At 39.6% G+C, this 144,179-nt stretch overlaps 4 protein-coding genes across 6 annotated transcripts; 2 read left to right on the top strand and 2 right to left on the bottom strand.

Annotated features, from left to right (window-relative positions):
* Positions 1-38,580: 38,580 nt before the first annotated feature.
* Positions 38,581-61,995, bottom strand: LOC146679027 (CD151 antigen-like). Its single transcript, XM_085407171.1, has 8 exons — positions 61,801-61,995; positions 57,963-58,047; positions 54,275-54,466; positions 45,731-45,805; positions 42,176-42,280; positions 40,333-40,488; positions 40,023-40,109; positions 38,581-39,891 (listed from the first exon to the last, which is right to left on the bottom strand). Exons 2-8 carry the CDS (start codon positions 58,044-58,046, stop codon positions 39,832-39,834), a joined length of 759 nt encoding a protein of 252 aa, XP_085263297.1. The 5' UTR covers position 58,047; positions 61,801-61,995; the 3' UTR covers positions 38,581-39,831.
* A 2,853-nt stretch (positions 61,996-64,848) lies between these two features.
* Positions 64,849-68,942, top strand: LOC146679026 (transmembrane protein 138-like). The gene is made up of 5 exons (XM_085407159.1): positions 64,849-64,985; positions 66,244-66,822; positions 67,025-67,196; positions 67,522-67,597; positions 68,401-68,942. The coding sequence occupies exons 3-5, from the start codon at positions 67,071-67,073 to the stop codon at positions 68,511-68,513; spliced, it is 315 nt and encodes a 104-aa protein (XP_085263285.1). The 5' UTR covers positions 64,849-64,985; positions 66,244-66,822; positions 67,025-67,070; the 3' UTR covers positions 68,514-68,942.
* Positions 67,287-95,767, bottom strand: cfap70 (cilia and flagella associated protein 70). 3 transcript variants are annotated; one of them, XM_085407138.1, is made up of 27 exons: positions 95,663-95,767; positions 93,807-93,993; positions 93,450-93,545; positions 92,783-92,865; positions 91,318-91,392; positions 90,216-90,407; positions 89,901-90,083; positions 84,582-84,676; positions 82,695-82,767; positions 82,409-82,546; positions 81,940-82,083; positions 80,273-80,364; positions 80,001-80,061; positions 79,651-79,833; positions 79,363-79,494; positions 79,156-79,284; positions 78,716-78,849; positions 77,605-77,720; positions 76,964-77,164; positions 76,581-76,708; positions 76,051-76,203; positions 72,780-72,941; positions 72,450-72,539; positions 72,064-72,165; positions 69,704-69,751; positions 69,189-69,312; positions 67,287-68,077 (listed from the first exon to the last, which is right to left on the bottom strand). In XM_085407138.1, exons 1-26 carry the CDS (start codon positions 95,732-95,734, stop codon positions 69,202-69,204), a joined length of 3,180 nt encoding a protein of 1,059 aa, XP_085263264.1. In that variant the 5' UTR covers positions 95,735-95,767; the 3' UTR covers positions 67,287-68,077; positions 69,189-69,201. The 3 variants fall into 3 exon arrangements, with proteins under 3 accessions (XP_085263264.1, XP_085263254.1, XP_085263272.1); XM_085407128.1 differs by lacking the exon at positions 67,287-68,077 and having other exon boundaries at positions 69,008-69,312; XM_085407146.1 differs by lacking the exons at positions 67,287-68,077; positions 91,318-91,392 and having other exon boundaries at positions 69,008-69,312.
* A 1,069-nt stretch (positions 95,768-96,836) lies between these two features.
* ddb1 (damage-specific DNA binding protein 1) lies at positions 96,837-143,904 on the top strand. The gene is made up of 27 exons (XM_085407116.1): positions 96,837-96,995; positions 98,123-98,271; positions 98,564-98,680; positions 99,069-99,290; positions 99,493-99,607; positions 99,876-99,973; positions 106,443-106,601; positions 107,720-107,803; positions 108,252-108,368; positions 110,949-111,051; positions 111,777-111,852; positions 111,938-112,046; positions 116,012-116,190; positions 118,495-118,658; positions 121,866-121,973; positions 124,194-124,401; positions 124,667-124,762; positions 125,125-125,236; positions 127,349-127,472; positions 129,095-129,259; positions 129,796-129,890; positions 132,612-132,782; positions 135,506-135,615; positions 136,388-136,557; positions 140,135-140,237; positions 140,962-141,085; positions 143,237-143,904. The coding sequence occupies exons 1-27, from the start codon at positions 96,935-96,937 to the stop codon at positions 143,318-143,320; spliced, it is 3,423 nt and encodes a 1,140-aa protein (XP_085263242.1). The 5' UTR covers positions 96,837-96,934; the 3' UTR covers positions 143,321-143,904.
* The last annotated feature ends 275 nt before the right edge of the window (positions 143,905-144,179 follow it).

The raw sequence follows: 144,179 nt of genomic DNA, 5'->3' as shown, positions 1-144,179 counted from the left end.
AACCTTTGATTACTGAAATATAACTGCGTGCATCTGTGGATATAAAACGGCCTGAATGCAGCAAAACTGCTATAAAATGAATTTTAAACTTTGAATAAAAGAACTGCGTATAATCTGGCTGCAAATAGGAGAAAATATCAAAAGAATTGTGGGAAAAAAGCAGGTTTTAAGAGTTCATAAAGATGGAATTGGATACGGGAAGATCACGGAACTGCTAAAAGTCTGCGAAAACAGAGTTGCAGCAGTGATCAGGAGGTATAGAGCATGCCATAGCGCCTATTAATCAGAGCTGCAGTGTCTGTCCTCAAATGGACAAGGGCTTCAGACTTGGCACAGGGGTTATCGTGATGATCTGAGTTTCTGTGACAGTTCAGACACTGTGAAGGGCGTTGTATAAAATTAAACCGTTAATTGCTCTTCGGGACAAAAATGCAGGAATAAACTTTGCTGGAGATGAAAAGAAGCCTGATAAATATGGAGAGAAAATTGTATGGAGAGATGAGACTGAGATAAACGGTTTTGGACAATGACACATTTCTTGTAGTTTTCCCTCTTTACACCACCACGGTGGCTTTAAATCAAACAATCCAGATGTGATTGAAGTGAAAACCTTTCAAATTTAATTCAAGAGATTTTCCAAAAATGTTACATGAACTCTTTAAAAATCACATTTTTATGCATCTGAGAAGTTAAAACAAAATGAGATAACTGACTGATAGACAGTTTCATGTTCAGGTGAGGCCTGTTCTGTTATTCCATCTTTAGTTAAGACAATAAAAGAATTGCAGTTTCTTTTTAACATTGCAAACTCACTGGAGCTGTCCAGAGGTCCAAAGAGATGTTAATGAAGGAAGCCATCAATAGGTTTAAAACCAAAATAAAACTATCATTGCAAAGGTAAATACTTCAAGAGTGGCCAAAACAATAATGTGGTTCATTCTTAAGAAGAATTAATTTACTGGACAGCAAAGCAACGTTAAAAGGACTGAAAGAGCAGTGAAGACAACTAAAGCTGATGATCACAGAGTTCTTTTCTGGATTAATAAAACCATTTCACTACATCTAACCAAGCCAAGAGCAGTCTCAAAGAGGTAGGCCATCATTGTTCAGGTCAACAATCATGTGGTGCCTTCCTGAAAGGAAATACAGAGGTTTGAAAATAAGGTAGAAACCACTGGCTACACTCAAGAAGACAACGGTGAACATGCCTAGTACTGGAATACAAACAAAAAACATGTTTGGGTGGATAAAACAAGAATAAATGTACCAGACTGATTGGTAGAGAAAGAGAGAAACGGTGTACCACATTGTCTGTCAAACAGTGGAGGTAATGTTATGGCACAGACATATTTAGAAGCAGCAGGATGAATTTTGAAGTATACAGGGCTATACTCTCTGCTCAGATTCAGCCAAACACTGAAGAAACTGATTGGACAGAGAAAATTACCCAAAGCAAACAGCAAAAGCAAACCAAGAGTTTCTCAAGGAAAAAAGAAATGGGATACTTTTCAACCTGACAGAGGATGCTTTTCAAGTACTGAAAGCAGGGAGACGAGCAAGTAAGTAACAACTGACCTAACAAAGCATCTCAAGGGAGGAAACGCAGCATCTGGTGATGTCCATGGCTTCTAGACTTCAGGAAATCACTGTCTGCGAAGGATCTAAATATTTTAAACAAACCTTATATTTAAATTTGTGCTAGTTTGTCCAATTACATCTGAAAACAGGTTTCTGTAAATAAAGTTTTATAATCAATATCATAATTGATGATTCAGGCCTGTATATGGGTGCTTGTGGATACGCCAACATATCAACTGCCAAACCCCAAGTCTCCTGGTTTGGCAGAGGAGGAAAATTTCTAAATCATAACATTTTCAAGCAGGCTGCTAAATCGACCAAGAATTTCTAAGGAAAAATAAAAAACCATGACATGGCCAGAGGCAAACTTGACTTGAAACCAGCAGAACACTTATGGGGTGTTTTGAAGAGAAAGGAACAAAAACACAATATCTCCTGCCAAGTAAATTATCTCAGAAGATTCTGAAAAACTTGTGTAACAGTGCTATCCTCTGCCCTGAGGAGGAACTGTAACTGAAAATAAAGGCAGACAAACAAAAAATTAACAAAATAAAAGATTGTGTTGCATTGTGTTTGTTTTGTGAAGCAGTTACAGGGACAATGAGGGCACAAGGTTGCAAAGGACTCAGTAGTGCAGCAAATGATCTCTTCTGTATAGGAAGTGGTAGAGCTGGGGGATAAAGGGAAAATAGCCAAGCCCTTGATAACAAGTCAAATGTACAAATCCTCATATATCAAAAGCTAAAGACAAAGAATTTTAAAATAACTTGTAAGGTCACGTATACATTCGAGGGAGTTTTGCCATCTTCCGCAGTAACCTCTACGGTGGCCCTGAGAGGCCAAACGGACTGAAAACACTAGCAATAAGAAAAACGCTGCAAAAGCACACAAAACACAACGGAAATAGGAAAAAACAGAAGGGAAGTGTTTTTGAGGAGACAATAACCCGACGGACCAGTTGCAGGAACCAAAATATGCTAAGAATTGCGCTGGGAGACACTTAAAAGAAGTGGAGGAAACAAAAGATGAGAGGTAAGTGTGTTAGCCTAACTATTAGCCTAAAAATCCGTCATCAGTATTATATGAATCATGATAAAACACGCCTACAGTGTTTTGGGTTCCTGCAACTGGTCCGTCAGGTTATTGTCTCCCCAGAAACACTTCCCTAGTGCTTTTGGAAATCTGTTTTTTTTTCTGTTTTCGTATTTCCGTTGTGTTTTGTGTGCTTCTCCAGCGTTTTTCTTATTGCTGGTGTTTTCTTAAGTTGCAGTCCATTTGGCCTCTTAGGGCCACCGTAAACCCCACTGATCCAAACCCCAGTAAATTTGTAGGAATATACTTATTGGGGTGAATAATTCATTATGTATTTACCCATTTATTAATCTAAAAATGCAAATACTGACTTCACGAGTTCTTTCTAGAAACCCTGTGTGAGTATGGACACCCTCAATGCTGTCAAACACACATCGATAGTAATTATTTTTTGTACCTGTGTGTACTTTTTTATTCTTTGCTTTACGATGACTTTCAATAACATCCTGGTCCAAAGTTAGAGGTAGTGAAATTTTAATGTTTATAAATGATCGACTGTGTTGTGAATTATTAAAGCAGAAGGTGCTGCTCGGGGGAGATGAGAGGGTGACGGGGAAACGTATGAATGCTGAGTGGTTTCCCTGCAAGATAAGAAGGAAAAAAAATGAGAATATTTGGATATAATATCCCCCTTAACTGAACGCTCAACCACAATGACATTGTTATAGAACAAGTAATACAAAGCATCTTTCAGCTTAGCCCCAGAAAAAAATTAAACTCTAACCTGTGACCCTAGATGTGATTAATACAAATTATTAATACTAGCATTAGCCTCAACAATCCTTCATCAGTCACACTTTAATCCCAAAGTGTATTAAACATGTGAACAGGTTCTCCTTAAAAGCCCTGCCAGAAATGCACAATTCTCCACTGGTCACATGTTAGTCTGACCACCAGAGAATAAATCTGGCTGAAACAAACTCTTTTCTTGTGATGCTTTCTTCCCCATGGTGTCCAAGTCTACCAGCTCAGGAGCTGTGAAGGGCCAGACAGCAACTCCTGGAAACTCCAGCCCATGTGTAAGTGATAAAAATAAACCCCCGTGGTCGATGATGGCTCGGTTCTTCAGGAACACTAGGTCACACAAGTTATTGTGGCTATATTTACTAAACTGAACCCCTCTTTCAAGTGTACTGGTGGTCATTTTAGAAATAAGTTCTCCCTTAATAAGATCTGAAGGCTTACAGAAGTCTTTGATGTGTGTCATGAGGCCACTGATTGACAGCTGTGATTGGCAGCTGGCGCGTCTGCTGCTCTCTCCGGCTCTTGAACTCGCCCTGTCTCCGACTTCTGCAGCTTCTGTTCCCCCTCATTTAGACAGTACGCGGTTAAACACAGAGAAAGAAAGAGACAGAGGGGGAGAGGTTCTGAAACAAAGAAAGCAGGAGACAGGCAAAAAGCAGAGAGCGGTAGCTGGAGCATGCTGTACGCCTACAGCGATCGTGTCCCTCCCCGTCTAGACTTAACCAAACACCGATACATAGGTCCCTGCTGGCTGGAAGCTTTAAATGATGCACGTAAACAAATGCAGGCATTCACAGGTTCTTTGGCAATGCTCTTGTTGCACAGTCAAAGTCTTATCATCTCTTTCTTTCATTTTCTATCAGTTCTCTCTAAATCTAAAACTATGTTTCTCCCATGAGTCCATCAAAATTATTGAACATGTTTTTTAACTCTGCAGTAGTTTAGCATGTCTTTTTACATGCATATTTTTTTATTTGCTCTTGTATTGTTTCCTTTTCCCCTGCTGAAGCCCATTTTGTTGCGGCTGCAGTGACAGAATTTCCCTACTGGGATCAATAAAGCTGCATTTCATCTCATCTTTTATGAATCTGAGCACAGGGGAAAAACCATCAGCAACACAGACGACACAGTGATAGCAAAGTGGAGAACAGGGAGGTGGCCAGGAGAACCACTGCTACCTCATTTCCTGGACTCATCTGTGACTAATTTGCATTTCCAAATATTTTTTCTGTAAAAGCTGCGATGCTCAGCGGTTTGAGGTACTTCAGGGTATCGGACAAAACATGCAGAGGAAAACTGTCTGGCTAAAGTATCAAAAAAGGACAAAGTAAAGCAGAATCAACATTACACACTTTAAAGGGTTAAATGACTTTGCAGCCTAATAATTTGTTTTTTTTCTTCAGGTGTTATGAAAAGCATTTTAATTAACAGTTTAATTGTCCAGCACGCACTCAGCCAACTAACTGGTAGTGAGCAAACCCGCAGTGTGTTCTTGTTAGCGAAACAAACTTGCTGTATTTTAACATCCAACTCTAACCAACCATAAACAATGTGCCCCTAAGCGTATAATATGCAGCCTTCTAATAGACAATGCCCAAAACGGGGTTTGTTATAGCAGCTGCTCTAAATGTAGTGAGTTCTTCTTTAATTTAACATTAAATAGTATCCAAAATGTTTTAATTTATGTCGCTCAGTCTTGTGATTTTTGTCAGCTGACAGTTTATCCTGGGGGTGCACATCAGTGAGGACCTCTCTTGGACCACCAACACAGCATCACTGGCCAAGAAAGCACAACAGCGCCTCTACTTCCTGCGCAAACTCAAGCGGGCAAGTGCTCCACCACCCATCCTGACTACATTCTACAGAGGAACTATTGAAAGTATCCTCTCCAGCTGCATCACTGTGTGGGGCGGTAGCTGCACTGACTATAACAGAAAAGCTCTACAACGCATTGTGAGAACAGCTGAGAGGATAGTTGGTGTACCACTCCCCTCCCTGCAAGACATTTACACCACTCGCCTCACCCGCAAAGCCATCACAATTGTCAACGATGCAACCCACCCCGCGCACTGTCTGTTCAGCCTCCTGCCCTCTGGAAAGAGATACAGAAGTCTCCGCTCCCGCACTACCAGGCTCACCAACAGCTTCATCCACCAGGCTGTGAGACTGCTGAACTCTCTTCCCTCCCGGCTCCCAGCCAGCAGAATCACCAGATTGGCAGAAGTATAGTAGACAGATTGGACTCTACCCCCCCACACTCTCCAACAAGGAAACACTCTCTGAACCAAGAACTGAAAACATTCCTGACTTGCATTGCAATTGCACACACCTGCTGCTATATATATTTTTTTAGTATTCTTTTAGCACTATTTATATTATTATATTACTATTTATTATCTTATTGTTAGGGCTGTTTTTGTTTTTGTTGTGCATCTGCACCTTATTGTTGTCAATGCCTACGCATGGGACAGTGTGAAACGTAATTTCAATTCCTTTGTATGGCAAGTACATTTGAAGAAATTGACAAATAAAAGTATTCTATTCTATTCTATTCTATTCTATTATTTCATCAAGGATAAGCAGAATTTAGCAAAGGCCAGTGAGATTAAACACTAATCAAGGATTGCCAACCAAAATAAGTTGGCACACTACAAAAGTCTTTAGAAGCGAGCTTCCAGCTGCCTTCTGTTCACCGCTATTGATCATCAGAGGAGACAGACTGGCAGGATGTAGCAGTGGTGTGCTGGTCCAGATCCCAAGACTGGCTCTGCAGAAGAATTAATGTCTGTACTGCTCTATGCAGGGACCATCTAATGAGTTCTGGACCCATGTACTGTATAATGCTTTGCTTTGTTGTTTTCTCACATGGAGGGGTGACTGCTGACAATTAAGTTCCTGGCATTTCATCAGAGAGTTGTATAAAAATCACTGTGAGCATTATACATGGTGTGTTTAAAAGGAATGGAATAATTCAATCCATTACAAGACTTTCTTAGAAAAACTAAAAATTGTATTATTACAAGACAGTGAGTAATCTTAATGATAGTAAATGAATATATGAATAGTAAATAGGCCAAGTATAATATAATAGAGGGTAATGCATTGTCAGCACTGTTTACATTCTACCCAAAGTAGACGAAGTAGACTAAACTACAGTGTGTACAATGTCACCTCTAGATCTCAGTAGTTTGTAGATTGAGTAAACTAAATTCAATTTTTTTTTATCCTCCCAATTCAAGGCAAGAAAGATCAAAGACATACATTCAGACTGTAATCTAGTCGTGGTCGGCTATTGTGTTTCTGCAAAAAGCGATTTTGAACACACTGTATTTTAACATATCTGAATTATATCAACACTTAGCGATAAATCAAGACTAAAAAACGGATGTGTCAACCAAATATTTTGCAATGTTTTACGTTCTTACTCCGATTCACCTCAAAAACCTTGCTGTTCATCTGTAGTGAATCCACTGACTGTAGCAAACTGGCTCCCAACTGGATCAGCCCTAGAGTCTTTGGCTATCTGAGGGTGTCAGTAGCTACTGTTCACCTCAGCTGTCATTGTGCATCCACGTCTAATTACTCTGGATGAAGCTTCAAAACTCTGTGAAGGGAGTCTGATATGAGCAGTGTTGGGCAAGTTACTTTGAAAAAGTAATTAATTATAGTTACTAGTTACTTCTTCAAAAAAATAACTGAGTTAGTAACTGAGTTACAATATTCCAAAAGTACTTAATTACTTGAAAAGTAACTATTGCGTTACTTAAAAAAAAAAACATTTAACCCTCTGGGGTCCAGGGTATAATTGGCCATTTTTAACTACTTTTGATTTTCCCTCCACATTTTCCCTTTAAAAACTATTTACTTTGCCTTGTTTGGTATCATCCTTTTCAGCACAACCTCACGTGTCTGAATTTACAGTCATGTTTTCATTTTGACATACTGTATTAACACAATTGATCTAAAATCAGACAAAAAACATAAAATCAGAGTAGAAAAAGTTACATTTTTTACTGTAACAACCACAAACATGTTTAATGAATCATTTTTCATAACTTTAAATGCAAATATAAATTGTCAATTTTAAAATCCTATGCACAAGTTTTGCAAACAACAAAGTTATTTGCATCCATTTACCATTTATTTTTTTTTAATTCATATTTTTATTAAGGTTTCAAAAGCAGGCATTCACAATATGTACATCATGTAAGCATTCTTCATACTTAGGTTATCTGCCTTAGATACTGAAATAGTACAGTGGGGCAAAAAAGTATTTAGTCAGCCACCGATTGTGCAAGTTCCTCCACTTAAAATGATGACAGAGGTCAGTAATTTGCACCAGAGGTACACTTCAACTGTGAGAGACAGAATGTGAAAAAAAAATCCATGAATTCACATGGTAGGATTTGTAAAGAATTTATTCGTAAATCAGGGTGGAAAATAAGTATTTGGTCACCTCAAACAAGGAAAATCTCTGGCTCTCACAGACCTGTAACGTCTTCTGTAAGAAGCTTTTCTGTCCCCCACTCGTTACCTGTATGAATGGCACCTGTTTGAACTCATCATCTGTATAAAAGACACCTGTCCACAGCCTCAAACAGTCAGACTCCAAACTCCGCCATGGCCAAGACCAAAGAGCTTTCGAAGGACACCAGGAAAAGTATTGTAGACCTGCACCAGACTGGGAAGAGTGAATCTACAATAGGCAAGCAGCTTGGTGTGAAAAAAAATCAACTGTGGGAGCAATCATCAGAAAATGGAAGGCATACAAGACCACTGATAATCTCCCTCGATCTGGGGCTCCACGCAAGATCTCATCCCGTGGGGTCAAAATGATCATGAGAACGGTGAGCAAAGATCCCAGAACCACACGGGGGGACCTGGTGAATGACCTGCAGAGAGCTGGGACCAAAGTAACAAAGGTCACCATCAGTAACACACTACAACGGCAGGGAATCAAATCCCGCAGTGCCAGACGTGTTCCGCTGCTGAAGCCAGTGCATGTCCAGGCCCGTCTGAAGTTTGCCAGAGAGCACATGGATGATACAGCAGAGGATTGGGAGAATGTCATGTGGTCAGATGAAACCAAAGTAGAACTTTTTGGTATAAACTCAACTCGTCGTGTTTGGAGGAAGAAGAATACTGAGTTGCATCCCAAGAACACCATACCTACTGTGAAGCATGGGGGTGGAAACATCATGCTATGGGGCTGTTTTTCTGCCAAGGGGACAGGACGACTGATCCGTGTTAAGGACAGAATGAATGGGGCCATGTATCGTGAGATTTTGAGCCAAAACCTCCTTCCATCAGTGAGAACTTTGAAGATGAAACGAGGCTGGGTCTTCCAACATGACAATGATCCAAAACACACCGCCCGGGCAACAAAGGAGTGGCTCCGTAAGAAGCATCTGAAAGTCCTGGAGTGGCCTAGCCAGTCTCCAGACCTCAACCCCATAGAAAATCTGTGGCGGGAGTTGAAAGTCCGTGTTGCTCGGCGACAGCCCCAAAACATCACTGCTCTCGAGAAGATCTGCATGGAGGAATGGGCCAAAATACCAGCTACTGTGTGTGCAAACCTGGTAAAGACCTATAGTAAACGTTTGACCTCTGTTATTGCCAACAAAGGTTATGTTACAAAGTATTGAGTTGTATTTTTGTTATTGACCAAATACTTATTTTCCACCCTGATTTACGAATAAATTCTTTACAAATCCTACCATGTGGATTCATGGATTTTTTTTTCACATTCTGTCTCTCACAGTTGAAGTGTACCTCTGGTGCAAATTACTGACCTCTGTCATCATTTTAGGTGGGGGAACTTGCACAATCGGTGGCTGACTAAATACTTTTTTGCCCCACTGTATTTTAATTTACAACCAAGTCATAAGGGAAGAATACTTACAACGATAGAAGTAATTGAAACCATCACATAATCCGAAAATCAAAAAACAAAACTAACAAACCTAAAAAAAGAAAAAAAAACAAACAAAAAACAAACAAACAAACAAAAAAAAAAAACACGGATGTGTTGGTATGGGGTGATCCTATAAATATATATACATACATCATAATTATTGGTTTGTAATAGTAAAATCTGGCCTATGAGACGTGATATATTTGACCCAGTTTTCCCAATATGATGTAAATTTCTCCAGCTTGTGGTTAACAGAAGCTGTTATCTTTTCCATTTACCATTTAAAACTATTTACAGAACAATCAGCTGTTCGGCATTCAATAAGATGCCACACAAATATTTGTGCCACTCCAAAAAAATAATTTCTGTCCACTATAAAGGAGAACATCACAGCCTGATACCTGCAGGTCTGACAGCAGCAGGTGTATCACTCCTGTTTCTACCTGGAGACAGCAGTCGCCTCATTGTTCTGACACACAACACAAAACTATCCACAACACTACACACTAACTAAACTAAAACTTCCCCTGTTTTTTTTTTTTTTGGGGGGGGGGGTCATAAGCAGAGCGCTCGCTAGCGCTGTCCTTAGACTGTAAATGTGACGAAACTATTGAGGAAAAAACGCTGCGTATATATTGTTTATCATGACTCTGGTTTTAGGTGGCCTATCAACACAATTTAAAAACTGGCATATATCACCTTGTTGCTTTGTCTTTAAGTGGTCATGTGATTAGCTTACCACGACTACTTTATTCTTCCTCAGTCAAACAGCAGCACTCATGCGCCCCCTTAGCTCCAGGTGTTGTGCTTAGACCAGACCTTCCCAAAGTGTGGGGCCCGCCCCCTAGGGGGGCGCAGAGCCATGACAAGGGGGGCCATGACAAGGGGGGGAAAAAAACAAAAGGCTTGGACACTGCTAGCATGGGGCGCCTACAGAAACGCAAAGCAGGAGATGAAGCATCGCTGAAAATATGACTAGAAAATATGGTGAAGCATATCTTCCCTTTGGCTTCACCTGCACAAGTGCCGAGGTAGGTCTCCCCTGGAGAATTGCTTTTCCCTTCGTTGGGAGCAGCGCTGGGCTGTTTAAATCACAGACAAACAGTATTCCACATTTGTGATTTTTAGTTCACAATCACTTCTTGTAATGACTAACTACTCCTGACATTTTGGAGATATACATTCTATACTATAATTTATACAGTAAAGTTACAGCGAGATACAAAAAATGTCAGGCTCATCCTGCCACGATTTGTTCCCCCGGTTTTAATCACAGACAAACAGTATCCCACAGTTGTTTATGTTTTTAAACCTATTTTGCACAGAGAGGCATTTTTTGAAAAATGTATTGATATCGATGTTGAATATTATTACACATGAAAAAAAACAACTACATGTAAAACAATCACATCGTGAGGCCTCTGCCTTTGTAAATAGAGGGACAGTAACTGCGATTGTATGTAAGCGTGTAAAACCTGCAGACGGAGTAACGGACCGCGTTTTTTGTTAGTAACTGTAAGGGCGTTGTAACAACAGGAATAGTAATTAGTTAGGTTCCTCGTTACTGAAAAAAGTAACGCCGTTAGTAACGCTGTTACTTGTAATGCCGTTATTCCCATCACTGGATATGAGTGAGTTAGAGAAACTCACATCTAACCATTGACAGCCATACTAAGGTGTGCTACTGAGGATATGCCTGAAATGTTCTGTTGGTAAGCACTTCTGTGTTTGTACAAAAGGTTAGCTGCAGTTAGCTGGTGTTAGTGAAACCTTCTATGAAGTGGATCTAAGATCAGTGACTGTCACTAACTGAATAAACGTTCATATGAGAATGTAATCAAACTTTTTTCACAGAGAAAGTGTGATTGTTATGACACTGAAAGCTAGCTTTAGCTGGCATAAGCTGGCGTTATATTAGCTTATTGTTGTTGTTTAGCCGGCTTCCTGTTAGCTGTCTGGAAGGTTGCTTGTCTAATCTCTTAATTATAATAATTAAGTGTGACAATAAATGAGCATTTTTATGCACGTTTTCGTGACTTAGAGCACTGACTTCGGTTCAAGACTTGAGGCTTAGCCTGAATGTCCAATTACTGTATTCCTGTAATGTAGTGGTTTCCACACACCAGGACCTGCTTTTAAAGATTTTTAATGGGTTAATTCTGAGTTTATGAGAATTGTTGGAAGACGTAAGACGTAAGCACTCGACTTTATTTGGCTCTCTCTGGACCTGGATTGATCAGTGTAGTAGACCTTAAATGCACCCGTTGGCTCAAATAGTTTGTTTTTTCCTGTGCTTGTATTGATAAGCCATCCCAGCCACTCACTTAATGACCACAGAAGTAGTTCAGAAATGTTAGTCTTCGAGCCATTTCACACCGACAGTAAAAGAGCAGTGTAATCAATTAAATCAATGCTGTCTAAGAAGAGAAGAGCTTCTGCAACGTCATTAGATGCCATTATCAAAATTTAAAGTCCAGAGGACTGTGTCCTGCAGGGTTTCTTCAAAAGTCTATACTATTTGAAGCAATGAGCACACCGAAACAGTGGCTTAAATGGTCCGCTATAAAGTAGGCTAGAGATAAATAGAAGAAAAAAAACACAATTTTTCTTCGCACATGGACTAAGTGAGCCTAGCACCCACTGCAACTCCCTACTTGCAGAGGACCGCAGCATAAACATCATTAAAAAAATTAAGTGAAAATTATTCATCTTTTTAAATATACATGGCTAATAGTTTACCTGATTTTTTTTTATGTTTAGCCTATTTGTAAACCCATTATACATCTATCCTGTAATACTAGGACCCAATCAAACAAGCAATGGAAAAAATGTATACATGACAAGGACTTTCATTCTCAGGGAATTACAAGTTCTTTGGAAACTGCTACATCAAGCTTATTTAGTTGAATTACAGAGATTCACAATATTACGAATCTCATATCTCAGGAGGATATGAGATTCTGTAAAATGTACTTTTATTAAAACCCTAATTGCGATTTCAGAGAACATACAGGCTATGATAACAGAAACACACAAACATTAATCTTGGTTGGAAATATAACCTTATATGGAGAAAATACAAGGGAAACTGTGCAGTGCACCTTGTGTAGTGAGCCTGGGCTAAAGATGAAACGGGGTCATTGGATTTTTGATGGTTTTGCAAAGGTGATCTGCACGAGATTCAACCTGACAAACAAAGTTACAGTAAAACATGCCTGAATGTGAATTCAATATTACATGCAAAACAGCATCCATCACATCCTTCAGTGAGGGCATCCAGGGAGGGGGGTGGCTTTGCTTCTTTGTTGTTATTATAAAGAGACAGTTGTTATCCTGTTGAAATGAGGGATAATCTGGTGTGCCTGCATTGTGTATGTTGTGTTCTCTGCGTGTCTTTCGCTTGCGCGCAGGAGATGAATTAGTCGCAGTTAACAAAAGCCAAACTTGTCAATGGGGAAAATGTAACGTCACTAATAGGCTTTGAGTCTGCGTTCGAGCGGGCTCACAGTTGCCTGGTTTTCCCACACAGAGCTGATGTCATTTCATCCAGGAAGCCATTAAATATGCAAGCTACGGAAAGATTACAGACACAGTGTGTAATTAATGTGTTTTTTTACATTTAACCAAAGAGTAGCTGCAATACAAACAGGCATATGTAGAACTTTTAAAGCTGCATGGAAATTAGCAGTTTGAGCTTATGAAAAGGAAAAGTAGCTGCTGTGTTGTTTTAATGTTGGAATGTCTCAGGAGTCTTTAGGAGCGTTTAATCAGTTAATATTTTTAGTAAATCAGTCAAACTGAACCTTATTTTGATAGAATAAGGATAAGTTGAACATATAATCACATCTGGTAATACTTCTTGGCAGCAAACACACATGGAAAATGGTCATATTTTCATTGTTATGAATCACCTGCTTTTTAAAATGTTATTCTCAGCTGAAAATAAATCAAATGCCAAGAAATAAATCTTGACAGGCATCCAAACGTCAACGCATCGCTTTATGTTTTTATGTTTGTGAAAAAGGCTCGTTAAGTTTTACTACTCTCCTTATTTTTCACCCTGTCACACTGCCCTTTTTTCCAACCTGCTACTCAGTGTGGCCTATATTTGAGAGCCGCTGTCATAAATTATGTTTGGGTTTTGTAAATATGTGCCACGAAACCTGTTTTACAGTGTACAGTTGCCATTATTTCCTAATAGGCATTTTTCATGGCAAATATTTTGACTAATCATAGCAGGAAAAGCACCGGTGCTGCTAATAACTAATCATGGCTCTGTTTCATGTATAGGCGTACCAGTGTGTCGCCTTTCTCTCTGCGTCATGTCAAACGTCTTCAGGGAAGAAGGGGCCAATTTCTCCTCTGTCAGTATACTGTACAAGTTGACTGCTTTTGGCAGGACCTCAGCACCTTTGGAGCCTTTACTTCAGTCCTCCAACATCAGACTCATGGATTCGCAGATGCCGATTATCACTCTGGCTGAAAGTGACCCACATCTGTCAGCTGCCAATGTATCATTTACGGAGCAAACTGCGCCAGCCAGTGATGAATGAACCTGCCTCTTTTGCTCGATACGATGCTGGCTGGCTCGCTGTCCAGAACAAGAGCACCTGACATGAATTGTCAGGAGTGCAAAGCAGTCCACCGTTTGCTAAGGTGGTATTCCAATTTTCATGTTTTTTTTTTTAATCAAAGTAAAAATCCAACAAACGAAAGTAACATTTCAGTATGAGCATGTATCAAACCGTCATTCATGGATTCAACAGGTTCCGCTGCTTGTTTCCATTTCAGGGGTTTTGTGATCTTACTCATTCATTTGCACAGAATGAATGATGAATGAAAAAATATTTGTCCCCTTCCTGATTTCTTGTTTTTGGATATTTCACACTCTTGAATGTTTCAGATCATGAAGCAAAACATGAAAGATAGCCCAGGTAAATATAAAATCAAGGTTTTAAATCATGTGTGCCACTGCCAGTCTTTCACATCACTGTGGAGAAGTTCAACTCGATCTTTTATGCTGGATTGTTTTAATTTAGCCACACTGAAGTGTTTTTGAGCATTTTGTTTATTTCAAAGCTTCTCAATGAAATTTGAGTCTGGACTTTGGCCACTCCAGAACTTTCATTTCATTTCTTGTTATTTGAGCCATTCAGAGGTGGACTTGCTGGTGTGTTTAGGATCATTGTCACAAGTGTCTTGAGCTTTATGGTATGAATTAATGGCCAGACCTTCTACTTCAGGATTTTCTGGTAAAGAGCAGAATTCATGGTTCAATCAATGACAGTAGGTCATCTAGATCCTGAAATATCAAAGCAGCCCCAGACCATCACAAAACAACCACCATGTTTGACTGTTGGTCCTATTTTTTTGTTTGTTTTGTTATGAAAGCCTGACACAGACACAAGGTCCCAAAACCTTAATAATGGCTTGATTTCATACTCAGTGACTTTGCCTTCAATTCTGCTCACATCATTTGTGATGTTTCCAGTTGCAGCCTTTTCCTATGGCATGTCCAAAGAGCTGGACATAGAGGTTTCCAGAAATAACATACAAACAAAACCTGATTAACAGGTATTCAGGAAGTTTTTCTTTGTTTGTTGCTTTGGATTAGTTTGTACACTTGTATATGTTTCTACACTTTTGCTTAACTAGAGGATAACGTATGTGCTGATGTATAGTGTAGCTGATCACTCTGCCACATGCTGTAAAGGCTCACCAAAGTGTAACATCTTCAAAAATGAATGCAGTAAAAAATATTTTGGTCCAGAACTGGTTATTTTTGAAGGAAGAGACCTAGGGGAATTTACTGTGAAAGCCCATCAAACTTGCTCATCCTCCTCATCTCTTAATACACAGACGCTGAGCTGTCTGTTGGATGAAGTGGATTCCCCTTAGGTATTTTTTCTGCAGCGTGACTAAGTCCCTGTTATTTCTTCCCCAACTACAACAACAGCATTTGTTTGCTGTTTTGAACAAACAGAAAAACTAGAGGCCAAACTAGTGTATCGTGACAGTGGGATGATCTGTGGACCACCTGCGGGTGCTCCCATGTGTTGCATTTCTTTCTTTCTTTTTATTTCTGTGTTTTGGCTCTAAGACCTCAATGTGTGTGACATGGAAGAAGCTCCTAGAATTAAAAAAAGGTTCCAGATCTTGCTGGTAGAAAGTCTCAAAGATGACTGGGTGCAAATTTGTGAAGCACCATTTAGCAAAGGTTCTTAAAGTCATGTTTTAGCGTATAGTAATCAGTGTGAAATTCAGCATTCCTGGTACAGTTCAGTAGGGGATTTACCGTGACACTATATCAGTGGTGACAATAATGAGGAAATGCCAAAATATTTTCATTTTTACACCTGAGACAGAGCTGGGTTGACTGTGCAGCTTGACAAGCTGTTAAACTTTCTTTAATCGTATCTGTAAACAGGTGAATGCACTGCTGCACTCTTTCCTTACACTCACAAATCACTCACGGTGCTATAAAACGCCTCTAAGCAGATCGAGTTTGGGAATACTTGATCTAAAGACGCTTTCTCAGGTTGACCCATCTCAGTCTTGCGTTATGTTTTTGCACATTTAAAAATACAGCCCATCATTTTTAACACATTCTCAGCAAGGTAAATAAAATGCAACAAGCTGCCAGACAGCTAAAAGCTGGTAGGCACACGGTCCATTAACTGCTACCACTGTGAGATGATGATGATTTTAAACCCTGAAGGATAGCGAAATGTTTAATCAAATCTAGATCTACAAAAAATAACCCATAAATATGATAAATGCACTGATCCAAAAGAAGTCTGTGAAATGCAGAGGGAACACAAGGTGGGAATCAACTGGTTTCACAGACTCTTTCCCAGCAGTGCCTGCTTTTGTTTCTGGTTCAGGATGAAAACAATCTGTCTCCGTCTGTCTGCTAGTTGAATTTGAGATGGTTATGTGGACTCATTCTCTGGAACTGACTAGCGTCACATTCATGTACTTTACGGGTGACCAAAATCTCTCGCTGTGCAGCGAGTCCTCCCGGAGGCGCTCACGGTGGCCCACATGCCCCAGAATTACCATGACAAGCTGTTAATCACGTCTGGTCATTTATCTGTCAGAGTCTGCCCAAGTGTGGCACAGTGAGATGGACAATTCCCCACGACGGAGTCACACAGCCACCTCCAGCTGTCCGGCCGAATGGTTGTCAGTGTGTCTCAGAGCCAGCGTTCGCATTTGAGGTCTTCTGACTCATACGCTTGATGATGTCACTCCAGCAACTTCAGCGGCGGCAGATCGGCCAAACACCTGACTGACACCGAGCAGCACTTCTCATTTCATTCACTGACTTCATTTGGCAGCTGAGCATTGCATTAAGAGCCAGGATGTAGTGACTGGCAAAGATGTTCAAAATCTAAACTGGAGGCCATCTTGCAGTGGGATCACAGCAGCACCCAGCAGCGACTAAGTTGTTGGAACACACACAGACATGGACACTTCACATTAGGAGTTGCAAATTTGTTAAAAATGCATCTTCGTGCCACCCACTTAGGGTATCCTTTGCTCAGGGCTCAGGCTCATCCTCAGCCTTCATTTTGAGCTACACAGCTGTGAAGTTTGTGACTTTTTGTTGCGCCATGATAATACTGGCAACTTCTTAGCACAAGCAAACGCTTGCCTGCTTTCACATGGATATGACCTTGAGTGACATGATGTCAGCCACACTTTGCAACTATAACAGCTTCAACTCTTCCGGGAAGGCTTTCCAAAAGGTTCAGGAGTGTTTGTGGAAATTTTTGGCCATTCTTCCAGAAGAGTGTTTTGTGAGGTCACACACTGATGTTGGGCAAGAAGGCCTGGCTTTCAGTCATTCATCCCAAAGGTGATGTGAGGTCAGGACTCTGTGCAGGCTAGTCAATTTCTCTCATATGTGTCTTTATGGACCTTGTTTTGTGCGGTGGTGCGCAGTCATGTTGGAACAGGAAGTGATCTCCCCCAAACTGGAGTATGAAATGGTCCAAAATGCCCTGGTATCTTAAAGCATTAAGAGTTCCTTTCACTGGCACTAAGGGGCCGAGTCCAACTCCTGAAAAACAACCCCACACCATAATCTCCTCTCCACCTCAATCCGCATTATATTGTAAGACGGAGAAGCGTGATTCAGTCCAGCTTTACATGACTGCATCCAATGCTTTGCATTGCACTTGGTGATGTAAGGCATGGATGCAGATCCTCAGCCATAGAAAGCCATCCATGAAGCTTTCTATGGACTGTTCTTGAGCTAATCTAAAGGCCACATGAAGGTTGGAGGTCTGTAGCGATTGACTCTGCAGGAAGTTGGCAACCTTTGCACACTATGAGCTGCAGAATCCACTGACCCGACTGTGATTTTACGTGGCTGAGTTGCTATGATTCCCAATAACTTCCTATTTGATATAATAGCATGAACAGTTGATTGTGGAAGATTTTGTAGTGAGGAAATTTTGTGACCCGACTTGTTGCACAGGTGATATATTATCAAGGCACCACGCTGGAACTCAGTGAGCTCCTGAGAGCGACCCATTCTTTCACAAATATTTGAAGCACCAGGTGTTTGATTTTTTTATACACCTGTGACCACAGAAGTGATCAGAACACCTAAATTCCATGATTTTGATGGGTGACTGAATACTTTTGGCAATACAGTAAATGTATACACATGCGTATGCCAACAGATCAAGTGTCTTTGTGGTTGTTCTGCTACACCACAATAGTTGTTCATCTACAAAACTATCGAATGAGGAAACATCTCCTTTTTCTAAATTTGCAAAATAATTTGGTAAAGAAATCCAAAAACATTTGAATATACAAGTGATAAAAAATTACCTAATACTTCCATCACATGTTGTGGAAACAGCAACTGTTAAATTTACAGTCATGCTCAAAAACAGTTGCTTGATACGTTTCATTTTCTGTGACCTGTAAATAACTTTGACCTGTGAGAGTGCTCAGAATAAATAATGAGTCGGTAACGTGCGGCACAAAATGATCTTATTTCCCCCGAAGCGATGTGAGTCACGGTGCATGAATAAATTGTTGATCCAAAAATCACAATTGTAAGCATGTGTATAACTCAGCACAAGTCACTGCTTATCATCTGAGGAGGCAGGTAGCCTGAGGTAAAGCTAACATGACGCAGGTGTTAACTTGTTACTTCTAGGCCTGGGTAAAAGATTTTAGGCTCGCACTTTATTTTCACGCATAGCAAACCATGTTCGTGTTCTGAGTTTGGTTTGGGATTTCCAGCGTTTTAGGGCAAAATAGACTCAATCAGTATCAATATGAAAGCTTTTTCTTTAGCATGCTGAGAAGAGAGATTTCATAACTGATACAAAACAAATGCATTAATCGCTGAGTACCTCATTTTTTCTTTTTTTTGTTTTACTGTTTTTAAAGTAGTATTCTTTGTTAGTATAACTACTTAGCTCACCCTGAAGCAGCTTTCAGACAGTGATCACCAAGTTTCTTCATTATACAGGAACTGGGATTCTTAAACTTGACTTTTATTTTCAGGGACTGGAAGTTGCAGGGGGCTAAAAGTGCTGAGTAGACTGGAGGTCAGTGGAGAAATTACAAAGGGCAAGTGGTCATAACAGGACTTCCAGGGAGTTATCTAAATATAGATAACTCCCTGGAATGAAAGCACACAAGAAGATAACCTTCATTGTGAGATTGGCCATTTCAGTCCATGCACAAAAGTTGTGTTTATGACCTCAGAGCATTGCTGAGATATGACCTCTCATTCTGCTTTAACAGACTTTCCAGCATTAAGAAAATCTATGTGACTCCTTTAATGAAGTTTGGCTTGTATATCGTTCACAGACCACAATCAACACTGTGGGCTATCGTCAGTTTTTTTTTCCATGCAATCCAATAACGCAGAAATTGATTTTGACTTGAACTAAAGAATCCAGCAATACTTAATTTCTGAGCGAGACACAGGGGGGAAAACAGCGAAGCTTGGCCATCAGTGATCAACGATTCCAGTAAAAAGTGAGTTTTTTAGAAAGCTGCAGGGAATTTGTGCTTGTTGCCCTCATATACACTGTTTTGTGTGACTCCTCACTTCATGTTTATACAACCCATAGAAACACAATGGCTATACTGATAGGGACTACAACAAAATCAAAAATAATTATTATGTAATCTATCTAATTCTCATTTCAGCATTGCATGCACATTTTTTGCTTGATTGATGCCTGATGATAAAAAGCCTGAAAAGTTATCTTAAAAACACTTTTGCCATCAAGAAAGGATTCTTCCTCGTGACCTGGTCTCAGGTTCCTTTTTTTAATACAGTTTGATCAAACAAATTGTGCTTTTAAATTGCATCACAATAAAACAAACAGAAGTGTGTGCTGCAGTACTGATTGTTATCCATCACACAGCAGTGAGGGATCTTGTGATTATCGGTGCCAGTTATTTGCTATGTGCTAGTGTGCATGCATCTGCTGAGCAGCTCATGCACAGGATATCTTGCTAGAATGGGATTAAACACAAAGTTAAAAAAAAAAATAGCCCTGAAGATTCACTGAGGAACAGTTAAATCCAACTGCAGCAAGTTATAAAATATAATGTCAATAAAACCTTCACTAAAACACAAATAACTCCAATCTTAAAATTGGAAAACATTTTCTCTGTAAAATAGTTCAAATAACAGCTCCTGCAGAGCTGCCTCCAATAGCCTGTTAACTTCCAAGTGCCCTGTCACACCACACTGGATAGTCTGTGCAGGCATTAGCTCTGGCCAAATATCAATTGATTTTTGGAACAAGTGGCCAGCTCCCAGATTGTTATATTATCATTCATTGTTTCAGACCCGTCCAGATTAATTTGATCGCAGCAGGATAAAAAATGGTCAATCAGGCTGTAATGTAGCTGTAATACTGTGTATGACATGATGTTCCAAGCCCACAAAAATAGATGGAGAGGAAGAATTGATGCAGTGACAGGAGGCAGATGTCCAGTAGAGAGGAGCATGAATCAAAAAGTAGTGATGTTAGACAGAAAAAATACATAAATACAGAAATTGCTTTAAAATCAATGTGCGCAACACAACAGTGTGGAGAATTTAACAGAAATGCACTACTCAAATGTGATCCGAAGCATAAGATGCCCTTTGTTATTGTTTTTTTTTTTTATACCAAAAAAAGGTTTTGTATAATTTTTTCTCAAGACTTTCTTGAGACTTTCTCTTCCAAAGGTTTTCTTTGGGCTATGGCTGCTTTTTCAATGTTTTAACTGACCATTTTCAGAGGAATAGTTTCTTATTTTGTTTTTTGGGAGGGGTTGGGGTTCTTTTCTTTGACAGGATGAATTGTGTCTTGATTCATTTCCCCATTTCTTTAGTTGAATCAATGAAAAATGCAAGAAACAAAATCATTTGACAGGCATAAAATAGTATTGACTTGGTACATCTCAGCATGGTGTGCAGTATGTCTTTAAAATTTTCAGGGAACTGGATGAAAAACTATCTATAGCAGATAAACTGTATCTGAAATTCATGTCCTTAAGCAAAGACCTGACACGAGAAATACATCTGACCCTTCAGCTGATCTACTGCTATCTACTGTTCACTGAAGACTCAAAAAAATAGTGTCAGTGGAAGGGTGGCTGTCAAGAAGACATTCTGAAGTAAGGGAAACAGGGAGAAAAGGCAGAGGTGTCACACAAGGAAAGTGTCATTGATTGTAATCCACTTTGCAATACCAACTTCTCCAGCATGATGACAGTGATGCAAGTGCAGTAAAAGCATGCCTGCATAGAAAAACACACAATGAATCACTAGCAGTCATGGATTGGCCTCCCCAAAGTCTGGACCTCAACATTACTGAAGCAGTGTGGGATGCAGGCTCTGTGATATTCTACCTGCTGTTACAATTCACAAGGCTGAGTGCACTCATGGATGGGATTAACCAGTTGCATTTGGGTGCATTTATTAATGAAGAATTAAAAAACAAAAACAATGACTTGTTGCAGCAGTTCCATTCAATTAACGTACCATACTTGATTTCATTGAGCTCTTTAGAACAACCCAACCCTTGCAAAGTCAGACTGCATGACTAGCTGCTTGACTTAATACAACAGTGTGCATCCCTGCTGTATATATATAGTTGTACTGTAGCTATAGTGATTTTAAAATAGATTGCTAACTAAAACACTTACTAATTAAGATAAAGTCTTAGAACCTATTTCAGATTTTTGTTATCATCCGATTCATCAGCAAAAGAGGATTTTAAACATTTGAATGAAATGAAAGCGTAACTTATAAATGGTAAGCATTTACCGTGATAGATTTTCTACTTCAAGCTTTCGAAATTGAGTTGATTTTCCTGTTGTATGCAAATGCATGTTAAGGATTGAAAGCCTCAAGGGGTTGGAAACTGTAGAAAAACATCTGACACACTTCACAGATTTTAGATAATAGTCCAAATGTTATGTAAATTATAATTAAGTGGTGTAAACTGATTAAAATATATAAACCTCCTACTTGTGGTCCTTTAACGCCGGCTTGATGTACAACCACGCTCAGTCTGAAGTTGTTCAGGCTGATTGAATTCATATATCATCATGCAGCATTTCATTTCATGTCTGTCACCCCTCATCACACTGCACACAAATCTTTAGCAGTGGTGGAAATGTTAGTTTACAGTGTGGTATAATCCTGATTATCTCAAACACATTATAGGACTGCTCAAATGATTTTGCAAAATGGGACTAGCCAAGAAAGAAACCATCATGAGAATAGTCCTAATTTAATAGACATTTGCAACAAGTTGAAAAAAGATGAACACAGTGCTGTTTACAGCCCGTGTGAAATAACATATCACGCAAAAGTAGATTTCTCCATTTAAATTTATATAATGTTCACTGAAAGTCGGATGATTCACTGAAAGTCAGATGTGAGACACGTTTGAAGCAGCAATGATGGAGTGCCCATTCCAGATTGGGAAGGAGTTGCTTCCCCAAGTGGAGTCATGAGTAAGGAAAGGAGAAAAAGGGAGCTGGAGATCCTTATGTATGCCCACAAGCTGTGTGTAGTGCCTGGAGGAATTACACCATGGAAGCAATTGGCAGAAATGAGCTTAACAAAAGAAGAAGAAGAAGTAGTTTTATTGTCATGATCATATGTATACAAATTGTCCCCAGCTAGACTGTCCCTCAGAAATAGAGTGATTATTTTTGGAGTGGCTCAGAGTAAAGTCATTATGACTCCACATCAAAAGGAGGCAGTGGAGGTATTTCAGGAGGCAAGCTATTTCTAGCTTCCTCCTAAGGGTGGCTGGCCTCTCCCTTAGAGATAGGGTGAGAAGTTTGGCCATCCGGGAGGGGCTCAGAATAGAGCCGCTTCACATCAAAAGGAGCCAGTTGAGGTGGTTCGGGCATCTGACAAGGATGCCTCCTGGGCGCCTCCTGGGCGAGGTTCTTCAGGCATGTCAACCCGGGAGGAGGCCCCGGGGCAGATCCAGGACACGCTAGAGAGATTATATCTCTCAGCTGGCCTGGGAACACCTTGTTGTTCCCCTGGACAAGCGGAGGAGGTAGATGGGGAGAGGGAGGTCTGGGCTTCTGACCCTGGGTAAGCGGAAGAAGATGGATAGATTGATTCCAGGACACACTGGATTTGTCAGTGTGTCCTTGTCAAAACAAATGCTAAAACATGTTTTCAATAAATGTAGAGTTAAATTGAACAAACTGAGTTAATTATTAAAAACATTATCAATAATTATACTTGCCTATCTGTTTATACAGTCCAATCAGCTGTCAAAAAGCAACACAATATTTTTTGTTGGGTGTGGCTGACTGAACTCTGACACCTTCTTGCAATAATTTCAAGTCCCATCCAGCTTGGCGGATTTATGTGTGGGCTCTCCTCGCTGCCTCTAAAAGTTAGCGAGGTCAGCTTCCAGTTACGTCACCGTTTGGCACTCATACTGATAAAGCTGCTGTGGAAGTGAGTCGCTAAAGTCGACTAGGACTGCACAGCTGGGTACATGACTCCTGTACCGTGCAACAGAAAGATGTTGTACAGTTTTATTTATTTATATTTTTAAACCACCTAATTTCTAAGGGCATTCACCACAGGATTTTTCAGTCCAGTCCAAACTTGCAGCACAGATTACCACCTATACGTACAGAAAATACTCCATGAATGTTGCTTTATAGGAAAGGTTCAGCTGTCACAACTGTTTTCAACACAAATCCTTGCTTGACAGTGCAGCAAAACGTTGAACAAAGTGTGTACAAAATAGTACAGAAATTGTCCTCAATGTCAAATTGTGTTGACGTTAATGAGCCCGTCTGAACAAAAAGAAAACAGTCTCCAGTCTGATTGAAGCTACAGCCGCGTCACCTAAAAGCTGTGGCGGCCCGGAGCGAGACTAACATCCTCAGATGCATCTCAATTGAGTCACTGATGCAGCTCTAACCCATTTCCAAATGAGCGTCTGGCAAGACCCTCCTTGTCAAGGCAGATAGGATGACGGCGCAGAGCCGTGCGGACAAATGGTGAGGGCGTTGAGCTGCAAACAGAATGAAAATGACCAAGATAGACAGGGGGAGATACTGAGAGCGACACAGAGATGGAAGAATGCATTGCACTGCTTTATTCAGCTCCCACACACTTAACGTCTCCACATTGTCTGTTTTCTTCTTTTTCTTCTTTTTTTTTTGCTGTTGTTGTTTTGTTTTTGCAAGGATGCTGCTGAGGTGAATCATCCTGTGACCTACATCTGAGCACCCAGGCTTAAAGAAAATTAAATAGATATCATTAGCTGGCAGCTCCCATCCACTTGTTCCACGTTACAGTGGCTTAACAGCCCAGCACTCTATCAAGGAGGCTTAGTTGTTGAGGTGAAGTATGTCAGGAACAATGAATTATTGTATTGAGAAGTCCATGGATGGCAGTATATGTATGACAAATATGTGGTTGCAGCATCCCTGCAGGCTCCTTGTACATAGCGTACATACACTCCATATCTTGTGTGTGAATCCACTTTTACTGCTGACTAAATGATTTGCTCGAATGTCATTTTCCTTCTCTGTTCTCAAACTGTGCTAAGGAAGTAGGAAGCATGTTTCAGATCAACGTCAAAGAAGACGCTTACCTGATCATGTGTACTTTTTTACTAGTAGTGTATACACGTGAAATGTCTTTACATGTGACCAATCCATCCATCAATCCATCTACTCTCTTCCATTTATGCAATTAAAGGTCATGAGGGGGCTGGAGCATATCCCAGCAACATAATCAAGGCGTATAATTGACATACAAAAACAAATCACCAAAACAAGGAGTCAATGAGCATCTCCAAAGAAGCAAAAAGGTTAAGATGCATGTCGACTACAAGTTCCTTGGACCTAGTTGTCCATTGTCCCCCTCAGCGACCTCTTTCTTGGTCCACAAATGTGAAAATGACAAACATATTATACTGTATGATATTTAGAGTTCGCCACAATTTCTAACAGTTGCTGAAGGAAGTGAGGAGAGACTGACTAACTCCCTCGTACTCAGTCAGGACACTAATGTTGTTTTCACTCTACAAGCACACTATCTCTGTAGAGGTGAGTAGTTCAGGAAAGCAAAGTGGAAACGGGGATATTTCTTTCTTTTTTTCTTTCCACAATCGCTGCAAAGCAGGCATGACTGACAGATTGTTTTCAAAAGTTAAAGAAAGACTTGCAGTGTAGGCCCCCCTTCCAGTGCCACCTTCTGAAAGAAATCTTTTAGACTCTCCAAACTGCGTGTGTGAAACGTGAGTATCTGCTTTATTACAGCTGCTGTCGTGTGGAGGGAGCCAGAGAACGATTTCCTAGACTAGGAAAGAAATGAAATAGAATGTGAGGAAACTGTGATCGCGTTTCTTCAGAGCTTTCAAACACGAGTGTACCGCTAGATCCAAATATAAACACTCGCTTGTTCTCTATGTCTCTCTCACCTCTCTCACACACACACTTTCTCCTCTCACTGCATGCATTCAGAGCTGGCAGGCTCAACCACCCCCTAGCTGGTGAAGTGACAGGGGGGAGCAAACAAGCGACACATGTGCACATGCGAGCGAGACTGGCTTCACACAGGGTCACATGCAGCTTCCTATCAGATAACAAGCCGGCATTACAATCGCAGGAGCTTCTGTTTTAAGTTTGAGGGGTTTTAAACGGCAAGCTAATTGGATGTGAACAGTGTGACACATCAGCCAACCCGGAGCTGACCTACAAAATGGCAAGGACTTCACTAGAGTGGAACAATTGCCCAGTTTTCTGTTACACCAAAAAAACTTGAGCTATTTCACCTACATTTTAAAGTTTTTCATGGTCCCTGTAAATACATCCCCATCATATGTTTGCAATGAAACTAAAAAGTTACTAATAATTCTACTATTAATAATAATTACATATCTCTGTATTATATTGAAGACGTATCAACTGAAGCTGAATTTGGGCATGGCCACACTTTTGTGTAATACAGACTTTTTACCACAAGAGGGTGTCGCGAATGTTCACAGAAACTTGCTAATAAACATGATTTTTTTTAATGTTGTTATATTTATGGTTTTATTTTTTGGTTTGGTTTTGTTGTGTGGAAAAGGATTCATAATAAAAATAATAATGGTTAATAATTAATAAATAATTTTTATATATTAAAAAATATTTTATATATATAGTAATATAATAAATATAACAAAATTATTTTTTATATAGTTAAGCTTGACCAGGTAAAATTTTGGAATATATTACATAAATATTTTTTTAATATTTCATGTCATAATAACATTAAAGTCAATTGCATTACTTGGCTGTCAAATTATTATTAAGAATTCAGTAGAATAAGGTAAAAACACAGTACAATCGATAGGTTTGATAAGGACTGTGGGATTTGAAAAAGAGATTTTATAAAAACTGAGAGTGAGAATAACTCATAATGACCTTTGAAAATGATACTCTTTGAAGCTATCTGCCACCTCCATAATCCTCAAAAGAGCAAAGTCAGGATGCAATTGTGAATAAAAGGAACTGAGCTCGCACCCCCACACACATACACATGCACATGCGCGCACTCAGTGCAAACACACATACACATGTCCTTTTCCACTCCCTCAGTTACATAACCTTAATGCAAGAGACAGCTTGACTAAGACATCCAGGGTCCATCCTGTGATCGCTGTTTACTTCAGCATGCAAGGGAATTCATCCGTTCATCCATCCGTTCATTCACTCACTCATTCATTCATTAGCATGCTGAGCTGATGACCTGCATGTCAAGAGAGACGAATCATGTGAAGAGAAAGCAGTGTCCTTGGGGCCAACCGGTGTGTGCGTGTGTGTGCGTGTGTGATATGTGTTTTTGGACAGGAGCTGTTGCTGCCAGTCTCAGTTCCAACCTGCTGTTTTACATTAAGTAAATCTCCAAACTTCCTCTTACTAACACAAAATATTTTTCTTGAAGCATATTCAGATTTTCAACTCTGAATATGTGCATAAGAGACTCCTCGCATACCACATGATCTGCAGATACAGCCAAGAGCTAGTTTTCGGTAGCCCCCCTGACATGTCTACTGCAGCAAAGAGGAAAAAAGTGAAGCTAGTCTTTTAACTAAAGCTAGGCTTTTATTTTTTACCTCAGCTTAGTTTGGATAAACCAAAGCTGTTTGCATTTAGCTAAACAAATAAATAAGGCAAACAAAGCTCTAAACAAGTCACCTTTCAGTTTATAGCAGTTCTGTATCATTTTGTTTACCAAATCAAAACTCACATTGCTGCGGTCAGTTAGATATAATGTGACCTTGCTTGCAACTGAGCGTGCTCAGCCAACAGTAAGTAGTGGATTAACTAGACTCAACTCAAGTCTGATTTTGGGGCCCAGTACATAAATCCATGAACTAAAATTAGCTCCAGCTCTCCAGCTCAAACAATAACACCATATATTAGTATCATATCGTGTATTGTGTATGGGCTTCTGCGCTTAAAGGACACTTACACCTTATATATTTTATATAATTTAAGAAAATTCTACTTCTAATAATTTGACTTTAAAATGCAAGACTATACAGAGTGAGCAAGAAATAAACACTGATGCGGACCTAGGTCAGCATAAGCAGCAACAACAACAACAACATTATTTCTGAGAGTCTCACCTTGAAGGCTGACATGGACAGATAGTTTTGGCAAACCTCCTGTTTTTCTTTTCTCTTCTTTGCATGATGCTTCACTTCCAAACACACACACACACACACACACACACACACACACACACACACACACACACACACACACACACACACACACACACACAGCCTCCATAGCTAAGGGAGCAACAGGCGTTCAGGTTACTGCCTGGCAGATGCACAGTGGGATGCTCCCAGAGGCCTCTGCTGCAGAATACAGCCAGGCCCCTCTGACAGCCAGGCAGAGTCGACTGTGACAAATAGTAGTGGACTTTTTACGCCCCAGCAACTTGCACCGCCAACCCAAACACACACACACACACACACACACACACACACACACACACACACACACCCTTGGCACCCCCACCTCCTCCGCCTCCATCTCTTTTCCCATCAGTGATACATATACAATAAGATTGGAGGTGCAGCACGTCAACAGCTGCTGGCTTTTTCTTTTTTTTTTTTTTTGTGTCCCGTTTGGATCTTTAGCCATCAGAATTGTTGTCTTAAGGCCAAGAAAGATGCCAAGCGGATTTATTTTACCAAGTGGATCATCATGGCCTTGCCATATTGGTCCATTTGATTGACCTTTATTATAATTATGAATTTATTTTATTTTCAGTTGCTACAAACGGGACAGACATGACTGGGGGATAGGACAGGGAGAAAGAATGAAAGAAAGAGAGGGAGAGAAAGAAAACCAAAGGGGAGAAGAGACGGTGAGAAGGGGGGGAAGAAAGAAAAAAAAAAACAAAGAAAACACCTGGATCACCTGTATGGAGAAAAAAAACAGAAGAGAAAGCAAACAACAAAGAGCAACATAATAAAAAAAACAGAGGGGCAGCCGCGCCACTGTCCCAGTAAGAGCTGAGGAGAGTCCCAGATGAGGGCTCACCCAGCAGCCGCGGAGCAGAAGCCAGGGGGAGTTGTAGTGACGCGCCCATGAGCTCCGCCGGCAGCCAGCTGTGCCTGAGTGACTGAGCCCCAGGCCGAGAGGCTGGGGGCACCCCACCTCCGAAGTGGCCCGAGCGAGCCCCAGGCTCCAGGCCCCGATGAGCGGCCGCCAAGGAGTGAGCCGGTGTGTACCCGGACGCCCACCCCCAGACACAAAGAACCACCAACGCACCGACACCTGAGGGAGTCCGCCACTGGCAGGGGAAGTGGTGGTGGGTGCTGGCTTTTTCTACAGCGAAAGAAAAATATAAGACAACCGAAAAAAGGACGGAAAAAGGTAAAGAAAACACTGTGAAAGCAATATGCACGGTCATATCTGCGCTGATCAAAGGTGCTGGTGGTGCTATATTTTGCACACTCTAAGTTACAACTTTGCATAAATAATCTGAATCAGATTAAAGCCGCTGCTGTGACCACCTTAACCAAATTACGTTCAAATGGTGAAAGTCATTATCATCAATAAAACTGGCCTAAGAGTAACTTGATTAGCAGACCTGCAGGACTCATCGATCTAGAAATGTAACTTTATCTGATTTATGCTGATGTTATGATTTTGTGGAAGCAGCTGATGCAAAATGAAGTTGAAAAGCGTCACGGTTTAAACTGTATAAAAACATCTTAAAGTGCTTTGCATAATGTCTCTGTAAAAACAAAACAAAACAGTGTACTAATGAAATATATATATAGTTTTTTACTATTTCCTCTTGTGGGGCATACATTTATCTATGTGGGCAAAGTCCTGACAGCTCGGATGTATTTACCATCCATCAGCATCCACATGCTCCATTACCCTGATGGGCACATCAAGTGGCAAGGGTCATGTATAAAATTAGTGAGCTGACACATAAATCTAAACCCAATAATCTACTAGCAGCAGGTCGACCGATGCATCTATAGTAAATAATTATTAATGTTCACAGACAGGTACTGGAGCACAAGATACACTGAGGAGCAGAGAATATACACTAACTGGCCACTTCATTAGGTACATCTGTTCAACTGCTTGTTAAGACAAATGTCTAATCAGCCAATCGCATAACACATTTAGGCATGCAGACATAGTCAAGACAACCTGCCAAAGTTCAAACCGAGCATCAGAATGTCAAGGAAAAGTGGTTTTAGTACTTTGAGCACGGCACGTTGGTGGGGACAGACAGGCTGGTCTGAAACTGCTGATCTGCTGAGATTTTCCCACACAGCCTCTCAGCCACTCAGAATGGTCTGAAAAAGAGAAAATATCCAGCGAGCAGCAGTTCTCTGGGCAAAAATGCCTTCTTTTCATGCTCAACCCAGTATAACGGCAAAATGTGCAACAGACACGCTGGTTCAAAGTGTGAAATAGACATGCCTGCAAACACTGCAGTGAGTTGCAGCAACAGCAGAGTGAGATTTTATTTCAGTCCAACATGACAATAATCCTGGGAAAACTTTTGAAGAGACATTACGAAAACATTCACGTGGAAATACACATTAGCCACCTAGCTTAATCGTCTCTGGTGATCAAGGACCCTGGATTGTACACCATACCTTCCTTGCTCACTTGCAACTTCTTGGCCCAACACATTTAGACAAATATATTATCTCCCGCGAGGGATGGGAATTGATAAGAATTTAGCGATTCCAATTCTATTATGAATTCTCTTATCGGTCAAAGAATGCCTAGACTGCTTTGAGTTGATAGGAAGACAACGGTGACTCAAATACCACTCATTATAACCAGAGTATGCAGAACAGCATCTCTGAATACACAGAACATAGAACGTTGAAGCAGATGAGCAGCAGAAGACTACACAGACACTCACGGCTCACCAAAATTGGACTACAGAAGTTTGGAAAAATGTTGCCTGCTCTGATGAGTCTCAGTTTCTGCTGTGACACTTAGATGGTAACTTTAGAATTTGATGTAAACAACATGAAAGTATGGATCCGTCCTGCACTGTATCAACGGTTCAGGCTGGTGGTACTGCTGTAATGGTATGGGCATTGTATAAACACCTCAGCCTACCTGTGTATTATTGCTCATCATCCCCATCCTTTTATGACCACAGTGTACTCATGTTCTCATGGCTGCCTCCAACAATATGGAATGCCATGTTACACATTTATGTGTTTATAAATTAGATAATTTGCTTCAAACTAAACCATCCGAGAAGGTTAAGAGAGGAGAAACCACCAGGCAGTGAAATAGACCTTAAATGTAAGAAATAACCACTGCCATATATCCTTGGTTTTATCTTTATCAGTACCAACAACAGCAACACCAACAAAGGTTCATTTGTACAAATCTATGATAAGTTAGCAGTCAGCATGCAAAATAGGATAACCGAAATTTAAATGTTGTTACTTTATACTGATGGGTTTACCTACTGGGGTAGGCACGGGCCAGTATTAATGTGGTAAATGTTCGTTTATTGCATTACACGTGTCTAATGGCTCCAATTACTACTACCAAACTTGTACTTACATTTTAGTCACAAATGGATTAACACATAAGTACATGGTGCAGCATGCATCAGACATTTAATCCAATGGGGAACAATTCTCCCTTTTGATGTACTGAATACATGTTGTTAACATCTCTGCATTTTCATTTAATTACCACGAGGGCAGGATTTTTAAATTAAATGTATTTATATTGTTCTAATCACACGAACCGCACAAGAAAATTGTGTCACAGCAACAGAGGCTTGAGGAGTAATTGTATCCGTATTTAACTTAAAATAGTGTATCATAACCGTCCATTATGTTTAAACTGAAATGTAAAAAAGCACGACTTGTTATAGTCAACACATCCTAGCCTTGTACTTTTAGTCCTGTTAGCTTTGAGCACCTTGTTCAGTGTCAGGGTTTCAATTCAGTTTTATTTATCCAGCGCCAAATCACAACAACAGTCGCCTCAACGCACTTATACTTTAAGGTAGACCTATAATAATACAACAAACCCGATGTAGGGGTTGGGATTTGTTATACATCACCACATCCTCTCCTTGGGGTCTTAATGGTGTCCTGGGGCAGAACAGACCAAGAGGACCAGAGATCATCCGACCACCAACGAGAAAACTTATCAGAAAAACTAAGCCCCCTGCCAAGGCCAACCCTCTGTAAGAAAGTGATGCAGGTCGATAGCAACATTGAGTAAGTTCTTCTTTTATCCACACTCCCTTTCTTTACCAGGTTCCATGAAACTCGGCTTATGTTGTTAAATACTGAACCCTCTACTGGGCTTCTGGTCCCTTATGAAAAAGACATTGACATTTTCTAACCCAAACGGATACAATTCAATATTCCTAGCAAGGCACATATATTAGAATACACAGCAGCAGTTTTTTTCTCCTCTTGAATCATCCTGCACTACCTCAGATTGATTATGTGAGTGTCTGAAGTCGAACAAGCCTCCCCAATGTACGTATGGGACAACTGAATTGAAATTACAAACAGTATTTAACATCAATGGAATTATGAATGTTTAGGTATCAGATTATCATTCCTAGTGTATGTTTGCACATTTGTATAAGTACGCAATTACCTACTTAAAAATGTTTCAAGCAGGGAGAATGCCCCAGAACGTTGACTATTGTGCCAATGCTGTGCTGCATTCAGGCACCCTGAGGGGGTTCTCGTATCACTGCTGCTCAGTCAGGAAAGACCAATTAGAAAGAAAACAAAAAAAGTGTCTGCAGACTGTTACGCATTTCAGCTACACCTCAATAAAACTAGTCGTGCAGATATTTAGTAGCATCTTTCCAACGTACTCTAGTCAGTTGATATGTTTTGGTGATTCGTGTTGTGTTATCCCTTTGATGACAGCATGGACTGTATATGTATTCATTTGAAATTAGTATGATGGCTATATAGGCATCTATAGCCAATGTGCAATGGATATTTATACATTTACCATGGGTCTCTCTCCCCTTTGCCATAAGGAGCGTACAATGTGTTCCTCCTGTTCAGGTAACCAAAGAATCCTCAAAACGTCAATAATAACTCAACAGATTCTGTTACAGGCCCTTCATTTCTGGACCTTTAAGTCATTCTCTAATTAGGATTTTACCTGCATGAGCACATTTCTGATGTAAAGTTAAAGATATTAAAAAATGTATCAATATTCCCATCTCGCCCATTGGCTTAATCCAAGCATGTCGATAAGCATTTTATTATCCACTCCAGAAAATCTTTTAATGCACATTTAATGTCCCTGGGTGCTCTGATCAGGTGCAGCTAAGAGTCATTGACCTCAGCACTGCTGAGATGTGATCAGTTAAAGTGCAGCATTTAAAGCATTTAAACCTAAAATACACAAAACCAATACCCGTGGAAAATGCCTGCTCTGTCATTAACCCTTTAATAAATGTGAGCAATTTACCCTAATTGTTAATAAAGTACGGGCAGATGTATGGTCACTGCTGTCATGCTTCAAGAAGATAAAGGAAAGTCTCATTTTCAGCTTTAGAACAGTTAGCAGTCTCTAAAAATCTGCTGCAGTTTAAGTATGGAAAAAAAAAATCAATCAACGGAAAAGTATTTAATATTTGATTTTTTTTTCTAAAAGAAAAAGAACACTTTTCAGGATAAGTAATATCCCCTTTTCCTCTCTGAGATATTTATTCTAACGATGCAGTCACTTTTTCATAGCTTTCATACAAAATTTAGAATCAGGTAATAAAATCGAGTTAATTTTTACACATTAAACTGCTAAAAAGCTGTGAAAAAGGAGTGAAAATAACATTTTCACATTAAAGTTCCACTTAATTTTACATTCATTCATCAGTAGTTATGTTCTCACTCTGCATAATCAATATCTTACACTTTCAAACTTTAAACGAAGCCTATTATGTGCATTTATAGGCCTGTTTTTTTTTTACTCTTGGACTCTACTAGAGTAGCTCATGGTTCAGAATGATCACTATTCATCATGTAGACTTCCCCCTCTGTTTGAAAGAAGTCATTTTGGCTCATTTCACGTCGTTCCCTGAGCATATCGCCCATCTATGAAACAATATAATAACATGTGGACAACAGTCATATCTACACAGTACTACTTGTGTTAAGACTAATTGTAGAGGAACTGGCAGAGGAACAAAACTGCAATCAAAATCCAGATAAGCGATACCAACAAGGGAATATTTAATTGACATTTGACTGACATACAATATTATGCTGAAGTCTTGATCCGCCCCGTATTTCTTTATATTAGGAGCCAGACTTTCCTGTAAAAACCATTTGTTTTGGCACGATTTGCAGTGTGTCCTTATAAAATCTGAGGAAACTGAACAATTGGAGTAGTAGACCTAAGAAATATCTACAGCAGATAAAAAGCATCTGAAAGTTTTTAGGGAATCAGAAGTTCCATCAGAAATAATCTCAGTGGAGTGTTTTGAAATTTTTAGTTCAAATTGTCATTATATAAGGAGGCGGTCAGGAGAGCAGCACAACAGTGAGGGTACAACATCTGTAAAGCACAACCAAGGTGTTTTCATGGACTGTGGCTTCATTTCAGCTGGTGGTTTGTAGGGATCTTGTCAAACTGATGGAATTATGAATTCAGACAGGTGTCTGATTTGGATCCACAATGCAGTACTGTCTGGAAAGCATTTGACTGGCAAAGGCCTTATTTTTTTAGTATGACAAACACACTGCCAGTGCAGTAAAAGCATACCTTGGCAGAAAAACACACAATGAAACCCTATCAGTCATGGACTGGAGCCTGGACCTCAACATTATTGAAGCAGTGACAGAAAACAAAACAAAAGGCAGAAACATCCAAAGAAGAGCTTTGAATGTTCTTCAAGAAGCCTGGAGAAATATTCCTAAAGAACTACTTAAAGAAATAATACTAAGAAAGCTTAAAAGAGAGTTCAGACTGTGCTGAAGAATAAAGGTGGTCAATTTGAACTGAGTTGAATTGTACAAACTCTATTTTTGCCTTATTTACTGTAATTCCACGTATGTTTGCACATGTTTCGATGAATCACTGCATCTATTTCCCATTTTCATTGCAGAATATAAAGAACTGAAGGGCAAGGCTTTTGCACAGTACTGTATTATGAAATATGGCATTTGGCATTTGGCCATTTTAAAGTGTTCAAAGTATAAAGGTTTGACAATGTTTAAAGTGAATTTTAAGTAAACAAAGATATAAATATGCACGTACACATGTAATCTGGACTGTAGAAATCATCTCTACACTGGAAATATGGTCCAAACTTAACAAATGACTTGTTTGGTTTAAGTTTGTGTGTTTTAAATGATGTCACACAGGTGCCGGTTGGCAGATCATACATACGTTTTTTTTCATTTGCGTGGTATATTCATTTCCAAGGCCGTGGTCTTGCAGACTCCTACTCATTCTACATGTGCAGCTGCAACCCTGATGCTATCCCTGAGGGAACATACCAAAGTTAATACCCCCACCCCCTCCAACACACAGAAACAACACAACTGCCTAGAGGAAGATCAGAAGCCAGCTGGTCAAACCACCTTGGAGAAGGTCTTACACAGGACTCAGACTTCCCTCTGCCTGAAATGGGATGTGACCCAGAAAAGGAAGAGGACAGAGCGAGCCAGATGTTGGGGTGTTATGCTTCAGGGAGCGAATCAGGGCTGAGGTGAGTGACAGGGAGTGATGTGTGCAGCGTGCATGGTACAGTATCTGAATGCAGAGGGATAAGTGTGAACTTCTTGTGAGCAAACTGGAGCTTTACCCATACGTTCATTCACGCACCCCCCCACCCCCCTAACAGATGCACTAGCGACATCTCCTCAGAGCTGAGAGGCAGCTCAGTGAGAGGTTTTATTTCACGCAGCTCTTCAGTATTAGTCTGAGGGGAGCTTGAAAGCTACTGTGGCTCAGTCTCTCACTTCACTGAGCCAGTCACTCTTAAATTGGAGGAAATGTAAATGACTTACATAATCAGCACCCCCTCTACACACACACACACACACACACACACACACACACACTAAAAAAAAAAGTGTAGTCAGCATTTAGTAGAAGTGTTGATAACCTGTAAAAAGATTTTTTTTTCAAAATTTGCCAAATATAATCAGTCATGTTCAGCAAGTCAATTTACAGATTGTCCAAGTGAGCAGAACAAGCCTAATTTGTCCGGTAGCATCTTCTGCTTCATAGAGAGGCTCAAGCCTGACCCAGAGACACGATCCTCATATGAGTGGAGCTGTTCTCTTTATTAATCACACTGTATTTATCCCTTTGTGCATGTTGGGCGTTTTATTAAAGGAACATGGCTTGATTTAAAACACGCGCGGAGCGTGACTCTGCATACATTCAGGTCTGGACACAGGTATACAGCAGGAGGCAGTGAAACGGCTCTTCTGAGTGGGTTTATTTCACCATTACGTTGATGTTTTGGGGAGGTTGTTTAGTTTAGTGTTTCTTTTCGCTTTATGCTGGATTTTCAAATTAATTTCAATTTCAGTTGGCAGCCCCTGACAGCCAAAACAAAAGACTTTTTTCCATTTATTGAGACAGATTGGCCAAGAGTGTTGCTGCCATCTACAGACTCAAGATTACATTTGTTACCGCCTTCCCCCACCCCTGGCGTGCACCATCCACCAACATCACCCCCTCACCCCCACTCCTTCATACGCACACAAAGTAAACAGCTGAAGCCCTGAATGAGAATGAACTGAGCGGAGATCTCTGCGGCAGAGATATTCAGGAACCAGAGCGTGCACATGGAAAAGGATAGAGGCACGCCATGTTTAGGCTCTCCTGTATTGACCTGTAGCAGCAGCACAGTATTAGTTGCTCGAAGTGGCTCAAAGTCACAGTCACAGCTAAAATGGTTCAGCCATGCACTGCTTTCCTAATACCACAGTCCTGTTTCACACACAAACAAGTTGTTCCTCACATATTGAGTTTGTGAAACCTTAAAAGACTGCAATGTCTATCTAGCTGCTTACCATTTAAGATCACATTTCTTCTTCTTTTTTAAAAGAGTTTTCAGTGACAAATCATCTCAAATTATCCACAAAATCATTCAGAACACCAGCAAAGAATTGGTCATATTTTGGAAATTCTCTTTTCTTTCCCATTTTCTTTAATATCACCACTCTGAGGATCACCCTGATGTACCAGATGGAAACCTGCAGTTTATATCGCTACAGTTTGCATTCATTTCCCTGTAGGCAGCTGTAGACTGAAGCATGTTACTCACCTAACCTTGCGATTGCTGTGAAACCAAATCCAAAAGAACAAGTTATTAACCTCAGCAGTCCGAAGTTGAAAATATACAAACCATTGCCAAAATTAGACACAGGTTTCTGTACCCTTGGACTCCTTTGCCCTTGGGTGACCCTGGGAACAAATGGTTGCATATTCCTTCTTCTGTCACCAGCTGCAGACAAACTGCAGCACAGCTCCCTGCTGCCGGTTTTACCCTGTAGACTCAGGAATCGCATCACCTCCTAGGACAAAGGTGGAAGGTGAAGGGTGCACAAGCTTCTGCCACTGGACTGAAAATAGCACTCTGGTGGACGGGCCAAACTGGCCAAGGTGCAGCAGGTGACATGTGCATCAAATTGACAACTGCTTAGAGAGTACCGGAGGAGATATTTTGGAAATGTCATGCACTACCATTGTTAGCATACCCCTTGTGTTAGGCTGTATGAAGGCTGTCTCAGTGAGCAGGCGCAACAGGCAGGGAGGCCCGCACGGGGGGGTGGGGGGTGGGGAGGAGGGAATTTATTATGGTTCTCATCAGCAGGACTCAATTGCTGGAGGCGCAATGGTTGTTCAGAGGGTTGTCATAATTTCTGTCATCTATTTAAAGTCAAACTCAGGTGGAGACCAAAGTCTCAAGAGCACAGGACAACTTGCATTCTGCAGATGTCTGCTCTTTGGAAAAGTGCCCTGTTAAAAATCGCCATGTGCTCAACTACTTTCACTCCATTGGAAATGTTAAATGCCAAATCCCCCCTATGAAGGTGTGGGGGGGGTAAAAAAAAACAAAAAAAAAAAAACACGAACCCCTCCCATTTTGCCGAGGATGACTCAGCTTTCGTGAGGTGTACTGTTTAGAGCACCTTAAAGGGGTGGTGTGACAATACACACTGATTTGTGTCGTTTCATTTCGCCATGTGTGCCTGCTACACACAGGGGGAAATGTTTTTACACTGCCAGCTTCACTAACTGAGAAATGGCTTAATTTGCATTGTTAGCAGTCACAGTGGAAACCAATTAGTAGCTGTGAGCTGACCGGTTGCCATTTGATTTCCTTTCTGCTTGTTACACAGAAGCATATTTTGGAAATAATTAATATTATGTAGAAACAGAACTGTGAGTAGGCACAGCTCACTGTCCAAGTGACATTTGTCACCATGTGCATGTTTGAAAGGCCTAATTTGCCCTTTTTGCCCCCCCCCCCGAACACTTCGGGAAACTAATAAAGCTTATAATGTCATTCTGTAATAGGAATGACTGGGAAAGTTCGGGTGGTTGTAGTGTCGGTGGGTGGGTGTGGGATGTGTGTATGTGGGGGGGGGGGGGGGGGGGGGGGGGGGGTGATCCTCAATAGCCTCTAGGTGTTTTACACACAGACACACTCACACACCAGCTGTTTTCATCAGTGTGATGTTGTGGTGCTGAAAGCCAGGTGAGTGCTGCCTCCCTGTGTTTGCATGCACTAACTGCTGCCACTCACCCAAATGACAAATGTCCCGCTGTTAATCTTAACATTACTAGGGTTTAAACTACCCTGCCTCGTGCCCAACAGCACGATGGCTCTCATTACAAGGCCATCTAACTGTCATCATGGTATAGGTAATACATTGTAAAAGCAGCTGTCTGGAATATGGCTCACATCCCAAATCTTCATCATCACAGTACTACAGTACAGACAATTGACTTCTGGTTAATACACTAATGCACCTGTAAGCTGGTGCCAATTTGGTAAGGGCCACTGGTCACAGGCACATGGTTTGTCTTTATACAATAATGTGAGGGCCTTTTTTTGGCAGTTTCTGTGATGACATGACTTGAGTGAACCTTTATTGTGAAGGGCATCACTCAGTATTTGTGCAATACTGCTGTTTAAAATACACCATTAACAATGCTAATGTTCTCCTATGAGAGCAAACACAGCAGAAGCAAAGCACATTTTTAATCAATGTTTATTTAAACTAAAATACATCCTGGATTACCAGGAGGACAGAAATACAGCAGATTAGCCTGGTTTTAGCTTTGAGGCACAAAGGAAAGATCATTACTAACAGTGAGAGAATATCATTTTCTACAGTGTGTATTAAATACAATAATATAGTCGCAGTTTATAGCAGAGTAAAAAAAAAAATCTTCATTTACAAAAACAGAGACATCAGTATGTATAGGAATAAGGCTGGAGGAGACAGAGTAGGTCCAGTGTTACAGTTGATGACTTTGGCATCAGTGTATAAAAACAAAAGGCAATAAAATCAAAAACAAGACGCACTTTCGTTTGAACAATATCAGTGGGACTGCTCATAATCACAAACTCCCTTCAATGAGATCAGTGTTTACACCTAAACTAGTCAAACCGTGTTTAAAGGCTGGTGTTAGGACATCAAATGGCACAGTTATGGTGCTGAGCAAGGCACTAACCTGTTCACCTTCATTCTGGCAGAAAATGTGTTCTTAGGAGACTTAAAACATGATCAGACACGTCTCAGTAAGGAGACAGATTAGGTAATAAAGGCAAAAGTATTAACAGCTCATAAGAAAGTACATATGTAAAAGAAAATAGATGATATATATATTTGTTCCCATGTTTAAAGGTCATTACAGAAAAAGATCTAAAACACAGGACTGTCTTGTTAATGTGGAAACTAAACACTACTGCAGTTGAAGAGGGCCCCAGAGGTGAGCTTGTTAAGCTATGCTGATGGAGAAAAGAAGCTGCTGTGACCAGGATTAACATTTTCCTGCAAAGTGCCAGTTTTACTCCACTGATCTTTACACCACTCTCGGGTGTAGCACCTGGTCTACACATATAAAAGTACATTGAGGGAATCCGAGTGGAAGAAAACTACAATGTTTGAGTCCCAGGGAGGCTGTCTCACACTAATTTACACAATCAGTTAAAATTCTCATCAGTTTCTCTCTGAGGCTTTTTCTCAGAGTGCTGTGATCTTGAAGATGGAGCTGAGAGTGCAATTTGAGAGCCTAATTACTTCAAGAAACCTTGTAGTGGGTTTTTTTTCTACCCTTTGTTTACCAAAATGAGATGCTCAGATGTGCAATTTGATCCCTTGCCAAACAAATCCTCCCCTATGCGGAGGACAAAGAAAAGAACCTATGGGCTATTTGAGTATGGCATGCGGTGATGAAGTTACCTCCTTCACTCACACATTTTTCTTCTTTTGTTTCTCTTAGTACGGCTCTGCCTTTAGATTTCGATATAGGCAGCATGTAAACACCATCCCGATGATCTGGGGATTAAAACAGATGAAAATAAAAACGTAATTTAGAAAAGCTGTATTCTCCATAGGTGTACATACATTTATTGAGTCTCTGTGTGTAAGCACAATGCTAAAGGCATTTTCTTTATTTTTTTGCTCACCTGTACACAAGCGATCCCAACACCGACGGCTCCAATGATCTTCAGGTGGTCCAAGATGAAATTCTCCAGTTTAGTGATGCAACCACCCTAAATGAAAAACAAAGATTGTCTTCATGTTGCATCAGTTGATGTGGGAGTGTTGCTGGAGTCTCACTGCAAACAATGTTATGTATACAGTTTGGATGTGATGGCTGTTCTTTTTTCTGCTACGCTCACGCCACACCGCCTCTATGCTGACATCTCGAGACATGAGAGAAATACAGATGAAGCCCTCCCCACCCCCACCCCCCGACACCGTTCACGCACTCACCTCCACCTTGTAGATGTTGGATGGGTGGTCTCTTATACCGCACATGTTGGTGATGGTCTTACAGCAGCTGTCAGGCACCTTCCTGCCTTTTGCACCAGAGCGAATATAGACGCTCTCAGCCCAGTCAGCTGAACTGTTGCTCCCACAGCACTTGAACTGATGGAGGAGATGGAGGAAAAACACTTCACTGACAGCAGGAAAGTATAAAAGACTCAGACAAACATCCATGAAAGAACTGGTTTACACTGATAACAAATAATTAAGTGTTGCACTTCACTTGAGCAAAACTCTGCATACGTGTTCTCTTGGTTCAAAGCATTATTACGAGCATTATAAGATGATTGATTCCCCCAGTAAGGCAAACATTAGGCATCAGCAGGCAGTTTGCTTGGCTTCACGTTAAAACTGGAAATTACATTTATGTAAAACCTTAATGTGCCATTTTTATTTTTATTTTTTTTAGCGTTTAAACAAAGGGGTTTTTTATACTGCAAGTCAGTAAGTGGATTTTGTTGACTTTCGATAGAGTCAGAATAACCATTTCCCACATTCCTGTCTTTAAAGTAAACTTAAGCTGGCCTAAATAGGCTGATGATACCTTGCAGTAATCAAATCAATCATGAATTCCTCTCTCTGTACACCAAATATTCTAGAGTCAAATATGTATAATTGCTAATTGGCCAAACTGGGTCAAGCAGCAGATCAATCAGTAGCAGCAAATCTACAACTGGCTGAGCAAGGTATCAAACTGTGCATGAACGAACACCCACAAACCTCAATGACGTGAAGCAACACTGTAAAGAAGAGCGGACCAGAATTCTTCTACAACGATGTGAGAGACTGACAAGGTCACGCAGCAAATGGTTACTTTACGTTATTGTTGCTAAAGGTGGTTCTCCAAGCTACCGAGTCGTGGGATGTACTTAGTTGTGAAAACGTTCTTTTTCACATGAAGATCAAATAGTTTTGATATCAAAATCGAATTCACAATCAAATCTGATGGCAAAACTTGAAAAGCTGCACTCAAAAAGGCCCGCTGTAAAGTAAAATACAGTTGTGATTGAAATGTGAATTGTTTTGCAAATCCAAATGTTGTTTCCATATTCAACGGAGGTGCAGCTCCTGCTCAAGATTTACAACTCAGTTTGAGCCAATTGTTTTATTTTTAAAGTAAACTTTAAGATTCACATTTTCCTCATATTTACTTTGAGGGAAATGTATGTATGCATGTATACTGTAGTTCTGTTCTCATACTGATGCTATTTGAATATATGATAAAAATGACTCCATTAAAAGAACATTTACAAATTCCTTTAATAGTGCAAATTCATGTTTTTTTGGAAATTATGCAAAATGAAGTTTAGAAGAATGACTACATGTTGATGTGTGAAAGACAAGATTTTATACTCAAAAAACTAAGCAATGAGTATAAAAACTAACAGAAGTCTTAACAGCACCTCAGATTTACACATTCCTTAACGCACTGTCAGCTCGTTTGGCTAGAAGAGAAGGTAAATTACAGCAGAGAGTGCAGACCAGTCCATCATGCTTAGATGAAGTCGTGGACTGAATTGGATTTACTTTGACTCGCTCCCATCTCCAAAATCTCTAATCTGATGAGATGATAGGGTAGCATGAGGGCTGTCCAATCAACAAACCACATGTGAGTCCATGTGACTTTGGCTTGGAAGTCCAGGTTCATTTGCAATATGAAAAAGTGGATGCACGCAACAACCTAAATTCCATCCACGCTGGCCAATGTAGAAATCCAAATGTGCAAAGAAATCTCACAAAGCTGCACAACATTTGTGTCTGGACTCCTTCATCCATTGCAGACACTTACCTCCTGCTGCAGCTTGTCTACAGCCTTGGTGATGTGCTCGGAGTTTGTTTGATTATACTCGTCAGTCATGGTCTTCTTTAGGTTCTGCTTCAGCTCATCATTCAACTGTTCAGAAACACGCACACAGGTGTACATGTAGTATCAGCCAACAAAAATGGGAAGGCAGCACGACAGAGCATGACCTAAAGTGATCAATTTGTCGCTTCGACTACTGATTCTCCAGCACATCATAGCACACGGGATTTAAAATACACATCACGGAAGTACTTCTAACAACAGAGAGGCATATGAAGACGAAGCTAGTGTAAAAGCAGAGGAAGTCTGTTTTTTGGGTTTTATTTAATTTATTTTTTTGTTCTCTAGACCAGTGGCAGAAAACGCAGGAGTGGAAGGTCTGGGGGGCTCAGTTTCTATGGCAACAAGCCAGCTGGGAAACCACTGTAAATCAAAGCATGAAGGAGATATCAAGGGAATGAATGATGAAGAGAGGAAGGGAGGGCAGAGAAAGATGAGAGACGCGAGGTGAAAACAAAGAAGAGGAAAGAAGAGGAGGTGTTCAGGTTTTCATTTTACCTGTTGACAGTTTCAGAAACACTGCAGCGGTGAATGAAAACAGTCATTCACATTTTAAAGGGACTCCGTAAGTATGAGAGAGCCAGTATGGGAGTGAACTACACCATGACATTGCATTAACCACATACGAGTATGAGCAAACATGAATTCCAGGCACAATGGATGGTCGCATGACTATGACACTGGGATGAACCACAGCCATTACCTGCATCTCAGTGCTTCCCATCTTTACACAGGAGCAGTTTAGTACTGCTGTTTTATTGAATACATATTCATTTAAAAGCAAGAACAGCATCATGGGTCTTTGATATACTTGAATTATGCTTTTTCTTTTGTTAGCTTGTTTTCTGTTAATGATAATAATAGGCCATACAAGGCTGGACCACCAGTTGCAATTTGCTGCTGAAGGTTGCTGGCAATCCCTGGGAAACTGTCAGCGTCAGTGACCCCCTGACAACCACTGCTTGCTAGGAAAAAATGTATTTCTGGCTATAAGCTGTTCCGGGAGGTTGCTAGCTGTCACTAGTAAGTATACGGTGCTGCACTGTATAAACCTACATGTGTTGCTAGTAGGTCGCTGTGGTTGCGAATCATTTGTATGACACATACAGACTTGTCTGCAAACAGTAGCAAACTATTCGCCAAGTCGTAGAGAAACTCTGAAAAGTGTGACGCACACTGTAAACAAAGACTGTTTACCTTCAACATAAAAGTTGCGTCTTGTGGTGAGGCACAACGTTTTCTGTTTTGCATTGCACTTTTTCAAGTTTTACTACAGTTTAGAGCAGCGGTCCCCAACCTTTTTTGCCCGACAATATTTTCACGGACCGGCCTTTAAGGTGTTGCGGATAAATACAACAAAATAAAACTAGTACCGGTACCGAAAAAAATAAGATTTATTCATAACACACGTGAAAAGACCCAGGAAAACAGAGTTAACGATAAAAAGGATAACAAAATAACGCTGAAAACTGATAAAAACCCTGAAAACCATACATTTCACACCTGAGCCTCAACTGTCGCGGCCCGATACCAAACAACTCTCGGACCGGTACCGGTCCGAGGCCCGGGGGTTGGGGACCGCTGGTTTAGAGAGTAAAATGGTGAGTGTTTGTAGACAAGTCAGCTTCATTCATCAAACTATGGGCAAGCTCAGTACTTTGCTAGTGCCCAACCCTGTCACTCTTATATTACAAAGCACAACTTTAGATCAGAAACCAGCATGAATACAACCTGTTAAAAACAGTCTATGAATAAGGTGTGTATTTTAATACATGGCATCTGTTTGAAGTCTATTAACCCTTTTTCCTTTAAGATCAGACCAGCAGTGAGCTCATTTTACAATTTACTAGATATTTGCTAGAGACAAAATATAAAATGATTTTGGAAAGAACACAAAACGAGCTTTACAGGGATATCATGTTGTGTCATGGTACTTCTGTCTGAACACAGACAGAATAACCACCTCTGCATAGGTTTGACCATGTTCACTAAATCTCAGCCATTTGGGGACAGAGAGAAATTTCAAATGGCTCCTGAAAAATGAGAATTATTTTTGTAATAATAGTGAAAGTTAAATGGTGAAGGTTTGCAGACAAGTAATTCATGCAAACTATGAGCAACCTACGGAAGCAGCTCGCAAACAAAGCAATCACAAAGAGGTTTATGATCATGTCTGATTACAAAAACAAAATAAAGTCTGAGCAAATCCCTTGTGCAGAATCTGTAGCTAAAAATGGGTGCGTTTGTGAATTACAAGCATGTTACATGAGTTGTTCATCTTGGTATCGTTCTCACAACTTATTAGCAGAGAGAGTGAAAAGATTAATAACAGGGGAAGAGGCTTTAGAGACTTTAACACAACTTAATGCTTGTGAGAATATTTTGAGGCAAGTAAAGTAGACAGAGCTTTAGGAAGCGGCACACAGCCATGGACCTCAGTGGCTGCTCATGAACTGTGCATTAATGAAAGAGGCAGTTAAAGTGAAAACAGTGTACCTCTAGACTGAGAAAAGTCCTGTTCCTGAGCTACAAGCCACTTATAAGACTAAGCGGGGTGGGAGCGATGTTGGTAGAGAGCAATGTCATGTTAATATTCCTAAAGGAAAAATGCTTGTCATTTGCTCTTGTTTGCAGTGCAGTCAGTATAACTCTACAGTGGTACAGCAGAAATGTGCCGAGGGAGGCTGTCAGTTTTAGTTTAGCTTATACATTAACTACACACGAGAAAATAATCACTTGAAAACCAAACCGTGTGCATTTAGTACACAGTCTGTGGTGTTTCTACTTTTTTCAGTCATTAACCTGCCAGTAAGGTTCTTCATTCTTTAGTGGAGTGAAATGAAATAAGTTTGAAAATTCTGTGTATTTGAGTTCAAAATCAAAGCAAATGCTTTGAAATGATTCTGACACAGTGCATTCAGGCTTATTTATGTGTCCTGCTGCAGGCATTTTTCATTCCATTTGGACTCAATGTACCACAAGTAATATGGGCAGTCAGATATTTGTATTTTTAATGGGCCGTCTTATACGGCCTTTCTGGAATCTCGTTTCTCACGCTGGTTTTTGTCGTGGTTAAAATTACAGCAGAGCACATGCCATGTGGGAAATGAAACAGTTGTCTGTGTATTATTACAATGCTTTTGACTACGTGCTTGGATTAGGAGACACAACACATTTGTCAAGCATGCTCTATTGAATTTTTGCACAATGCAATATATGCTACACACCTTAACATCATTTTTTAATATCAGATGATGATTTACTGTAATACAGCAGACTGGAGTCGACGCGAGATGGTAACACAGATTTACTAAAGATGCTATAATAAGTTACAAAATGCTAACCTGAGTTGAAATTACATTTTTTGTCATCTAAAATAAATATCCACTCTTGCAATATCTGCCACCTGCTCCTCCTTCAATTTCACACATACATACATTACAAGAAAGGTGTTTTTTTTAATGATACAATGGGAATTACCTGCTGATAGTAGATATAAGCAAGGACACCGGCCAGGATCTCCAACAGGAAGATACACAGCAGCAGAATGAAGTACTGGAAACACAGAGAAGAAGGAATTACAGTTAGTGGATGGTGATAAAGCGACACGACCAGTTGGTTACAAATGTGATGTGGCAGCTTGCGGGGCTGCCTTTGACACCACTTGAAACATGATTCTCTTAAGCCAGCTTGAACTATGTTTCCTTTCCAAGGCCTTGTGTCATCCTTCCTTGAGCAAGAATAATGTAATCAAACCCACTCATGCAGCAAAGTCATCCACACAGCACTGTTAGAGAGGTAGAACCAAACAGAAACAATGCAATGGCAAAGGGTTGGCTAACTTATATTAAGCTGTCTATCAGAAATACAAAAACTAGACAATGCAGAAAGTTGCACAGTCACACACCTTTGGAGGAGAAATGTTCCTGCGAGTATAAAAGTGGTGGAATGATGTGGGTAATTGTTTCAGTGAAGCAAAAGCTGTCTGTCTATCTATAATGACCAAAGAAAGAATTCTATGCAACAACCTCCCTTAGAGTATTTGATTACGCTCACGCATCATTACGCAGCATTAAATTGTCATTTTAAAAAAAGTTACACATTTAAATGACATTATTTCAAAACTGTTATGATGCTGTCTGTCAAAACAAGAATGTCTAATGTAGTAATGTACAGCTGATATAAATATTGTAAGTAGAACTCTAGAACTCTAAGGGTAGTAAATGGCAGAGCTTTACACAGACAAAAATTTCACACATTCGGGAAATTCACAAGACTGAGTGTTTATGGCATTCATGCATGTAGATATAACCCAATCCAAGGACGGTATTATATCATACAGGTGGACTTAAGAGCCTTGTAACAGTGTAAAGTAGATAAATGACTCTGACAGAACATAAAACAGATGACAAAATTACAATAATACCGTTCTCTGCTTAATCATCCACTCTTGTTCTGCTCTTTTGCTCTGAGTAAGATTCCAGGATGAAACTGCAAAACTTTTGAGTCACTGCAGAGTGGCACATGTCACAGAGTTTATCATTTGCATCTGATTCGTGACCAAGCCCATTGGAAAATTAGGGGGAGTGTCTGCCTTTCAAGCCAAGTGAAAAGTTGAACTTCTCCTCTTCAGAATTAAAGACAAGAAGAGATTATTATCTGACCCAAACCTTGGCCTAAATTCCTCTGGACTGCTGATTCCACAGGGGAGAAAATCAGCCCGGTAAAAAGGACTTGGGCCTTTGATTTGATAGCTGCTGCTGATTAGATCTCCGAGCAGCTCTGAGCCTGAATGCTGAGCAGACTTCAAGATGCATTTGATGCAGTGTTGAGGGTTTGAAGAGAAAGACAACACATGAAAATACAGATATAGTTTCGTTTTTTTTAATCCATGCACACCTGGCATGATGTTGTTTTTACATCATTTTCCTCCCATGATTGGATTAATCTGGATTTGATACTTACCACGTGTAAAGTGATCTCATACGCGTGTATGAGGACATCTGTGGGATGACTTATAAAGGAGACACTGCAGGATTAGATACGCTTTTATCGCATTTTCAATGATATTTCACATCTAATTTCTCCTTCTTTAATTTCCGGAGACTATTGAGTTAGATAATATATTTTAGGTGTAAAATGTTCTGCTGCAAAAAGGAAAAAAAAGTCAAAACAATGATGAAAACTTGCTTAAAATGTCTCTGATGTCATCTGAAACTCTTATTAGGCAACAGGATTATTAGATTTTTCTCACTTATATTATACCCCAAATATAAATCTGTGGTTTTAGTAATAACATTCCATAGAAAAAAAACACCTTCCTCCAATTTATGATTATATATGTAAATATTTTAATATTTTATATATGTATATATTTTAAACATCAATCACAACATCACCTGCAGCCTACAGTATATACAGTTGCAATTGAACATACATAGAATTAAGGCCACTTCCCTGATACTGTGACATAACTGTGTCGTGTGGCTCTGCCTGTTCTCACTCCTTTGCACACAATCGCACGCACAGCTTTTCCAGACTGATCCCACACGGACAGTGACGTACACAGGGCGTGACAGAGAACTTGTTGTTGGCTATAGAGACAAATTACTGACTGCATCGACTTTGCGGGCCTCCTCGAGATCTCAGGCACAGTCTCTCTCATTTTACGTCTGCGCTTCCAGTCTTCTCCCGGGTGACTTAAGGGTACAGGGTAATTACTGCCAAAATGACTCTCAGCAGGTTCATATGAATAAAATGCTTTCTAAAGCACTGTGTTGGCCTCAGACTCCACTGCATCCTTTCCATGTAGGCTTTCTGACTGAACTACAGTTTTCTTTTTTCTCTCACACAGCTAACATATCAGAGTCAAATCACTCGCACATTGCTGTGGTTATTAGATAATATTTGAACAGAGTTCTTTGGCTTTTAGTGTCCTACTTTGACAGCATGTGTTTTACTCCAGAGTGTATGTAACATTTTCTCTCCTTCATCTGAATGTACCTCCGCCACAGTGAACAATATAGTGCTGCAAAGAAGAAACCCATATTTGCATGCACATCAATGTTTAACTGTGTCTCCATTTCAGGTTTTATTGGAAGCGTAGTGCTGCCTTTACAATTACTAAGCCTGGAGCAACAAAGTCATGCTGAAGGTGACTTTTAATCGTACCGATCACAGTTGGATGAGTGTTGGCCTTTCAAGGTACTGAACCAGCCACCTTTTGTAATTTAGTTGCTAGCGGGGCGTGTAATCGCCTTACTCATTAAATGCACTTTGCTTGCTGGTGAATGCAAAGGTTCAGCTGCATTTCTTAAAAATGTTGATTATTTAAAAAATATAAAATCCTCAAACTGGAGAAACTTGAATCAGAAGTCCACAACTTTCTGATAGTGGTTATTAGTTATTTAGTTTTTTGTTTATCTATTTACCCATTACCTGTAGTTTAAGTTTTTTTATTGAATTCTCTCAACAGGTAATGTGCAAAGGTCTTGAAGCAGCCCTCTTGAACTTTTTCAAAAGTCTTTAAAGTAATCTTGAGCAATAGCTCTTCTGGCTTTCTAAAGGTCTTTCAAAAACCTTTGCACATGTTGTTTGTCAAGCCACTTAACACTGACCTATGATTCAATCAAGTATAAAAAGGCACCCAAGTCAAAAGATGAACCACTGTTGTGCCTACACTCAATAGATATAAGAATAATTTAGCAAAGAGCGATTTTGAAATTCTATCTTTATGCACTTTGTTTTTAAAAGACTTGGTACAATATGAAACACATATTGGTTATTAGGTAGTGATGACATGATATTTTAGGCTCTTGTTTTTTCCATGTGGACTGAAAAAGTATCTTACCTGTCCAGCTCATAAAAGGTAAGTTGGAAAAAATGCATACAATTTTCCACGCCAGGCAATATCGCCAGCAAATGTAGCTGAATGATATTAAAAATATATAAATAAATAAGATGATCAGTCAAATTTATTATAGAAGAGGGAGACGTCAGCTGCACTTTTATGGACGATTTGAAATTCATAAATAAAAGATTCTGGATGAAGATGTCCTAATGAGTTAAAAATGCAAATGCCTCCAAGATGTAGCGACAAGATGCCATGAATTTGCTTCTTTTGATGCGCAACATAAAGTCAGGATGGTGTACACACACACACACACACACACAAAACTCCCATTATGTTCTCCATGTTTGCTCTCTCTTGCCAAGTTCATTCCTTCGCTGTGATTCATGGCCGTAATCCTAACTCTTCAAAATGCACCATGCATCAAAAAACAAGCACACAAACACAAACAGAGAGGCTATTCAAAGATGTCAAACTAAGCACCAACTCTACGATTTAGACCACAAACCGAGACCAAGCTTTACACAAAGATGTCATTATGTCATTATTTCTGCCACATTTCTGCCACATTTAGATGTATTTACAGGAGTAGGAATGGCTTTAACACTAACACCAAATTTTTCTTCTAGTTTCTTGAAACCTATGAGAGATCTCAGAATCAGCTGTGTGGCTTGTCAAATGTTGACAGTGATCTTTAACCAGGTTGCAAAAACCCACCAGTTAACAGAACAGGCAGGCTGCAAGTTTAATTGAACTATAAAGTAGCCATCATTAACCTCTGCTTCTGCATGCAAAACTGTCTGCCTGTTGACTGAGATAAATATAATTCAAATGAAAGAAAGAAAAAAAAACAAATATAGGCAGATAAGAAAAAAATGATTTGAAGTAAAACCGATGATGAGAGACGGTGCGACTCAAAGTGGAATGACTGCTCCAGTTTTTCATTTGTGCTGGTATCTTTCATATCAAACACATCAATACCTTGATTATTAATAACAAATTGTAAGCAGTTTTTGTGGTCTTTCAGTTGATACACTAATGCCCTATATTGTAAATGCATTAAGAAGTCAAGGCAAACACAGAAAAGGGAGAGAAGGGCAGAGACCAAGGAACACTCGAGCTTGTAACATGTGCAGTCAAACTGCATGAAGTCAGTTTCTCCACAGGTGGATCCGGCCTCTGTTTGGACTGCTTTCCATTTGGCTCTGTCATTTGGAAAGCAAAAGTTTCTCTCTGCTTTCCCCGAGTCATTCCTTTGTTCTTTTGCTTTTCTCCAACAACACAATGAAGTTGTGTGTTTGCAGACAGATCCCAACCGACTCTTCCCACGGGACAGTTGTTCTCCTTTGTCCTTCTGACTTCTCATACTTTGCACAGAGCATACATCGCAAACATCTTTACTTACTGTCTGACAGGACCTTCGCTTTAATTAAAAGGCAACTGCAGTGACTTTGTTTAATGTCCTGATGACGCCAAGGCTGGATCAGCTTTTTCTGCTGTTAGAACTTGTGACCTTTACGGTACAGGACTGTGCTGCCAATCACCGCCGCTCTTGTGTACTCTCAGCAGGTACCAGGCACTCACCGCACACAAAATATAACAACAACAATTAATCCGCCTCCACCCCCCCCCCCACCCCCACCCCCCGCCCTTATGCTCACCCTCTTTAACAATCTCGATAGCATCTCTCCTTGTCGACAAGTTCATTCTTTCACCGTGATTCATCGCCCTAATCTCAACTCTTCGAGTTGCACCAAGCATTTCAACCCCCCCTCCCACACACAGAAAAACGATAAGAGGTGGTGCACGCATCTCGTTATGAATCAAATAAAATGGAGAAAGTGGGTACTTCTTCATGTATTTTACACAAATCTATTAGGCTATTTAATTACATTTTGAAACATCGAAAGCCCAGATTCCCATCACTCGTTGCTCTGAGAACTACAGCCAACACCCACATTTGAGTGTATTGTTCTTCAAAATTCAATAAGGACAAAAGCAACAGACAGCTCCAAATCAATTATACTCAACAAAAAACTTTCCTAATCATCAAGATACCAATCTTGATGAGGTAACTAATCTTGTTTTTCCATTTAACTAGATCGTAATTCCACTTGCATGTGACTGAATATTTTTCGGTTGGCTGTTTCCAGATAGGAAATTAAAGGGAGTCTTTTTCAGTAACTTTAGCCATTACAAACAGTGCTGCTCATCACTAGCACACTAATAAAATGCAAGAATAAGATAATGTATGAGCACCCTACTGGCATATGAGGCTATGCAGACAACAATACCTTTCCTGCTTCCTGTGAGGGAAGAATCAATGTCATCAATAACACATAACTTTGTTTGAAATGCTATTCTTGTACTACAGAAAATACTTACAGTAAGTGGACTTATGCCAATGAAGCAAAGCTGTTCTGGCAAAGCTTGTAACACAAACATTTAAGCTCTGCCCACAGTGGTGCGCTTGCATAAGTTTACCATGTGGAAATGTTTGGATGAGCACAGTGAGCGTTTGTGCAAGAGTGGGTTTCTATGCGTTTCTATTTTGAGCTGGTTTTAGTGCCATGCAGGTGTCTCTATTGGCAGAACCCTGTGCTGAGTCTGTGTACGACGTGTGCCAAATCAAATATGGGCACACGCTCCCATCAAGTGTTTGTTTGGTCTGAAGTGAATGCAACTGAGGCTGACACCTCAACCTCGACTGCTCTCATCATGTCTGTGTGTATGTCTGTCTGCATAGTACTGTGTATAAGTCTTGAACTACCCCTTTACATTGTATTGTCGCATTGCGCAAATATACATGGAATAAGGCAAACAGACATGTCTTATGGCCACATTTTTTTAGAAACACCGTGATCTTCAAGAATAATTCTCCAGGCTTTTTTAAGGGCATTAAAAGTGCAAAGACGCTGGCTGCCTTTTGTTCGATTCTCTATCAAGATGATTAACGATGAGGAATCGAGAACCGGTTCTTGTAGAAAACCAGTTCCAGGTAGTCCAATTCCTGGGAATTGTTAGACTGCCTGCTTATTGATACCAGTTATCGGTTCTTGCACTTCCACTACAATCTGTTGATTTCAGTTTGCATGTCAGAGGAGGAAAACACCAACACAGTCTAGAGCATGAATATGGCCATTTACTTTTATTGCACAAATGAATGAGATAAATAGTAAAGTGGAAAACTGCATCCAGGACAGAAACAGCCACATTATGCTACTAACACAACCTCGTTTCTTTACAAGCATTTACCAAGACAAAATGCTAACGCTAAGCTAGCCAAGAACCCAAAATGAAAGCTGAGTGAATGCCGAGCCCAGCAGTCAGACCCTTAACTCCAACAGGTAACAAACTGATGACCCATCAGCAGAGGTAACGCGTTACTGTAATCAGATTACTTTTTTCAAGTAACGAGTAAAGTAAGGGATTACTATTGCAAAATCGGTAATTAGATTACCGTTACTTTCCCGTAGGAACGCTGCGTTACTAAAACCGTGATTTTTTTGCGAGAACGTCTCATGACAGTGACGTAAGCAAGTGCGACGTTGATGACAACAGCTGTGTGCAGATCAACAGTGGATAATATATCGAGTGCGGGAGAGAGTATGAGCATGCGGCGTTTAAAGCGTGGAAGTACTGACCTTACTTTGAGTTTGATTCCATAAAAAGTGACAAAAACATTAGTGTCCATCGTGCGTGGGAAGAAAACTTCTTTTTACACCGAAGAAAAACCCCTAAACTTCCGAGCAAGCACCGAGTGCGCTACGACGTAATGGGAAACTCACAGAGAAACTCGCGGATTCTTCCACTGACCGCGGCACACCTGCACCAGAGCAAACCTCCGCCTACCCTATTCCTGCTTTACAGGTGAAAATAGAGCAAAAGGACCGCTAGTCTTTGATGTTATTTATTTTCTGCTGTGTTTTACTTGCATCTATTTGAAAGAGTGAGTGTAAACACAAAACATATTTTATTTTATGTGCTGGAATGTGCAGAAAATAGGTTTAAATATTAAACAAATTTCTTCCAGTCAGAGAATGTTGCATATAATTAAATTTTTGCTTGATGCATAAAGTTAAAAGATTAAAACTAATAAAACAAGTTTTAAAAAAGGGACTTTTCCATTTGATTACATTTTGTATGATGGATTATGTAGAAAAAGTAGAATTGGGCTGAAAGATCTATCGCTTTATCACCTCTTCAGGTTGTAAATCGTGTTTTTAAAAAGTAACTAAGTAACTAAGTAATTAATTACTTTTGAAAATAAGTAATCAGTAAAGTAACGGGATTACTTTTTTTGGGGAAGTAATCAGTAATTAGTTACTGATTACTTTTTTCAAATAACTTGACCAACACTGCCCATCAGGCTGCAGCCTCACTTTCTACCTGTTCATGTACCTTGTTTCTACTAAGAGAAAGATCTTAGAGATGTGTGTCCTCATTAAGGATTTAGTAACATGAAAGTAAAGTAACGACTAGTATAACAAATGACTTTTTCCTGGGAGTAATTAAGGAACATTATTGCATTACTTTTAAGAAAAGTGTCCAGTGTAATATGTGTAATAATGACTTTTTTGACTCATGACTCCTAATCACAACAAAGAGGGGAAATACCTCAACAAACACGCAGAAAACATTTGCACCACAGCATGCAACTAATCTGTATGAATGGAAATTCTTTACTCCTGCTTAGTATTGATGGTGGCTTTCCAAATGGAGGTGGTTACATTGTAGCACATACTGTACATACTAAGTCATAGTACATGCATACATATTTACACAGTCTGGTTCTTGAACTGATATCTATGCTTCGAAATGCCTTTTGTTCTTAGTTAACTGAATGTCCTTCCTGTTCTGTACACCAAGGCAGTTTTAGAACAATATTTGCTGTAATGTAATAAACTGACCAGTCATTAAGCAACAGAACAACAAGTTACTGTTTATGATGTTATTTTTTTATTGTTTATGAGCTAATACTGTAAAGTGCAGTTGGCTAAGAAAGTTTAACTCTCTAATTACAGATGGTAGTAGGAGGAATATACAAAATGACTTACAGCCTCTGTCATCCTATCAGTTTTTGTTTAAGCGGCACAGTTTAGCTGTTACTGTTCTACTCTGTGATATTTTCACACTCGTATGTTTTGTCTCTCTACCTTGACGTGATCTCTTACCGCTCTCAGTAGCCTTTTCTGCTCCTTGAAGGTGGCACAGCAGCCCAGCACGCCTGTTACCATGACGATGACTCCAGCCAGGACCAATATGTAGGCGGAGGCAGCGTAGGTCTTGGAGGAGAGAAGGCTGATGTAGTCGCTCTTCAGAACCAAGGTCCAAACACCCACCGCCATTACAACGCCCCCTGCCAACTGGGAGAAGAGCACATGATGAGTTCAGTTTCTGCCAGCGGCCAGCCTGGGAAACGAGAACCACGACTGTGGTGCAGAACACTGAACAACACTGAAGCTGAGAGTGATAAAAAGGTTTCAATTATTAATCTCCCAAGTCGGCTTCAGAGTGACAAAGTAGGAGCCTAAAATTAACATCTGTCAAAAATACGACCCACCGCTGCCACACAGGATCCAGACCTGAATCAGTTTCTGTTGCGAGATAACTGAAGGTTGGGGTTGTGGTGCTGTGGTGACATGTTTAAAGAGAATACAAACTCAGCCCCAGCGACAGATCAATCGTTTCTCGACAGAAAGAATTTGAAACTAAATCACGCACTTTAACTGTTTAATGATTTTCATTTAAGGAACCGCTGCTTCTTTGTTATTTATAGTTCTTTTTGGACGGTGACCAAACAAGCAAAGTAATGAAGTTCTTGGCTAGGCTCAGGCTCGAAGAATTGTGAATGACATTTGTTTGCTGTTATTAACATTTTACGCATTAAATGTCAAAAATAATTGCCTAATTTATTCAAATAAAACTATCATTAGCTGTGGCACTTCTTTAACAATTTTCAATTTCAAACATTTTTAAAGCAACCATATGGTTTACTGCCTGATTAATTAAAGAGAATTAGTCATTAAACCCAGCACGAAACTACCGCCATTGTCTCACATCTTCGGCATTACCCGAGCTAACAGTTAAAGAGAATATGAGGAGAATTAAATCAATACAATATTAGCAAGACGAGTCAGCAGATGGTGCAGCAGTGCAACAGAAATCTGTCTTCATGCCAAAGCAGTCAATCTAACTGCCTGCCTAATTTAGATTTAATTTAAAAGAGAGGATGATGGCCACAGAAACTAGACACTGACTCAGACAGAACCACACCCAGAAACAGTGGCAGTAAAACACCAAACAAAGGTGTAGCACAACAGCCTTCACTCTTCACTCGTAATCTATTTATACTGTTTACTTTTAGTGGCAATCAACCAGTAGATTATATTGATTCAGAGTGAACCATCGTTTTTAGGGTTGGGCAGTTTGGCCTAAACCATGCCATCAAAATTCCCCGCACAGCACATCAAGTCCACTGGACCCCTTTGCTTTAGGGTTCAGGTTTTTCTTTAGTTTATTACCTCTCTGTATTCAAAAGCTGTATAAAAGACATGCAAGCTTTAGTGACCCCCAGTGGCAGCAAGCGGTAATAGGGGAAGAATCTGACAGTCGAGAAGGTCTGAACAAATAGGAAGCTTCCTCTGTCTATCTTTAACAAAGTTTAAGTTATCACTGATCCCCAAATGTTACATTTCTTTTTAATATTTCCTCCAAGGAGTAGTTTGTTTAAAGGGCAACGTACTGCACTGTAATGTAGTGTCTGTTTGTTTGTATTTAAAATATTGTAGATATGAAGCAGATGTTTGATGATATTTAAAAGGTCATATACAACACAAAATGATACAAATAGCAAATCCTTTTATGCATGAAATGTAAAATTTTTGCTCATTTTTAATCAGGGAGTGTCCTGAAAATACTGTATCAATGTCACAACTGTAAAAACTAAAACCCCAAAGATGTAATGGTCCAAAAGAACCCAAACTGATCTTGCAGTGTTTTTACTTTATGAAAAACCTGCAATGTCTGAGTAAATCTTAATCTTATTTAAAAATATTTACCTATTTTGTTCTTCACTCAATTTGAGTTCAATCCGCGTGTTCAGTTCTCTTCAAATTTGATCAAACCACGCACTTCAATAAAAACCCAGACACTGTGACCATATGTTACTCCTGGGGTAAATGGACGGCTGCCATTTAGCGAAATGCTTTATAGTGTGGCAAAGTGTTCATTTTGGTGTCTGAACTTCAGTCAAGATATTTCTGGCTGCAATGACTGTTGCTATATACCTTTTTCCAAACTGATTTAATAACCACCAGAGACCATGTAAATAACTGCAAGGCAAATTTCAAACGATTTGGTTTAGTGTGAAATATTCACACGGCTGTAACTCTGGCACTGAAGATGCTCTATTTGTCTGCCAATTTGAGAAAGATCTGATTCTTTGGCAGACAGATGATTATCACATATGGGCAGAGCTGCAAGTGTGACTTCACACCAAGAATGAGTGGGGTTCAGACAGTAAGGGTGCCACACTGATGTTTGACTCTTATTTTACACACGCATTCAGATGATGAGTTCAGAACAACACATTCTTGACATTGGAAAGTCTGAGGGAAATAAGGCTTTGAACGCATCGCCTTTGTCCTCTGTAAAAATATGCAGCTTGCCTTTGACTACATGAACTGGAATAGCAGCAGGCATTTATCTACTGCCCGAATAAAGAAGGCTTTGTTAATGTCCTCAGAGAGGGTTTTCGAGCCAATTTCTCCTATTTATATCATATTACCAAAAAGAGCTGGTTAATATGAAGGTATACTGTGTGTATGCATATTAGTGTGAAAGGAGAGAGACTCTTACACCTTTAGTTTGTTAAAGCTTGTGTGAAAACTTGTGGCTTTCAATTATTTTCCCCTCACCTGATTTGTGGGGGAATGTTGTTATAATTAATAAAATTAGCAGCTAAGCCAACAGGTAAAACATATACAATTCCATTGGATTTCTTTAAAAAAAGAAAAAGAAAAAAATACCCCTGTATTGGTGTTGTTCTTACATCATCTCACCAGCCAGAATCCACCAGAAGGGTGTAGAAGTCACACATGCTTAAGAGGCAGTACCAGCAGTGGGAGATAATATATTTAAAGCAAAGAAGATGGTCGTGACCAACGATGGTATAAAGTACATTCTAGGCCCCTTGTATGCCAGAAATTATTAAGCTAGGTGCCTGATATCTATTTACACGCAAATGTGTTAGTAATGTCTCTTTAAATGGTTCCCTGTGACTGTATTTGTGGTTGCTTAAAACAAAATATCGCCCTCTGCTGGTACTGCAGCTTACTGCAACTTGAACATCCTGTCCATTTCACGCTTACGAGAGGCAAAGCGTGACATCCACACAGTGGACCAGCATCTATTACACGCTTTGCTGTGACATTGCGTTGCATCGTAATGATGTCAGCACTGCAACTGACCAATGACACTGCCTAAGCATTCAGTTAGCATTAGCAAGAAGTTAGCTAATGCTATTAACGAACTATCACTAGCAAACTAACATTAATAACCTAAATTTGGCTAACAGCAAAACTGACTTGATAATATATTTTTATATTGCATAAATTAATAAAGAAAACACTTGAAATACTTACCAAAAGAAGTAAGTATTTCACGATAACGTGACTGGTCAGTTGCAATATTGATCCTGGACCAACATTATTATAATGATGCAGGAACAACACCACCACAGTGATATCAGATATAACAAAAAAAAATCTGTCCAAAGCATTTGTGCATCTGTGCTCAATGCAAACATTTCAACAGTTAATTCCTCGGCACAGGCTCGAGGTCGCTTAAATGAAAACTTACCCAAAAGAGAAAGTTGAAAGCAAACAGCAGGTATTTCAGGCAGATGGTCCCACATGTTTCCTTTTTCTCCTCTAAGACCCCCATGCTACAAGAGACAGCAGATTTTCAGTCAGTTATAATGATTTCATAACGGAACAGCATTTTCAGTTCTGTTTATACAGTCAGTACACAAGCACTCACTACAATCTCCAGCTTTCACACATACAACTAATAACTATAAATGTGATTATAGTACAAATAAAAACGTATTTTACTACCATTAAACAAAGCCGTTATCTTACACCTTTAAAAAAAACAGAGCAAATTTATTGTCTAAGCCACCGGTTGGTAACCTTTACAATCAAAAGACATTTTTGTGTAATTTTTAACCAAAAGAAATCAATGTGGAGTCACAAAACATATTTGAGCCTAACAATAAATCTTTTAACATGTGACTACTCTGCAGTCACTGCTCAAAAAAAGGGAAGAACAATGAAAAGAAAAAAAAGTTAAAGACCAACGAGAGATGAAGCATACCAGTAAGCTAACAGCTCGGGTGGTGAACAAATAAATGTGCTTACTGTTGTTTTCCATGGCAACCTTTCAATTTTTTGTTTTTGGAATCCAAAAGTAAGCAGATAAAGTGCCAGGTGATAGACTATAGCTATGACAAGCACTGTAGTTAACAAAATATTAAAACCTCTTTTTAATTTGATTATAAGTCACACAGTTTTACAACTGCAGAATGTAAAGAATTGCTAAAGAAAGTATAGAGACATAAAAATGTTAACATTCATGTTCATTTCTAAAGTTATATTAATATAGTTTTTACCAGAACCACAGGAAGCCACTGAAAATGGGCAAAAGGGTCACAGGTTTGAGACATTATGTGAACCCTTCACACACTGAAAACACAAAGTTACTACTTTGATTAAAGTCAGAATATAAATTTAAACTCTGGCTGCCATATAAATTGATATTCTGACTCACTGTGTCGTCATGTATGACAATCAAAATCTAAGAAGCTAAGACCAGAGGAACTTCCCATCACTGATTACATTTTAAACTGTGCTGGGACTGGAACACACTCTTTGGCTTGATGGTTAGACACTTTACCAGATTTCTTCTGTTAAAGTAACAAAACACAAACATACCAAAGTTAATCATATGGTTTCACAGGGTTTTGTGCTAGGGCTGATACATTTCAGATTCTCAAGGTTGCCTTCCAGCACTCTGAAATGCCTCCAGTGTAACCAAAATGCTGCTGTACTGATGGGAAGTAGCCAGTGAGATCAGATTTCTCCAAATTTTATTTTCTCTTTCTTAATGATCAAGCTTCGTCATGTCTTAAAGACCTCGTATCCCAACAGAGCACTTTGCTCTCTGAGTGCAGGCTTACTTTTGGGACCTAGACATTCCAAAAGTAGAATGAGAGGAAATCTCCTGATAGCCAAAAGTGTTGATTGCTTAAAAAGTGAAGCAGGGTCTTGACCTTACTATCTTAAGTGCCCTGAGATGACTTATGTTGTCATTTGGTGCAATATAAATAAAACAGAAAAGGAGTGAAATATTTTAACAGGCTTTTAACAAATGAGTTGTTACAAAGCTAATGTAGTATGTGGGGGAGTGAGCACCAGATCAGCAGTGTAGGCAGAATCAGCAAGCTGAGTTATTACATGTATATGCAGAGAGATCCATGACTAAGCAGTGAGTAGGAGCTGAGCAGTAGCCAATGGCTGCAAATTATAACCACCCACTTCTTAGTTCTTTAGTGCCTGATACCAGGATCCAACACTTGTTTAATATTATATGAATGTTTTAAACAGAGTGGATTTCATAAATCTTATTACTAATACTACAAATGAAAATCAACCTGCATTAGTGCTTAATGGCTACATTTTTTCTTTATATTTGATCCCATCTATATTTAAACACAGGCACTGTATTAAAATCTGAGAGCAGTCTCATTACAACTCCACTTCACAAAGTTTGAAGTTAAGTTTTATATATCCCATTGTCTAAAACAACATACTGCTTCCCTGTAAATCTTTGTTTCCCCACATCTCCCATCCACTTTTTTTTCACGCTACAAACTTGCAAGTCAGGCCCAGGCTTGCACTCCTCTTCTTTCCCATCTGCTTTCCCACCCCCACATACTGCAGACTACCGTCAATTTAGACATGGGCTGTGCATGAATGAGTGAGTATGTCTGGTCTCCGTTGGTTGGCCATCTGTTATGGTGGTCTCTCTCTTGGTGTGCTCCTGTTAATTAAATTTAAACAAGACATAACTGACAACTCCTCCTTTTGCTTTTCGGGGTTGGATATTAGTCTGCTGAGCCAAGAGGAGCAGTCATCTGTTTAAGTGTCTCAAAGCTTTCTTTTTAGAATGGAAAAAAGCACTACAGGAGAAACAGCACTTCTGTTAAGTGGGTTTACTTTCAAAGGGCACAATTCCACAGCTATGTGTCATGCCATCTTTGGTTTGTTTCAGGATGAGGTGTCTTTACTCATCAGGAAATTAAACAAGACTACCTCTTGGTAAATAAAGCCAACATGCACCACCTGTCTGACACACTCATGTCCATGAGCTAACAGCAGTCTTGTCTGCTGTGTGAGATTACAGTGGTGAATCACTTGGAACGGGTGCAGAAAGGATTTTTTATCATCCACATAAGTGTACAGATTTTTTTAAAGTGCTACATATGTTGCAGGTTAGTGAAGGTTGATCAAGCATTTTGTTTGTACTTGATTTAAAGCACCAACCACCAGTTTTAAACATACATTTGATCACTGTATTTGACAGCTTTACATATGATGAGAAATGTTCTGAGAAAGGAAACTGTAAGATTTGTGAGGCCTGTCCCTCTAAGATCTCCCATATGTAACCTTCATTTGCTTTTGTTGCTGTAAACCACTCTAGTGTCATACCTATAAAATGTTGCTACTTCTAATTTATCTTTACATGCAAAAACTACATTTTAGAAATTTCCATCCAAAATGCTACAGCCTCATCCAGCATTTCCATAAAAGCATATAATGTACACAGCAACCTGTTTGTGGACATTTTAAGACCTACGTGCAACCTACTTGTGACTGATGAAAACAGAGGCCCACTGTTTTTGGGAAGCTAAACATGTTTCAAAATTTACTTTTTACTCTTTTTAAGGGGAACCCTGCTCCGTTTTGGATGACATTCACATACACAGCACTGTACGTTCGGCTTACCACAGTAGTTTAACAATACATGTGTGCAAACTGGGATCGATAAGCATAAATCCTTCATTAATGAGCTGTTATAGCTGTGCGATAGTGTCATGTTGCGTTGAGATCGGCGCAGCTTCAAACAGAAAACCTAAAGCTTCGCGATAATACCAAGATTAGCCCATTAAAGCATATTAGCCACGTTAGGTAGCATTGACCACAAGGAAAAGTCCCCCTAGCTAACCATATCTATTAAATAAAACAAATGAAATAAAAGCAATATTGTATGTTTTTTTCTGTGGTTTTTAACTTACGTTACACATCTCTTTTGCTGCTGTAGTGTAAGCTAACGCTACACTTATAAAACTGTCCTTTGCGGCTGTAAATGTTAAAACAGCCATTCTCCCACTGACGCTACGTCCAGATGAACAGAATCAACTTTGGGGTTTTACACAGCCATGTTTTCCCCTCAAAACGACCTACTTTTTTACGCTATATCATCTTAATAAAAGAGTGCATGTAAGCCAAGCTTCCATCAGAAGCAATTTAACTTTTCGCTTAGTTCACAAAATATTCCAATACCACCTCAACGGGCCACTGCGGCACCGCAGCATACGCTAACCTTTGTACGCAGACTACTTCCTGTTTCTACTTACCTGCCGTTCTTCTAGCTGCTATCGACGAAACAAATGTGTGGGTATTCCTAAAGGACGCCTTTTCCAAGGATAAAGACGTTTTTCAGATGGAAGTGAAGCTAGAGGGCAGGGAATCAAAACGCTGAGCTCACGCAGTCAGTAAGGCTGAAGCTGCTGAGTGCTGACTCCACCCCGGGCCACCTTGCACGTTTACTGAGTTTTTCACGTCCCGGGGCGATGCTTTGTGTAGTAAGAGCAGACAGTCACAGGGAGGAAAGAGGGAAGCCGAGAAAGACGGGATCTAGGATCTAAGTGCATTTGTAAGGCTTGTTAAAAATGCGGGACTAAAATTTGAGTCGCAGAAATATACTCTTGTATAAAGAGTATAAAGAAAGTTGAAGAATAATTACATAAGACTTAGCCTAGTTATTTTTCAAATATAATGATAAAACGTGAAACAAATCTAAAATTAAACACAGCAATCTGGGCTTATATCTTGCCCTATGAAGAAGTCACCTGTTGTCTCATTTCTAAGATTTAAAAAAAAAATTATATTTTACTAGTTGAGATTAGTATTTAGTAATTATGATTGATTCGATGCAATCTACCCGTAAAATTTTAAGTTAGATTTTATTTGATCACAAATCACAACAACAGTCAATTCAGTGTGCTTTAATATTGTAAAGACCCTACAATAACAGAGAGAAAACCCCAACAACCCTTTGAGCAAGCACTCTGCTACATCGGGAAAGAAAAACTCCCTTTTAACAGGAAGAAACCTCCAGCAGAAACAGGCTCATGGTGGAACAGCAATCTGCCACAACCAGTTGGGATGAGGGAAGGAAGACAGAGCAAAAGGCACGCTGTGGAAGCAATGATTACCAGCGATTACTAAAATCAGGGTTAATGGAATTGAAATTGAAAGAGTGTACGAAAATAAATTTCTTGGAGTGATAATTGATGATAAGCTGAGTGGGAAGTATCATATAAACCATGTGAAAACAAAAATGTCAAAAACCATTGCTATTCTCTATAAAACAAAGCATGTCCTGTCTGGAGATATGGGGTAATGCATATAAAACGAACACACTTCCTATTTTCAAGTTACAAAAAAGAGCTATAAGAATTATAAACCAATCAAACTATATAGAACAAACTAACATTTTGTTTATTAATCTGAATACCCTGAAATTTTATGATTTAGTTGAATATGAAATGGCACAGATAATGTATAAAGCACAAAATAACTTGCTTTGCCCCAGTACTCAGAAGCTGTTCAAAGTCAGAGTCAATATGACTTAAGGGGAAAAGATTTCTTAAAAAAAAAAAAAAAAAAAAAAAAAACAAGATAAGGACAACTATAAAGCAGAGATGTGTTTCTGTTAGAGGAAAACACATCTTATCTAAGGTGGAAAGTTTTTCTTCTTGTTTGTTTTTGCTTTGTTTTATTATTTGCTTTGAGCCCTGTGTACAGGAGCTGCATGCAAAAAGATCTTTTGTTAAAAGGGTTGGCGTAATAAGCAAGTGCTTCAGCCAATACCTTTTGATTAGCCTTGTCTCATGCTTTCTTGCTTTGTGGTAGATCTTTGTTCTGTCTTCACTGAGATATTTGAATGCTAATCAATAAAATCAAATTAAAAAAATCAATTAAATGTAGAGTGGTGTATAAACACACAGTTAATGGAAAAAGGTGAGTGAAGAAGAAACAAGCTGATGCGAAGCCTTCAGTAGCCTGGGCCTGTTACGCTCCCCTGAGGGGTCTAGGCAGTGAGGGGGAAGTAACAAAAAGTGTCCAGGTCAGAAAAAAGGAGTGAAGGAGGCAAAAGGGTTAAATTAAAGAGTTTTATTAAAGTTTCTCAACTAAAAGAGACGGAAAAGCCGCTATCACCATTTAAGAAAAACAAAACTCAGGCGTTGGTCAATAAAGTAAAACGTGTGTGTGTGTGTGTGTGTGTGTGTGTGTGTGTGTGTGTGTGTGTGTGTGTGTGTGAGAGAGAGAGAGAGAGAAGCTCACTAGCTGCAACCACCACACACACAGCTCACTAGCTGCAACCACCACACACACAGCTCACTAGCTGCAACCACCACACACACAGCTCACTAGCTGCAACCACCACACACACAGCTCACTAGCTGCAACCACCACAAACACAGCTCACTAGCTGCAACCACCACAAACACAGCTCACTAGCTGCAACCACCACAAAAACACACACACAGCTCACTAGCTGTAACCACTCACATGGCACTCTGGCCAGAGCTCACCTTTCCCTGGGCTTAAATCTCTTTAATTACTGACGAGAGTCAGCTGCACAAAAGGGAAAAGGTGGCACCTCAGGCAGAAGAGGTAGTGGGACACGCCCACACAGGCACCTTCAGGAGGAGGCCCTGCTAGGGCCGTAACAGGGCCAAAGGGAGGAGTCAGGGCCACCGGATGCAGGCCTAGCTATATGCTTCATCAAAAAGAAAAGTTTTAAGTCCAATCTTAAAAGTAGAGAGGGTGTCTATCTCCCAAATCCAAAGTGGGAGCTGAAGAAAGCCTGGTCTGAATCATCTTTTTTTTCCCCAAACAATCAACAAATATGTTACAATTAAGTACATTAATTTATTATTTCATTATCAAATTGATATTGACTTCAATCTAGCTTGTTCTGCTGATTCTCTGTGGTCTGCCACTGTGTATGCAATAATACATACTTACCACTAGATGACAACAGTTTCCTAGTTGCTTGACTTTAATTATCTTTCCCAGAAGCATTACAGTAATCTTGAATGGAAATGTGATTGAAAGAGCTAGGGGAAAAAAGCTCCCACAGCATCCATTTGTAACCCGTCAACATTCACTTGCATGTGGTTGAAGAACCTGCAATCAAATTAAAAGGAAATGTGGCACAGTCACTGGGAACATTTTTCACTCTATTAATCATAGACTCATCACAGGTAATCACTAACATTGCATCCAACTGTGCTTGCACAGCTTTATTCATCATTACAATCTCAACAAGCTGTGTGTAAACAAACTCAACATGATTGGTGGCACATGACTAAACCTTTGCGCCTGTCTTTTAGAGAGCTGGAGGGATCAGACCTGTTACCAGGACAGACAAAAGCTGCCAATCTGCTGTACGCTGTGTTGATGGTGGCCACATGCGTCGTTTGGAGAGTTGCATACTTCTTCAGCCCCTGAAACCCACCTTCGTTTGCAGGTTTGTGATCCAGTTTCAGTAGCTTATGTTGTGAAACTTGAAGAATGTCATTGTTTCTGTTGTTTCTGTCTAAAGCAACAAGCTGTTGATGTTTCTAAGAAGATTAAGTGTTGCAGTACTAAGAACTACAAGCTGGTAGAACACTAACAACAACAAAGACTTTTTTTTTAACTTACAGCACGTTTCTTTACACAGGGAAAACATTATGTCTTAGACTTATATACTTTTTTGATCATTTTGATCAATTAACAAAATAGCAGAAGTTGCTCACAGTCCATATATGTTGTTGTCCACTGCACTTAAAATTTTTTGCATTTAATACATGTTGTTATTTTCTAGTTCATACTGCTAAAGCAGTTTTTGCCAAGGGGTAGGTAGGGCTGCTAACCTAGAAACTTAGTGGGACAGCTTTCAAGAAGAAGTAGCCTCGTAGTTGATGGTTCAGGGTTTAGAAATAGTCCTAATCTTCCTCACACCTGCCAGGGCCGTGCCAAGCCATAAATACGGGGATCATAAGAGGATCAACCTGGTGTCGGTGTGAAGGATCCTAGCACAGGCAAAGATTTTAAAGTACCTACTTAAGAAATACACAGAGGGGTGACAACAGTAGTGAAAGGACCTGTTTCTCTATAAAAATCGAGTAAAGATGTTTTGTTTTTGTTTTCTTTTTTTCCTAATGTGATGGATAAAATGTGCTGGGAAGGAATAAATCAGAATCTGTTTTTCTGTCATCAGAAAATGAGGCTCTTTTGAGAGAGAAGCTGCTTAAAGACAAACAATTAGTCAGTTAGTTCTGATATGTTTTTTGTTTTGTTTTTTCTCATGCTTTGATTAGCGCTTTGGACACTGTCCACTCAATAAAAACTAATGACAACAAGCAGGTGGCAGAAGTCTAAACTGCATTTCAAATTTAGCTAGAAACCACTAGAAATGTAACACATTTCCCATTTATGTGAATTGACTTAGCAGTTATTCTATATTTTCCTGGCATCAGAACTCTGGGACTGCCTTAGAGCAGTGTGGGTTCCCAATAAAACTGTCACTTCTGAACAAGGTATCCCTCCCTTCAGGGTATAAAAGTGTAACTTACCTGGGGCAGGAGATGTTTTGTAGTACGAAGCAGCTGAATGAGTGTAAGGCAGTTAAATGGCAATTTGCACAATGTTTGGGTGCTTTTCTATAAAATGAGACTGGCCTTTTTTTGTGTGCGTGTACCCTGAAGCGTTGTCGCAGAATACTAATCTGTCTCCTTCCACAGGATCTCTGCTGCATTCACTGCGGTGCTGATTACTCATCGGTTTTGATATGGAGGCCCAACAGAGACCTTGCTGTTTCAGCCACAACAAATACGGTACCGTGCTACCACACCTGCTGGTGTTGGAGCTATAAAAATCAGCACTTCTGACATGTCGACTTCCTGGCAGCTCACCCCTAAAACGGACTCCGTTCCCTCTTTTGAAAGGACATACATTTTTACCCAGTGAACAGGACTGCTTTGAACAACATATGCTTCATTTGGCATCAGTCATGTTTTAATTACATTTGGGGAATTGAGAGTGGAGACATTTGAATGCCTTACTGAGACCCCAAAACTGTAACAAAAAAAAGAACTCGATTGATGTTTGTATGTGTGTGTGTGAGGGTGCAGCGCAGCCTTGGATCCGCAGTGGAACCACAGTCCGCCCGGGCGCCCAGCCTTCGGGCCGGAGACGCTCCATACCAGCAACTACTCTCTGGTGTTACTGATCCAGCTCAGCCTGCTCTCCTTTGACCTGTTTGTCAACTCCTTCAGTGAGCTGCTGAGGACTGAGCCAGCTGTGCAGCTGGTACTTTTCATGTACGTCAAACTTTTTCACTGTTTCAGCCTAACGCAGCCTCTAGCTCAAGGGGGGGAAATAATTCTCAATTTATCTGCACTGAATTTTTTGAAATGCTGAAGTAAAATGTATTTTAGACAAGACAATAATCCTGCCGACAAGCTCTTCCTGTTTTCATCATTGTTTTTTCTGCTGCTTATACTGTTTCCTTTTCTTCAACAGAATCCAGGACATTGCCATCCTGTTTAACCTGATCATCATTCTGTTGATGCTGTTCAACACCTATGTGTTCCAGGTTGGACTGGTTGCCATATTGCTGGAGCGGTTTAGAACCATGCTAATGCTATCTGCTCTTTACTTGACCTTCAGCATCATTCTCCATTCTTGGCTTATGGTACGTCGTTAAAAACAAAGGCGAAAATGCCGGATTGGAAAATTCACATTTTTATGCCACTTTTTTGGGGAGATACTGTACAACAAGCTTACAGACATTTAAAATGCTTTCATTTTGATTTTAATAACTGCCAAGAGAAAAACATCATGAGAAAGAAAAAAAGAAAGAAGATAAAACTTGGTTAAAATGTGTCATTATATGAGACTGAGAAAATAACATCATCATTTCTCATCATTCTGGTTGTAATTGTTAAATTATCTATAATGTACAAAGTCTCTGAATTTATCACAAAGTGGCCTTTTTGTCATCCTTCTATTCCTTTCAGAATCTGCGCTGGTTAAATACAAACAGATTTATTTGGACCGACGGTCTTCAGGTGCTTTTTGTGTTCCAAAGAGCTGGTAAGATAACAAGTTCATGCAACAAATGTACCTCTTTTCATTTAGAATGTTTTCATGTAAACACTGAAGAGTATACAGTACAAAAGGTTAGGATTTTTCCACTCTATAATCTGATTATACATATTAACTTGTAAAATAAATGTTTACATTTTGACTGAATAATTAAATTTAGATTTTGCAAATGAGACAGGAGAAAATACATGGAGACAATACAAGCAGGTGAAGCAGTTCAAAACAGCAGTACAGATTTAAGCTAAAAACAACAACAACAACAACAACCCATTAATGCCCTAGTAAACTGTATGATCATTTCACCCACCTTTTTATTTTTCCTTTACCTGTCGCCTGTTGTTACTGGTTACTCTTCCAGGCAGTGACATCACATTTCATCACCATGTGGGTGCCACTTTTATACATGTATAAGCTCATAAGTGGATAAAAGCTTGCATCGTCTAGCTGGCATTACTCTCTGTAGGTGATCTGCGTATGAGAAGAGTCATGTGCTATTTGTTGTCTTTGCTTTGTCTGCCACTTAAGACCTGTCCAGACAGCTACTCAGTGTGTAAGCACAGCCATTACCTCACTCAGTTTTAAACACTGGTGGGAATTTTCAAGTTTTCTCCCTGTTTATTTTGCAATCACATAAATCTCTTGAATAACCTTGATCACTGTGCAAACTCATTACAAAAGAGTCACTGATATGAAAATCTACATTCACATCAGTCATGTTTCTAATTTACAGACATTTGTAAATTAAATATCCGTATATTTTAAAGCCTCCTAACATAATTTCCTGTTTGCAGCTTCTGTGCTGTACTACTACTTCTACAAGAGAACCTCAGAGTATCTGGGTGACCCTCGCCTCTATGAGGATTCGCCGTGGCTGAGAGATATGTTTTCACGGGTCAGACAATGATCTCTCTGCAATAGATCACACCAACACTCAGATGCCTAGTTTAAAAACGGCATTAAAAGAATATCAAAATACAGTATGTTACAAAGAAAACCCATGCAAAACAAAGAACTGGTCACTGTAATCCATTTGGTTTTAAAGGAAATTTATTCAGGGCCCATTCTAACACATCCTTCGTGAACTATTTGACAAGCTCAAAAGAATATTTCACAACATTTCCTTTCAACACAAAGAGGATTGTGCCAAAATTTTGAAAGGTGTCTTAGAACAAAAACACCACAAAGTGTCATGAGGGCTTGTTTTCCTGCATAAATGATAACAAAAGAATGACATCAAATGTGAAATAGTAAATGTTTTATATCCTGCTGGTACCAGTCACCATATAGCCTCCTTTCTTTTCTTTGTTTTTGTATTTAAACAAAAAAACAACAACACTATATTGCAATTGATTTATATAGATTTGAGATTATGGTGTTGCTTTAACTGTGTTTGTTATGTTGATATTGATCAGAGCTTAACTTTTATGGCTCAACCGGTTACTTATCCTCACTGTCTGTGAAATCTAAGTCATCATGTACATCTGAACTCTCTGTATTTAATTTTCATACACTACACATGCTGAAAACCCAATAAAATGTTGTTTCAAATACTGGTCATTGAGATATAATGTGTACATACTTGGACATATGATTTATTCTTTTGCTTCAGTGCTTCTTTCAAAGCATGACTCCAGATGATGGAAGCGAAGCTGATTCTTCAACTTTTCAAACTCTTTGTGGAGTGACTCCATCTGTAGGTTGAACTGTGGATACCGAGAAAACAGAAAATGTTTTTTCTTTTTTAAAGAAACCAGCATCTTAATGTAAAATTCACCTTGGATAAGAGGATGCAATATTTAGTAAAAACTGATTCACTGTGACAAAATAAAGGATTACAGGGCTCTAATGTAATTTACGAGAAAATCAAGGACAGCAGGAAATCTATATCCTTAGTAATCAAATGCTACAGAGAACTCACAGAGAAGCTGTTTTTGTTGTTTTATATTCAGTATTAATGTTGCATGTCTACTTTTTCTTTTAAAAAAATCACTACTTAATATAGAATTTAAAACATGGATAATTAATAGTAAATCACTAACCGCCCCACTGATATGTTAAATTACAGTGACTGACAAAAACAACAACCAAACTCACCCGTATTGCATATTTATAAAACTTCTCTGCTTCCTCCTTTTTGCCAGACTGAAAACAAAAGGTTCATCAGTGTTAATTGAGTTGCAGACCATGTGTTTAGTTATGTAAGTAAGTAAAGTTTGTTTGTATACTCCTTTTCAAGACAAGTGCTTTACACAAATATTAAAAATACAGTCAAACGAACACACCTGAATCAAGAAAAACAACACAAAACAAAATTTTTACCAAATTGCTGGTCTGAATAGATGCATTTAGGCATTTTTTTTAAAGGAAGCCACAGAGTCATTGGTGTGCAGCAAAAGCGATAAGCTGTTCCACAGTTTTGGCACTAAAGTCTGGAAAGCAAAATCCTTCTTAGTTTTCATACGGGCATGTGGAATCACAAGGAGACCTTTATCTGCAGACAAGATTGAAAAGATTGATGATATAACTAGGGGCCTCATCTTGTAAGGTCACAGAAGTAAGAATCAAGATTTTGAACTATCTAACAATGAGTGAACTTATGAGTTTGAGTTAAAAGTGTTGAAGCAGCATTATGGACAGATTGGAAGCAATTAATAGATGCTTTAAACGGGCACAAAAACAAAGCATTGCAATAGTCTAGGCAGGTGGAGATAAAGGCATCAACGTGCATCTTCAGTAGTGGGCAGCTACCAATCCTGCACCCGGGAAGCAGTGTGTAGAGACAGTACCTTGCCCAAGGTACCTCAGGGTAGCCATTCGGTGGATTTGAACCCCTGACCGCCTCCAATCACGGGGCGAACACTCTACCTACTGAGCTATCGCTGCCCCATAACAAGGGACTTAAACCAGATCCTTGCAGAATGCCACATGGAAATGCAGCCGTTTCAAACCCAAAATTTCCCAATGAGGACAAAAGTGTTCTATAAGCAAGAAATGAAGTGACCCACTCTAAGAAAGAGCCAGAGATCCCTACCATGTAGTTTAACTGTTGGACTAAGATTTGATGGAGATTTGACATTTCAAAGGCTGAGATAAGGTCAGGCAAACCAAGGGCTGGCTGAGCAATCACCCTTATCCGCAGCCATCCAAAGATCGAAACTTTAAGGAGAGCTGTGGAGTGCAACTTCCTAAAACCAGACTGAACGTTAGCAAGAATATTGTGCTTCTCCAACACCTTCGTGTCCCAACCACCTTTTATTTTTGTTTTTGTAATACTTTAGCAATTTAGGAAGTTTTGAAACAGGTCTATAGCTGGTGTTTAGTGTAAGGTCCAGATTTAGCTTTTTCAAACCTGGTTGGATAACCACCTGTTTAAAGAACTCTAGGACACAGCCTGACCACAGAGGGCCAAATGGAGTCTAAAACTTAAGACATTGGCTGAGTTTGCTGAGGGTTTAATTTGGAGTAGTGTTTGACATACATAGCTAAAGAAAATGGGTGAAAAGATTCTACAATTTTGGGATGTGTGAGAGTTTATGATCGAAAGGGCGATCTGTGGGAGTTGTAGTCCTTATCTGAAAAACCTGGTGTACTTGGTGTTGGAGGAGAAACAATGTTATTCTCAGTGTCAAATAGAACCTTGGCATTCCCTTTTCCTATTGTAAATAGGACATTTTGTGGTTTTCCCACAGGTACTCAGTCTTAAGGCAAAGCCAACTAAAACTGCAAATAGATTTAGTGATCCAAGGAGATGATTTAGCGATGCTGTCTTTTCTAATTTGTGGAGGTGCCACTTTGTCCAGTATCTTTAAACACCGCGAATCGAAGGAAGCAGAACTCAGTTCCATGTCATGAGTCACAATCAGACTACTGATTTCTGCAGATTTTTGAATCACAGAGTCAGTAATATGTTGTGAGTACTTCACATGTGCAGAAGACAAGGTGTCAAGGTTAAAAGAGAGCTCAATTAAAATACAGTTAGTCACTAATATTAATTGATACTAATCAAAATGTCCTACTTCAAAGTCTGCATTCCTGAATTGATTTTAGCCATTTATCATATTGATCGACATGCAGCGTCTACTTGCACAAGCATTTTCCCAAATTAATTGGTGTCTCATTAAAGTGTGTTCAGTGACTAAAGCATTGGCTTTACCAAAGGGCAAAAGGATGGATGTTGGCGTTAGATTCTATGGAGGTTAGGGCTTTTTACTCTGAACCCATCCCTCATCCTGAAGAGTCATTTATTCCAAAGCTTAAACTGACTCAATTCTTACCATAACCCTAACCACTCAGCTCTTCTGACTCTTGTAGATTGTTTTTTAATTTCTAACAAAGACACGCTGTTCTGTAGTCTTCATAAAAGGGGATGTGTCAGGCCACTGTGCGCGAGATTATCTTGAAATACAGACGGAGGACATTAATAATGACATTAATAGTGTTTTATCATCACTCACCTTGAGGCAAATGAGAGACAGGTAAGCCCAGACCTCTGCATTCTGGTTGTCCAAATGGTTGGCCTCAGTCAAAGCTTCCTCAGCTGTACAAAACTCCTCCAACTAAACAGACACAGAAATGCCCACTGAAACAACAAAGGGTGACTTCCTTTCAAAACAAACAGAGTAGGGCTCCCAACTATTCTTTTAAGCTAGTATTTCAAAAGTATTTCTTTTAACAATAGAAACAGGAGTGTACTTAAAACCTTGAACCATACACTGAGTGGAATCACAGGTTTTACAATTTTATTTTATTTTCCATATAACAAAAATAATTCTGAAGGCACAACATAGAAGCTTTTTTTGAGTTTAATGTAATTTCAATGTTCTGAAGGTAAGAGTTTTACCCGGTAACATGCACCGCCCAGGCCTAGCCAGGTCAGGCAGGATGGAGACTGTTCACAGGCCTGCAGGTACACAACCTTGGCTTCCTGAAACTGAGAGTTAAAAAAAATAAGACAGAGTTACACTGTATAACTTTGTGGTTTCACATGAGATGTTTTAAGTCACATTTGAGTTTTGCTGTTATTTTCCAAGACATATGGCTGGTCCATTTTGTTTCTTTCTTGAAAAATGCATGAGGTAAACTCTCACACAGTGAATAGATGCTAGCAGACCCAGTACACATGAGTAACTGTCTGACTGATCAGACAGTGATGCCTGTCTCAATATCTGACCTTCTCCTGCATAAAGTAGCTGGATCCCAGGCGGAGCAAGACAATGTGAGAGTCTGATGGCTTCTGCTGGAATTTGAAGCTCCACTCGTAGCTCTCCTCAGCCTCATGGAACTCCCCTCGTAGATAGTGACAGTGACCATTCCAAGCCCATGCATCAGGATCCTGGTGAGAAAGTGGGCAAGACTCTTTGGGTCAATAGTCAGCAAAGTTGCTTGACGAATGCTTCTTCTAGACACATTTCTCAGTCTGGATGAAACTTATTATATAAACTGCCCAGGGTTCCAGGATTAGAAACATCAATGTTCATGTGAAAGACCACCTTATAAAGTGCTTCCAGCTGAAATGATGAGGGACAAAATTCATGCTGCTTGTTATGTGAAAAATCCGAAAGTTGCGGCTGAATTAGACAAACACAGTGAAAATCTTATGAAGTGTCAGTGTTCCCCTATGTGTTGACACAGACTGTGTGCACACAAAAGACAAAAGAAAATAGTGTTGTCAAAAATGACAATAGTGTTCCTATTTTTCTTATTTGTGTGTTGTAAACTTTATGAAAGAACTAAAAAAAACAGCACTTAATCTTTTGAGTTTGGTATATGGCGGGGCGCAGTGGACACCCAAGTTTGTAAATGCAGTAACTCAAGTACGAGGCAACATAGAATTTTCAAATCAATACCATGGTTGCATCTGCTGAAAATCTCTTTAAGGTTTAAATCTCAGGGATCTTGACTTCAAGGTCAGAGCTCAACTTTTCTAAAAAAACAAAACAAAACAAAAAACTAAGAGGATTTTCACATTTATAACACAGGTATGTCTACTAGGAGGCTAAAGGGTAGCACTATATTTAAAAAGAATTACAAACAAAAATTAGCTGATGCTTAAAGCTGCTTTATTTAATATACATCCATTTTTCCCCCCAATTTGTATCGAATTAGGTCTGATTGAAGGACTGATGTGATGGTAAGTTGTCTGCTGCTCTGCTTTGAATATTGGCAAGAACTTGACACAGGGATTACTTTAGGGATTTTAAGCAAAATTGTGGCCAAGTTCAAGACAATATCCATAGGTTGTTTTGATTTTTTTTAGGCTTTTAAAAAAGAATTTCACAAGAATTGCTAGTTCCGCTGGAGTTTTGACCACCCCAACAATCAGATGATTCCCTATGAGCAAGCAATTAGCGACAGTGGGGAGGAAATCTCCCTTCAAAGAGGAAGAACCCTCCGACAGAACCAGGCTCAGGAAGGGACAGCCATCTGCTGTGACTGGTTGGGGTGGGGGGAGTGAAAATTAAAACAAAACAAAAAAAAAGCCAAAGTGATATAAAAGCAGCTTAATTAATTCTTGCAGTGTAATTTGCTGTTAATGGCCTTTTCCAATCCCTGCTTGTGTTTTTGTCACTTTTGTCCGGGGTCAACGAAGCAATGCTGGAGATTATTTCTGTGTGAGCTTTCTCTTTTCCAACTTGAAGGCTGCTGAGAGGCCGCAAGGTTTTGTCTCCCTGTGCTACTCCCGAGAGGCCAGGGTGGAAAAGTTATGCGCTGGTTTGTATCCAAGGCCAACATTTTTTTAATTAGGCTGACAAATAAATGTTGGTCATTTTGAGGTCCTGTGGTAGCTTCCATTAGTTGTTCAAGACAACTACGTCTCATATGAAATAGTAATTAGTGTACAAGCCAGAGTCTAGAACATGATCTAGTGGCTGACCCTGCGTGTCTATGATGAATTTCAAAACATCATATTCATTTTCCACAGGCTAGAGTGGCACCCCTGTAGCAAGCTCCACAGTTACCAGCCCCAGAGACCACATGTCTATTGCTTCATTATATGTATTACCAAGCATAACCTCAGGTGCACTATAACCAACTGTCCCCACACAGTCACCAGGAGTCATTGTAGATGCGGAATGTAGCAAACAAAACCTGTTGTGAGCCATCATCCTTACATGGCCTTTGGCATCCGCAATCACGCCTCGCCACCTTAAAGTCTGCGCTCTCTCAGCTGTTGTGCTGGTATGTGTCAGGCTATGTGCTGGAAATCTACAGCCGGCTGTGTGTGTACAGCAACCATGTGTGAAAAGTGGTCAATAAAGAGATGCTGAAAAACATGTTCATGCAAACATCATTGGGTCTGCCGTGATATCTTTACAATAGGACTTCTGCTCCTGAACCTCTGCACACAGCGTCTGCAAATCCAGGCTGTATGAAGTAACTTTGATCTTTACGCAGGACTGTAAGCTGTCGTCTGTGAGGTATGAGGGATATTTGTTTTTAACATAGTTCACGGTGGAGAATAGCTGCTCACATATGTATGTGGATCCGAAGATCAACAATCCACAAATTAGGCATGCTGGTAGGCCACTCTCATCAAAAATAAATTCAAATTAATCTACGCAGGCATCATTAAATGTTCTATTTTCTTCAGATATTTTTCTTTTCTTACATTTCTCCATACTTGACCTACCTGGGGTTGAACGTCTCAATAAATGCACGGCGTTTCAGCAGGTATACCAGTATCCGCTAGTGTGGCGCTTATTTTGAGCGACGAAGAATAATGAAATATAACTTTATTTTTATATTTCAAGATCACAATAATCTTCCAATTTAGAACTACAAGTTAAAAAATAACTAACACAAATAAAATACACTTCAGTTAAATGAATATAATTTATTTTCCAAAACCATGCGGAGCCGCAGTATAAGAACAAAAGAGCCGCATGTTGCTCCAGAGCCGCAGGTTTCCGACCCCTGAACTAGAGCAATGATGCTGGAGAAGACTAGATGTTAGCTTCGGTGTATATCTGTGCTGTTAGACCAGCAGAAGGAGAATGATCTCAAGAATAAAACTAGGTCTGATTTCAATTCACTTAGATTTTGGGAATTATTTTTATAACACTCAGCTCCTTACAAATTATGTATATTATGTGTAGTAATTGATCCTACACTGGAATGTGTTGTCATGCATATCTATAGAAGGTGAGCATCAAAAAGTAACAGTGGCTGTAACTGATTACTTTGTCATATACAATAAATATGCACCTTGAAAATATAAAAATAACAAATATATTTATTTATTATTCATTTGTTTGGTGTTTAGTGAAGATAAAAAAAAGAATAGCATGATAAATTAGACAATAAATTGCAGGTTTCACACTTTACAAACAGAGCACCAAATGCTTTCTGGAAAAGTAATGCCCTACATGCAGTTGAACACTCATGTAATATTCCTCACCCAGTCGATACTCGTGTTGTAGCCAGAGGTAGTGTGGAAGTACCTGATCTATGCTGGACAGTGCCTCTTTGAGGTTGGCAGCAGCACTGCAGTAGTCTGCTTTAAGCAGCTGCAACTGGGCCAGATGAATGAAGTAGGAAGCACTGCGACCGCCATCTGAACATAGGAGCTCCTCAGATAGAGCGACTTCTGCCATCTGACAACAGAAAACAGTCATCTCTGAACAATTTCGGCTATTGCTTTTTTCATTTGTTTTATTTTTGTTCAAACATTACTGCTCAGAGCTTTTAAAATTAGACATTTATTGTTCCCAATATTACATAAGACTTTTTTTAAAAATTGCAAAAATATAAATAAAGAGAAAAATCTAATCTTTTTTCAAAATGATAAACTGCAACTGATGCTATCATACTTTCATAAAACACATATCACTAACACATGTTTCTAAAACCAAGTGTTTTTTGAAATTGCAGATTGCCATATGTAATATGCCCCTTTTTGTGCGGTAACAGAATAAACTGATGGTCACGTTCACACAGTGCTGTACAAACCAACACGCTGGGTATGTTTTACCTGCAGTGCATTGTTCTGCAGCAGGAATTGGATGATCTGTGTGTAAATAGTAGCAGGAGCTGATTTCAAGCTGACACTCGGTGCTGGAGGCTCTTCTTTCTGCATCTCTGAATCCTGGTCAACAAGTTCTGGGTAAAGGAGAAAAATAAAGCTACACAGTCAGATAAAATCAGTTACTCCAAGGGTTTATTTTCTTCTGCCCTATGCCCTTTGGGCTGAAGTGCATGAGAGCTCTAGCAGACAGAGTAGTAACAAAAGTAGTTCCTTGACAGGGAGATGGGGCTCAGGGGAACAGAATGGGTTGAACTCATGCATAGACTGGCATTATTGCACTTGACACTGTCTTGTATATGTCTGTATTTCTGTTTTTTTGTTTTCCTCACCTTGCATAACTCTGGGAGAGTTTGTTGTTTCATCTGCCTCCTGCTTGTTCTCTTCCTCTTGGTGTTTCTCCTCCTTGTCTTTCTCCCCCTTCTCCTCGCTCTGCTCTTGCTTTTTTGCCTCTTCTGCATTCAACAGCTTTGTGGCCTCCATAAAAGCCCTCGCAGCCTGGATGGAGTCGTTCTGACCCACATGGAACAAACCTGGAGCAAACACCCAACAAGGTTACTCCACGTTCCCCAGCATGCATCCCTCTTCCACTATTGTTGTGGGTGTTTAGGTTACAGATTGTTTTATATTCATGTTTTTTTGTTTGTTCATCATTTTGTCTGTTCAGTCTGTGTCAACTCTTAAAGAGACCAGTCCAGGGTCTACCCTGTCTCTCACCCTATGACAAACTGGGCTCCACCCAACCCTAAATTGAAGATGATGGTTGGATATTTTAAAGACAGATTTACAAACCAACCTAAATCTATGAAAGTCACACACAACAGTCAAACTGTCTTGAGTAACCTGCGGGGCCTCCATTACACTGGGGGTAGACAACAAACAGTAATAGCTGCTGACAAATGAAGTTTGGTAGTATCATTTTGCTGTTCACTGATACAATAGCAGCAGGAAGCAAAACAGATCCTCATCTCACCCAGCAGTGTCCAGGCCACCACGCTGAGAGGGTCTAGGCTGGTGGCTCGCTCAAGGAAAGTCTGGGCCTCACTGTAATGCTCAAACATCACTGCCAATACCCCACACATCATCAGGCTGGAGCAAGAAGAGGATAAAGAAACATCGGTCTTGAACTCGTGAAACTGTTTGACGACCTGTTTTTTATGCTGCGGCTCGCCTCCTGACTGGCATTAGAAAGCATGCCTCTATCACGCCTGTTCTTATTGATTTGCATTGGTTACCCATAAAGTATCGCATTGAATTTAAAACATTGTTGCTCACCTTTAAAATGATAAATAATTTAGCCCCTCGTTATCTTGTTGATCTTCTTAGTCTATATGTCCCTGGGTGAGCCCTCGGGTCTTCAGCCCAATTACTCTTGGCTCAGCCTAGATCTAGACTTAAATCTAGGGGTGACCGTGCTTTTGCCCTGGTTGCACCTAATCTGTGGAACAGCCTTCCTATCACTATCCGTGCGTCAGACTCCATTTTATCTTTTAAATCCCATTTAAAAACTCACTTATTCAACATAGCTTTTCCATCTAGTTAGTGTCCCTATTTTATATTTGGTTCAATTTTTTATTTATGTACTTTATCTTTTAGCTATATCTCTTCTTAGTAACTTTGTTACATAGTTCTTATATTCCCTACTTTGTTAATAGTCTATTATTTAATCATGTCTTAATTTTCCTGTTTTTATTGTAAAGCACTTTGGTGTACCGCTGGTCTTTTAAACGTGCTATACAAATAAAGTTGTATTGTAAGTAACCACTGAACCATGTTCCAATAAAAGTAAAAACACGAGCAGGTAGGTTCATTGCTTGTGACGTCAGAAAATACAGTGGAGATGAAGAATACTGTGACAGGAAGTAACTCTAAATATCTCTCTTCCTCTGTCAAATAATAATATACAAATAATATACCATCATGATTTAGAATTGAGCTGATTGCTAGACTATACTTATACACTCTATAATATTTAGATATATATATAATATGCAGGCTAAAATAATTATTCAATAATTAATCTCTTATTAAATTAATGATTTGCTTAAAGTGAAGATCAATATTGTAAGGAGTGCATTTCTAACCTGGGTTGGTGCACTTGGTCGATAGACACAGCATCATGATAACACTCTTTTGCCTTCAGGTAGTCTCCGGTCAGCATGTACAGGCCCCCCCACTCAAACATATAGGTGGGCTCATTTGGGTGCCTGACCACTAGCTGCAGGTTAATAAAAAAATATCAGAAACCACTTCATCTATTTTAACAACCATTATCATTATTCAGTGCTGCAATGTGACTTGTGTCCACTTGACGAAACAAAAGAAAAACATTCAAACATAACATTATTATAAATATTCTTGAGAATAACAGACAAATATAACCCAGTCTTTATATGACATTCTGACAAGTAATTAAATCTGTCCGGCAAATAGTTGTCTGTCAACCTTATTCTGTTTTTTTTTACATAAATCTTCCTGATTATTTATTTTTTTCGCAATGAGCTTTAGAGCATTGTTATTATACCTCTTTCCAGTAATATGCAGCCTGCTCGTAATTCCCAGTAAGCTGTGCCTCTCTGGCAAAATGTGAGAGCTGAGAACAGTGTAACTGGATGTTATCTGGGTAGCCCTCAACAGCATCTGGAGAATAAATCTGTTAAGGAAGTAAGGATAAAACAAAAAAGTCAAAAGATGTCCTCACAGACTGTATATGAAAGTGTGTGTTTGGTACCTTGCTCATAGCAACGTGCATCTCATCAACCAGGTAGACATAGAGTTTGCTGGCAAATTCCTTCAGCTGTTGATCATCCGTGAATGGCTCTGTCCGCCTCATCTTGTCACGTACGATCCTCACCACCGCATGCTACAAACCAGAAATATACACAAGCCGTTGTGGAGAAATAATGACACTAATGTAGAAGAAAAATATGACCAGAACCATTAGATCGATCCCTAAAAATAGTTTCAGTGTCCTTGTAAATTTCATTAATCCATCATAGATGTGGGCATTTGGTCTGACCTTCATTTGTTCCTTGAAGACAAAGTATCTCCCAGAGTCATTGAGCGCTCCTATCAACTGAATCTTCATTTTCTCCAAGCTGTCGTCTTGGGGAATTTCACAACTTGTTCCAAATAGTTCCTCACACTGTTCTGAAACATGGGACACCGTGTTTGCTACCTGCCTGTGGAAGTCCAGCACAGCCTGCAGGAGCACACACCGGTGGAGAGAATACATCAAGCATGCAAATCTCCTCGATTGGGCAATTCATTGTGTGTGTGTGTGTGTGTGTGTGTGTGTGTGTGTGTGTGTGTGTGTGTGTGTGTGTGTGTGTGTGTGTGTGTGTGTGTGTGTGTGTGTGTGTGTTTTACTCTTTCTGCTCTACTAGGACCAGCTGGACGTTTAGGTTTGGGAGGGATCAATGCCGTCACCCTGCAAGAAACACAAAAACATCTCAATACACTCACTCATTTGTGTTTCACAGTCAGTCAGAAACAGAGGGGGCAACTACTAAATTTAACACTTACGTGTGTGTGTGAAAGTGTTGATAAATGTATAACTCTATCTCGGTGCTACAATCTAATAATGGAGCCAAAAGAAGCAGGTCAGACTCAGTCACCACATGGTTTAATTAGCACATTACCTTTGGGCTAGCTCTTCTGGTGATGGTTTTGGTACCAGCGGTTTCTCCAAGGCTATCTCAATGATAATATAAGTTCTGGCCTCCACATACATCTGCCATTAACACAAGTGAAGAGTTAAAGTTTTCCAAATTTCTGCTTAAACAGAAAACACATCAGCTAAATACGACTTTATAATATATTGCAGTAATAAGGATGTGCAGTAAGTTTGAGCATCTACTGCTGCTGATCTCTGCTCAGCTGTACTAAATTGCAACTGGTACTGGAGTCTCCAGTAAATTCTCCTAATCAATGTTCGCTCTACTTATTCATGTTTCTGAGCGAACGCACAAACTCCCTGAGCGATCCCTTGGACCACTGTGAGCAACATCAGACGTGTGCACTGCGGTCACACCAGCATCGAATCCATCCAAGTTACATGGTTTATTAAAATAATCAAATTACAGCATTTACATTTATGTTAGACTACTTTTAATTAACTGCTTTAGCCCACTTACAATGAAAATTTAAACAAATCTTGTTCATGACCTGTGTAGTATCTTAACACTATTGGAAGTAAAAATAACTTAAACCCCAATTTTGAAGACAACTTTTTTTTGTTTTGTTTTTTTGTTTTGTTTTTTTGTTTATAAAGCTCTGACTTGTATTATGAGTATGAGTCTGTGGTCTGGGGGAGAGTCCTGTAACTCTGTCTGCAAAATACAGTATATACCAGTGTTGGGCAAACAACAAAGTTTTTTGCAGCTGTTTACCTAAAAATGCAGCCAAGGCATTTTTTTAAATAAACATTTCAAATTATTTACAGAACAATTAGCTGTTCTGCATCAAATTTGATGCCACACAAATTATTTGTGCCACCCCAAAAATAATTTCAGTCCACTACGAGATAAAGGAGAACAACAACCTGATACCTGCAGGCCTGACAACAGGAGATGCATCACTGCTGTAACACCTGTAACATTCAGCAGTTGTTCTGACACACACAACAAAACTATTGACTGCAATACACACTAACTATACAAGATTTGCGCTAAATGTCGCCACGCCGCTTTGCTAGCTAAAACACCGGTGTCGGCACATAAGGACGCTGTCATAGCCTGTCAACGACATTGATTAGCTGCATACTGTATATACGAATGTGAATCGCATTATTGGCTGGATCCCATATGGGAGCAGCCAGTCATTTACTGACTAACACTGCAAAACAGAATTGTTAAAGTATTGATTTTAATTTCAATTCAGGTTAGATTTTTTTGTGTGTGTGCGCAACGCAGATTTTCTGTGCGCAGAGACCGTGCCAGCAGTGCGCAATTGCGCACACGCGCAGCTTAGAGGGAACACTGATAATTTTATTGATTTCTTCGCTAATGCTGTGCAGAGTTATGTTGATGTTTACATGGAGCTTAGGGTTCCCTCGGCATTGACTTGTGGCTCAGGTTCATATAAATCACTGCAGGCCAGCTGCAGTTAATGGCACAGCTCCTTCACTGTGATTTGCATGTTGCTGATATAATTTTAAAAAACTTTATGTTATGGTCTAAATTCTTATAACTGAAGTCAGGTTTAATTGTTTGAGGGGGGAAAAGGAACTGTTGGACTTTGCTTATGCTGGAAAACTTATAAAAACTCTAAAGAATTATTCACTTGTGACCATCAAAACTTTTCTGACCTTTTTGCCTTGCTCATTGGAATCTGTGGGTCCCTTGTTGCTTCCATTCATGTTCTTTCCTGCTTTGTTAGAGCTGACAATATCTTTGGCCTGGCTGGCAGCTTCCTTAGCTTTTTCCTTTAAAACACTGATGCTTCGCTTGGCCTTTGAGTGCAAGAGAGGTTAAACAATTCACATAGCAATTTAACAGCCCTATTTAAATAAAGGCAATATCAACTGCAACCCCAGAGTTGGAACACTGTGTAAATTGTATTTATAAAGAGAGTAAAATTATTTCCAAAATTCATAAACCCATATTTTACGCATAAATATACATTCTCAGTTTTAATATTTGATTTGTTTTCTGATTTTTACTGTGAATAAAATATTGGTTTGTGAGATTAACTAAGTACTCCATTCTGTTTTTATTTATATTTTACAAGGAAACCAAATTTAAAGCAAATGAGTGATGTGTGTGTGTTACTGGAACCTTATTCAGCAAATCTTCCTCAGAGAAAGGCTGAACGCTGTATGCTCCTCGGATTCGCTGGACTCCAGGATACAGCAGCTGCCCAAAGTCTATAAATGCCAAACCATGGTAGGGGATTTCTGAGTCCTCAGCACCTAACTACACACAAACACACACAGGTCTGGTCTGGTCTCCATCTCAGTTAGACTTAAAATCACATATTGTTTTTTCTAAGCTTATTGCATATGATATCCTAAATACTGGAAATCCAAACACCAAAGAAGAGAGAATAAAAAGGAATACTAACCTTTGATAATGGAGCCAATGACCTCATGATCTCCACTGGCCACAATCTGCTCTTAGTTATCCTTTGCTTCAGCCTGAAATTATAATCAGTACTGATACACACATTTTTATATTCTCTCTTTGTGTTTTCCATCATCCTAGAGCAATTCACCAAAGGCATGGAGGGTGCAGCCCAGGGGACATCCCATTCCCACCTCCCAACCCAGAAGCACCCATTCAACCTATATCGGCTTACACTGACATGACTGCCTTGATCTTTTTTTGTTATATTAAAAGCTTGCTATATTTTTGGTAACCCTAATCTTGTGTGATGTAATAACAAAACACTGTGAGATGCGAATCCCACTTTAATCATGTTTAACCTACCCTTTCATGTGTATTACAGTTGTTTTATATTATTATTTTTTTCCTTTCTTTATTCCTTTGTTTTATTTTTGTTTCCTAATGTGTTGCAAAGACAATGTCATTAGTTGGCCGACAACATGAGAGATGGGGCACAGTGGATGGAGGTCCAGGACCACCCCGAGGTACCACCACAGCCCAAACCCACCTAGTGAGCAACTCCAGATCCCACCAGTCCCAAGGTCACATATTAAATTGTTCTGGCAAAATAAACAACAACAACAATTGGGGCGATCGTGGCTCAAGAGTTGGGAGTTTGCCTTGTAATCGGAAGGTTGCCGGTTCGAGCCCCGACTTGAACAGTCTCGGTCGTTGTGTCCTTGGGCAAGACACTTCACCCGTTGCCTACTGGTGGTGGTCAGAGGGCCCGGTGGCACCAGTGTCCGACAGCCTCACCTCTGTCAGTGTACCCCAGGGTGGCTGTGGCTACAATGTAGCTTGCCATCACCAGTGTGTGTGAATGAGTACTCCCATATATCATTGTGAATATTGATGTGACAATAAAAGTGATTTGATTTGATTTGAATGGGTGGATGACTGGATTTGTAAAGCGCTTTGGGGTCCTTAGGGACTAGTAAAGCGCTATACAAATACAGGCCATTTACCATTAAACAACAACAATGATAATAATAATCAACATGATTAATTCAGAAAATGGGTTTAAAATGTTGATAAATACAGCTCTATTGTCTTTTTGCAAGAATGTCATGGTTTCTAAATGTGTGTCTTCAATGAGAAGGTTTGTCTGGATGTTAATATGTAACTATTTCTTTGATTTCCAGTTAAGAACTATTGTTGTCTTGGCGATACTTAGAGAAACAAGGAGTGGATTCATGTATTTGTTTGAGAGAGTTTCAACTTCAGTGCTACTGCCAAGCAAACAAAGGGTTGGTAAAACAGACTAGATTTCTTTCACCGAGGAAAAAAGGTGTCATTTTGGAGAATGTTGATTAAACTGTGATAAAAAAAAATTAAATTTTTACTATGGATATTTCACATTTTCGTTGTCTAGCTGTAACATCTACTCTTACCAGTAGCGTTTTATAGTGATACAGTTAATATTGAGCATAATAACTGAGTTCAGCTTATTGGTGCAGCCCTTCACAACAGTCCCAATTTCTCATGTGGGCCTTTGTGAAAACCACTGCACTAGTTGTTTTTTCTTTCATACATTTGACCTTTACTCTAAGCATTAAGCCTATTTACTTACTGTATACTTGCACAGATCACATGCTCACTGTGTGCCTAAAATCAGTGATAAGATCAAATTCCTTTTTCATTACTTTCTGATTTCCTTGCATGCCTGAAATGTTCTGAATAAGGAAATCCTGCTCTTAGACTCTGCTATAACATGTGTTCTGTAACAAAGAAACTGGTGACTGACTTTCCCTTTCTAGATTAAATTCGTAAAATTGTAGCCAGCAGGTAGCATGGTGGTCCGGTACACAGAGAAATAAAGGAGTGATTTGCATGCTCAGCCTCCAACCTTGTAGTTCCCCCTGCGTCCAGAAAGCAGTACATCTCTGTGTCCCAGCTCACTCTGTTCTTCGTGGTCTCTGCCTCATCACGAAATGCCCGGTCCTGTGGGAACATTTACACCACAAGCCTGTAAATAAGCTTTCACATGCTGTTATCTTCAATGGAATTGTGGTTTTTGGATTATCTGTGGTTTTCTGAGATTTCTGAGTTTTTGTCTTCCTTTGAGTTTATCGACATTGATTCTTGGGTTTTATTATTTTCCTCAGTTCTTGATTTGTTGAGTGGACAAATATATAAAGAGGGAGCTGTCAAGCAGGAGGAAAAGAGTAAGACCTCAGAGGAGGTTCATGGATATAGTGAATAAGGATATGAATAAGGAAGCAGAGTCTGGGGATGAGGGGAATGACCCGCGAGGTCACTGAGGCAGTTAAACAACTCCTTGGTGGCAGAGCCCCTGGTGTTGATGAGGTCCGCCCCGAGTTCCTGAAGTCTCTGGACGTTGTAGGGCTGTCCTGGTTGACACGCCTCTGCAATGTTGCGTGGAGATCAGGGGCAGTACCTGTGGACTGGCAGACCGGGGTGGTGGTCCCCATGTTTAAGAAGGGGGTCCGGAGGGTGTGTTCCAACTACAGGGGGATCACACTCCTCAGCCTCCCTTTTTTTTTTTTTTTTTTGCCTGTCCCGTTTGGCTCTTTTGCCATCAGAATTGTTGTCTAAAGGCAAACAAAGATGCCCAACGGATTTACTTTACCAAATTGACCATCCCAGCCTTGCCGTAATGGTCCATTTGATTCACCTTTTATTGTTTATTTTATTTTCACTTACTGAATACGGGACAGACTTGACTGGGGGAAAGAAGGGGAGAAAGAAAGAGGGAAAGAGAAACAGCTGAGAAGAGGGATGGGGGAGAAGGGCAAAAAACATAAACCAACAGAACGGGCAGAGAAAAAAAAATGCATATATCAATCACCTGGATCACCTGCTGAGAAAGAAAAAAGAAAACAAGCAGAAGAGAACAAGAGTAATAGAATAAACAACATCACAATGATATATGGGAATATGACAGTAAATACTAAATATTAAACATTATTGTGCAGCACATAAGATCAACAGAACACAGTGTGCTTTGAGGTAGGAGCCAAAAAGGGTGTAGTTTGTGGGTGTGATCACCCGTGTGTACACCTGTGAACATGGACGCGCTTGTTTTTTGTTTTTTTTAAAGGTTCCTTCATGTAATAATCTGCTAGAGGGTGTGGGGAGCCACAGCCCCGTCCTCCAGGGCATGAAGCAGGTATGGAGGAGATCAAAACTCCAGACATCCAGAGGCCCCCAGAACACAAGAGACCAAGGAAGACCAACAGAGGGGCAGCCGCGCCACTGTCCCAGAAAGAGCTGAGGAGAGTCCCAGATGAGGGCTCACTCAGCAGCCGCAGAGCAGAAGCCAGGGGGAGTTGCAGTGACGCGCCCGTGAGCTCCGCCGGCAGCCAGCCGTGCCTGAGTGACCGAGTCCCAGGCCGAGAGGCCGGGGGCACCCCACCTCCGAAGTGGCCCAAGCGAGCCCCAGGCTCCAGGCCCCGATAAGCGGCCGCCAAGGAGTGAGCCGGTGTGTACCTGGACGCCCATCCCCGGACACAAAGAACCACCAACGCACCGATGTCTGAGGGAGTCCGCCACTGGCAGGGGAAGTGGTGGTAGGGGGAGATAGGCCTCCAAACTTTGGAGGGCCTGAGATGTCCCCAGAGAGGTGGCGCCTGACACCCAACCTGACATATAGACACAGACGTACAGGCACACACAGATACAAACATCCATTCCCACCCTCATGCTCTCATATGCACTTACTCCACACTCAACCAACGTGGAGACAGACATAAAGAGACGCTGTACACACGATCACACTCCCCAAGTGTACTCTACAAACCGGGTCTAGGTACCCTTGCCCCTGGAGGGGGGAACTGCACCTAGACCCAGGTGGTGTTACCCTTTTCCCTGCGGTGGGGAGAGGCAGACCACCCCGACTCCGCAGCAGCAGGAAGGCCCCACACTCCAGACCGCAGTCGGACGGCCAACTCCTCCTCCTAGCCCCCCCGCTCCAGCAGGTCGCAGAGAATGGGGGTGAGAGAAGACTCCAAACCTCCCTCCACCCGCTCATTGTAGTGTTGATGCATGTGTGTTCTAAGGTGCATTTAAAACCCAGGAGGGCATGGAGCTACCTGCCAGAGAGCAGCAGGTAAGCGCATGGTCCCTCCTGCTAGCCCTCAATGTCTACGTGTATTTAAAATTGAGAGGTGGGCAACGACGCCAGGGGTGGGGTGTACACCCTGATGGTACTTTGGATTCCGTGTATCGTGCCCACCCCCAAGATCCTATATGTATGTGTAATGAGAGTGTGAGTAATGTGAATGTCTAAGTTGTGGGATAAAATTGAGGCAGAGGTAGCCAGAAGGGGACAGAGGGGGGGTAGCCTCCTCTGCACCCTGGTGACATACCCCTACTCCAAGGTCCTGCATGTGTGGGTGGTTGTGGTGGAGCGGGAAGAGGGAGACAGCTGGAGATGGGGAGGGAAGGAAGGGAGGGGCAAGTGACCCCTCCCTGGGGCCAGCTCCCCCGCTGACCCCAGTAGGCACCCCCATACTCCGCGACCCGCCAGGGAAAGGGGGCCCAGGCCCATCCAGACCGGGGCCCAGTGCAGCAGCGCCTCCCGGCCCCACAGAGCCCGGGACAGTCCACCCAACCCCACCACAGAGAAAACTGCACCCACCCCACCATCCACTCATCTTCCAGACTACATAAGACAATAAACACCCAGGCTGAGATCTTCCTCCACCTCTCCTGTATCTCCCCCTCCTGCAGAGGGAGCTCCTGAGGAGAGGAAAGCTCCTGCAAGATGCTACAATCTCCCCCACCAGTTGAAGAGCCCCCCAGGTGGCTCGATGCACCGGCGGCACCCTGCTCCAGGGCTGGGCCCCCATGCACCCACCCGCCCACAACCCCGGCAACACACCAACCAGGACCCAAGCCCCCAAGGCCCGGGTCCCAGCCCAGAGACGGAGCGCCCCCAGAACCTCACGCCCATCCTGGACCCACCCAGGGGCAGCCAGGCTACCAGGTCAGTAACCCACGTCCGTCAGCACAGACCCTCCCCTAGCCCCGCTGCACACAGCCACGAGGAAACAGTCACCTCAGAGCCAACAGAGCCCCTAACCGGACATGACCGTTACCCCGGGTTGAGCCCCCCAAGGAAGATGCCTCCGGGGAACCCCCCGACGGCATCAGGGGCAGTACCTGTGGACTGGCAGACCGGGGTGGTGGACCGGAGGGTGTGTTCCAACTACAGGGGGATCACACTCCTCAGCCTCCCTGGGAAAGTCTATGCCAGGGTGCTGGAAAGGAGAGTTCGTCCACTAGTCGAACCTCGGATACAGGAGGAGCAATGCGGTTTTTGTCTTGGTCGCGGAACACTGGACCAGCTCTTTATCCTCTCGAGGATACTTGAAGGTGCATGGGAGTTTGCCCAACCAGTCTACATGTGTTTTGTGGACTTGGAGAAGGCATTCGACTGTGTCCCTCGGGGTGTCCTGTGGGAGGTGTTGCGGGAGTATGGGGTGTCTGGCCCATTGCTACGGGCCATTTGACCCCTATACAACCGTTGTAAGAGCTTGGTTCGCATTGTCGGCAATAAGTCGGACTCGTTCCCGGTGGGTGATGGGCTCCGCCAGGGCTGCCCTTTGTCTCCGGTTCTGTTCATAATTTTTATGGACAGGATTTCTAGGCGCAGCCAAGTGGCGGAGGGCTTTCGCTTTGGTGGCCTCAGAATCTCATCTCTGATTTTTGCGGATGATGTGGTTCTGTTGGCTTCATCGGGTGAGGGCCTCCAGCTCGCACTGGAACGGTTCGCAGCCGAGTGTGAAGCAGCGGGAATGAGGATCAGCACCTCCAAATCTGAGGCCATGGTTCTCAGCCGGAAAAGGGTGGAGTGCCCACTCCGGGTCGGGGATGAGTTCCTGCCCCAAGTGGAGGAGTTCAAGTATCTTGGGGTCTTGTTCGCGAGTGATGGGAGAAGGGAGCCGGAGATCGACAGACGGATTGGGGCTGCAGCTGCAGTAATGTGGACGCTGCACCGGTCCGTCGTGGTGAAGAGGGAGCTGAGTGTAAAAGCAAAGCTCTCAATTTACCGGTCGATCTACGTCCCTACCCTCACCTATGGCCACGAGCTGTGGGTAGTGACCGAAAGAACGAGATCGCGGATACAAGCGGCAGAAATGAGCTTCCTCCGAAAGGTGGCTGGCCTCTCCCTTAGAGATAGGGTGAGAAGTTCGGTCATCCGGGAGGGGCTCAGAGTAGAGCCGCTGCTGCTCCACATCGAAAGGAGCCAGCTGAGGTGGTTCGGGCATCTGACAAGGATGCCCCCTGGGCGCCTCCTGGGTGAGGTGTTCCAGGCATGTCCCACCGGGAGGAGGCCCCGGGGCAGACCCAGGACACGCTGGAGAGATTATATCTCTCGGCTGGCCTGGGAACGCCTTGGTGTTCCCCCGGATAAGCTGGAGGAGGTGGCTGGGGAGAGGGAGGTCTGGGCCTCTTTGCTTAGGCTGCTGCCCCCGCGGCCCGGCCTCGGATAAAGCGGATGAAGATGGATGGATGGATGGATGGATGGATGGATGGATGGATGGATGGATATGCTAAAGGTTGGTGTCCCTGTTAGGGACAGGGATAGTTAGAATCTGATCCAGTTCATCTGATCCTTATTACCCATCTTTGTTAGTTTTTGTGTCTGTCTAACCCTGTAATGACACGTATATCACATTTGATGGATGAAAATTTGTCTGTTTTTCAGAATTCTACATCAGTGTGATGTAGTGGATGTAGCAAATACGATAAAATCCCAATCTAAAATTCCATGTGTCTCATATGTGCAAATTAATACTTTATTTCCTTCTTTTTAAAAGGGAAATAAATGGCACGGTCTGTAGTACGGATATGGACATTACATTTATTTTTATTGCACAAAAGGACAAGAGCACAATCGTAAAGTGCAAACCGCATCCAGGAACTTGTGTTAGCATTATGCTGCTTTGCAAGCATCTGTACAGACAGAATGGTAATGCTAAGCAGGCCGAGAACCCAGGGCGATGTTAAAGCTGAGTGAATGTTGACACCACCTCAGCAGGCACACCCTGAACTTCAACAGGTAAGAAACTGATGAACAAAACTGATTATCAAATCTCGAGGTCACTTTAAGAGTGTTTTTAACTTTCTTTCTTTCTTTTTTTTTGCAACATTCCAGCTAATATTATTGGTAGTATCTGCAAGCTGCATTTGTATTTACCTCTCGAGCAGTCAGCTCACCATCCTCCTGATCAATTTCTTCTGGCTTGAAAAAGACTCCAGGCAGGAAGTGGTTCTCTGGAGCTAGTGTGTCCCTATGGGGCCTCTTCTTCTGACGTTCCTTTTCTTCTCCCTGCCCCCCTGCCTTCAGCTGCCCTTCAGGGAACACTAGCACTTGGTCTTGCTGGGAGCAAAGCAGTAGTAAAGCTACATTTGTCAAAAACGCATCACCCTTGGAAAGATTGACATTTTAAGCTAGTGTGAATAGAGCAGTATGCCTTAAGAGGCCACATAAAAAGCACAGTATAACACTCACGTCTGCAGTAAGAGGGATCTCTAGGGCAGCAGTGTATGTGAAGGTAGTGGGAGCAGGGCCGGATGGCAGCATCCATGAGTCTGGGACAGAGTAGGCTGTCTCCAAAGTTACCTTTAGTAGATTAGAGGCTGAGAGGTCAGCCTCGGACAGTATTGGATCCAACACACTGACACTCACATCGAGGGTAGGCACCTAAAAAGCAGAGCAGTTTATATTTTTCATTGATATACTGCTTTAACCATACTGAATACAAATCCTTAGGTCCTAAGTGCTTTTCAAACCATAATACACAACACTAAACAATTTCCTGAGTGCAATGAAAGCTCATTTTATCATTATATGTAAATTCACATATTTAACATATAATACATGTAAGTGGCTGTTTTTTTCTCGTTTATCATATCCCAGCAAAAAAATACTTATGTTTAACAACACCTTAAAACGAACATGTTCCTCAATAACAAATAACAAAATAAACCAACAAAAACATATTGCCACTGAAAAGGATAAGAGGACTCACTAACAGTTTATACAGCTTAGTTTGTTTTTTTCTGGCCTTTTGCACTTTTTATCTGTTGTATTTCTATCTGTATTTTATTTGATGCACATCACATTTTATTTGTAATCTAACAACAAGGTTGTTTAGTATTAGGAGTTGAACCTTGCTAGCATAGCATTTCACATGATAAATGAAATGAAGTGCCGGTCTTTGGCTTTCTCACCATGAATGTGTTAATTAGAAAAGCTGTTGGTTAATTTATAATACCGCAATACCACATTTAAAGTGAGAGGTATTTCTCAAAGTCCAACTTGCATGGGCACCAGAGTTAATACCCTCCGATGTCATGCTCGTTGCTGTATGGATGAAGCTACTGTTAGCTGAATTATTAAACTGATTTTGAGCAGCAACTTACCTGTGATGTTGGTATTTTACTTTTTCTTTACCAAACTCTATGACTAATTTGGACTTCTAGTCATAAATCTGTAGAATTCAACTAAGGGGGCGCAGGGACTTTTAGATAGACCTGAACCCCTGAAGGCTCATCTGAGGGATATTTTATTTATGCTTACTATAACTGTCCCTGTAGAGTAATGGGATTACCTTCATTTTCCATTTAAAAACTGCTTGGCTGGATCCTTGCTTCATTCTGGTTGCACTCCTATCTTTGTTGGGGAACTGTGGGCAATATGGATACACTCTTAAAACAATGTAAAAAAAACTTAAATTGTGAATTCTATTTTTCAACTGTCCATTATCTTTCTATTGTTTCTAGTTGTTATTTTACACATTTCATATATAACTAAAGTGTCTACATGTCTGGAATTAGTATTGATTTAACAAAACACACTGTGTGCTTCTTAGGCTTTGCCAAATGTGTTGAATGCATTATTTTAAAATGTCTGCAAAACTAATATTTGGAATCTCTTTTTATATACTCAACCCAACCTGTCAGTGGGTTAAAAATACTAAATACTAAACTTTTTTTTTTTTTTTTTTTTTTTTACCAGATACCGCTTGAGCCTGGGAGCCTTATTTTTGACCAGACAATAAATAGTCTCAAATTGTGGCATTTGTTTTGGTTTAAAATTGTACTTTAGCTGTAACCATCGAAAAAAGGCAATAGATGCTAAATAATTGTAGAGTCTGTGTTGGTAATCTAGACATAATAATATAATAAGAAATAATTGTTTAATTGTTAATTCACTTTTTCAGTCAGAACTATATGCAAGCATGTCTGATCAGTGCTGTTTTTAAGTTCATTTAAAGATGTTCAATCTTTTGTCAATATTAAAAATACACAAAAACACTTGTAATTTATTTGGGTTACTTTGCTATGTAAAAATAGCAGAGAGTGTAGTCCAGGGGTCAGCAACCTTTAACACCCAAAGAGCCATTTGGAGCCGGTTTCCATGCAAACAAAAACGCTGGGAGCCGCAAATACTTTTTGACATCTAAAATGAAGATAACACTGTATATATTGTTTTTTACCTTTATGCTTTGTGTGAACAACTAAGGTGTGTTGCTTATGAAATCCATGAAGTGCTACAGAGAAAGTTACATTTTATTTATGTAATTAACACATTTTTAAATCTTAAAGAAATATAACAAAAGGAAAGACACCCAGCTGAACTAAAATGATCCAGCAAACAAAAGATGCTGTGAGCCGCCACCCTTATATCACCTTTGGGATTTTGGAGCCTTGACCTGACTTTTAAAAAATAATTGGAAAAAAAGCACTATGCTGCTAAAAAATGAAAAATAGATATTTGCAAAATTCTGTCTAAATATGTATTTTACCAGGTTAAGGTGTGTGGCGGGGCGTGGTCTGCAGCGCCGCTGCAGGGGAGGAGGACGCACCTGAGCGGCACCCGGAATCACGCCTCGCCGCCTTAAAGTCTGTGCTATCTGTGCTGTTGTGTTGGTGTGTGTCGGGCTGTGAGCTGAAAAGCTACAGCCGGCTGTATGCATACAGGAACCATGTGTGAAAAGTGAGACATGCTGAAAAGCATGTTCATACAAACATCGTTGGGTCTCCAAGAGAATGACTGCAGAGTCCTCAACTGACCTTGAGGCCAGTGTCCTGGGCAGATTTGGCCCGGAGGTTGGGCACCGAATTGACAGAGACTGTGGATGAGAAACTGCACTGACCTGAAGACAAAGAGAAAATCACTCTAACAAATGAAAGTTCTGCTCTGCTAAGAAAAGCTCTCTGAAATGAATTTTTGCTTTTCTGACCTCCATACAAAGCAGCTGTTAGCTGGGACGATATGCTGACTATATCAGAAACCAATTTTGAAAAGGGATCACTGCTAGAACATGAGCCCGGTATCAGAAATTAAGAAAATGTAGATACTGTAGGTACACTGATGCTAAAGGTTGGTTAGAGAAAAAAAAAACTGCCAAATTAAAACTAGATTTTGCATTTGGAGTGTTATACTCTAAGTGAGGGAAAATAAAATTACTTGTTTTCAGTTTATAATAGAGCTTAAATTTGTTTTTGCAGCTTTGAAGGTTTCATATGGCTAGCTCCAACAGTTATGAAGTTAGGGGCTCAAAAATGTACCACATTTCAACCCACCTTCCAGGGCCTTTAATTCAGAAACTTGTCATAGTATGAATTTACATTTTTTCATGAGCAATAAATAAGTCATCTGATTATGAAGAAGCCAGGTGGGAACTTTTGTCAGATCTGACTGATCTGGTATGGAAAGACCGGATAGCTATAGCTGTACCTTGTAACAGTGGTAGAAGGTCAACAACAGCCTGGCCCAGAGGCACTTGTCTTGGTTCATCATTCTTCTCCTCAGCCAGGACTTCTATCACTGTCACTGACCACCACAAAACCATATACATTAAACACAACAGTGGACATTTTTAGCAAGTTTGGTTATCAAGGAGATTCCTGTCACCAATTACACAAGGTATTCACAACAAAAATGTAATAAAAAAAAAAAAAAAAGCAACAAAAAAAAGTGTTGATCAAACTGAAAGAAAATAGAATGAAATGAAATGTTTCAGCTGCTGGTTAGTGCCATTTTCAGTTTCATCATATTATCAGAGACAGGAGAATATTTCAAATCTCGACTTACATACAATGGGTTTTTGGGCAATGTCACTGAGAGCCTGAGCGTCGTTTGGCCAGCGGAAGATGCAGGTAAATTTATAGTCAATAAAGTCCTGCATGGGGTTACCCTGCTTCTCATCTGACTCTCCCAGCAATGTTCCATCAAACTCAACCCGCACCAAACTCTGAAAGCTGTCTCCTTTTTTTGATTGCTAAAAAGAAAAGTAAAGAAATACATAGCAAGCTGTAAACATTTACTTAAGATTATATCACATTTTAAAATAAAGCTTTAATTACATTAAATTTACTTAGATACTTGTTGAAGAAGTAAAATGTAGTTAGCATAACATCAAAAGTATATTCCACCAGTCTCCATGTAAGCTATTAGTACCGCATGCTACCAAAGCCTTCTAAGACCTATAACTCGGGAAGTTGTTTGCTTTTATGTCTCTCTTTGGATAAGTCAATGTGAATTGAAACTAGAAAAGAAGACTGTGTGCTAAAAGCAGTTTTGCTGATAAGAAAACAACTGTTTATGAGATATGGGACTGAAAATATAGAGCGAGCTGACCTGCCCAAATACACATAAGCTAACTTTGAGTTTTCTAATTAGATCAATGATGGATGGTCAATGATGAGAATGAAAACTGACTGACATTTTACTATGACATTATTAAAATAGAATTTTAACTTCAGTGCTTTACATAACTGCATACAATCTTGAACGAAATAATCTTGAACCAAGTGCTACTTGTGTTAAATTTTACTTTGATATTTGCCCATTTACTTGAGTATTTTTTTTATATATTTGGTGGTAAGTGGTGGTAAAAGTTATGTAACAATACAAGGAGAAAGAAAAAGAATAGCCACCTAAAATATTTGCAATTTTCTTTTTTTAACAAACACAATTCTAATTTCATGTAATGATAAAAAACCGAACCAATTAAAGATAACAAGTTCATTGGGAAGCTCTAAAAAGCTTATTGAGAAGTCTTAAAACAATTAAACAGATATCCAGATATAGATATCCAGCAGCTCCATTTAAAAAGCAAACATTCCTCCAGTCATAAATAAATAAAGTTCAAAAGAGGGATACACAATACAATACAATAAAAGATTGCAAATGGACTGGTTCTTACATAGCACATTTCTACTCTACTTGCCATGTGCCTCATTCATACAAGCGCTTTTTAAAAATACTTTTTCCTCAAACTAACACGCACACACTGATGGATGATGGACTTTGGCTTCAATGCCTTTCCCAAGAACACTTTGGCATGCAGACTGGAACATCCAGGAATTGAACTACCAACATTCCAAGTACTAGATTACTTGCTCACTGTTTTAATGGACTGATAACTAATAAATGGGTGGGGGGTGAGAGGACAGAGGGTACCTGCCAGCCATCAGAACGTGGAGAGGGTTTCTACTGTTGTCCATTATAGATGACTTCCTCTTCTCTATAAATTACATTCTCTATATATTTCATCCCTACATATATATGTACTGTACTGAATCGCACGAACATAAGGATGATGAAATCTACTGCAACAAAATTATAGCTACATATATATCATGCTATATTCCTATACTGCACTCCAGGTTCTATGAATAAAGGAATATTACAGCTCTCTTAAGGTGAGCTATAATCTTTTACTGTCAAACAATAACAGCTTAGAAGTGAACACCTCAAAGTTTCTTTCGGAACTGCTGGACGGTAATGTTGGGTTATCAAGGTAATTTGTTGCTTCGTGAATTTTAAGGTAAAAAAAACTTCATACACAACACGTACCTAGACTTCCGTTAGACTGTTATGCCGCAGTGTTAGCAAATTTCACAGGTTTATGGGGATCATTTCTAAGTAACGGCAAGTTGACTTACCAGGTCATTTCCACGGTTTATATGTATTTTTATACTCATGCTGTGTCTTTTCGTGTTTCCTGGAGCCTCCATTAAAGGTCAGTTTGTCGCACGGGGACGCGTTTCCATGGCAACGATACCTCTCGTCGCTCACAGGCGGCGGCTCTGATATGGTGGGTTCAACGTGAACTCGAAAATGCTGAACAATATACAACAAGAAGGGCAAAATTAACTTCAGATTCAAGTTTACTGTTACCAGTTCAGCGACGCGGTTGATAGGAATCTGTCCTAATGTGCTCATATATACCACAACACACAACAAAGCACAGCATGATACATGGATACATGTACTCAATCAACTCATAAAAGTAGTGCCCTGTTTCACTGTACCTGTCTTCAAAGTGCTTTTTTGTGAGAGGTTCAGCTAATATTGTAATATTATAGTACATGAATAGCCTATTATGCATGTCATTACATGAATGCAGCGTCATTCAACGCAGATATCTTATTCTTCTGCAAAGATATATTCAAAAACAAATATTAAAGAAATATCTTTCGTATTACAGGCAAATACTGCTTTTCACCCTCGGTGCATTACACATGTGAGAGAATCGATTTTGTACTCGCTTTTATTCAGGAAAACATTTAGGAAACATTTTGTTCTGTAATAGTACTAGTGAGACAGCAGGGGTCACTGCTCACTACAGGGGAAACATCCTGGTGGCGCACTCGTTTTTAAGCTGTTGTGTGTGAAATACCTTGAGTGCATTCAAGGACTCTTAGCCATTTTCTGAGGGCGAGAACACATTTTATATTGGCATTGGGAGTTTAATTTGCTTTTTCTGTGTTCTTCCCATAAAACTGCAAAAATTTAATATCTCGAGCAGGATGTATCAAAAGAGACCGTTTTATATAGTTTTTGCAACATTAAAAAAAATATCAACACCATTTTGTTGCAGCGTTACAGCTCTTTATATAAGCTAAATTACTGATCACCTAAGTGGTCAGAGTTGTACTTTCATTTTATTTATTTATTTGTACATTTCATATGAATATATTTTCTTTTAGCGATTGACTAATGCTTTTCCCGTTTAATGTAACGCACCGCGTATTTCGTTGGACAAATAAATAAAATCATTGCCTTGCTGGTAGTCCTCCGCGTCGCTAGCGGCGCTCAATCTCAGACCTCTACAGAGCTCAGCTTTCTACTTCCGGAAGCTTTATTATCAATGATTTTGTCACTTGAGAGAGATTAAACACTATTCTGGTGTTTGTCTTTTGTTTTTGTCAAAAATGTCCTACAATTACGTTGTAACAGCCCAGAAACCTACGGCGGTTAACGCCTGCATCACAGGTAAATCCGCGCTGTTTTTCGCCGTTGTGCAGTAAGGAAACATTTGCCACCTGCATGTTAGCTTTGCTCCCGCGCTACAACTAAAGTGCTCCAAACGGGCCTGTAGTAGCCGCTAGCTCTTGTTTTGCTATGTCAACGGTTTACTTGTCACATAGGTTCTGCTCGTTTGTATGCGTGTCTCAACACACACATCTCTTGTCACGTCTGCTTTAACATACACACGGCAGACGTTTTTTTTCTTGCTTCTTCTTTTTGATGTAACGTTAGCTGTGTCCTGCACGTCAGTTGCAGCGGATCAAAATGCGCTTCCTCTGCTCACAAACATTAGCATATCACACAGACTTAGTGCCCCACTTAAAACGAGTTAAGCTAGATTACGTTTTCGTTCATTTGACTCACAAAAACCGTGATGCATTAAAGCTCATAGAGACGCTTATGCTGCTGTCTTTTTGTATTTCAGGCTAGACCAATAGGAATTCTGTCACATTAAAGTTACAGTTTGACATGCACTCATGAAATGGCTGCGTAGGATGCATCATCTCTTCATGTTCACTCTCTTTTTATTTTTCATGGCGATAGTAGAGACCTCGAGATGATATGAGGTGACGAATTGAGATGAATGCTCACGTGTAATAGTCTAGACGTGAAATCTACTTACAAGTTACTTTTATTGTTAAGCAATCTGATAATTGATACTGCCAAGTGCAATCAGAGTGTAAAGATGTTGCGAAATTACTACTTTTCATGGTAGGTCGTTGATTGTAGCACTGACTCTGACACAGTTACATTTGTTGGAGTAGATAATGGAATGAACCAGTTTGGCCAAGATATATTATTTTAGACCATTTTGAACACAAGTAACCGTTTGCGATTTTCCTTATTGTGATAAATTAGAACACTTAAGGAAGTTGGATAATTTCCTTGTAAGTTGTTTTTAAGCTGCTAAAGACTAAAGAAGACATTAAAAATCAGCAGTTAAGCTGATATGTAAATGTATTTGAGAAGCACCAGAATATTTATGCCCCAATTTAGTGATATTTGTGGACATTTTTAATTTCTCTGTGTGCCCACTACTCTCACATTAAAACCAGTGTATTGAACATAATGTAACCATTGTTTTTCTGCAGGTCACTTCACCTCTGCTGAAGACCTCAATTTGCTCATAGCTAAAAACACACGTTTGGAAATCTATGTGGTCACAGCAGAGGGCCTGAGGCCCGTCAAAGAAGTGGGCATGTATGGCAGAATTGCTGTTATGGAGCTCTTCAGGCCCAAGGTAAGGGGTTTTGTGTGCAGTCGGCAACACTTTGAATTATTTTTCCTGCTCGACTAGTTAGTGGTCTGGTTATTTAATATATATTTAACTGCACCATAAATGATTTGTACTGTGGTGTGTTTCTCAATCATCTACAAAGTAGGGTGCAAATTTTGCCTCTCAAAAATAGTGAAAGTCTGCACATTACAAATAGGATATGACACATGCAGGCACTGTCTTCTAATCGGGCTCACAGAGGCTGATCAGGTGTATAACATGTAACTCTGGTGCCTTTTTCCTCCTCATTCTTCAGGGTGAGAGCAAAGACCTGCTGTTCATTCTTACATCTAAGTACAACGCCTGCATCCTAGAATACAAACAGACCGGGGAGAGCATTGACATCATCACCCGAGCCCATGGCAATGTCCAGGTGAGACAACAACACTAATATTGTTATAGACATGAGCCACATTGTAAGGACATTCTATTTGTTATGGTGTGTTCATATGAAGGGCAGTATGTATTTTGTTCTTCTTGGTTGAATGCAGCAGTTCACTCTTTTTTAGCTCCACTACATTCATATTAATAAATCTTAATTTAGACTGTTTTAAATTATCCATTTGCCATTTAAATTGGTAAACACCGTTAGGTAACATTTCAGAATTCTTGTATTCTTTAATGTGGTTTATATCAGTGACATTTTGGACTTCTTAGACTATAACAGCTGGAAAAATGTAACTAGCTATGTGCTACATAATGTGATGCTTTCTCATACACTCCCAGTGCTAAACAGTTCCTAACCCAATGCTCTTTTGCAGGATCGTATTGGGCGTCCGTCAGAGACGGGTATCATCGGAATTGTAGACCCAGAATGCCGCATGATTGGCCTGCGGCTGTATGACGGCTTGTTTAAGGTGATCCCATTGGACAGGGACAACCGTGAGCTCAAAGCTTTCAACATCAGACTGGAGGAGCTCCAGGTCATCGACGTTCACTTTCTGTATGGCTGCCAGGCTCCAACTGTTTGTTTCATCTACCAGGTACATGAGCAGTACAGAATGTGGGAATGTGCCTTTAATGAAATGGGAAAAAAAGAATATGTTGAAAAATTCATATATCCGGGACATTTCTATTTAATTTATTTATTCCGGGAGAATGGTTTCAAGCTTATGGTAACTAAGCAATGCACAGTAGCAAAGTGCAATTAGTGACCAGTTTTATTCCATGTGTTGTGTTTCATAGGACCCTCAGGGACGCCATGTGAAGACCTATGAGGTTTCTCTGAGGGAGAAGGAGTTTAACAAAGGCCCCTGGAAACAGGAGAATGTGGAGGCTGAGGCTTCAATGGTGATCCCAGGTACTTCAACTATTTAACTCAACATATAGCCGTGATAATAACGAAAACTGCTGTGTGAAAACACAAGGATGTGAGCTATGAATTGCTAGTTCATAAGTGTGTAAGTTTAGTTTACAAGTCATGAATAATTTCAATTGTTGAATACATTTAACCCACAGCACTACTGATAACTGGTAATGCAGAGGATATTAGCTTCTGTGCTGTAAACATCTCCAAAATAGCAGAAACTTCCCAGAATAATCACTCTGTCTGTGTTCTTGTATTTTAGTCCCTGAGCCATTTGGTGGAGCTATAATCATAGGACAAGAGTCTATCACCTACCACAATGGAGACAAATACTTGGCCATTGCACCACCCACTATCAAGGTAATGATAACAGATAGCACACTTCTGCTTTAGATATTTTGATCGTTCAGCTGTTCAAAAGAAGCTAGGTAAACATTTAAGTTGCAATAATGTAGAATTGAGTTAGACTGTGGCTGTTAGAAGCCTAAGCACTGTAAGTCTCAGCAAATAGACTATTTCTGTACCAGGGGCAGTCAAAATAGAGTTAGTTGGTGAAGTCACTTGCAGAGCGGGTAGTAGTGCCCTATCACAAGTAAGTATCCTATATCTAATTCAGTGATGCATCAAAATAGCTGTTAGTATTGGGCTGATGGAAGCAAACTAATTAAATCGAGCTTGTCTGGGAACATGAGCCCAAATCTGAAGCTTGTGTATAAAACGGTGTGAAATCAAGAGTGTGATTGTAGAGCTGTCTTCAGAATCACACTTTGTAAGCATGATTGTTTTGTTATATTTTTTAAACCCTAAGGTGTACATGTGCTTTCTTTTGTTATGACTCTTATCGGTGCTAAGCTTCCAATACCTCAGGGTTTTAGTATTATCAAGATTTAGTTGTAGTCTTTCTACTGGCATTTAAAAGAGCTCAAGGCCCAAGAGTAATACAATAAGGCACACGTAGTCAGTAGTTGACCATGACAGTGGGCATTTTTAACATTATCTCTGTTCAATTTGACTTCATTTATATAGCGCCAAACCACAACAACAGTCTTCCCAAGGGACTTTATATTGTAAGGGGAAGACCCTACAATAAAACAGAGAAAGCCCCACAAACAATCAGACAAATCCCTATGAGCAAGCACTTTGTGACCGTGGGAAGGGGAAAACTCCCCTTTTAACTGGATAAAACCTCTGGCTGAACCAGGCTTAGTCTTTAGTCGGTGGCTCCTTATCCAGCCACTTCCCTATTATTTCCTTTTTACTGTCAATAAGTAATACTTTCGTAAAATATTTGTTTTGAATGTAATAATCAGGGAGTATATTACTTAAATATACAATAACACAACTATTGTCAATCTCAAAACCTGATATGGTTGTGTTACTGTTTGTCATATCTGCTATTTTGTAGGAATTTTCTTTTTGGAGCAATAAAACATAAAATTCTTTCATGAATATTCTCTCCACTAGCTGGCATTTAATTCACATATTTAATCGATCGTCAACTATTGGCGTGACATTTGCCTTCTTCTCCCATTTGATTTTGATGTACAGTGGGGCAAAAAAGTATTTAGTCAGCCACCGATTGTGCAAGTTCCCCCACCTAAAATGATGACAGAGGTCAGTAATTTGCACCAGAGGTACACTTCAACTGTGAGAGACAGAATGTGAAAAAAAAAATCCATGAATTCACATGGTAGGATTTGTAAAGAATTTATTCGTAAATCAGGGTGGAAAATAAGTATTTGGTCAATAACAAAAATACAACTCAATACTTTGTAACATAACCTTTGTTGGCAATAACAGAGGTCAAACGTTTACTATAGGTCTTTACCAGGTTTGCACACACAGTAGCTGGTATTTTGGCCCATTCCTCCATGCAGATCTTCTCGAGAGCAGTGATGTTTTGGGGCTGTCGCCGAGCAACACGGACTTTCAACTCCCGCCACAGATTTTCTATGGGGTTGAGGTCTGGAGACTGGCTAGGCCACTCCAGGACTTTCAAATGCTTCTTACGGAGCCACTCCTTTGTTGCCCGGGTGGTGTGTTTTGGATCATTGTCATGTTGGAAGACCCAGCCTCATTTCATCTTCAAAGTTCTCACTGATGGAAGGAGGTTTTGGCTCAAAATCTCACGATACATGGCCCCATTCATTCTGTCCTTAACACGGATCAGTCGTCCTGTCCCCTTGGCAGAAAAACAGCCCCATAGCATGATGTTTCCACCCCCATGCTTTACAGTAGGTATGGTGTTCTTGGGATGCAACTCAGTATTCCCAGCTCTCTGCAGGTCATTCACCAGGTCCCCCTGTGTGGTTCTGGGATCTTTGCTCACCGTTCTCATGATCATTTTGACCCCACGGGATGAGATCTTGCGTGGAGCCCCAGATCGAGGGAGATTATCAGTGGTCTTGTATGTCTTCCATTTTCTGATGATTGCTCCCACAGTTGATTTTTTCACACCAAGCTGCTTGCCTATTGTAGATTCACTCTTCCCAGTCTGGTGCAGGTCTACAATACTTTTCCTGGTGTCCTTCGAAAGCTCTTTGGTCTTGGCCATGGCGGAGTTTGGATTCTGACTGTTTGAGGCTGTGGACAGGTGTCTTTTATACAGATGATGAGTTCAAACAGGTGCCATTCATACAGGTAACGAGTGGGGGACAGAAAAGCTTCTTACAGAAGACGTTACAGGTCTGTGAGAGCCAGAGATTTTCCTTGTTTGAGGTGACCAAATACTTATTTTCCACCCTAATTTACGAATAAATTCTTTACAAATCCTACCATGTGGATTCATGGATTTTTTTTTCACATTCTGTCTCTCACAGCTGAATTGTACCTCTGGTGCAAATTACTGACCTCTGTCATCATTTTAGGTGGGGGAACTTGCACAATCGGTGGCTGACTAAATACTTTTTTGCCCCACTGTATAAGGTGGAATATTTCATGAGAAATTGTATTCATGTATAAATTGTAGATACCTGTTTCTTGTGGATAGTGCCCCAAATAATAACAGTGCTCTTATCAGATTCCCCAATAGTTTTAGCATTTCTATAAAAGTGTTGCTTCACCTGTAAGTATCTAAACAAATCATGTATGTCTAAATTGTAGTTTTCACTGAGATGTTGGAAATTTTCCAACAAAGTCCCCAAGAAAGTTTGAAGTTTGCATCATATTTTACCCAACTAATTACCTAGATATTCATCTTCGGTATAGAACTTTTACATTTATTAAATCATATTAAATTACATCACTATTAAGTCAAATTTTAGTTTTATTTCTTTTTTTGATGTGGCCATAATTTAAAGAGTTTTTTAGATTCTTTGGGATATTAGCCCCCAGGTACATCATATTATTGGTATTCCATTTTAAATAGTATTTTTATTTACATTTTTTTTTTTTGATGAATAATCTGATTAAGATAGGCTTTGTACAGCATCATGGGCCCTTTGTAGATTAAGAGTGCTGGCCAGTGACTTTGAACCACTATTGCTCATGATATCAACAAGTTGCAGTGCTCGCCTTACATTGTCTTGCGTGAAAATCCTGTTTTTGTTTTTTGTTTCCAGAATCTGTCAAATATTTTCTGGTCTTTTTGGAATTATTCAAGTAAATATTCTATAATATGTGATCTAGAAATGGGTCTGTATGACCTACTCTGTTCCCTCTTTCCCCTTCTTTGATCGCTGATATTATGGCCTGTTTCCATAATGATGGGTTGTTTCTACCATTCTTCTACAACTGAGCATTGCCACTCCGCTTGGAAGTTTGTTTGTTTTATTTCAAAATGTGTTTTTCTTTTTTTTACCAAGTTTACTGTTTTTACTGGATTTTGTAGTCTGTTAACATCTATTTGTATAATAACACAACATTTTAAAGGTATAGGATCAAAGTGAAGGAGGAAAAAAAACTACAGTGGTCCCTCACTATAACACGGTTTTGCTGTTTCACAGATTTTTTTTGTGCAATTTCGCATGCTTTTTTTTTCCTCAGGGGGTTTTAACAGTGCATTGTGTTCTGCGTCCTGATTGGCTGTAGACCATTGTCAATCAATCTCCTCCGTGCTGTGTCTCCTGTACAGTACAGAATGAGTTCAGCTTGTCAAATTTACATAAATCTTCGATCACTAGCAGTGTGACTCTGAAGTGCTGTACTGTATGCTTAAGTTTTCTCCCCAACAAACACAACAATGTCGACGAAACGTTTTGCACCATCTAAGGCACGTGCAGTAGCACCCAAAAGGCAGAGGAAGATGAGGTAGAACTTACCGTATTTTTCGGAGCATAAGGTGCACCAGATTATAAGGCGCATTAGTAAAACAAAACAGTCAGATAAGTCCAACTTTACTCCACTCATTCTTTTTGCTTCCTCTACTTCTGTACCATTGATTCATTAATGTTGAATTCTCTGGCAGCTGCTCTATTCCCATGTTCTGGACCTGAAAACAGGGTTTGATCTTTGGTTTCATTCTATTTCTGGACTTATTTTTCTACGAAGGTTTGAACTTTGAGAGAGTTTAAACAAGAGAGATTGTGGGAAAATGTTCCCGCCTGTTTGAGAAAAGTGTATAAAGTGTGTAGTGAGGGGTTTTACAGCCTTAAAACATCTATAATAATTGTAAAAAATAAAGCTGGCTACTTCGCATATTTCACCTATCGCAGGTTATTTTTATAACGTAACTCCTGAGATAAATAAGGGACCACTGTACTTCCAATTCTCCCTGAGAAAAGGTCCCGCTGTACAGCAGAAATCCTGGAGCTCTCTCTGGATACTTTCTTGGTGTTCCTGGCCCTGGTGTGTCATCTCACCCATGATGGCATGAGCCTCATTTCTGGTATTGTCCTCTATCACTCCCCTTTTCCTGACATTTTCTTGTTTTTAATTGCATTGCTTGGCGCTTATTAGCTGCAGCGCTATCACTGGGATACACTTTACTAACATATTCATAACTAACCAACATTGTTCAAAGTATGCTGTCCCTTTAGCTTTTTTCCCCTTGATTATTTAGTTGATGTCGGATTATAATAGAAGCAAAAATGGAAAAAGAAGTAGTAACTGTATCAGTACCACCACAGACATTTTAAGAGAGAAATTTAGTCATATAATCCTTTGGTGAAAATGATAACATCTAGGAGAAAAGGGTTTTTTAAAGCAATATTTTTAACAAAGGACAGGAAACATTTAAATCAGTTTTTCATGTTATAGAGGAATCAAAGTTCATGTAATTCATTCTTCAAAATAACTGCTCAAATAAGTCCGTGGGTTTGTTTCAGGATGGATTCCTTGTTGCAAAATCTGCCTCTAAAAGGACTTTGGAACCATATGAAAATAAAGTTAACACCTCAAATGAAAATGCAACACAATGGTGGCTTCAAACACAGATTCCTCTCATGTCTTATCAATAGCTCAAAACATCCTCCAGACCTACTGATCTGTCAGGGTTTTTTCCCTCTCTAATTCAAGCTCTCGTGTCTTCATTACTACAACTGCACGGTAGCATTGTCCAGCTTTTCTAGTGTTTGAATAGGAACAGGTAATAGGAAAGTTCTTAAGTGATCATTGAAGCCACATTTTTTTTTTAATTTGTTTTTTTTTTTTCACCTAATATGTTATTTGTATTCAGTTCAAACACACTCCTTTCAAAAGTATCAAGAAAACACAGAGGCTTATCCTTTGATGTATAACAGAACTGTTTTGGCAGCTAATTAATAAATTGTCACTCTGGAGCACCAAAGTGAAAAATGAATGTGGAACACCAAAGCTTCTGCCAACACGGAGGTCTGCTGAAAATGTCTCAGCTCATCTAGGGCATTACAGTAGCTGGTGAGGAAGTAGACTGGTTTCACATGTCAGAGCTAACCAGCTAATTACCTGCCATTCAGTCAAGAGGAGTCCACAAGTTTGCAAAGCTGTGAAAATAAAAGTTTTTGACAAAAGTTTTAAGTAATGCTACAGGCTGGGTGATTGTGAAAATGAGTTTTGTAAAGGTTTGATCAAGTGAGAAATTGACTCTGCATATACAGCAGTCGTTGACAATAATAATATCTCCTTTTGAAAGAAAGTAACAAACTCGGTCACACTACGGGAGTTAAATGCCAGCTTTAATCTGGAGTATTATTTGAATCTCCTAACATGTTTTGGTGCTGCTCAGTTTTGTTTAGAGTAAGAATTTTTGAAAAGCTCAATGCTGAAAGCTGAAAGCGAGCCTCAAAGTGAAGGTACTGTAAAATATTTTACAACAGCCTCAGTTGATAGTCCTTTCCTATACCTTTTCAAAGTTTAGAAAGCATATTTTAAACAGCATGATACATTATGACAGCAAACACTGATAAGACAATATAAGAGTGGCATTACATTATTGTACGAATGGCTGATAAATCAGTCTGCTTCAGATTACTCCTGGGGAATATTAGCATATCAAAAATACATCAGTGACATGATATTTCTCTACAAGCATACAAAATATGTGTTTAGAAATACTGTTGCTATTGCAAAGTTTGTCCAACAGAGAGCACTGACAACTTAGTTTTCCAGCTTCCTTCTCTGCACATGTATTGCTGTGCACCCACATGCAATTTAAAAGATCTTTTAAAGTAACATGAAAGGTTTTTGCAATGTACCTAAAATGGTGTACACATAATACTGAATTCTTTAATACTCCAAGAAGTGCTTTGGTGGTGGAGCACTGCTACTTCCCTGCACACACAAATATAAATAGTTGACTAATGGTTGATTTGCTAAAGCGTGGACCCTATTAGAATCAAGCTTTTATAGGTGTTGGCTGACCACTGTTGGTCATATTGTGTTTGATGTGTTTGTGTCTTGCTCTCGCTTACAGCAAAGCACCATTGTCTGCCACAACCGCGTGGACCCCAATGGCTCACGGTACCTGCTCGGTGACATGGAGGGACGTCTCTTTATGCTGCTGTTGGAGAAGGAGGAGCTAATGGACGGCACAGTGGTGCTCAAAGACCTGCATGTGGAGCTGCTTGGAGAGGTCTTTCATTTCTCTTTTTCTTTAGGCCGAGGTATTGCTGGCTGTCTTCCATCTGTTTATCCACCTGCCTTTCCTCGGGCATTTCTCCCATCACTTTCTCACTTCCTGGCTCAACGACCCTCTCTGTTTCTTTCTGATTTTCTTACGGCTGCTTTTTGTTCTCATCATCTCTGTGCTGTCTTTTGTTACAATTGACTTTTTAGTGGTTTATGCCCCTGAGCTAATGGATCTGTCTACACTTGCACAGAAGATAAGAACAAATTATCTCACCTCTTTGTTGCTTGCTTGCCAGGCTGTCACTTATCCCTTTAAAGTTGATTTAGGTAATGATTGTATTTCAATACTGTGCTTGAAGCTAAGGCTCATGTTCAAGGCAGACGACATTTGGTTTGTAGCACCTTTCTTTAATTACTTTCTGAGGAGTTTAGAGATGGAAAAGGCTTTCCTGCTAGTCTTCTAGTTTTACTCTAGTAGTGCTTTTGAGTTGGGAGCTGTTTGCTTTTTAGATTATTATAAAGTCTACTGCTATTAGGACAAGTCTGTTCAATAAACACGTAGGAACAGCTGTATGTTAAAATGTCAGACAGAACGCTTTATTAAGTCAATATGTCTAAAATCATGTACACAGTGATGGGTAAATTTAATAACAAACATTGTTTGTTTTTACATTACTTAGATTTACTGACATTTAATTATGAAATACAATAATTCAATTTTTAAAATCTTTTCTTTTTACACTTTACATGAATAACTTTTGTCTGCCAAAGTTATTTTAATTTTCTAGCTGAACAGTCGTGCGTTAGGTGACCTTTCTGATTCTCCTGTTAGAGGATTATACTTGGAAAAAAAGGGTTTTTTATCATCAGGTTAATTCTTTTTTATTAATGATTTAATGTATAAAAGGTCAAAATCTTTAATTTCAGATGGAAAAAAAAATATCATTATATTTGTGACTTTTCTTTTCTTTTCTTTTTTCAAACTAAGTTCTGACAATTATTGGTAGAGGATTAATCAGCAAAGTCATTTTCATATTGATTAAAATGTAACTGATTGTAAATTGCAGCCCCACTGTGCTATGATCAAGAGGCTGAAATGTTTGTGTGTCCCTTCACTGACAGACATCTATTGCTGAATGTCTGACCTACTTGGACAACGGTGTTGTGTTTGTGGGCTCTAGATTAGGCGACTCCCAGTTAGTAAAGGTAAGCAGAAAGAGTCTTGTTTGTTTTTTTTTGTTTTTTGTTATTGAAAATAACTTTAAACACATTGGGTTTTTTTCCTCTGGTTAAAAAAAAAAAAAAAAAAAAAGTAAACTAAGTTAAAAGAAGTTAAACTTTTAGTAGATGTGTGTAGAAATGTGTGATAAATCCTGCAGTGTTTTTCATACCTTGTTTTAAACAATGGAAATACTTAATGAACTGATTCAGAAATTAATTTTGAAAATTAATTTTTTTCCCTCGGTTCTTCATTATTCTGCTCTATTATTTTTATGTTTGCATTTTGGTTTACTAAATTTAAATATAATAAGCAAGTATAGTAAATAGTGAATTAATAACCTCCAAGATCATCGTAATTTGACATACCGTGTGTGATTTTCAGAGAAATTGTACAGATTACATCCTTTGTAAAGACAATTTTGTTTATTTGCAGCTCAACGTGGACAGCAATGAGCAAGGCTCATACGTGGCTGTGATGGAGACATTCACCAATCTGGGCCCTATTGTGGATATGTGTGTGGTTGACCTTGAGAGGCAAGGCCAAGGCCAGGTAAAAGCCACATGCTTAATCCTTTATTTCTAGAAAAAACAGAGCTTCAGAGCAAATAAAGGCTACATCACATATTCAGTAACAAAATCAAATTAATTTTTTTGGGTGGGGGTGTTTGCTAGAGAGTTTATATGTGACATGGTGATTACTGAAAACCCTTCAAGCAGACACTGGATACACTTGCCTTATGTTGAGTCTCCCTCTGAGTTTTCCTCCTTATTATCATCTTTGTCACAGCCTTCAGGGAGTCTCGGCTTATACCACCAATGCAGCGATTTCGAGGGCCATGTTAACAGTGTTCTTCTCAGCAGAATTGAGCTTGTAATGCCTCAGAGCACAAACTTGCAAAAGCCAGAAAATCTGCGTACAGTGCACTCAGGAGATTCCTGTGAGCTTTGTATGTAATGTGGTTGTTCTTCTTATGTATGGTGCCTTTTTTCACCTAGCCGAGTCTAGATGTTGGTTAGCTGGTCTGCAGTTACACTGGATGTTAAAATGCACCTCTGCTACACAAACCTAAATTGGTTTTCTTATTCCATTGCACAAAGCCAGATTGCTGTGAATGTAATTTCCTCTAATAATATTTACACCCTTTCAAACTGACGGTGAAGACCCTGTCCCTGTCTGCATGTATCCCAACAATCCATCATCTTCAGCACTTGTGTGTGCTTAGTTCTGTTTACCTTGAGCAGATATCAAACCATTTGTATTCAGGATACAATGTGATCTAGCTTGTACTGCATGGTAATGCCAGATTTAAAATGGAGCCACAAATCCAGAAAATGTTATCTTATTTCTCAAAATATAATGCTTATGTTAAAATGCAACCATCTTTTGGCATGTTCTTCAACACATAACTGCAGGTATCTGCTACAAAAAAAAACACAAAAAACCCCCCCAATTTCTAATTTGAACATTTGTCCTCCTTTGTGTTGAATCACTGGGGCACAGGGAGATGCAGAAGGTTTTGTTGGCAGAGTTTGACACCAGGCCTCAGGGTATTTGATGTGGTTCCAAAGGCAGTGGTCCACTAGAGCACTGAGCCACTCTACTGGGTACAGACGAGCGCAGCATCAGCCACTGCCTGCATTCATCCATTCTCTCTAATTCAAGGGCCAGAAATAAATCCAGTCACAATTGTTTTAATTTGCCATTAGCTGCAAATCTGGAAAACATTTGACCCTGATTAATTAATGCAAACACATTGCAACGCAGTTAAGATGTCAGAGGATTGACGCACATGGCGCAGGAGAAAATATAACACGACCTCTCTCAGATAAATCATAATAGGGGTTGTGCTCATGGATGTGCAACAGAAGAAAAGGCAGTCGGCCCCATGAGAGTGTGGCTTAGTGTGTGAGGGCATTCGAAAACATGCTCAAGGGAGCGAGGTGGGTTGCCAAGATCATCATGACTGTTTCTATTGGGAGGAAACTGTTGGGTGGCAGGTGGTAGACGCTGAGATTATGCAGGCTGTGGTATTAATCCTGTTAGTGTACCATGACTGGATGCATAAATAACATTCTGGTGCTCTCCAGTCATACTGTACAGGCAGTTATTTACCTTGAGGCTGCTGGATCTCAACAGCGTGATGTTTATAATGGCAGTCTCAGAGACGCTCTACTGTGAGCCAGTTCACAATTTCTACAAACTACATTTTAGTTGTATTGATGTCTGCTTTACTATCGAAACCGTATAAGAAGGATTTCTGCACTTTTATGACTTTTTATGACAAGTACTTAAACTAGGTCTTTTAGCATTAATGATAATAATGTGTCTGACTGAATTTTAACCAAAATACTAACATTTTGGGGGCTTGTTTGTTTGTTTTAAACTGCTTTCTCTTGGCACTGAAGCACTCATTTAGTACAAAATCTTTAAGCTATGAAATTGTTATTTTTTGTTTTTGTGTTTCTGCCCATTAATACCGTATTCACAAAGAACAAAAGTATTTAACTATTTCAGAGTCTTTTATGTCTTCATTACACTGAATTTGAACCTTTAGCTACCACAGCAGCAGATGGATATCTTTTACTGACTACTAATTGGCTCATAACATTCAGCACACCCAGTATTAGCCAATCCCAACTTAAGGCTGATATATCTGTGCATCCCTAATGTTATCACGTTTTACAGTTTGGAAACTAATGGAGAAAATTAATCGCTGATTAACTGAATAGTTATAACAACAATGCAGTGAGCAAGTTAATTGCTGGGGTCTTTGAAACATGAAGACATCGCTACAACATAGCCATATTATTTAAATGACTTCATTTGGGAGTAAAATGGTATGACTGACTGCTCATGTTTCTTGTCCCATTAGTCATGTCCTTGAGTTCAGATCTTTGCAGTTTTTGCTCACTCCCTTGTGATTAGTGACTGTAATGGACAGTTTTGTTACAGATGTGAATGATGTGTTAGAATATATAAAAAGTTATAGATTGTGTGAAAGGATTTATTCTTTACAAAAACATAATAGTTGGTTGGAAGCAGAAATAAGGTGTTGTTTAATTGACAAAAAGGGGGAGGAAAGCGACATATCTCAATCTTTGTCTTAATGTCTCTCTTTGGTGCTTTCAGCTGGTGACATGCTCAGGTGCATTTAAAGAGGGCTCTCTTCGGATAATCCGCAATGGCATTGGAATTCATGAGCATGCCAGCATTGACCTGCCAGGAATCAAAGGTTTGTGTGTTTTGTGTGTGTAAGTCTGTGTCTCATCAGCCATCTCCCTCTCGAGCCTTGACTTTATTTGGACCTTAATATTCTACTGACTTCAGAGTAGAGCCACTTCACCCCGCACATCTGTTTGCCTCTGCTGGCCAAGATGCCAGCTGTTGCTCATTCAGGTTTGGCACCTGAACAGGAACAGATGGCTCCGATGTCATAGGTCTTCCCTCTGCACTTTCTAAATAACAGGAACATTGCCAAGGTTTGGTTTGGAGGCATTTGTTTTAATTTAGAAAATCAAAGTGCTCTGCAGTGTCTGCTATGGTAAGCAGACAATTTTAGGAAGCTCGTCAGGTTTTAACGACAGCAGACACCTCTTAATCCCAGAAAATTAGGTGTCTCTCAAAGGACTCTTCTCCGGTGCTTGAATGAGACACACAGGCCAGTTAAGGTCTGCTCACACTTGTTAGTTTATAGCTCTTTATCGACCATCTATGCCCTAAAAGAGTTAGCTGCTGGCTCTTGCCCCTGGCCTCTTTTATGAGAGGCAATTATTTACTTAGGTAATCAATGGCTCCTCGAGAGTGATTTGCAACCTGTACATCCTCCAACATGTTAACATTTGACAAATGGAATAGTTTAACATTGGGCACCGTCTTGATATTGCATTTCTTTTATTTCTTTGCAAATTGGTGCTGAAAGTAACTTTTTCAGTCTAACACTCTCAAATTCCCTTCAAGGTCTGTGGCCTCTCCGCTCTGAGGCAGGCAGAGAGACAGATGACATGCTGGTGCTGTCTTTTGTGGGTCAGACACGGTGAGCGTTTGTGCAGAATGCCAGATAAGGACAGGGTCAATTTTGAAAATGCGCATCTTATCTCAAGAGTATGTTTTCCCCCCAGAGTGTTGATGCTGAGTGGTGAGGAAGTTGAGGAGACTGAGCTTCCAGGCTTTGTTGACAACCAGCAGACATTTTACTGTGGAAATGTGGCACACCAACAACTTATTCAGGTTTGTATGCACACATGCACATATCTGTTATATATAAAGTACGGGGTCTGTTCATGCTTTGGAAAGTAAGAATTCGTTTCACAAATTCTAAATTAATTATTCAGCTGTGGCTTTGTGCCATTTAATAACATATCCTTTGGCGGAGCTGAATCATGCATGATTAAAAGGGCCAGTTCTGAATGTGAAGAGTTCAAAAAGACTTCATGTATTTTATACTTAATATAAATATTTTACTTAATTTAATCTCAAGTTTCATCCTCCCTTTTGGAAATGTGGATGAATCCTGCTGGGAATTCTGCCAAATGTTACAACCTCAACCATTAATCTTTAGGTTATGAAAACTCTGCTCGTATTTCAGTGCTGGGGTTTTTTACTAACTCGTACACTTCATGTGTTTATATTGAATACATTTTGACGTTATTATCTGACTGAGTGTTGCTACGCCACTCATTGTTTTGGCCCTTCAGTTGAGTTTTCCTTACGTTTGCATTAAAGCCACCAGTGATAGAGGGGTTGTCCCGAAAGGACACTACAGCATAGTATTAGATGGCACTGGTGACATGAGACATGAGAACACTAAAGACTGTGTTAATTTTTAGTGGTAGTGTCCAAATTTGAAAGTTTGTAAAATTCACATTAAATATTGCTGTAATAGGAAATTGTCAACATAGGATTATTATTTACCTAATTACTCGGTGTGCCATGAACATGCTCATAGCACTAAACTCAGAATGAATGGCTGACTTGGTACCTATTTGCAGCTTTTAGCCTTATTTTTAGCTCATTAGTTTTGGTTCAACATCCTGCACATAGGCCATGTGCTTCGCTGCTCTAATTAATGTCACAATAAAAGCTCTAGGCAGCTGATTCCAGTAAACAAGCTCAGACAAGCCAACTATGCACTACCATACTTACACGAAACTGCAAAAAGTCTGAAAAAGGAGCTGGTAAACAATGCTGATATTTCTCTCAGAAGCAGTAAAACACCACATAAACACCTACAAGTGGCAACAAACACAGTTTCAGAGGGATGCTTATGTTGTCTATTTGCCATTGCAAACACCAGTATGATTAACCATCATATCATACATAGGTAGTTTCCAAAGGGGTGCACTACAAAGCAAGACTGGGTTAGCGAGCTTTGTCAATCTTAAAGTCAGATTTTCTGTGTTACAAAAGTGGCTCTCTTTATACGTGGATGAACCACCGCTGTAACTTGTGCCTAATTCATAATTTGGTTGGATAGCTTTGTCTCACGCTTTCGTAGATTATTTGCAGCATGTTTTAAGGTCAGTAAAGATTCTCTTCATTTTATTTGTCCAAGTTGTTGAGCTGTACATTACTAACATCACATAAAGCTCAACCGTGAAGTTACAACAGTGCAAACTTTGCATTATTCTCTCACTGGAATGTCCTTTTAGTTCATTAGGTAATTTTAAACAAAGTCTAAATGTTGTTATACTTGATGCTAATCTACTGCAATTCCAAAAGTTCCACTTGGAAGTGCAGATGCTATAACACAGAATACACAGCTCTCTAATGTGCAACCATCACATTAGTAATAAACAGCAGCACTGAGCACACTTAAAATGAGCATAAAATAATTCACTTATATACTGTTCCGTGCACTAAATCCCAACATTATTTTCTGCAGCATTAATTTGCCGTTGTATTTACAACAGTGTTGCATTTTACTGCCGTGCATGATTTATTTATTTATTTTTTCTTCTCTTTTTCTTATCAAACTGTATTTGTGCTGCAGCGTGAGGTTTTGCATTGTCTAAACGGTGCACTACCTTCACTTCTTAATGTTTATACCTGCTGCAGTCTGTAATTAGGGCTTCTTCAGCGCCTTTGTCCTGTCTTGCTTTTTCACTGCTGTATAGTAGTACTTAGAGCAGGGCGATATGGCCAAAAATATTTATCACGATATATATTTGAAAATTTGCGATAACGATATAACCGACGATATAATTGATGCGAGACAAAATACAACTCCACAACATTACTAGCGCAAAAAGACAACCTTCCATTTATTTTCACTTAAACAAGAAGCTGGTTTTTATGTACATTAAAGCTTTATAAAAATGTAACAGTGCAAATGCAAATTCCTTGCTGAAAGTTTAACCAAAAGGCATTTCCAGTAGAAATGGGCTGACATATCCTGAGCATAACCATGTATAATATCCACTGAAGTTAAAAAGAGGTGCTTTGCAACATTAAACTGCAGTGTGCAGTACGTATTTTTCGGACCATAAGGTGCACGGGATTATAAGGCACATTAAGCGAAACAAAGCAGTCAGATAAATCAAACTTTATTAAACTCATTCTTCTTGCTTCCTCCACTTCTGTACCATTGATTCATTAATGTTGAATTCTCTGGCAGCTGCTCTATTCCCATGTTGCTGCAGTATATTAATGACTAACCTCGTATTGTGGATGGATTATCTCAGTTGTTCTCCTGACTGAAGTTTGGTCCGTTTACAGCATCCTGCCATGCGATTGCATTTGTCTCTAACCATGAAGAACCTTCACGTTAACTTTTATAAGTGGAAAAGTGTTAGTGTTCGTCCTCCAGCTTCACTGTTTATGTTATGCTAACATAGCTGTGTCGCTAGCGATCACGTAGCACATCATTATATACCAGCTAGCCCAACTTCAGTAACCCTACAAACGTCACTGCTGTTTAGTTTCCTGTCTTCATTTATGTTGGAAGTGATAGCAGAGCTGTACGTTTGATTTTTTTTCAGAAATCTCTCAGTCAGAACATGCAATATCATGCTTAGGTAACTAGCGAAACTAGCGAGCTAACTTCCGCTAGCTTCCTGCTAACTTCTAACTCCGTTAAATGTAATAACTTTTGTTTTCATGGATGCCTGGAAGTTAAACTTTATAGTTACACCTGGTAAAGCAGCAATGCTGATCGTTTTATTAAAGATGAAAGAATTTAGACAGTTTTTAACTCTAAGTGATGCTGCAGTGTTGTTTGACCTGAAGAATAGTTTAGGACCCAGATTACTCCCAGATTTAAGAGCATCTTAGTCCGACAAATATGACAATAACAACGGCCGCTTGCATGTTCTGCAAAAAAATGTGCTTTGTTGTGTATCTGACGGACAAACACCAAACCAGTTCCACATCACGGAAGTTGCACCATTTTTACAAACCAATTCTGGTTCATCTGTTTCACTCAACAATCGGCCATGTGCGTATGAAAACAAAGGCACTGCGCATGCGCGTTTTACTCCCATTCTATCGCGATATTTCATTTTCCTATCGTTGCCTAACATTATACCGGTATTACCGTGAACGGTATAATATGGCCCAGCCCTAGTAGTACTCCCCTTTTACAATACACCATTATATTTTAAACATTGCATTTGTCTTGCTACCTAACCTCAGGGACTTTTGTGGGATGTGAAATACAAATGCAATGAAATGAACCGTTACAACAATAGTAATATCATTACTATATGTTACAGTGACATTTGGTTTTGTTGTTTCACAAAAGTGATTTCTGGGAGCAAACAAATGGCAGCCATTCATCCTTCATGTTTCTTTTAATCATACTATATTTCTTGACATTTGTATTGTAGTTAAACTGCTTTATTTTCTACAAAATGATTTTGCTTTATTTTCTAATAAGCATGTTACTGAAGCCTTTGCTTTGTCTTCATTTGTTTTTATCTTGCTTTTATCTTTTATCTTTAAGTCTAGCATCAGCTCTATAAGTATGAATGGAAGTGTTTTAAAGCAGTCTTAGCATCTGATATGTTAACGGTGCTAAATCAGTGGAATTCATTAGATGGGAAATTTTATGTAAAAAATTAGAAGAAGGATGAAACCTCTTTGGTTTTTCATAGATTAAGATATTCTGTGCAATAAGATATTCTTTAAAATACTTTCTAGCTCACAGTTTCTTTGTCATCTGTGGAAACACCAAATAACAAATAATGTTTCTCCAGATCACATCAGGCTCTGTGCGCCTGGTGCTTCAGGACAGCAAGACGTTGGTGAGTGAATGGAAGGAGCCACAGGGCAGGAACATCAGTGTGGCTGCGTGCAACCACACCCAAGTGGTGCTTGCTGTGGGCCGAGCCCTCTACTACCTGCAGATCCTAGCTGGAGAGCTCAAACAGATCAGGTAGGACAAAAATGGGGACTTATTAACATTTTTTTATTCACTGTTAAAACCCACTTCCCACTGCGCATCTGTAACCGGAAGGCCGCCGGTTCGATCCCCGGGCTCTCTGTCCTGGTCGTTGTGTCCTTGGGCAAGACACTTTACCCTACCACCTACTGCTGTTGGCCAGAGGGGCCGATGGCGCGATATGGCAGCCTCGCTTCTGTCAGTCTGCCCCAGGGCAGCTGTGGCTACAACCATAGCTTGCCTCCACCAGTGTGTGAATGTGAGAGTGAATGAATAGTGGTATTGTAAAGCGCTTTGGGTGCCTTGAAAAGCGCTATATAAATCCAATCCATTATTATTATTATTATTACTTCCAGTCTTTCCACAAAGCCAACTGGCTGCTCACTTAGCTGCATAATTATCATGGAAAGCCTTAGTGAGCAAATATGAGCAGCTTGCGAGTTCACAAGCATGTCCAATGTCCAATCTCATCATTTTCACTGGGACCTCGATACAGATTCACTTGAGCAATAAAGCTATATACTGCAGTTAATGCTATTCAGTTATCTGAGTGCAGAGACTTAAATCTTGTCCTATTAATAAAAAGTGAACTCTTAATTCAGGATGTTGGGCTCAAATGTTTCGTAAAGAAATTTCTATATAACTATTAGACTACTTTCACGTTATTTGAATATTCAATATGATACATTTGACTGCATATGCAATGCCCAACAGAACAGAGGTATGGAAGCTTATTAACAAAGGTTAATTAACTCTATCCCCAGTAGTTCATTAGTCTCACAGTTATGTTTTTTTAATTTTTTTATTTAATACATGTTGCAGGAGGATAGTGGAGTTACTTTTTATTGTTCTTTCACGTTGCTGCTCTGGTTTCCTTGTATGACTGTCTTTTGGCCCTTTTGCAGTAATGTATGTACTATTTCACAGTAGTTTAGAAGAGAAGGATGCACAGTTGTAAAGCTTGCCACCAGGGCTGCTTGAGGAACACTGTGTTTGTTTGCAGTGGGTGTTCGTAAATGATGAAACGGAGACAGAGGGAAGAGTCTTAAACGGAGGCTTTGAAATAATGTTTGGGCTGCATCAATAAGCAGCTGGTTTGCTGTGTGCGTCACAAAAATCTGTGTAAACCAGAAAGTCACTGTTGGCTTAAAGGTGTGTACAGGACTCTAATGCTCTCCTCTAATATAATTAAAGTGCGAGTACTCACCTTGGACAGTGATTATCCATTATATTTGCATTGTTGAGTAGCCTTGTTCCATTACAATGCAGTTCATTGGCCATTTTAATTAAAAAGTGAAAAGCTTCTTTTCTTGTCATTTTATTCAAAGCTTTCTTTGTAGTAATGACCAATTTAGATGTTTGACCTTCGTTGTACAGATTGATGTGTGATACTAAAAGGCTGTTTTTTAAAATCATTTTAATGACAGTGAATTAAAGATTTTATACCAGGGCATTTAACTTGATGTCCTTTATAATTTAAAGCTTAGAATATTTTCCATCTTCAAAATTGTTTCTATGTTTAGATCCGCTTATCAAGTTTAGCAATAGACATTTTAAAATGATTTAAAGAAAAGGCCTCTTGTGGCATCTGTAATTTTATATTTCCACATTGATGCTGTATGTCCTGATGTTGTGCTTTTACTCAGCAAGCATATACACCCACACTAATGGGGTTTGTCGTTAAAGATATATATTTTCAGCAGAGCATAAACAAGGAAGGTAAACTGTATGACTGACACTCATCTTTGAGAAGGAAGTTTTGTTGTTGGAGTTCACCCCATGTCTGCAAAGTTGGGTATTCCAACTTTCTCCTCCAGTCCAAAGGCATGCATGTTAGGTTAATTTGTGATTGTGAATGGGGTGCCTTGAAAAGCGCTATATAAATCCAATCCATTATTATTATTATTATTATTATTGACCTGGTCAAAATGTACACTGCCTCTTCCTCTACATCACCAACCATTACTCTGAATTGAATAAGGTTGGTTGTTTGGTTGTCTGGCAATTTTAGCTGGTGTTAAACTGACTCATACTTATCAGTGTAACATTTCTCAGTTTGTATCTCACATTGAGGAAAAATTGATTAGAACTCCTTCTCCGTGTCAGTAACACAATTATCCCATTAGCTATTTTAGTCAGGTGTTTTTGTGTGTGTGTGTGTGTGTGTGTGTGTGTGTGTGTGTGTGTGTGTGTGTGTGTGTGTGTGTGTGTGTGTGTGCGCAAATTTGGTCACACTTCTTTTCACAATTTGCAGGGCAGCTTGCTACTTTTTTCTCAAATCCTCCTCACCTTTCTCAGTACCACAGAAATGGAGCATGAGGTCGCCTGCTTGGACATCACACCTCTCGGGGAGGGTGGCGGTGAGTCACCGCTCTGTGCTGTGGGACTCTGGACTGACATCTCAGCCCGTGTGCTCAAACTACCCTGTTTCACAGCCCTGCACAAGGAAATGCTCGGTGGAGGTGAGAGAAATGAGAATGAGATTACCCAGACAAGAGCAGTGGAAAGCTGTTAGTGGCTTGTGGACAGAGATGTCGATGGAAATAATGTCATTCAAGTATATTTGTGTTGCACAGTAGTGCATACATGGTCCGCACAATTGTACAAAAGCAGCAATTCCTGAACCGTTCTCAGAAAGTATGAATAACATGAACTTTGAGGTCTCAATATCACTGTGACCACAGTAATTTACTAACATGAGTGTTGTAAAATTATTAAGCAAAAGCCTAATCCCAATAAGATTTGATAGCAAAAATAATATTAAGAATACTGAAACAGGAACAAACTTCATTTGAGGAAGCTGTTTTTACAGAATTTCTCAAACATACCTGCCACAGAAAAGGCAAACAATATAAAATACTTTGGTTCACATTGATCTACTGAACTGGTTCCATTTTTTTATGTGCATGGTTTATTTGAAGAGATGTGGAACTCTCTCTAAATAAAAAAGCTTACATTTCTTCAATTTAGGTCTGTGATGGTTGGGGGGAAAAGTCAAATCCAACAAACAGTTGAGTTAGATACTAAGCTTACCATGGGAGAAAATGATAGCCTGGCTTTGTCAAATGGTAAAACAAAATATGCCTACTAGCACCTTTTAAAAGTTCAGGAATGAACTTTTAATATTAAGGTTTTTTTTTTTTTATATGAGAGCAGTAGCTCTTCTCTTGTTGCCTTCAACTGCTCCCAGCTAAGAAATACTCCTACAGAAACTGACCTCTGAAACAGCTAGTTGTTGGTTTTTGTGCTCAAAAATAAGCAGACTGAAACATGTTGATTTGTGACCGGACAGAACTGGACAAAACAAAAAAAATAGTGAAACTATTGCTTTAAGAATTTTAATAAATCACTCCAAGGCATGGGTCCATAATAGTGCAGTAATGGCTTCAGTGAAATGGATTGTATCTCCAGTTTCCAGTTTAATAGATGTAAATGGCATCTCACATGAAGCAGCTCATTTTAGCAAGTACTTGATGAGTGCTTAAGCATTAAATATGCTGCTAATCTAAATGCATTTAGTGCACCACTTATACACTTGAGAAGAATTTAAACTTTGAATGTTTAAAGTATGCAAGAGAGGACTTGAATACTTTTTGGGTTGAACTTATGAAAAAGTCAGCAGTTACTGGGAAAAAAAAAATTCATAACAGTGAACTGGCACTGGCAGGCCTCTTACTTTCCACAAAGAACAACTCCACAGTCTTTCCCACAGTGTCACACTTTATTTTCCAACTGTGTTTGATTGACAGATGCTCAGTGAACAAACTTTTTTACACTTTTTTTGCCTGCTGCCATACAAACTACAGTCTGACTGCAGAGTTTAAACTCGTAGCTAAGATACAATACTGTGCAAAAGTCTTGAGCCACCCCTCATTATTGGTGTTCTTTAAAGATCCAGTGTTGTTTCCAGACGTAACGGACAATTTGACAGAATTAGATTCATATTGTATCTTTAGCCACTTTGTTACTAGCATCCTGTTGCAAAAACTCTTAATTTGTTCCTTTTTCTTTTTTCTTTTTTTAGTTGAATCTATGAAAAATGCCAACGATAGCAGAGTTAGATAATCAGATTCTAAAGAACTATTAACTGAAAACTTTGCTTATCTCAGCATGGTTTGCAGCGTGTTCTCATAAAATTCTGGAAATGTAGTCAAGAAGTTGTTCCAGGCCTAAAATCTACAATTAGTTGATCCATCTGCTGTTCACTGCAGCTTCATCAGGAATGGTCTCAGGGCTGGTGTGAAGAAACTATTCTTATGGAAGGCAAACAAAGAGAAAATGCTGACAGGAACACAAGAATTGAAAATCTGTGACAAAGGTCTTATGGAGTGACAAATCCCAATTTGAAATGTTGGTTCAAATCATTTTCATTAATATGAGCAGGTCAGAAGAGAGGTGCAAAAGTATCTGCAGCGATGGTTAGGAGCTACCTTTCAGCCAGTGATGTTTGAGATATTAATATTAATGGAACTGATGGTAGAAAGGTGCTTTATTGTATGTGTACAATGACAATAAAGGGCCATTCTGAAAAGTAAAAGTATGTCTAAAAAGAAAAACACACAGTGGAACAGTATGAGTCATGGACTGGCCTCCCCAGAGCCCAGACCACAACTTCTTTGAAGCAGTGTGGAATCATCTCAAGAAAGCCTTTATTTGTCACATGCAAGTTGCCCTGCAGCGAAATGGGACCCCCCCCCCCCCCGACCTTACATACACAACACAGACATCACATGGGGAGACAGGTCAGAGAGATATATATATATATATATATAGAGATAGATATATATATATAGAGATAGATATAGAGATATATATATTTGTGTATATTTTGTAGCCTTTTCTTTTTTTCTTTAGGTCACGAGCAGTTGTCTAAGCATTTCACTGCATATCGTACTGTGTATGACTGTGTACGTGACAAATAAAATTTGAATTTGATTTGATACTTGAAGGAAGCTTGTGCAAGAGAGAGTGCAGGTTTTGTTGAAGAATAGAGGTAGTTTTGCCACTATTTTTGCCTTAATACTGTCTTTCCATTTATGTTTGGACATGTTTCAATAAATCATTGCACATATTTTCCTAGCATCCCATAAAGAAATAAGGCGTGGCTTGAGATGTCTGCACAGTACTGTAATACTCAACATGTTGACATTTTTAGATCTGTCAGTGGAAGCAGAATTTCAATACTTCGTCCCACTCCTGCCCTTAAGCTATGTTAGCTTTGTTACATTGATTGTGTTTTAGACCTTCTATGCATGTCCTTCAGAGTACATCTTCATGTTTGAACTTTAATAATTTGTCCTGCTCAGCTAAAAATAATTGATGTACATTTCCATGGAAATATGTCCCCCTTTTCATTTTGTACACTTCTATCTGAACAGTGGTGCTTTTTGGTGAGTCAGCCAGTAAGTACTTAATCATAGCCAAAGTTGTTTTGATGTAACTGGCCTGCAGTCAAAGAAACCGGTGTTTGGGAAACTGAGCAAAACTGAACTCTTTATATTTATCCTGAAGCATTCAAATGTTGTTTCTTTTAAAGTTACCACAGAGTCTGAATAAACTTGATTGATTTTTCTGATGGAGGTATTTTTACAAACATTTATCACTTTAGTATAGAACCAGTGACTCTAGAGTACAGCAAAAATAAATCACTTGTTTGTGTGTGTCCTCAGAAATCATTCCTCGCTCTATCCTAATGACCACCTTTGAAGGGAGCTACTACTTGCTGTGTGCCCTGGGAGATGGAGCACTCTTCTACTTTGGTCTGGATCTGCAGACTGGTAGGTCCTTCTCACTGTTACCGCTACAATCTTTAGACGAGAGCTTCTCAGACTTCTCCAGACTGATGAGGACCTTCAGGCTGGGCCACAGGCTGCTGTCTGTGAGCATTTTCATTTTTAGTTTATCATTTCTTGTCGACTTGCGTAACTGCCAGCACTATATTTGGATGTGTTGGTTCAGAAACTCTACTGCCTGAAGAAAGCTGTGTTATAAGTTTGATTGAAAGGCTGTCATTGAACTGTTAAAGATTTTCAATGTGGTAAAGGCAGAAAAAAGCAGCAGTTTCACAGACAGGACCAAGGCAGCCTACATCAAGGCCAAATGTGGCCAGAAGAATAGAAATATTAAAGGGTCTCTGACATGAGATGGATATATTTAAATGGAATTGTAAAAGGAGGACTTGAGAGTGAGACAATAAATGCTTTTCTGTGTTTAACCGTCTGCTTTTTGGTCCTGAAAAGATGCTGTGCAGTTCAGTAAAGTCCAGTGAGTGTTTATATGTGCATTAGCTAATGTTACGCACTGAGGACTAGCAAAGACTTTCCACTAATTACCTCGGTTTTCATTTAGTATGCTGCATCATTCACATCAGATCAAACGAATTTGACCATGTTATAGAGAAAGGGCTCTCTGGTAGCTTGCTTAACATTAATGTAGTATTTCTGATATTGCTAGTTAAAATAAAAGCTGCTTAGGCTGGTAACCTCTGGATTTTAGGTCTCAGGCTTCATGACCACTTCATCATCCTGCACTTTCAACATGTTAGTATTTCCTTCTAATAAACAACTGTTATCACAGGCGGTGCAGTCATTTGATGCAAATGTAGTTGAATAGTCCTGAACTGCTGCCAGACGAAACTAAAACCGATTTTCAGGTGTCTGTTTTTGAATTTTAAATAGCTGCATGCATTATCACTGTCTGATTTACCCAAACACATCTGGCAGTGTTTTACAGCGATCTTTGTAAGTTTTTGATTCTTATTCTTTATTACTGTATTAGAATGAATGTTATGTAAGTCCCAACCAATCAGAACATTTAAATCCATTAATGCCTCTTAATCAAGACTTAATCTGTTCTGCCTCTACAGTGAAATGTAGGCATGTGCTGAGATGTAGTCCAATGGGGAGGCCAGTTTGTTAACGTGTTCATTACTGATTGTGGAAATTATGAGGTCCATTAAAGTACAAAGATACATTTTCTAATTGCTCGTTTTGTCAGACCAGCAGTTCAAAGATGCCATATTTCATTTACAAACACATCACAAAGATTCCCCTGGGTCACCTGATCCAGGCCTAATTTTAAGCTTTGTTAAAAAGGACAGTTTTAAGCCTAATGTTTCCACAGAGGAGGGGCGTAAAAGATGAAGGCTCTACCCTCCATTATAGTCTTATGAAATTTGAACTACAAATAAGCCAGTAGTTTGAAAGTGAAGTACTCTGTTAGGATAACAAGGTACTATGAGGTCTTTAAGATATGATGGGGTCAGGATTTTGCATGTGAGGAAGATTTTCTATTCTTAATTTAACAGGGAGCCAAGGCAGAGACGCTAAAATGGGAGAAAAATATGCTTTCTCTCTCTCTAGTCCCAGTTAGTACAATCACTGTAACTTTCTGAATCAGCTGATGGCTTTTCAAGCTTTTAGAGTGACCAGATAATAATGATTTACAACAGTCTGGAGCTAATCAATGTATAAACTAGCTTTTCAGCCTTACTTTAAGACAAGATTTTTCAGATTTTATCTCTACGCAAATTAATAAATAATTTATGTGTGTTCATATAAATATGGTTTAGTAATTCAGTCAAATTAAAGGCCAACGCCTGTGCAGGTTATTCTCTGTATACTGCTGTTATAACTACTGGCTGTACAAAAGATAAAGAAAAAACTGAATGGAGCGGTGAAACGTAATTAAAGCAGATGCTTTTATTCAGACCTCATGGGGCCACTGAATGGTTTGGTGAGCATTAAAAGCAACGTATACAAGGAGAACACAAGGGCAAAGCATTAATACTTAATGCCAGCAAGATCAACAAAACTACCAAGTTGAATTTCGTGAACCCCCTGATAGAGCATTTGCTTTGGCAGAGGATGTGCTCTCAGTGAGTCTTTCTGGGTGGCTTAAAGGAACTTGGCAAAAGGCTCTTTTGACCCAAATACGGATGTAGACCCATTTCTCAAGCTGTTTCAAGTCTGTGGTTTGATCTCGTTTCCTTTTCCTAGGTGCCCTAAGCGAGCGTAAGAAGGTCACTCTTGGTACACAGCCCACTGTGCTGAGGACCTTCAGATCCCTGTCCACTTCCAATGTCTTTGCCTGCTCTGACCGACCCACTGTTATCTATTCCTCCAACCACAAGCTGGTGTTCTCCAATGTCAACCTCAAGGAGGTCAATTATATGTGCCCACTCAACTCTGAGGGCTACCCCGACAGGTCAGCAGCAGAACTTTTCTTCCCTATCATATTTTATCAGTGTGTGGTTTTATGGGAAATTCATCTGTTTTCTTTTCTGTGCTCTGAAGAGTTGGTAGCCGTAAGCCCTTAACGTCTTTTGTTTTGATCCTCTAGCTGACAGAGCTGACTCAGATGTAGTCTCTTTTGATTACAGATGCATACAATCCCACTTTTTGATTTGCAGATAGTGGGTGTATTTTGCCTCTTTTCTCGCCCCTTACTAATGCTGCGTTTTTCATCACAGTTTGGCTCTGGCCAACAACAGCACTCTGACTATTGGAACCATCGATGAGATTCAGAAACTCCACATTCGCACTGTTCCCCTGTATGAATCTCCAAGGTCAGTCAAATATTGAGTTAGAACTGAACTTGAAATGAGCATTTCACATCCGTCATCTGTACAAATAATGCTGTTTGTTCTTCATGTTTGCAGTGCCCATTTGTTCTAACCACTTTCTCACACTGGTTTTGTTACATACGCTGGATCAATTTTTGTCATTCTTTTTTCCCCAATCTTTTAAGTGATAGCCATGGCTTAATATCATTTGATAAAGGCTATCAGGTTAGGTTATTGATAAGGTTATGTTATCAAGTCAGAAAACACAAAGCAGGCTCCCCTAGGGGCTTTTTTTTCATCCTGTTTACCCATTTGCTGTTTTCATATTCGCTAACGTGTTTCTATCACTGTCTTTTCTCACTCAGACGGATCTGTTACCAGGAGGTTTCCCAGTGTTTCGGAGTTCTGTCCAGCAGAGTGGAGATTCAGGATGTGAGCGGCACCACATCTGCTGTACGACCCAGCGCGAGCACTCAGGTGCGGTACCTCCCTGTTGTTTGGATGATAAACACCACAGGGCTTGTTTGTTCTGCACTCTTATCTAGCCAGGCACACTGACTGAGAATATTGTTCATAAAAATGAATCTGTGAGCTGTCAAGACGCCAAATGTTTTGTCTTGTTTGTTACCTGTGAGGACCACTGCAGCCCAAATTTCTCAGCTAGGAGTCTAAAATCTGACTCCTGTGGTATTCAGTGTTACACTTTGCTTAATCACAACCTGATAATTGTAATCTGAGCGTAACTGAAGCTGTTACAGTAAAAGGTTTCCTGTTCAGAGATTAACAATACTGTATGCAAGTTTTAAAAGGTTCGAAATGTTGCTATGTGGAGTTTAGAGAAGTCAGAAAGTAAATGTGTTTTTTTTTTCTTCTCATGTTTTGATCACATCTATTTATTTTAGAATGCATTAATGGGAGCTGTTAATTAAACACTAACCTAATAGCATAATTGAAGTAATCAACTACTGAGCCATTGTCAGGTTTGTCATAGAAATTTTTAGCATTTTAAATATACAAATTAGATAACAACGGGTTGTTTCTGGCTTTCAGTGTGAAGAGAAAGCATGTTGTACTGGCTGGAGAACAGCAAATCATGGTATCTATGTTCAAATGTGATGGTAAAACGGTATAATTCCATTACATTTGCCTTGAGAAGAAATAAACTTGTCAGTAATTTTCTTTGGCGGTGGTGGTGGCTCACATGAGTAAAAAGAAACAGCAGGTGTTTAGTATAGAGTGCAAGCTTTAAGTCAACATGTAACACATCTCAGAAGGGAATTTGTCCCACTCCTCTTTAGAAAAACTCTCTAAATCCTGCAGGTTTCGTGACTGCCACTTGGCAACTCGAAGCTTTAGCTCCTTCCTACTTTTCTATAACATTATGGTCTGGTCACTGGCTAGGCCTCTAGACCTTAATGTCTTTTTGCTTTAGCCACTCCTTTGTTCCTGTGGTGGTATGTTTTAGGTCCTTGTCACGGTGAAAGAAAAAGGTTCTCGTCCTTGATTTTACAGTTCGTAGCCCCATCCATTGGCTACTCAGTGTACTGAAGTTATCCTGTAAACTTATGAGATAAACAGCCCTGAAGCATAATGTTTCCACCTCTGTGCTTGACTGTGGGAATGTTATTCTTTAGCTCATAATCAGTATTTCCTCACAGCAGGTTGAGCTGGATTTTGATTTCATCTGTCCGCAGCACTTCATTCAATCAGATCAATTTAAAATTTGTTTTTTGTGTTTCATTTTTGGTTGATATTCTGTCTCGCCCCATTAAAATAAAACTCCCTGTATGTAGTGGCAGTGACCATATAGGCGCTAGGGCATGCATTTAACTACGCATCTCATAAAAATAAAGGTGACAAAAATAATGTAGTAGCAATAAGAGTAAATGTATGATGTCTAAATGATGATTAAGAGGTTATTTTCTAAGTCTAATATAAAAACATTAATTTTTATTTTCAAATGGTGCAGGAACCCTGAAGGATTACAATTATTGTTAGAACATTTGTCCTGTAAAGCCATTTAGAAAGCAGCAGAGTGAATGAATGAGGAAGGATTAGGGCATTTGCTTTATTCCATTGTCATCTCTTACTATTGCTCACAGTCAAGCTCAATTTATCTGGTTAGAGTTTAGAGTTCACATCAAATTTTAACAACAGGGAACATAGTCAGCTTTTGTTTAATTTGTTGACACGAAATGCAGATGACGACTTTTTAGCTGACAAGAAAGAAAGAAAAAAATAGTAGAATGAGACTTTCAAAGGGATTCTCACATGGAGAGCTAATCAGAAACGTCCACACTGGCAGTATGTGTTATGCCCGCTCAGCATGGCTCTTTATCTTCGCCAAGGGGACAGGTGTATACTTTTATTTGTGTTTGCATTTACTGCCAGAGCGCCTCTCACATGTGATGACCAGAATGATGTTTACCTGATTTTAAAATGCTGCACATCTGCTGCCACAGATGGTGCCGACTGCGCTGTTCACACAGCTCATGTTGAAATGGGGATTTGAATTGTTTTATAAACCTGTGTTTGGCTTTGTCTGCCCTTCTCTTGCTTGTTCCATCTCATAAATCTGCATCCTTCTAGGCTCTCTCTAGCAGTGTGAGCTCCAGCAAGCTCTTCCCCAGCAGCACTTCTCCCCACGAGACTTCCTTCGGGGAAGAGGTGGAGGTTCACAATCTGCTGGTTGTGGATCAACACACCTTTGAAGGTGAGACAGCAGAATATATATTTCCATTTGAACTAGGAGCATATGATAGTAAAGTAATGTAAAATTGTTGGCAATATGGTGCATGGTCATCATTTGCTAATAAAAGTTGCTGTTTTCTTTTATTTAATCTTATTTTCTGCTTAAATATTTGTGTTTTTATGGTGGGTTTTTTGTGTTCTATGATTGTAAAAAGGTTCATAAAACATAAATGTTTTGGCATTCTGTATCTAAAGCAAACCTCTGGCTCTTTATTAAATAACTGAATGATTTTTGGGAGTCATGCAAACAGTTCAAGCTGAATCCCAGGCAGGATTTCCTTCAGTCTGTTTTGCATTGCAGATTTTACTGCACCAAGCCTTTTTTTTTTTTTTTTTTTTAAATACCCAGGCATGACCATCCCCACATAAATTAGTGTATGTTATATGTTAATAATATGTAAATAAGGGACTGGCTCAGCACACTGTGTCCACATCCCATTCTGCTTTATTAATGTGCAATCAGATAACTGCTTATTTAGATGTTGTGAGTTTTCCATCAGATATGGAGACACATTTTGATGCATTAGGGTGCAGATCCTGATTTGTATGCAGTTATATTTTATTAATTACCTCCACCTACACTGCCTAGGTTAATGAGCAAAAGCAGCAATAAAATTGAAAAATTTCCTCTCTAGACAGGTGCAATAAAACTAAAAAGAGAGCGAGGGAGGTTAGAAATTATGCCTGTCTTCATAGTATACAGATGCAGGGGATCAGCCCGGTTTGCTACATAATTCTGAAAATCTTGTTCAGCGTCACACATTGAAATTGGCATTAAACACAAATGGGGGAGAAAAAAAAGTACAATGGGCCAAGAACAATCAAACAGACCTGTATACAAGCTGTAGGCAATCCTCCATCTTGGCTATAAGATATTTGGATGAGAAGACAAAAGCATGCTGTCTAATTATGAAGCCATCCATTAACAACGAATGGAGAGCTGAACTGGGCGAATAATTACCAGACGATGTGTAGGACATGTGTTTAAAATAGCTCTACTAATGAATGTATTGTGCAGTGTTATACAATTACTGCACGACATTGAGTCCAGTGTAATGTGCTGCTGAGATTGCAATATTCAGATAAACCTGAGCTCTCACCTCAACGAGATAAATCTGATTCAAAAGAAGCAACGTGAGAGGATGGTAGAGGGAGATCTGGGCAGGTGTGGTGTGTTTGTTGATTTTCTGTTGTTTATACAGTATCCAGCGGCACTGCTTTTCAATTAGATTGTGAACTGAAAAGAGGTTCACATCATGGATATTATCTGTAGATTTTTAGATACTAACAATACTAATAACGTCTTAAATAATTTTAAAATAATATTTCTTAACTGTTCAAGTGGACATTGTGTGTTGTGAAAGGACATTATAACAGCGATTGCAGTAGTTTTTCCTCTATAGTGTAGTTAAAAACCTGCTTGGCCACTCATGCTTGCCTTGTCCGACTTTTATTGCAATGTTACAGTGTTTCCATTTGTGAAGAGATTCATTCTTCAACTATTAACAAAAACTTTAAATTCAAGTAACATTCTCCTTGTTTTACATTTCTAACAAAGTCATTTGTATTTTGTGTATTTGTCAGTTCTGCATGCCCATCAGTTCCTCCCCAGTGAGTATGCTCTCAGCCTGGTGTCTTGTCGCCTGGGAAAAGACCCATCTGTGTATTTTATCGTCGGCACCGCCATGGTGTACCCAGAGGAGGCTGAGCCCAAGCAAGGACGCATCATTGTCTTCCACTACACCGACGGTCAGTACCCAAACATTCTTCAGGTTTCTCCATTTGCAGCAAATAAACCTAAAATCACTTTTCTGTCTTGTTCTTCAACCTTTATCCCATTTGCCTTCTCAGCCCGTCTCATTTCGCCTTGCTCTCTTCATCCTTCACCTGTTTTCATTTTCTCCTCTCCACCCTCTGTCCTGTATTTCACGCACGAACACTTTGTCCTGCCACGCTCCTGTTTCCCTCCTCACTTAATCATTTTCTTATCACTTCTTATCAGACGTTCCTCCTCTCGACACTACTGATTCTTCTCATTTCCTTTCACACTGCGCCCCTCTCAAGGTGCATTGCGTGCCTTTCGTTTATCCTCCTGCAACTCTTCATTATGCCTATCCTCATTCTGAACGCATCCGTCTTCCTTTCTTCACTTTTTCCCACATCTCTCAGTAATTAAGCAGTAGTCACTTTTTTTTTGTAGGAGCTAGTTTAACTCAACCTTTCATGTCTAATGCTTTGAAAGTTAACACAAGATTGACTGGGAGACACTCTGCTTTTTCCTTCAGGTAAGCTCCAAACCGTTGCTGAAAAGGAGGTGAAAGGAGCTGTCTACTCTATGGTAGAGTTCAATGGCAAATTCCTGGCCAGCATAAATAGCACAGTAAGTGGACATTAGTATTTTTAGCTGGTCTTTGAAAAATCTTGACTTTTTCTTATAGTCATGCTTGAAGACCTGAAGAAAAAGTGCAGCTTGAAGGTTAAATTGTTTTAATTTGTCAGATTCTATTTTTTTTTCTTTTACTGAAAAAACTTGCTTGCATAATTAAATCTTTACTTTCGGCCCTTGGGAAGGTGCCTGAGTCAAGTGCACCTCCATCACAATTGCTTTTCACTGCACACGTCACAATTTACCATGTGGTCCAGAGATTAAAAGCAGCACCTCTCTATTTTGCTTCAGTTTTCTCACCATGTGTCGAGGAAACTGAGTTATGAAAAAACTGTGTTTACTTTTATAACTGACCTGGCTCTGCAGATGCTCAAGCTTCCAGCTTGGATCCTTCATTTCACCTTAACGTGAAGAATAGCTGCATATTCTCTTCCAAATAGTATGTGAATATATAACATTTACACTCTAAAGTGTTTATTCCTTAAGCGTACTTTTGTAAAACTTCTTTGTATTGTGCTGGAGAGACATCAACTGAAGGTGACCTGGGACCAGGCTGTACTTTCATATAATATGAATTTGTAGCACAAGATGGAGCATTGAATTAATATAACATTTATGTAGGCGACCAAAATAACACATTCTCATGTCCGACGTTGGAATGAGGAAATGAGAATAGACCTAAAGATAAACATTTAAAATAAAACAAAACCAGCACAACACAACCATGGATATAATGCTGTCCCCTAGTGGTGAACGTTTTAAATTTGCAGAGGTTAGACAGTGGTGTGAAAAAGTGTTCGCCCCCTTCCTGAGTTCCTTTTTAATATTTGTCACACTTTTGAGAATTTTGTTTTACTCCACTGTGTCAGGCAGGTCCTAATTTAAGTGATTTCTTGATTGATAACTGGTGTGGCAGTAATCAGGCCTGGGTGTGGCTGGAGTTGATTTATGTTAAAACAAGGGGGTTAACTGTTTTGCACAGGGCCATGTAGGTGTGAATTTTTTGGCCCTCAATAAAGACCTTCATTAAGAAATGGCATTTTGTTTTTATTATCTTTTTCTTATATTTAATTTGTTTGATGATCTGAAAAATTTAAGTGTGACAAATATACAAAACAAATACTTTTTCAGTCAGACTGCTCAGTGTGCTTCATTTAGTCCACTTTCAAGTGATTTGCATGTTTTGACTTTCTTTGATTGTGACAGGAAATGACAAAAACTACCTCCTTAGCAGTTTTTCTTCAATATCTAAATCATTTGATCCCACATGGATGAATATGAGGATTTCTTGACATACAGTGCGAAAGAAACAGCCTCACTCCCCACTCTTTTGTAATATCACACTCATTCACACTAAGATATAGATAGATTAAAAGCTAGAAAGTCATGTTTATCCAAAGATTTAGTGATGGGTTTCAGATATCTGAAACTCATCACTCACTGCAGCTAACTTTCCACATCTAGCTCCCAAAGATAAACAGTGATTAAAGGGTAATCAATCCTGGAAGCAGTATTAATTTTTCTTTATGGTGACAACCTCAGTAGAGCATTATGCAAAATGTTTGGGATTTTTTTACTGGACAATTTTTCTTATTTTTTCTTATCTTTTTTTGTTTGTTTGTTTGTTTGTTTTTAAACTACAGAGTTTTACACTTGGATCTTTCTTTCTGCACCTTAGTGTCTTTTAAGCACAACACTCTTTATTTCTGCTCAAACTTGATATGGACAAACAAATAATTTAAATTTTTTCTGGAAATTTAAGAAATTCCTGACTCAAGTAGAAATGTTGTTCTTATATTGGACTACAAGCTGAGTGGAGTCCCCTACTGCAAAGACAAACAGTCAAGAGTCATTACTGATTCAGATTGATTGCAGCGTAGGAATACAAAATAGATTGAAGTGAGACCGTGATTGTTTAGAGACGAGTGACCTGTGCAATCACCTTGTGATCAAAATTGGTGACCCAGAGGTTGAGGATATTGCATGGTGATTGCAGCTACTTTGATGTAATCACTGGGCAACCATCTTTTTTTGGTTCTCTTTTTTTCGTTTTTCTTTTTTCTTTTGTTTGTTTGTTTGTTTTCTCCCCCTTAGTAACTCTAGTACAGCTGAGTAAATAAAGTTTGAAAATGTTTATTACATTTTTAAATTATACTCAACTATAAAAACAAAGAAAAAAATAGATCCGAAAGTAAAACAAAAAGACGTCATTAAATGAATAAAGGATGAAGTTGTTTTGTTTTTGTTGGTTTTCTTTGTTGTTGTTGTAATGTAAACTTTGTACATGTAGTTACATTTTTTGAAATAATAATAACAATAGATGATGACTATAATGATAATAATAATCATTCCAAATAAAACCGGCTAGTCTTTGTTCTATTGAGTTTACCGTCATGAGTAGAAATTTGGTCTACCTTGATTTTTTTGTTTTGTCAATTGCTTGACTCAAATTAATTTAAAAAAAGTTGTTAGCTGGTGCAGACAGCATGAAACTGCGAGTGTAAATAGCCGTTTAATGTTCATTAATGTTGCAGCTTATAATTCACATACTCAATCAGCACCTCGCCTTCATGCTCACACACACAATCTGGAGTGATAGCATTGTGGAAGTAAAATGTCATACACTTCATCAAACATGGCTAAAGCTAATCACTGCTGCTTTTATCTTTGGCAGCTTGACAACCAACAATTATACACACTTCTTGTTTGTTTAAGGTCCGTCTGTACGAGTGGACGGCCGAGAAGGAGCTGAGGACCGAGTGTAACCACTACAACAATATTATGGCCCTTTACCTGAAGACCAAAGGAGATTTCATTCTGGTGGGAGACTTGATGAGGTCCGTCCTGCTGCTGGCATACAAATCCATGGAGGGCAACTTTGAAGAGGTAAGAAGAGAAGGTTTAATATATCAAACAAGTTGGTTTGTCTGTACTGAAAACAGCTGTGAAAACACAAATTAACCTTGAGTTTCATTCAAGGCTGCTGGTTTTGAAAGAATTTTATTTTATTTTTAAAGACTTTGGTTTAGTGTCTGTTTACCCACATTTGCATGTTGTCACTCTTCTCTTCAGGGTATAAATGTTGTTGTTGTTTTTTTTTAATGTCTACCACGCATAGCCTCATACCTCCCAGCCTTCTGATGAGCAAAGTGTTCAAATTGATTTGTGGAAGAAAGATACAGAGATTTGATGATGAGTCACGCATCCTATTGTGTGCGTGTTGTGTTGTTATGCTCAGTGTAATAAGTCCTGGAGACCAAAAGGGCTTGAATTTATTTAGAAACAAAATATACCTTCAAGTGCCTTAAAATTTTAGATGGAAAATATTATCTACTTACATACCAAAGCAAGTATAATCAATATTTTACATTAAAAATAGATAAAGTGTTGCACCTAAAAAAAAAAACTAAAAAAAAACAAGTACTAAACTCTGTAGTTTGCTGTTGGGAGATAGAAAATCTTTAATTTTCTCTGCCAGCAGCTTTGGTTCGGTGCAACAGGCTGTTTGTTTTAGTGTACAGTGCTGTATATTTCTCTATCTGGCCATCAGGACTCTAACATCATTCACAATAACACAATCAATTTGATATGTGATATTAAAATGTCGTATTGTGATATCATTGCTATAGCTGTGGCATACATTTACACTCTAGTGCATGGACTAACGAGACAAGCCAAGGCGTGTGTGAGAGCAACAGCCACACCTGTCAGCCTGCAATGACGATTTAGTATGTAAAACAGGAGCTACTTATACAACCCAGCGCGACAACATGCAAGAAAACCATTCATGCAAAACAAGGAAACAACAAATGTGTTTCAACACTTTAGGTCAAAGCTGTCCAGTGCAGCTTGGCTACAAAGAAGTAGATGCTTGCAGTTGATGATGTGGGATGTTTTTATGTGATGGTGTTGGGCCGCTCCTGATAAGTTAAGCAATTTAACATTGTAACTTATCAGGAGCTGCCCAACACCATCTGCTACTAGGGCTGTGCGATATGACCAAAATCTCATATCCCGATATAAGAGCGTCCTTTAACCGGAGTCGAGTGTTTTAACCGATGCATGAAACTACACATTTTTAGACATAAGTTGTAACGGCCGCCGTTTTCTTTGTATTTATTACATGGCGTGCTGTGGGTTGCCTGTTCTAACATTTGAGTCTAAGGTTTATTTTTTAGCACCTGGCGGCTCTAATCTGCTCTTTCACGTGATTCAGTTTATTTTGAAAAGTCTCAGCAGGATCTTGAGCTTTATTGTGAAAGGTTTATGTGGAACATAAACAAGCGGACATGCAAAGGTGCTACCGTCGCTGTTGCTAACCACAAGGCATAAAAACAAGCGCTTGTCCATCAGTAGTGTGGTTATATTAAATAAATATATATATATAAGAGAAAGAGAGAACTTAAGAGAGAAATTAATATAATTAATTTAGCCACTACAGTGATCATCAGAACGATGAAAAAATATTGCCGTAAACAGTTTATTTTGCGACACCATGAAACAAACAATAACGTAAAATGAAACGATAGACGTTTTTATATCGTCATCCAATATATATCGTTATATCGAACAGCCCTATCTGCTACCATGTTAAATTACTTAGTGTTAAGCATTTACTTTATTTTCAACGATTTCCTGGGAAAACTAGCTACTCAAACTACTTTGGTGCTACACCTGATTTATGTTGTGTCACTACTGTTGCACTATATTGTTCCTCCTGCTAACAACTTGTTTCAGTAGATTCACACTTCAAATTAGGAAGTGTGTCATCAGGGACAGTAGCTCATTGGAAGAGGCTGGAAAATGTCCTTCATTTATTTACACTTATAAGTGCTGCTTCAGTTCAGTATTTTTTTTTCTACATTGCTAGAAATATCATTATCACACCTTTCCTGAAATATTTCAAGATAGATATTACAGTATAACCCCTACTGCTCAACACCAAACAGAAAGCAGAGATAGTTTGCAACTAGCTTTTGAATGTAATGACACATTCAACAGATAAACAGCTAGATATTTACCTTAGAAGATAAACAAGATTAAAAGTAAATATTGGCCTTATATTTATCTGTAGTCATGTGAACCTGTATTCTTTGTAATGATCAATAGGGGTCATCTTAATGTGTTTATCATCTCAAACACTAATTTTCAGTCATCTTTAATACAGCACGGTGATCTACTTTGCCAATTAGACTCCTATTAACAGTAAAATAGATGATAAAGCATTGTTTGGCTTATTGCTGGAGTTGTACATGATCTAGCATCCTTCATTTAAAATAAGCCAGTGAGCTCACAGTGCAAATACTTTGAGTTATATATAGTGTCCATCATAGACCCAGTTCAGGATCCTCTATGCGCATAATCAGCATGAATAGAACAGATTTGAAAAGCATTTTTCATGCCTTTGTATTCAAGGACATTTCATGTTGCTCGTGGCTTGAAACATAAAAGCAGTATGTTTGGAGTCAGCACTTCTTAGCTCATAGATAATGCAGTATCTACTTGGAGACAAGTACCACCTTTGTTTTGCCCAGGACCTCTCTGGTGTTTACTGTTTTCTCTGACATATCTTACGTTTGTTTGTTTTGTTTTTTTATTATTTGCTTTAGATTGCCCGTGACTTCAATCCTAACTGGATGAGTGCAGTGGAAATTCTGGATGACGACAACTTCCTGGGGGCGGAGAACGCCTTCAATCTGTTTGTCTGCCAAAAGGACAGGTGAGGAGGAGCAGTATAAACGGTGCCGTGAGTAGTTTTGCACATTAACGTGAATGATTCCTGTAAGCATTACGGCCCCATTACATTTTCCATTGAAGTCAACCATCAAAAAGTTTGTGTTAACTCCAACATTTATTCACTGAAAGCAGTATCATCTTATTAGGAGGGTGTTTTTTACCGTGAGTTGCACGGTACTTTGTAGAGCACCATCACTGGAGTGAATGTGATGCAGCAGCAATTGTCCTTGCATTTGTTTTGGAAGTTATCTCAGCGGTGAACTTTTAGTCACTCTGCTGCCTTTCTCTCTTTAGTAATTCTGCTATAAAACAAGTGTTGACTTTAAGGAAAAGTAAGAAAGATGTGATCTGGAAGTGAGTGTGCTACATTTATGTCCCAGCTTATTATCCGCCTTCTACATCAAGCTGGACCTCTCAATGCTTTTGACCTTTATTTTTGTGGCACATCTCTCTTCCTGTTGCTCTCCCCCGTTTCTCACCCTTTTATCCATTACTTCTCTATCATTCTCTGACCTTTTCTAATGCTTTTTAATATCTCTACCCCCCTTGTTTTTTGTTTTGTTTAATCGATCAAGTCTGTCCCCCAATAATTTATTCTCCCTTAACATAATTTTCTCTTTGTTTTTGCACTTTATTTTTTCTCTCCTGTTTGCTCATACATCAACTCTTTTTCTCACATGTTTTATTCTTTATTGTTTGTAATCCCTCACTCTCCACCTTTTGCATTTCTCTCCCACCGTCCTTTCTCCGGTCAGTGCGGCCACCACAGACGAGGAGCGTCAGCACCTGCAGGAAGTGGGGCTGTTTCACCTTGGGGAGTTTGTAAATGTCTTCTGCCATGGTTCGCTGGTGCTGCAGAACCTCGGCGAGAGCTCCACACCCACCCAGGGCTCAGTGCTCTTTGGCACGGTTAATGGCATGATTGGTAAGTGCACTGATGACAAATGACAAATTGCTGTAAGCCTACAGCCAGTATTAGTTAGCATAGTTTAGCTTAGCCAGTATTAGTTAGCTTAGCTTCCCAAGACTGAGAAAAGGTGGAAACTACATGCCAAGTGACAAAGGTAACAATATTTAGTTCCCACTGCCTCTCAGTCTACACAAAGACAAACGGTGCACTGTTTCTTGGCTGGTAGTAGGAACTTCCTACTGTCCGCTGGTTTCCTTGAACTGAGTGGAGGCTCCCAGCCAAGTAACTTTTCAGCATGTAGCACTCCAAAACTTTACTTTCACCTTGGCTTTTGTCCTGGTCAGACAAATGAGAGATAATTTGTTAATTAGTGGAAGTGACGGGAGGTAGATAGTTTTCAGAGCCAGGCAAGATTTATCCCCGCCCTCCTTGTTTTTCAGCCTTTGTGCAAAGATGCACTGAGAAGTCAGGGGCTCCAGTCATCTAACTGTTGGCTAAATCTGATTTTTAACTGCTGAAATTTCTCTTTTAGCGTTACTTCACCTAAATGGCAAAAATATGAATATTTTCCCACTCATTAGTAATGTCCAGTTTTATAGATTAGCATGGATTTATTTGTAGTAGCCACTGCTGAGAGTTTCCATCGTTATTCAATAGAGGATTGATAGCAGGAGTTATTCTGTGGTGTAAGATGTAAATAGAACAAGCTCATTTTAACCCTGTGTTTAATTTTAAAAGATAATAAAATGAAACTGTTTTTGGAAATACAGTTCATTTTAAATTTAATGCTGTCAAAGGTTAGATGTTGAGCACTTTATTGAATCTCCCTCTTCTTCTTCTTCTTGCTACGCTCTTTATTGATGAACTGAGGAGTTGCTGTAGGTTTAAGAGAGAAATCTTCTCTCTTACTGGCTCAGGTGACTGGTCTGGACACGCCAGTTTATAGCACCCAGGCTCTTTTCTTTTCAAGCAGTAAGGCGTGCATCATGAAATGCGCCAGGAAAGGACACAGTCTAAGAGGCAGCATTTTTTTCTTTCTTTTTGTTTTTAACCAGTTCTAGTGAGATTCTCAATGTTGATCTTTTCACCTCTGTGTTTTCTGTGTTTTTGCTGATCAGCATATGTAGATGAATAATGAGAAGAATTCTACAAGTCTTTAGAGTTTTAATTTAAAAAACCTGGTTTCTCTTTCTTACTTCTTTCTAGTGTTTTGAAATGTGATATGATATGATATACCTTTATTAGTCCCACAAGGGGAAATTTCATGAGGCTGCCGACCTATTGCACGCAGTGGCGTCGCCGTGATATTTAAGACAATAGCAGATTATTACAGCCAGGTGGTTTTTATGTTTTACAGAGCTGCATATTTTTTGTTGATCAAAAGCTTCAAAACGCTGCCTCCATTGCTCAGGATAAACCACAGGTATCTCTGTGAACAGTTTTCTAACAGATTAGGTAGGAAATTTAAAAAGAAAAAAAATAAATAAATCCGGTGAAAAATCTCACAATGACAGTCCTTTAGCAAATGACTGCTCTGCAGTGCTACAGTCACTGTCAGTGTTTTCATATTCCTCAGGCTAATTAGACGGTGCACAAATGTCTCCAAAGCCATTTCTTTAAAACTAATGTTTCCATTTGAGAAAGGAATAAGAAAGGAAAAGAAATCACAGTTTACACCTCATTACTCAGATTAAAACTAGTAACTTTCATCCTGGCAGTAATGAAGGCAGGGATGAAAAACGCGGAGGACACAACATTCAGACACAGCAGTATTTCACCCCTTGGTCTCCCAGAGCACATAATTTCCCCTCAGCACTCTCTCTGTGACTCCTGAAAAAGTGTCAGAAGAAAGTTTAACAGGATACGAGAATTTCCATTGTACGCTCCAGTTAAAGGTTTCCACAGGAGCTGGTAAACTAAAATGAGCTTCAGTGTCTAATGAAGATAAATACCTCTGCCAGGGTTATTGCTCTGAGATGTTTTGATTTATTAGACATTACTGGGAAGAAGCTGCAAGGCCGCAAGATTATTCCAGCCAGATAGCAACAAACAAGCAGATAAACTTGCAATAAACTTGTTGAAAACGGATAGTAGGTAATCTTAGATGGGAAGATTATTGTGATTGATTGAAGTAACGCGGGAGAGTCCATTATTTGGGAAAGGCAGAGCTTTAGGAACAGTCTTTCAATGCTAAATGTAAATTCTAAATATTTTACTTTTGTTATTAGTCAAATAGAGAATACTGGATGTTAGTATTTTCTAAGGAGTTGCGGAGCTTAATCAGTGTGATGAAGTTTAAAATGTTTTATTTAGTTTTTTTGATTCACTTTTAGCTAAACCTCCAAAATATGTTTTGTTCTAGCATGAGGCCAAAATGAATAAATTGTAGTTTTTATCTATTTATTCCTCTCGATTTAATTTTTTCCCCAACTTCATATATATATTCTATCTAAAAATTTCTGACTGTTTGTTAAACAAAACAAGACAACATGCAAATGATGAGCCATGAGTCCAATTTACATACAAGTTCCTAGAAGATCAGCAGGAGAAAATGCATATTCATTGGTTTTTTTCATCCAGAACTGTTGATGCAGAATGTGGTATTTGGGTGCACTGAGTTGCTGGCACTAATCCTCCAGTGGAAAAGGGAGAAGGAGAGGGTAGACTGATGATCAAAGACCTTTCATTAACCCTCTGATGAAGAAAAATAATGTCGCATTTTTTTTCTGCAGCTTTTATTTGGAACACTTTTATAGTCTCTCTGTTGCTCCACATCAGTCACAGCAACACAAAAAGCATATTAAATAGAATTTACTGTTTATTGACGCATACGGCACAGGCTTCCATCACATTGCCATACAGCGTATTCACTTTAGCATTTTTTATTAAACATAAAAGCGTTAAGTGCCTAATATCAAGTTGTTGCTCCAAGTTTTGTTTTACATTTTTATTTCTGACATTTCTCAGTCAAAGCTAATCAGATTAATAGATGATTATAGTAGTTAGTTGTTGCCCTGCTATCCTCCAGGCTCATGTCCCAAAGCACTTTCATGACTTTACAGACACAGAAATAAGTTCTGCATTGCACATCAGTGCAACTCTTTGTTCACAAGTTGCTTTTTTTTTGTTTTGTTTTGTTTTTTGTGGCAGTCAGTTTGAGTGCACATTACTTCCCCAGAGCGTTAGATTAGCCCACTCTGTGTGCCAGAACTTTAATTTGTAGCACAGAGAAGAGCGCACCACTCCCCCAAAACCGTGCGACTACAATATTTACAGCACAGTCGGTCTCAAAATGAGACCGTTTGGAAATCTTTTAAATTATTGAACTATTGAAATCATGCTTCTTTACACCCAACATAGTCCCAGCATACAAGCATGAAATTTGTATTAGGGAGATTGCAGTCACACTAATGATCTTTTGATTTATTAATTATACAGCTGTTATGAGTTTATTATGAATCTAGTCCTTAAAATTCTTCTCGCTGATGTGAACCCAGAAGTATTTCCCATCTGCTGCAAAAGACTGCCGAGGTGAAAATCTGTAACGCCTCCATTGTGTTTTTGACTAACGTGTGCGTGTTTGTGTGTTTAGGTCTGGTGACATCCCTGTCCGAGGGCTGGTACAGCCTCCTGTTGGACCTGCAGAACCGCCTCAACAAAGTCATCAAGAGCGTGGGAAAAATCGAGCACAACTTATATCCTTTTTACTTTTATAGTACGCTTGCCATCTGTCAGAAAGATGGAGGTGAACTGCACTGGCAGCTGTGGTTTGAGAAGCGAGAGGAGTAATACTGTTTTCTTTTAATTAGCTTTGATTTGTTTGATAGATATTTCAAGTGTGCGAAAATTTGTATTCGGCTCCACAGGCTTTTGTCTCATCATTTGATTTGTATTTACAGCTTAAACTAAAGCAATTTAGCAGTTGGCAAAAGAAGTCTTTTGTGACTTATTTTATCATTTTTAAGCAAAACTTGAGCCACTTCTGATTTCTCTGATGTGAGGTTTTACTGGTTGCATTGATCTTCTACTGACGTACTGCGACGGCTTGTTTTTAGGTTTTAGAGCGCTGGTCAGACAAAACTAAGCTTAAGAAAATCTCCTCTGGTTTTAGGAAATTGTGAAGGGCATTTTTCTGTTTTTTAGATTTCATTGATTTGTCCAGGCATGTTAGTCTAGATAATACATTCCCCAAAGTATTATTAAGCATTGCACAGTTGTTATGGATTCAGCAGTAACGTGGTGACTCAACCAACCTTTTCTCTCTGGTCTTCTGAGCAGTGCTGCTTTTATTAGACTGCTTTCTCACTGTAGTGAATATCTGTTGACTCGGCCTGAGGTAAAGTGTGCGTTATTGTACCGAAGGTGCTGTCCTCAGGCGAAGCAACTGCCTTGTATTGATTTTCCTTGACTGCGCTGCACCTGGAGGTCCTTCCACACGGAGCGAAAGACGGAGCAGGCCACGGGATTCATTGACGGGGACCTCATTGAAAGCTTCCTGGATCTCGGCCGGGCAAAGATGCAGGAGGTTGTCAGCACTCTGCAGGTAGGAGCTCATGTCCGTTCGGATCTACATTTAACCAGGATGGTTTTCAAGTGATGAGTAAACATTGTTACAAAAACATACCAACAGAGGTCTCTTTAGAGTCCGCTTGGTGTTTTTAGTGTAGTGATAACATGTTGTAAAACAAAATAGAAGTCATTATTCATCCCAAGCCAACAGTTTGTTGATGACTTTTCCCTTTATGACCTCTAGTTGAGTACAAGAAAGAGTTGTACATCCCTCGGTACTGTCATCACTGATTACACATAAAGTGTGGGCTGGCCTCTGCAAATGATTAGTCAGTATATTTAAGAAAGACATTAAACTTTCTGAACCTTTTGACTTTAGTCAGATTGCCTTTGTCTATAATTGCTGTTTTCCATCTGCCTCATTTGTAAAAGCTCATTGTTTTTATCCCACCAAATCTTTTCACTTGGATTCAAGTCTGCTAACTGAGATAGTCAGTATGCTCAGGATCCCCGTCTTCCTGGAACGTTCAGTGATTACCAAGAGAGCATCAGTTCCTCACGACAAACATTGCCAGCGCTTGCAGCTTGTCAGATTGGCCTCGTCAGTCTTATAGCAGCTCTAGTCCAATCTTAAACCGCCTCCCAAACCTCTGTCTTCACGTCTCTTTTCATATTTAAGTTGTATTATGTTCAAAAGAGCAGCGAGGCATCGGGCCCGTGCCTGTTTAGTGTTTAGCTTACAGCCTGTCTGTTCCTGCCTCCATCACTTTCTCCAGCACGTACCTGCCGGTAATATGGAGGCTCTTTCTCCACAGTTGTTTTGAAAGTCTGAGGCTCCTTCGGGAAATTTTACACTTTGTTCCCGGGTGTGCAGCTGTATCATAACTTTTAAAATAGGAACTTGAATTGCTTTGGAAATCTTGCAGGCAGTGCCATTTTGGTGTAAAGAAATACTTTGTGTTAGGTTTGTGAGACAGCTCTCTTCTCTATGGCATGTGTACTCAGCTCGAGTGCAGAGATGGACTTGCATCTATATCACTGAAGTAAATTCAGTGTTATTCCCTCTAGTATAGTTGCATATTGTTATTAGTAAATTTCAAGTGAACAAACAAATATGAAAGCTGGTGTAATAACTGAGGTTGACAGAAGCCAACAGGTCCAACCGGAGCAGCTGGTGAAGAAGGATGCAGTTTGTATTTGTGGTTTTTTGGCTTAAAGCGACGCTGAACTTTGAATGACTCTTTGGACAGTTTTTATTAGCTGACTGGGAACTGGAAATAACATTCATAGCAGAACAGGTGGGAAAATAAATTTTGGCATATAAACAAATAACAATATACTGCTTTGTGTGTCTTCTTAGCCTTACTGCATTTAAAAAAAAAAAATTACACTTTTAGCTGATAAACAAAGGCTGTTCCCTGTTTGCCTCCCGAGAGCAGCCAATAAAGACAGTCCAAAGTATTTGGATGGTTTGTTTGCCAGGAGATGCCTGTTTAAAGCCAGGGTTCTGCTAAAGTTGGATCACTGCTATAAAAATAAAATATGTTAGCTGCTCACTGGTGTCTCTGTGCAACTAAAAATAGGTACACTAAAAACTGATTGCATATTTGATATAAAAAATTAAGCCTGCAACTAACAGTTTCTTGTTTTGTTTTTCAGCAGCCTAGCATCTTAATACGCTAAAAAGCCCATTAAAATCTCAGCTTTATGAAGCTCAAGTGATGCCATCACATTTACTCTGTCCAAAGAAGACTCTGGAATCCAGCCTTATCCATTTTAGTCATTTTCGGACAAAAAAAAAAAAAACATAGTCCAAGAAAAAAATGTAATCAGTTCTTTTGTGTTGTTTGCTTGCACTTTCATTGAAAGCCCATCATTTAAATCCCAGTAGAAAGAAGTTTCGGTTCACAGCAGGAAAACCCAAGAGCCTCTACAGGCAGCAGAAAGTGATGAAAAAAATGACACGGATTAAGTGCAATCATATAAAAAATAATAATAATAATAGATAAATAAAAAAATTGGCAGAAACTAAGCGTTGAGTAATTTTTTTCAGAAGCTTTTTAGATCATTTCATGTCCACTCAAGTGAAATAATAAATGCAGGTGAAGGAGTGAGGCTGAGTGGCACTGGGGGGGGGGGTTCTCAGTATTGGAGCCTCATAGCTCCAATTGTCATTCAATTTCAGATCGATGACGGCAGCGGCATGAAGCGTGAAGCCACAGTGGACGAGGTGATTAAGATTGTAGAGGAGCTGACAAGGATCCACTAGTTTCCAGTGGCATCGAGAGCCCCGCCGAGCGAGGGGACGGTCCCGAGGCGTAGTGAAGACGCTGACGAAGGGAACGGTTTGGTTGTTTTGCAGATATGTAAATAATTATAAATAAACAATGTGCGCATGGTCATCTGCCAGACTTCAATAATTTGTCACCTGTTGAGACCCTGAAGGTGCTACACGATGACTGTAGCACTCTTCATTTAGACGAGAGTCTCCAGGCAAAGTGCGTAGCATCCTGTCTGAACAACAGAAAGACCGAAGTGAAAACACTGGTCTGAGTGCGTGCGTTTGTTTGTGTGTGTGCGAGTGCGCGTGTGTGTGTGTGGAATATAAACAGGAAAAATCCAGAGATTTTCCTCACACAGAAGCTGTTCTCTGGGATGTTTGTGACAGTTTAAGGTTAGCTGATTGTCTACACCCCACCTTTTAAATGTGACTGCTTTACAGTTCCCAAGTTTATTCGTCAAGTCTGGAGTAAACTTGCTGTATGACAAAGAAAATAAGATAGATTTATAGATATTTTGTCTTTGTGATGTTTTCTTTGTTAATTCTAATAAACTTTGCTTTAGTACTCTTCACATCTTTATCTCCGGTTCTTGATTGTTGTCCAAACTCAAGCCTTGGTGCACTGCATCACTCGAGGTTACCGCTGTCAGTAATTAATGTAAAAGTCAATAATTAGAGTTACTCATGAAGACTTCTGCATACTAGTTTAAACTTCTTGCTTTTCATGGAGCTCATCTGGATTAACAAATCTAAAGTCTCTGCAGCTGATAGGTTTAATATGAGCCATTTACTTGCAAAGATGTAGACATCCCCGTTGTCTGTTATTTGTGGTTGGTGCTAACTGATA

Source organism: Rhamphochromis longiceps, linkage group LG1 (assembly GCF_057381845.1).
Source record: "Rhamphochromis longiceps isolate RC_006_pf linkage group LG1, R_longiceps_female_GT1.1, whole genome shotgun sequence".
Lineage (NCBI taxonomy): Eukaryota > Metazoa > Chordata > Actinopteri > Cichliformes > Cichlidae > Rhamphochromis > Rhamphochromis longiceps.
Note: the sequence above shows the minus strand (reverse complement) of the source record. Positions and strands in the feature narration are given on the sequence as shown.

Bases quoted from the DNA above. Each gene is read 5' to 3' on its own strand.
- LOC146679027 (XM_085407171.1), bottom strand. From the start codon at position 58,046: ATGGGGGTCTTAGAGGAGAAAAAGGAAACATGTGGGACCATCTGCCTG. The intron at 54,467-57,962 runs GTAAGTTTTCAT...CTCTTCTCCCAG, and splicing joins CTTTCAACTTTCTCTTTTGG to TTGGCAGGGGGCGTTGTAAT. The intron at 42,281-45,730 runs GTAATTCCCATT...GTTTCTGAACAG, and splicing joins CTTATATCTACTATCAGCAG to TTGAATGATGAGCTGAAGCA.
- LOC146679026 (XM_085407159.1), top strand. From the start codon at position 67,071: ATGCTGTTCAACACCTATGTGTTCCAGGTTGGACTGGTTGCCATATTG. The intron at 67,197-67,521 runs GTACGTCGTTAA...TATTCCTTTCAG, and splicing joins TTCTCCATTCTTGGCTTATG to AATCTGCGCTGGTTAAATAC. The intron at 67,598-68,400 runs GTAAGATAACAA...TCCTGTTTGCAG, and splicing joins TTTTGTGTTCCAAAGAGCTG to CTTCTGTGCTGTACTACTAC.
- cfap70 (XM_085407138.1), bottom strand. From the start codon at position 95,734: ATGGAGGCTCCAGGAAACACGAAAAGACACAGCATGAGTATAAAAATA. The intron at 92,866-93,449 runs GTACAGCTATAG...CTTTGTCTTCAG, and splicing joins CCTTCTACCACTGTTACAAG to GTCAGTGCAGTTTCTCATCC. The intron at 76,709-76,963 runs GTGAGGAAAACA...TCCTTTACCCAG, and splicing joins CTCTCCCAGAGTTATGCAAG to AACTTGTTGACCAGGATTCA.
- ddb1 (XM_085407116.1), top strand. From the start codon at position 96,935: ATGTCCTACAATTACGTTGTAACAGCCCAGAAACCTACGGCGGTTAAC. The intron at 118,659-121,865 runs GTGAGAGAAATG...GTGTGTCCTCAG, and splicing joins CAAGGAAATGCTCGGTGGAG to AAATCATTCCTCGCTCTATC. The intron at 136,558-140,134 runs GTAAGTGCACTG...TTGTGTGTTTAG, and splicing joins CACGGTTAATGGCATGATTG to GTCTGGTGACATCCCTGTCC.